The 142,207-nt window shown below is 43.1% G+C and overlaps 4 protein-coding genes across 4 annotated transcripts; 1 reads left to right on the top strand and 3 right to left on the bottom strand.

The window, feature by feature from the left end:
* Positions 1-6,518: 6,518 nt before the first annotated feature.
* On the bottom strand, positions 6,519-15,063 carry LOC310869259 (proton channel OTOP2-like; the record flags this gene model as incomplete). The annotated part of the gene is made up of 9 exons (XM_083779905.1): positions 6,519-6,848; positions 8,101-8,364; positions 9,529-9,837; positions 11,441-11,525; positions 11,997-12,174; positions 12,503-12,642; positions 13,702-13,760; positions 13,886-14,022; positions 14,601-15,063. 9 exons carry the CDS (start codon positions 15,061-15,063, stop codon positions 6,678-6,680), a joined length of 1,806 nt encoding a protein of 601 aa, XP_083636031.1. The 3' UTR covers positions 6,519-6,677.
* Positions 15,064-29,911: 14,848 nt separating this feature from the next.
* LOC310868771 (5-demethoxyubiquinone hydroxylase, mitochondrial-like) lies at positions 29,912-42,195 on the bottom strand. The gene is made up of 7 exons (XM_083779235.1): positions 41,971-42,195; positions 40,157-40,341; positions 36,632-36,746; positions 35,789-35,928; positions 33,159-33,227; positions 31,677-31,780; positions 29,912-30,518 (listed from the first exon to the last, which is right to left on the bottom strand). The coding sequence occupies exons 1-6, from the start codon at positions 42,068-42,070 to the stop codon at positions 31,703-31,705; spliced, it is 687 nt and encodes a 228-aa protein (XP_083635361.1). The 5' UTR covers positions 42,071-42,195; the 3' UTR covers positions 29,912-30,518; positions 31,677-31,702.
* An 11,328-nt stretch (positions 42,196-53,523) lies between these two features.
* Positions 53,524-109,334, top strand: LOC310869420 (multidrug resistance-associated protein 1-like). The gene is made up of 30 exons (XM_083780154.1): positions 53,524-54,215; positions 62,841-63,017; positions 64,011-64,136; positions 66,215-66,352; positions 79,472-79,597; positions 81,355-81,416; positions 81,639-81,770; positions 83,796-84,011; positions 85,501-85,678; positions 86,354-86,515; positions 87,920-88,012; positions 88,858-89,061; positions 92,926-93,072; positions 94,257-94,344; positions 96,259-96,455; positions 96,612-96,788; positions 97,331-97,498; positions 98,113-98,299; positions 98,979-99,051; positions 99,397-99,514; positions 99,876-100,083; positions 100,868-101,178; positions 102,052-102,251; positions 103,466-103,592; positions 103,780-103,881; positions 104,379-104,525; positions 104,871-105,029; positions 106,741-106,907; positions 107,303-107,497; positions 108,291-109,334. Exons 1-30 carry the CDS (start codon positions 54,174-54,176, stop codon positions 108,397-108,399), a joined length of 4,536 nt encoding a protein of 1,511 aa, XP_083636280.1. The 5' UTR covers positions 53,524-54,173; the 3' UTR covers positions 108,400-109,334.
* Positions 109,335-113,418: 4,084 nt separating this feature from the next.
* On the bottom strand, positions 113,419-130,709 carry LOC310868534 (uncharacterized protein; the record flags this gene model as incomplete). The annotated part of the gene is made up of 5 exons (XM_083778994.1): positions 130,583-130,709; positions 127,224-127,316; positions 125,771-125,863; positions 114,088-114,339; positions 113,419-113,453 (listed from the first exon to the last, which is right to left on the bottom strand). Exons 1-5 carry the CDS (start codon positions 130,599-130,601, stop codon positions 113,419-113,421), a joined length of 492 nt encoding a protein of 163 aa, XP_083635120.1. The 5' UTR covers positions 130,602-130,709.
* Positions 130,710-142,207: the final 11,498 nt, after the last annotated feature.

Consider the following 142,207-nt stretch of genomic DNA (forward strand, 5'->3'; position numbering starts at 1 on the left):
CTATAACCAAGCACAAATATACAGTGTACCTGTAGACATGAATGGGCATTTTAATGTTACACAGCTGCGGAACAAAAAGAGCTCTACACTTCCTCTTTCTTGAATAAGTGACGTTAGAAAGATATATCACATAGACCCTAGAGGCCATTTTCAACGTTTTAAAATACATTACAATTAGTTGGTGAACATAAGTTCTGGCTCCGCCACTGTTGAATTCATTCAAATTTAACCAAAGTGTATTGCATGATAAGACAAGAAAAGCGGGTCAACAGTGTACAGTTTCGTATGCATGCATGTTTGCTTGCATGCAGGTGCACACACGCACCACCATCACACAGCCAGTATCCAGTCTGCAGTCCAAAATATACACACATCACACACACACTCACACATTCCCGGAAGCATGACCTCAGGTTTGTGTATGGTGACACAGACAGATGTTTGAGTTACTTGAGGAGGAAGAACAACTGGTTGCTGACCTGGTGGGAAAGTGGTAATTTACCTCAGTGGGTTTCAACCTTTTAACTGGGTAGCCCAACCCTGATAATTTTAGGGGGTTGTGACATTGTGACAAGTTTTGTAATTTTTCTTATATGCTTTTTAGGTTTTCTGAGCTCAATTGCACCCCAAAAACCTGAACTTTCAGTAGATTTTCTGTGGTCTGGGGTTTTCTGGCTCAAACAAGTGCTCAGATTTTCCTGTGGAGTGTGATTTAAGACCAGAAAATCCTATGACAATGGAATTTGCCAGCAGATGTCACTGTTTTGAAAACAAGCCTTTTGAGCTGCAATGAAAACAACTCAAAAGGCTTCACAGACACAGAGAAAACCCCAAACCACAGAAAATCCACTGAATGTTTAAAGTTCAGGTTGTTTGGATGTAATTGAGGTCATAAAAGAAAAACGAATTAAAATAAATGAAAATTAATGTCACCTGAATGAAACCTTTAAGCACTTGGAATGTAGGAGTTGAGGCATTACATTTTGTTTGACTCGGTTCCACAGATAAATATTCTGAAAATAGCGGATCTACAAGCCCACAATGCCTCGCAACATGAGACGTTGTGAGCTTGTAGATCAGATACAATATTGACTCTCATTATTTGATCTACAATACTGCATTTTTGTATAATGTATTCAAAAAAGCAACATGAAATACCCTTGTGGTATACTGTGGTGTACTGTACCATGCATTGCACAGCTCATGCAAAAAAGGCAATTGAAAGTGTTTTACATAAGTGGAAATTGAAAGACACATTTAAAAGCATAATGACATAGGGAAATAAAACTAATAACATGGGCATCGATAAAGGTCATCTTTTGATCATACGTTTATCCATTGTATTGTCAGGAACAGACATCCACTGTACCATTCATTAGAGAAAAACATCTCTGTATATCAAAGAATGTGTTTTAACTAACTAAACATAATGCACTTTGCCACACGCACACGACCAAACACATGCACGGACGCACACACACACACTCTACCTAAAACTACTGGACTATACAAGATTCTGACAGCAACATGTGGCCAGTTCTTTCCCATCGTGCCTGTGCCGAGGCCATGAAGAACGTCATTCTGTACTTGGCAGTGGAACGGGCCATGGAAAAGGGTTTAATAACATCCCTAGGTAATTGTGTCATCTGTAATAATAATTTCCTGGCATAGGAAGTAGGCACAGTTCATCGGCATTACTTCTGATCATGTGACAGGACACATGACTTCACGCTGTGCTTCCTGGCTGGTTTACTGGTCAACCAAAAACATAAATGAACTTCAAAGTAATAATCAATTGACAAGGCAACTTAATCTCCATTACACAGCCACCATTACAGTACAGTCACTATGGACATCTCGCACGCGCACACACACACACACACACACACACACACACACACACACACACACACACACACACACACACACACACACACACACACACACACACACACACACACACACACACACACGTAAGCTACACTTAAACTTTGAGTTTTTCTTTTTTCCACACCATCTCAGGGGAAAATAATACTATAGTTTGAAAACTATAGTTACTGGATTTGTATTGTTAATGCAAAACCTTTATTCTATACATGAGCTATTAAAAAACAGCCAATCTACAAGCTGGTATCTGGTATTTTCCAAAAGATTTCTTGAAATATCTTACAAAAAAAACAGTACATCTACTTGCTCTACTTTAAGTGCATTTAGCTGCCAATACTTTTGTAGGCCTACTTTAGTTACATGTTAACAGTCCTTTTACTTGTATCAGTGTTTCTACAATGTGGTACTGCTACTTTGAGTCTTGGCTATACAGTATGGACATCTTCAGTTATGTCTGTCCCTCTCATCAGTCGCACTTTGTGACTGAACCACATGCTCACACACACCCCCCACAGGCACCCACACACACTACACACTCCATCTATGGATGGCTTCATGACGTTTCAGACATAATGGTGATAATTTAGCAATGCCATCACATGGCTGGCGTGCAGTGCAGTCAGTCCTGCGGGCCAGACGTCTGTCATTGAAAAGCGTAGCGGCGGCGGCCGGGGTTTCCCTGCTCTAACAGACTAAGGGTTTGTTATAATTTGACAGGACTGTAGGCCTGTTACGAGCCAAACGTTAATGACCTCAGTAATTGTTGTTGCACCGAGCGTGAACTGGGGGTCAGGCTGAAATCAAACCACACGTTCAATGTTAATCGAGCTAAAGACACACAGACAGACACACACACACACACACACACACACACACACACACACACACACACACACACACACACACACACACACACACAAAACTAATAAACAAAACAAATGCCCAGCTGCCAGTCCAACACACACGCACAGGTCATACGCACACACCCATCCATGCACGCACGCAAGTACGCACACACGCACGTACAGACTACCAACACTTTTAGGGGCTTATTTTGGGATCTAGTGATGACAAGAAGGAGACAGCATGAGTTCAACCAGGTTGAACTGCTTGAACTCTTGTTGTGTTGTCAGAAAGCAACCCAGACTCGCTGACACAGTGCAGCCTCTTAGATCAGATAAAATGTGACAAGTGACAAATAACTGATACCCGAGTGGAAATTGGGCCACTATTGAGCCGGCAAGAGCATCATATACTTGTTACATACATGAAGATATAGAAATATATAAAGTATAAGGTTCTCCACTGAAATGACTGGATGATTTTATCCCCTTAAATGGCGAATTCCATCCTAGAAGGCTTTTTTTCCTTTATTTGTAGTTGTTACGTCACCACCAAAGAGGTAGGTGTTATTTTGTGCAAAAGCGCATTATTGGCTATTTCCCCTAATATAAGCCCTCAATGAATTGAATTGCATTGAATTGGGCATTGGGGTGTTGTGCTAATTCGCTCAAATAATTATTTATTTTGTATATATCCTCTCTTCATAATGTAAATAGTATCCCAAGCGGCACACTTTACTACTTCTTTACTTACACACTTTACTACTTCTTTCGATGGAAATAAGCAAATTAGCACAAAAACCCAACCCCCATTGAGAGCTTAATATTAGGGGAAATAATGCACTTTTGCACAAAATAACACCTGGACCTCTTTGGTGGGGACTACAACACTACTACTACAACTAGAAATAAGGTAAGGAAGCCTCACACCAAGCACTATAACAGCTAACTATAACTCCACTCCTCTATAACGAAGACGATGTTGAAATATATAGTTGTAGATATTATATAGTTATACTCTATATTGTGTTGACCAGGGACACCTGCCGGGGTCTGTACTTGGCCACCTCCTTTGCATCCCTTTATACTGTACCTAATCTTTTTGCCTGACAATAGCCGATAATTGATGGTTCATGATGTGGTTAAAATAATTAGTCACTGATGTTTAGTAGAGCAACTGTGAACAGATTTCCCAGGCATGGTTCTCTCACAGGCAGCCAGAGGTTTATTTAGTCAGCCAATGGCATTCAGAGTAGACGCACACAGTTGTACTACTATCTATGTATCATCATCATCATCACATGCATTATTGAAATTCAGGAATTTCTCGTGGCTGAATGCATTTCCTTGTTTGTAAAAAAAAAAAAGTCGCTTCATTTCAATAACTGATGGTCAAAGTGGAACGTTGCATGCATATTCATTTTAACGGTAGCCCGCCACTGGTGGTGGTACTGTACAGTGTCTTTCTACTGTACATTTTGTAAAAAAAAATATGATCATGACATGTGCACATGAGGTAGTAGTAAAGGAGTTGAAGGATTGCATGCTGTAGTTGAACGGTTGCATCATCTCCTAGTGCTCCTGCTCTGCTGGGACGGTTGACCATGGCTCATTCATTACATATTCCACTACTTAGAAATTCCACTTCTTTTTGCTGTGAGTCACAGCATGCACGTACACACACACACACACATGCACATGCACGCACGCGCACATGCACAAGCACGCACGCACACATTTGAATTATTTTATTTGGATCTGCACAAGAGGCGCAATACAATAGATCCAAACATTGTTCAGAAGAAGGTTACATTAGATGGTGACCGTCCAACTAACCAGCTGCACATGCTTAACACACAGAGGAAAAAAGATAGCACATTGATGACACTTTGTCACACACACACACACACACGCACATGCGCATGCGCACACGCACACGCACACACACACACACACACACACACACACACACACACACACACACACACACACACACACACACACACACACACACACACACACAGACAACTGTCTCCGTCTGTCATAATCTTGAAAGTTTTATTTCAAAAAATATTTCTTCCAGGTGGCCATAGTACAATACAGTGCACGCCACTAATGAAGGCACAAATAACTGCAAATAAAACTTAATAGTAGGATTACTATAACTAATAATAATAAAAAAAACAATCAACATTGTAGTAATTTACGTAAGGACGCCTCCTGGTCGAGGTCTTTTTCCCCAGACACGTCCAGCTGGGAGGAGGCCACGGGGTAGACCGGGGGACCAGTGGGGCAAAGGAATTTGTACTCTAGTGATAAAAATTTGGGAGGTCCGGGCACTCGAGTTAAAAGAGGGACCAGCATGTTCTGTCCTCTTCATCAGGGGTCAATAATCATCTTTTAGCTCTGATGAAGAGTGAAGAAGACCAAACATGTTCCCTCTTTTAACTCGAGTGCCCAATCTAATGTCTTATCCCATCTGATCCACGAGTACCTTTTACTATTTGAACTTTATTTAGCACCTGGTTGCCTTGTTCTCTCTGCTTAAAAGAAACTCAAAAGTACATTTTTTTTTTCTTTTTACCCTATTTAAACTTTGGCTATTTGGAAATGGCCGATCTACAAGCTCACAACGCATGGCATCGTGGAACGTTGCGCTGCTATTACGAGTACTTTTACTTTTTATTTACCGTAGTACTTTTACTCAAGTCAATTTTGAATATCAGACTTTTTTACTTGTAACAAGAGTGTTTCAACGTTGCAGTATTGTTTTACTTAAGTAAAAACATTTAGTACTTTTTCCACCACTGCCAAGGAGGACCAGGTTGGAACCTTAGAGTATACATGAATAGAGATGGCATCCGAGTTCTCCTTCCATCCACTTGCATTAAGTTGGTCAAAAGTGCATGAGGCGATTTCACTCCTCCTTCCGGGTAGGAACAGAGTGCATTCTGGGATGGATTTCAATAATGATTGGGCCCAAACACATAAACGCGCTGCCGCTGAACGCGCACGAACACGCACGAGCGTGCGTCCGTCGTGAACGTGCACAATGATAGTCAACGGACCAGCGCGTTCATGAGTTTGGGCCCACGCTGCAATACCAAATTCGGCCACTATGTCCATTTCGCCTCAGGGTTTCCTCTGGGTGCCGTCTCTATTCATATATACTCTAAGGTTGGAACGCCTCGGGATCCCCCAGTCAGAGCTGTCTAATGTGGACCAGGGAAACGGACGTCTGTTCTCCCCCTGTTGGAACTGACACATCCGATCCACAACCAGACTTTGGATGAAGCACTTTGAAGATGGATAGATGTACGGTATATATCTTCAAAAGAAATATGACTTTATATAAAATGGCCTTCTATAGAGCACCGAAGTCTTACGCAATGTAGGTATCCTACCCGGTTGTCACGTGTTCTTCCCTCCATTCTGAATTCCCATAGAGGTGTTAAATATTGTGTCATATACTGTAACTGTGTTCCAAAAATAACCAAATGGAACCGTGGCTTGACTCATATGGATATGAAGCATCAACTGACGGCGGAAAAAAACACTAAAGTTACCGCAGCCGAATTATTTACATTTTCGCCAGAAGACTGTTTCAAATCTGAGTCACAGTTTCTCAGGGAAACTGTTGCAGTTTTTACTGTACAAGCCGTTTGTACTTGTAACATTTTAACTCCAATAATATTTGCTTTTGGGGGACTCTTAACAACATTATTTTGAGATGTCCTTGACATTAAAATGTTTGACTATCGTAAACGATACAGAGCCACAGTTTGTTTATTTTTGGAAACAATTCTTATACGAGACGAAGATGACCCAATGTTATTCTCCAACTAGAGAAATGACGTCCGTGACCCAGGGGATGAGCGAGTGGCATTAGGACCTCTGCACTCTGTAATGTCATACCCATGAGTTCTACATTTACTGCACCTGCAGCTTTTACGAGGTTAGATACACTTCAAAGAGACTGGCCACCGAATGCATGCGATAGAAGATTCCAAAAGGAAGTCCAATGTTGACAACTGCTGCCCACATGGAGAATTGGTAGAAACCTGTTTCGAGGTAGTGGTCAAACTGGGGACGAGCTCCAAAGGCAGGCATGATCCAGAGCTGTTGATCAAAACAAATGACATTTGCTTTATGCCATGTATAGCCCTTGTCATTTTGATCATTGTACATGAATGAATTTAACGCATTAAGACTGGGAAAGCATCTGTGTCGTTTTAGATTTTAGCCCTACTTTGGGGTCCACTAATCCATTATTTTATACTTTGGCAATAAAAAAAAATGCAGATATGCAAGCTCATATGAGCTTGTGGATCTGTTATTTTTGAGAAATCCTAAAACTTTCAGACCATACGACGTGTGGGTACGTCATAAGCAATCCAACCAACGGGTGCTAGGACGTGTGTACACACGTCCTAGCGGTAAACAGGGACGTGTGTACACACGTCCTAGCGGTAAACAGGGACGTGTGTACACACGTCCTAGCGGTAAACAGGGACGTGTGTACACATGTCCTAGCGGTGAACAGGACTGTGTACACACGTCCTAGCGGTGAACAGGACTGTGTACACACGTCCTAGCGGTGAACAGGACTGTGTACACACGTCCTAGCGGTAAACAGGGACGTGTGTACACACGTCCTAGCGGTGAACAGGACTGTGTACACACGTCCTAGCGGTGAACAGGACTGTGTACACACGTCCTAGCGGTGAACAGGACTGTGTACACACGTCCTAGCGGTAAACAGGGACGTGTGTACACACGTCCTAGCGGTGAACAGGACTGTGTACACACGTCCTAGCGGTGAACAGGACTGTGTACACACGTCCTAGCGGTAAACAGGGACGTGTGTACACACGTCCTAGCGCATTTTCAATGATATCAAACGAGAGAAGAATATTCAGATTATTTTTCTTATTTTTTTTTGTTGGCCTCCAAGGACACCATACTATTCACTCTTCGTTCATCCGCGCTGCCGTTCACTTCCCTGTTTACGGCTGCAGAAAGAATGCCTCGTATCTGCTAATCTAGTGCGCTCTCCGTGGTTTTGATCAGATGGATATACTAAGCTCTTCATTTCTGACTTCTGACCTGCCTCTCGTTCAAAATATGAACGTGTGGGACCATCGAGCGATATTATTGAAACGAGAGAAAGGTAAGCAAACAAAATATGTTTTCCGGAACCGAAGGTGGGGGCTTTACAGAGTAAAAGCGGCCATATCTTCCAGGCACCCCAATTTATTTTTATTTATTTTTTATTTATTTTTTAATCTATTTTGAAGGAATCCCGGCGACATGTGAACATTTTTAATTGAAATATTTGCTTCTGGGGGACTCTGGAACAAAAAGTACTCACAATAACATTGGCGAACAGCAGGAAGGCGCAGACCTCCTTCAGTACTCTTCTGTTCCAGGTCAGCCTGGGTTGGTATTTAGGGGTGATGTGTATAGCTGTGCTGGTCCCGGTGTCGATCTCTGAAGCTTCCAGATCAGCAGCGCTCTTTAGCTCCCCATTGGGGCAGGCATATGGGTTGGCTAGCACGTTGCTAACTGGATGGTGTGGCTCGTGATAGGGCAAACGTTGGATGCCTTCGATTATGAACATGTTCTGCAGGATGACCTGGATCAGTGGTGGAAAAAAAGTACTCACGTTCTTTACTTAAAGGTATATTCAGTGATTTCACTTAATTCAAATATCACTTATTTTTTTGTTTTGTTGTGATAATCCTCCCTACTATAGAGTGTGCTGGCCATATAAGGAGTTCCTCCCTGTCCCCAGTTAACCCCTGGGGGTCAAAAAACCTTAGGTTTCGTTTTTGACTCTCTATCCTGATTGGACGAAAGGCTGGGTCCCACAGCCAAAAACGAAACCTAAGGTTTTTTGAGTGAAATCACTGAATATACCTTTAATTAAAGGAGAAATCCAGACCAAAACACAATCAGCCTATAATCCTGTCCCAACATACATGTTGGCCTTGGCTTGAATTGTTCTCCATTTCCCCCTCCCCTCCCACAGTAAAATGCAGTTAGAATGGAACTAGTTGTTTTCATTCTAATGCGGGTATTTTAGTAGCAGTCCAAACCTTTTTTTTCGAGTAAAGGTATTGGCATCAATAGTCATTATGTAGAAAGTGTAATTTCAAGTTTGCAAATGGAAAAAATAACACACACACACACACACACACACACACACACACACACACACGTGTGGACTTCAGAAACCACTCTTCAGGTGACATCGTTAGGCAGATTCTTTTTTTTAAATCACGATTTTTTTGTTTTAATAGTTAGTTTCTATTAGACTTGGATGCACCGTCGATGATGTCACTGGAAGACGGGTTTCTGAACACTGCCCATAGTCCTTCTAATGAGGACACGGACAGAGTAGATTTATTTCTTTGCTATTTTATCATGAACATTAGTGAGGATCAATATGAAGATAGGTTGAAAGGGGGTGAAGTCATAATTTAACCCAGTGGTTCCCAAACGTTTTAGCCTGTGGCACAAAAGAGAGATTAGACGTTTGCCCGGGGACCCAAACTAGTGAAAATAGTCGATCTACAAGCTCACACCGCACCGCTTCACACCACGTTGTGAGCGTCTAGATCGGCTATTTTCACACCTTCTTAAACATCTGCTTTCAAATTTATGGAATTTCTTAGATTTTTCTTTGATTTTCTGATATAGGGACCCAAAAAGAATTGTCCGTGAGTGACCCACAGATTGGGTAACGGACCCCCAGAGTTTGGGGAAACAGTGCTTTTAATGACTTTCCATCACTGACCTGCAGCACGGTCAGTGCGGCCCAGGCCAGGTTGAGGCCGTTCAGGCGGCCCTTGGCTCCCGTCCCAATCTCGGCCACGATGGTGAAGTAGCTGACGGTGAACTGGCCTATGGAGGAGCCCAGCAGCAGGCCCACGTCCAGGCTGCGCGTGGGGTTCTTCCCCGACGCGTGCTCCTGCTGGTGCAGCATGTGGATGGCCACGCCCACCATGGTCAGCGCCGACATCAGGATGACCGTCACGATGTTCATCACAAAGTGCATCATGAGCGCGTGCTCCCGCCGGCCGACGTCCTTCTGGTCCATCTCCACCTGGTCCCCACGATCACAACGCCATGAGGGAGGGTATAGTTCCAGAAACCTATACTGTGACTTCATCCACCTCTCTCTGATTACATGGCATATTCTTTTTTTTTTAAGATATTTTTTGCGGCTTACGCCTTTTATTGGTTTTTTTAAGGGACAGACAGTAGGCTGACAGGAAACGGGAGAGAGATGGGGGATGACATGCAGTAAAGGCTGTGTAGGGCTCGGGAGTCGAACCCGCGGCACACTGCGACTGGATTACCAGTCGGGTGCCCAGACGGTTACGCCACCGCTTGGGCCTACATGGCATATTCTAAAAACCCACTCCCTGTCTGGAAAATCCTTCATTGCTTGGACTCTGATAATGATTCATTTTGGGTACTTAAAACTGTATTTGTGCCACGTACAAATGTACTCATACCCCCCAGCTATGGGACGTTATCTGTCAGCTATCTAAGCCCCCCCCCCCCCCCCCCCCGTACACTCCATGTATGTAATGGTTGAGCCCCACGGCAGCTTTTGGCATTGATCCGGTTGCTATGGCAACGTCCCGTCACTTCCAGCTATGGGACGTAAAAGTCTGACCAGCAACAGGATTTTCAAATTTTGGAGAGCTGTCCTGGGTGCATCTTCTGCCATCCAAAATTTGGATCTAATTTGTGACTTTGTACCGCGTTCCTCCCGACAATTCTGACGACAGGTAAGCAGTGTGTGCTAGCACTGATAATAGCAGAGTGTGTGTGCTGAGTGTGTGTGGGGTGGGGGGGGGGGGGCAGGCAAAATCCTTTTCTTAAAGTGGACGCGGACGGCGGCACAGCTTACCTTCATAAAGGCTAATGCTATTTAATGCTAGTTGGCATAGAAAGTATTACGGTATTTTTCTCTAAAAGTATTTTCATCTTAAGGCTTATCATACATTATACTAAATATTTTTAATAAAACATATTCCTGCTAAGGCTACTTCTAAACTATACAACTAAAATAATTTTATAACTATTTTGGGTAAATGACATGGGGCTTTGAATGCCTGGTTTTATGACTGAGTACTTTTTGTAATCGGATTACTTCCTAGGGGTATTTTCACATTCTGGCGTTGTCCAGTGGTCCTTTCCATTGCGTGTTCAAGTCCTGTTCATGACGACCTTTGCTGCATGTGTCTCCCCTTCTCCCTCTCCCCCTAAGTATTCACTTGATTCTATCAATAAAGGCAGAAAAGCCTCAAACAAATCTTTAAAAAAAAAGACATGTGAATCCCAAGACCAAAACCACTTTCAAAGAGCATGTACGGGCGACTGCAATTCGAAACTGGCCCCAGTAAAAAAAGTCCCCCCTCCCCCTTTATTCCATACCATATGTACATTCCATATGTACAGTACTGTACACGTTTTGCTTTTTAAAAACACTGTATATATAATGATTTCTTCTTTCTTTTTTTGCATTTTAGTGTAACTATTCTGATGAACTGAAAATGGAGGACAATGATGTAAACAAGTCTTAGTGCTTTTTTCTGGTTTTATCCTCGTAGCAGTTTTTGTATTGACCTGTACTTTCGTTATTGAAATTCTACCAAATTCTACAAACTGTGAATACAATTCTCAATGAATATCACCTCGTACACCACGAAGGTCGCCAAGCCTGCGATCACCAGGAGGATCCCTGCTATGGGCCCGAAGAAGATGTCCTTGCCGTGGAACCTAGTGTTGAATTCGACAGCAAAAATTAGATTTTGTTTTAGTCGTAGTCTTTTGAATAAAATTCCATTTCGTTTTTAGTGATATTTTGTGTCAGAGAATCACCGTGTTTACTTATTTATATCCATATTCATGCATTTTTCCCTTAAAAAAACTTTACTATCCACATGTTTCACACAGATTTAATTTCTTTGCTAAATAGTTACATGCTGCGACAATCACTGGTCTTGTAGATCTGCTATTTTCAGAGCACATAAAATGACTTGTTCTTTTAGTTCTATATGATCTCTTCTCCAGTAGTCCCTCCCTAACATTTTAGTCTAGTTTATTTGTCTAGTCGAAATTGTCAATAGATTCAGTTTTAGTCACCATGGCCTAGATTTTATTTCGTTCCTATTTCGGTTTACCTCAGTGAAAAAAGGTAGTCGACGAACAATCTTCGTCATAGTTTCAGTTGACAAAATCAACACTGACCGGATGTGGTGAGGGGCGTGTTGCTCCGTGAGGCGTCCGACGTTCTTCCACATGACGTAGGCCATGGCGGACGCAAACAGGCTGTACTCGATGTTGAAGGGGTACAGGTAGTAGTAGGCCTGCTTGATGGTCTTACACGCGTTGTGGCTGCAGTTGCACTCGTCTTCTCCGAAGCTCACTAAACAAAATGTGACAAGTGCGAGGGACATGTGTTAGGTCGCGGTCGGTTTGCAGTTTTGTTGCTTTAAGCCAGTGGTTCTCAAATGTATTCATCTGAAAATATTTTGTGCCCCACACAAGATTTGTTTTTGTTAGAATGTTTCAAAAATGATTCCAAATTGCTAAAATTCTTTTCATGATGAAAAACTAAACAAAAACACAAGCTCACAACGCTTTGCACTGCAACCTGTTGTGAACTTGTCAAATAGTCAATGTAATAATATACCGTTAAAAGTGGTTAAACTGATTTAACCACTTTGAGAACCACTGATTTATTACCTACGTACCTGTCTCGATGATACGTTTTCGTAGAGTGACGTTATTTGTATTCTTAAAGTCCGGAAAACCCGTTTGGTGTATGGACTCCTCTGTGACAGCGCTCATCCACAGGATTAAGTTAGTAGACAGCACCAGCATCAACCCACAGCTAAGAGAGGCAAGAGTTGGCAACAATGAGCGGGAAAATGACAGGCAATGATCCCTTAAAACTGTGCCTGTGACCCCTAGGAGGTCCTCAGAGTTACTACAGTTTAGTACAACGCCACCCACTGTGAGCTTGTAGATCTACAGTTTTCGGCAAAGACGTTTGATGTAGAGGGGAATAAAAGCAGACCAAGTGCAGAGTGAAAGGTCAAATTTACTTATTTAAGTATTGCTAGTTTAAGTGGTGAAATGTACACATGAAAATACACATTAACATGAATACAACATACACTGATGATATACTAGGCTCCCTTCCTTTTTTCCCCTCGATGCCAAATCTCTGCACCGACAACAGCCAATTTACAAGCTCGCAAGTATTTTCATGTCATGTTCGAGCCACCATGTCATCATCATACATCAGCCAATCAAATAATCACATCCTGTGCTAAAAACACACCTACACACAAAGCTGTGCAAACCTACTAGGTTGGGTGCTGATCAAAAAGCGGTAACAATGTAAGAATAAAAATAGTCTGCATAGACCACAATAAACCTTCTGTCTGAAGAAGAGCCCTGGTCGGCTCGAAACGTTACCACAGTAAACCTTTACACCCGGGAGCATCAATCGGTGTGCGCCTGTGCGGACTCTTTTTATTCATTCAGTCATTTTGTAGGAAAAAACATTTGCACACCTAGAAATCAGGCGTATGCACAGGTGCGTAGGCCAGTGGACATCAATGAAAGGAATAGAATACACACGCACACTGTGTATTTGCTCGGTACATGAGACATTTATTAATTTATTTATTAATGATGCAACGTTTCGGTCCCTCCTGAAGAAGGTCCGGAGGGACCGAGACGTTGCATTATTAAAAAGAAAATACTCATGTGCCGAGCAAATACACAGTGTGCGGGTGTATTCTATTCCTTTCATATTCTGTCATTTTAAAACTTGGCATATGCCACAGATTCAAAGTTTATCAGATGTCGTAGGCAACTAGGCATGTTTAACAGGATAGTGAATCATGCGATAAAGGGAAATCCATTATGGCTATAGTTTTACCGTGTTAGGTTCCATTGCAGCTCCACACAGTCTTTGGCATGGAACCACAGGAAGTATGTCTGAAAGGAAAGGAATAAATAATTCTAACAACTTATATCATTATCTTGTATCACACAAATTTATTTGTTTTCCATTCCATTCCATTCAATCCTTGCGTTCCTATGCGTTTGGTATATTTATCTACCTGGACAAAAACGAACACAATTTGCACCACAGGAAACACCACCTTGACCGCAGACTCACAATGGAGGTAGCCGACGTAGTTGGCAATCTTAAAAATGTCCATTACGAGACTGAGTACGCCAAATGCCACGAGTCCCCCTGGAAAGAAAAAAATATGGACTAAGGCAATGTTAAATAACATGCTGAATGGTCATGAATCCCAAATAGACCACCACCAAAGGCTTTCCTATTAATCTACTGAAGTTTTTTTTAACCTGAACTGGAAAACAAACAAAACCATCGTAACATAATTTTCATCCCTCTTTAGTACTTTTACATTTCCAATGGCCTATAATATCATATGCACACAGAATAACTCTTCCTATGGTGTTACCGATGATACTAATTAAGGCTCTGTTCCATTTAGTGTGCAGCGGTTGTCAAACCTTTTAATTTCAAGGACCCCCATAACTATGAGAGTGTACAAACGGACCTGTACACTCTCAGAGTTACACACCTGTATACGGGGCCATTTGGAACCCACTCAAGTACACTTCGAGTAAGTTCGAGACCTACTGGTGTAGCAGTGTTTCCAGTGAGCCAACACGCACAACAGAAGCAGCACCCTGACTCTGTTTGACCAGATTGGTATCATCGGTAAGACCCGTGAAGGAAGTAGGGAGGGGGCCCAATTAAGTTCCTTCCAAAATGGCGTGTATGCACAGAGAGCACATTACCCCTGAGCCACACAGGTCCCGCGTGGCCGTCCTTGAACAGAACAGCCTTGTACTTCTGAGACGTGTTAACGGTGTAATAGACCATCCAGGCGCCGGACACGATCATCAGGATGATGAGGTAGATCTGCAGGTCCGCGGAGCTGAAGGAGGTGGTGCTGTAGGCGGTGCCGCTGACCAGGGCCGAGCCCAGGATCAGGGTGTTGACGGCGATGATGCCGGACATCAGCCGGCCCAGGTTTCTGCACTGCTCCGTCACGCATCCGGAGGACAGGTCCACGGTGGGTTCGACCGGCGGTGTCGCGGCGCTCGCCGCCACCGGTCCTCCGCCTGCCACGCCGTCGGTGTCACCGGACAGGCGTTCTTTGTCCCACGGCTCCTGCAGGTCTTGGGCCATCTTCCTGCATGGTTCACACAGAACGTCGGGGGTCAAGCAGTCGCATGGGTATCCCGTGTTCAAACACATGATGTCTGGCCTAGCTGCTGCTGTGAGATCCTTTACACACACACACACACACACAAGGATTTTTGATCTTTGTGCCGTTTCTGGCTCCATTTAAAGGGACGGAGGGATCGTCAGCCCCACCCACGTTTACCAATGTCAATAACGTGTTATTACCACACACAGTGTGTTTTGCACAAAATAGCCATGCAAAGTTCAAGATAATTTATTTTTCCCGGAAGCTCATTCTTACATTTCCATACCATTTTAAACAACACATTGCTCACCTATTTCAACAGATAATATTATTCAGACACTTGTGGAAAATCCCCAGACCCGATAGGGTAATATCTCTGTGCTAAGATACCAGCGCAGCAAGCAGCATGCAGCAGCCCACCTGTTCTTACCCTTTCTCTCTCATGGGATCTTCTGTTTACCAACTGTTGTACAAAAATAAAGAAAATAAAAGATAAATAGAAACTGAAATATAAAATAAAGTGAATTAAACGTTTTTCTCCTTTGTACATAATGGTAATAATAATAATAATAATATATTTATAACGCACTTTACATTTGAAACAAATCTCAAAGTGCTACATCAAGAGAAGAAAATAAAATAAAATAATGCATAAGTATATAAAAGGACTAAAATAATATTTAATATTATAATATAATTAATTTAATATAATAATATTAAAATAATAAATTACAATTCATGCATTTCGTGGTCAAGTATACTGCTTACAGGTTAAAAGCACACAGGGTATCTTAAAAGTCCAACTAGGCAAATGCCTTGTTAAAAAGAATGGTGTTTTGTATTTGCTGATGATACAAATCCCGAACGGAATGTCGAATCCATCCCAAATTTGAATCACATGTCACAGGTGGTTTAATCAACCGAGAGCCAAAAGCAATTTCATTTTCATCCATAGGGGGTGCCGCAAATGCAAATGACTTTATACATTTGATGACTTTTGGGGGGATAAAACACATAAGCAATTGCGGCAACCACACTTTTCTAGTTTGAAATGTACTGTAATTGTCTGGTTTTCACTGAGTGTCACTACACACAATTTGGACGGTCAATTTGTGCACGTGTAACTGAACATGCAATGGCATGTAGGAATACATGCATCGCACTGTGTACTGTACACAAGGGAGATAATGGTCTCTCAACCCATACACACATGTACATGTTAAATTCACCTGGAACATGTACGTGATTTCAAGAACGTGTTGTTTTAGCTGTACACGATTTCAAGACCGTGCTGTTTTAGCTGTACGTGATTTCAAGACCGTGCTGTTTTAGACTATATTAGTTCTGGCGCATGCATAAGTATTTGTAATTGGCTAGTTAGTAGAATAGATCCCATAAACTGGTTGGACTAAAATAGCCAGTAACCTCAGAGGATGTGCATCCCAGTGATTTTTGTTTTATTATGAGCGCTATGAGCTTGCTATTAAAAATAAAGTCTTTCTTATATTATTGCAAATTTGGCCAATGTTTGACAATGTTTTTTATAGGATAGTTTATTACTTTTGGTCTTTTTCTTGCTTTTTTATGTATCCTGTCAACAAAGATTTACTAATTATGTCACTGAGACTACTTTACACTAAAAGGGTGTGTATACTGTAGTGTCAGTTACATTATCGTCTGTCAGGTGGAAACCTCATATGTCCGAAACTGTTACTTTTCAAGTATCAAATACCAAAGTATCAAAAGTATAATATCTACTTTTGGACACTGTAGTGTGATCAAGTAGGGCATTAATTTACAAAAATCATGTTGATTAGGTGATGTAATGGTGATATAAAACAAACGGTGCCAACACAAACATTAAATGCCATTAACAATAAAGAGACAATATGACGTAAGTTTTCCCTTCATTGTCAATGGCGTTTATTAAACAAACATTTAACTAAAGACAAACATTAAACCTGTATATAGGAGATAGGAGGTTTCTGCCCGACAGCCATGATATGAAATGTACTTAATAATATAGCACACATACTGGAGCAAGAACTGTATCTCTCTCTCTCTCTCTGTGTGTGTGTGTGTGTGTGTGTGTGTGTGTGTGTGTGTGTGTGTGTGTGTGTGTGTGTGTGTGTGTGTGTGTGTGTGTGTGTGTGTGTGTGTGTGTGTGTGTGTGTGTGTGTGTGTGTGTGTGTGTGTGTCCTGTGGGAGAGCTAGACTGCTGCTCGCACTGGGCTGTCATTCCCTGGGAGTGGAGGAGAATGGTGATAGTATTAGGTCATGGGAAAGTCAAAGCGAGAGAGAGAGAGAGAGAGAGAGAGAGAGAGAGAAACCGTCAGCCGGGGGATAACAGACAGACCCACCCAGCTGCTATCTAACAGTCTACTATGGCAGAATAAATAGCTGTGAAGGGAAACTGTCCTTTCATTTAATGACATTTCTGCTTAAGAGTGCAGTGTCGAAGTACAGGAAAAGAAAGAATGGATCACATTCACAGCAGGGTCTGACTCTGAACCTATATCATACTCTGTAGGTGTAGGACATTGCATGAGTGCCTGTGCTGTGAATTATCTATTACTAGACCAATGCACCGACACCGAGTCAGTAACGATGGAAGTTGGAGATCCATGCCCCACCCAGCAATACCCGTTGTACCCGTGTCAGAGTACCCGTTCCACCCATCTGTCTGTGTCCTTGTTATGCCCATATACTGTATGGAAATGTCTGTATCCGTCTCTCTGTGTCCTTTATTCCTATATATGGAGTTCTATGTCAGCCATGCCACAAGGGGATATCCTTTTCTCAATAAAGGTTCATACAGTACATAAATATGGAGTGTTGTTATGTCAGAACAGGCCAGCTCCATATAATGGACCCTGGTCAGGGGCCCTGTCCAGAGCTCGGGCAGAGGGGCCTTTTGTGGCGCTTCTGGACAACCGTGGGTCCGAAAGGACTCGACACCGGGCACTGCACTCCCTGTGGGGGTGTGGAGCGCGTGTGTCGTTGGGGCGAATGGTTCTCGAGTTACAGTACGTGCATTACAGCCGTACACACGTACGTACAGACATACGTACAGTACAGAGACATGGTGCATTTATAGATGGATTCACCCAAAGTCAATACTTGAGGCACTCAGTGCCCTGTCTTGCCTGCTCTGTAGAGGGAACTCCGTCCCCTTGACAAATCTTCATGTTTTCTATTCTGGAGGGTAGCTCCCATCATCAGTAATGTTTCAATGGGATCTTGTTTTGTATTTTCCACTGAATCAACGCCTGCCATTATGGGCAGACAGGGCTGAATAAATAAGTGAAAGCTATACATGTAGAACCAAAAACCAATATTTAGATATTTCATTATGAAATGAAACTATTTATCGTCAGTTGTCACATGCATCAACCACACCTTCTAAAGATTTGTATTTAACCGCACGAACCCTAGCGTCCCTATTCTGGGCATGTTATAATAGGCGAAAACATGGCAAAAAGAGACGGGCATTCGTCAAAAATAGACGATCTACAAGCTCACAAGACGTTGCTATTTTCGGTGAAGAGATCATAGGTGTGGACTGAGGGGAAAAAGGAAGGGACCAAGTACAGACCCTTGGGGGAACAACAAACATGCAGACATTTTAGGGGGCAGGGGAACAAGCAAAAATAATATGAAACTAGAAAAAGTGCCCTTCTGGGCACAGGTCTCCACCAGGTTATCCACAGATCCGTGCAGTTAGAGGTAAAAACACTTTTGGGCCAGTTATAGCGCCACCTTGAGGCTGAGTTGAAATTGTTCATGTGGCATTTCGTCCTCGGCCTAGTGGGAATGTGCGTGCACAATTTCACGGAAATCACGCGATGTGTTCATGATTTGCAGCATTTTGTTTGAAACTGAGCACTCCTGTGAACTTTGGAAGCCAATCTTAACCAATCAGGATGGAGTCTGAGAAATCTGAAAGACCCGTTTCGTTGAATGGCTCTAGAGAGACTGTGTACTAATTTGCGTGATGTTTGGACAAAATCTGTAGGTGTACTGTGAAAAAACTTGTTTTGCACAAAGCGGCCTCCTGGTGGCGCTATAACAGGCCGTTCTGGAAAGTTTGGGGCAGAGGTTCATCGTTGGCATCCAGGGAGTGTGTGTGCAAAATTTGGCATCGACCGGGTTAACGGTGGCCGAGATTAGCTGTTCACGGACACACGGACACACACACGGACGGACGGACGGACGGACACACGGACGGACGAAGTGCAAAACATACTCTCCCCACATGCCTTCGGCCTGGTGGAGACAATAAAACTCTCTACTCTCATAGTTACACGTTTAAACACTGCATGGAAATACATAGTGAACTGCAGCAGGGAGACATGCTTGTGCCACTAATTTCAACTCAACAATGTTGATATTGCCTCTGTTGTTGCGCCCTCAAGGGGTGACCTCGGGCACACACGCACAATTACTTTTTTTTTTTTAAGATATTTTTTTGCGGCTTACGCCTTTATTGATTTTTTAAGGGATAAAAAAAAGTGAAAATGAATATGATATGAATATGATTCCAAGTAATAAGTCATATAATATTACTTTTTCAAGAAGTAATATGTAATAAGTAACATATTACTCTCCTGTGTAATATTGCCCGACACTGTTCAGATTATGGGAAGACATTGATTGATAGTCCCCTGGTCAACATAGTCTGTTAACCCATTTAGACCTGAGGCCGATTCTAAAAGAAATGGCATGTCAAAATTAATGTCAAGGACCCCAAATACTATATGCAATTGGCCGCCGACCCCCATCTCTCTCTCTCTCTCTCTCTCTCGGTATTAATAAGTCACATACTCATGTTGTTCCAATTTCACGCATGCGCACACCACTCGTGCTCATGACAACAGGATACAGGTACACGTTGCTGGTTGTAGGAGTGGTTGCACCACTCAAAAATAGCAGATCGTAGCATGGCACTCAGTGCCGCGCTATGAGATTGTAGATCTGCTATTTTTCAATAGCTAAAGTATAACATAATGCTTACAACACCGAAAGGGGTTCCCGTCCTGTCATTAAATTGACATTATTTCGAGGAGACTACTACTACACAGTACATTTCCCTTTATATTTGATAAAATATTTTAAAAAAGAGGAAAGAGGAAATAAAATACAGTTACCCCCATTCAAAAAAGGGGGTTTACTGTGATGGCAAAAGGGCAGGGTCTTGACTCTCAAGTACGTGCCTGCCCACATGTCCTCCATACGTCTTTGTTGTATATAAGTACATACATTTGTAGACGTCCTCAGGGCCATAAATATGGATGCGGGCAGTGAGTGTGTCTACCCTGGGGCCTGTGGGGTGGGGGCCAGGTTGGGATGTGAGTGGGCCCTTGTGCGTAGGGTTGGAGATCCAGCGCTCACAAATATCAGAACTTTTTTTTTGGGCTATCCAGCCTTCATAAGTGTGACGTATGATGTTTGCTCAAAATCAAGTATACTGTAGGCAAACAACATTAACCAAAATTACACAATCATCTAGAACAGTGGTTTTCAACCAGTGGTCCGAGGACCACGAGTGGTCCTTGAGGGGGTTCCAGGTGGCCCCCACAGGAAAATTATGGAGAGTTGGTAACCAAATGCACCCTTCAAAATGTTTAACTCTTGAGAGTGTAAAATGAAAATGTTCCATTTTACGCTCCATTCGGTTTCATTTTACACTCTCAAAAATGTAATTATCGTTAAACATCTGAATTACTTAATTTACAAGAAGTGTACACAATTAGAGAATGTAGAAAGGTAGAAGAATTGTTCATTTGATCAACCTTTGCCGGTTATCTCTCCTAAGACTCCTATGGTACGATCATGCTATGATCAGCATGGAAGTTTTGGTTTGTGGCTCAAATGCAGAATAAATAATGAGCCTCGACATGAAAAGGGTTGAAAACCACTGATCTAAAAAACCCACCAACGGTTTTCATCAGGTTCTTTGCGGTTCGTAAATCAGCTCCGACCACTGTTCGACCAGTAGAGAGGCATAAATGGAAGATTAAAAACACAAGTTAAATGAAGGTATATTTGATCTGAGAGTGACCCTCTTTCTTTGTTATTTAATAATATATGTATAAATAATTCAAAATTAATCTGATAATTAACAATAAATAAATACTGACAGTGTAGGCCTATATCTGTAAGACTGCAGCACTACACAAAGTACACATAGCCTAAATAAACCCACCATCTCCACTTCCACTAAACACCCACGAGATGGCACTGTATCACCCTTAACAAACATTTTCAATTGGACGTTGTTTAGGATTAATATTATTTCCCCCAGCTTTTCTGTTGGTTTATAATCATTAATCATTGGCTCTCTCTGTGTGAATATCTTGATAGATTCTGAATTAAAATCCCATGTGTGTCTAACACAGTGGTTCCCAAAGTGGGGTCCGGGGACCCCCAGGGGTCCCTGAGGCAGTTCCAGGGGGTACCCAGCTAAATGATAGTTTGGAACCAAGTGGACCCTTATGGGTCTGTAACTCAGAGAGTGTACAAATGGAACCAAATGGAGCCTAGCGGGTGCATTTTATTCCATTTGTATACTCTCATAGTCAAATTAACATTGATTTTACAATATGAAATGGAATATTGGCATATTATTTTCAAATGGGGGTCCGTGGGATAATTAGTGTCAATTTGGGGGTCCTTGGCATGAAAAGGTTTGGGAACCACTGGTCTAACACATGAATAGACTAGGCCCATCCATCACATGCACTCAGTCATATCAAACGTCTTCATCTGCCGTCTTGTGCCAAATTATTGTGCAATTGTCAAAATGTCACCAGATAATTTGGAAAATCCGGGAAATTAAATGTTTCTCCTATGCGATCTACCAGTAGATCACAAAGGCTGTGCAGGTAGATCACATGACATGCCCCTGAAGAATATTTGCACAAAATATGTGCACAAAAACGTTGGTAGCATTACAAATTAAATACAAAAAACTCAACATATTCCATTTATCCCCCTCTATTTCCCATTCCAAGTGCATTTGTCTTGTATGTAACGCCAGCCCTGCTATTTCAAAGGCCCCTCAGGTACATATTAAACTATTTTCAGCAATGGTATAATATATTTTTTCGGTGGGTAGATCTTGTTGAGCTGGTCATTTTGAGCTCTCAAGTCAAAAAGTATGGGTACATAAGTACATTATTTATACCCTTAAAGCGATTTTAAAAGCACATCTTGTAGTTTCAGTATCCAGTAGGCCTACGTATATACAGCCCAGGTGGATGAAACAGTTTAGTTTAGTCTATGCTATGCCTAAACATGAAAATGCAGAAATTAGCAGGAGGATCCTGACCGATCCTGTGCACAGCCTGAGATACAGGCTGTATAATACAAATAATGTTGCTGTGCCAAGTTCGCGCACGCCTCTCGCTGGGCTAGGAAGATGTCTCTGCGCACAATGTTTTCATTCACTGAAAGCCAAGCCTAGGTCTAGCCTATAAGCCTCAAGAAAACTATGAATGTAAATAGAGAAATAAGGCAAAACAAAATAACATTTAGGAATCATCACCTGGAAAGCTTGCGCAGTTGTGTGAGAGCGGTGGTACCCATGTACAGGTGGTGGAGCAATCCTCAGCAGGGATATTTGCTCCGTCACTGTGATGAGGAAAAGAAACAAGAATCATGATACAGGTGTGGCATGTTTTGCAATACTGTGCTGAATCAGAAATACAATTACAATAGAGTTAATGTTATACAGGTAAGACACACTAGCCAAATAAAAAAGGGAAATGCGACATTGCCAGACACGTGGATCATTCACAAGTTCTTCCAGGAACTTAATAATAATGAAAGATAATACTTTTGTGTGTGTGTGTGTGGGGGGGACTTTATTAGGAAAATAACTAAGATATGCCAGTAAGAAAAGTCAACTCGGAAAGGAAATTCTGAACAGGTGAACTATACGTCAAGTGTAGACGTTCATCATTCCACCTATACATTGTGGAATGATCTTCCATTCTACATCAAGGCCAGGAGAGCTATAGATTTTTTTACTTGAGTTATTTACTTGAATGACCAGTTGAAAGAACAACTTTAGGCTAAATACATTTATAGTTAATCTGTACCAGTGTTTGTTTTAATCTGTTTTATACGTAATTGAGAATTGATGTGTTATTTAATTATGTTTTATATATATACTGATATTGATGAACTGAATTAATGCAATTCATGTTTTAGTTTTCTTTCTTTTTATTAAATGTGTTTTGTAATATGTTGTGTGTGGACCCCAGGAAGACTAGCTGACTGCCATGGCATCATGGCCGCTTCAAATAAACAAATAAACTGGGATGGTTATCTATGTACATCAGTGCAAATAACTGATTCATGCATATGTTTTGCCCTTTTTGTCTGTTTTCACCGGACCACCTGTTTTCAACAGGTGGTGCGTGGACCACTGGTGGTCCGTGAAGGTATTGTTGCGAACGCAGTGAGCCACTTACTATGACAGCAAGGGCTGAATGTCTGTGTGTGTGTGTGTCACGCTGTTACACCACCCGCCCGCCACCAGAGGGCGCAGCTGTAGCACACACACACACACACACACACACACACACACACACACACAGGCAGAGCCGAAGAGTTTGATCAATCCTCATGGGGGCCCGTCCCCCCCCCCCCCGCAGCCCCGCCTCCCCCCCCCCGCCGCAGCGCGGAAAAAAATAAGTTGTTTTCGCTGGTACTTTTAAAGCAGCTTCTATAGGCCAATGTCCAAGCCAAGGTGAGGACTTTCAGGACTATATTATTTTTATTATGAGAGAGAGAGAGAGAGAGAGAGAGAGAGAGAGAGAGAGAGAGAGAGAGAGAGAGGGGGAGATATAGAGAGATACGGAGAGAGAGAGAGAGAGAGAGATCATAGCTGGCGGCGGGTGCGTTTTACCTTTGGGTAGGCTACAGAATTGCGTTGGGGGGGGACTGTCGCCGCGGATTTATGTATTTCCCAAATGGTCTAAAAATGAGTTCTTTAGCATACTTTTACCAATGAATTAGCCTATACACAGACAGCGACTGATCAGCCTATTTTGGACGATATGGGTCTTTTCTCGAGTCAGTGTGTAGTCTCACTAGTCTGTGGTTAGGTCTCTTTGGTGAATTCTTGATCAGTGTTATTGGGCGCGTTCGGAAATAGCGCACTGAGCCCACTGTGCAATGCAAACTAATAGGCGAGTGTGCTCCGGTGTGGTATTTCCGAACGCGCCCTTTATGTCACGCCTCAAGAACAACTACAAAAGAAACCCGATTAGCACTTTTTAACACCTCTTGGACGGCCGGTGTCTCTCAAGACAGACTGTTGCCTGAGGAACAACAGGGGAGGCGCTGTTTTCCCGAATATTTGACGATGGGATTCTCAGATTGCCGGCGGAGAGGTCCAAAATGTTCGGAATTCCCAGAAAATATGTAATGTAAATGTAAAATGTCCACGAAAATCTTCATGGGGGCCGAAAGGGGCCCTAGGATTCTTCATGGGGGCCATGGCCCCGTGGCCCCCACAGACTCTACGTCGCTGCACACAGGGCGCAGCTGTAACACACACACACACACACACACCCACACACACACACACACACACACACACACACAACCAACCACACACACACGAGCTGCGTTCGCTTCCCGCGTTTGCGCGTCTTACTTGTATGTGGTCCCTGACCATGCAAAGTTGCGAAACAGAGAAGTGCACTAAATGACCTGTTGATGTATGATGACACGTCAGTGACGTCAATGTTACACGAAAAAAGTACAAAAACATGCACATCCAACCCAAACTTGGGCAGGTGCCGAGCAGTAGTATAGAAAGATAAAAAAAATGAAGACGCTCGCACACTGTGGGCTCCGATGCTGTGACAAGTGCCTTTATTTTCACTAATAGGTGACTCAGACTGTGACTGACACGTAAATGTTGTCATTCACTGGAAAGTTGGATGTCAGGAACTTCCACAGTTGTACGGGAAAGTGTACGCCCCCATACACTGTACAGGATTGACTGGTTGAGTCACCATTATTAGGAAATGTGCCCATATAACCAATATAAAAATACATAATGGCTGTTAAGGGCAACACTACAATGGTCCCCAGGTTGATTCTCAGTCAGGGTGGTGGTCCCTGGTTCATAATCAGTTGAATATCCCTGCTTTAGGGCTAAGACAGCCACCGGAATGCAACTGAAGTTTTTTCTAAGCCTTGAGAGCCTAGGAGGGCATTTCGATTATACAACAGGTATTATTTAGTCATGGAAGCAATCTGATCCGCTTGCGGGTTGAGTGGCCACTCTAAAGGCCTCACCGTGGGTTTGTTGGGCTTCCTCCTCATCACGGAATACACAGGCTGGGGCGCCAACCCATACTGCTTCCGGGAGCCGTCTACATTCCGGCTGTCACTCTCTCCGGTGGTCACCAGACTATTCCTGGTTGTCAATGTCAAGGAGCCAACAGTTAACAATTCTTTTATCTTTTATATTTGTATAATTATAATATAATAATATAATAATATAATAATAATTATAATAAATGGGTTGATGATAATGCCTGCCCTGATGTGAATGCATTTGCAGTATCTTGCTGCGCCCATGTGGCTGAAACGTAATGCATAGTGTCTAGTTTTAGTCATCTGAAATTATTAAGTGTTAGTCTAGTTTTAGTCGACTAAATATCATGCGATTTTAGTCGACTAAATCTACAGTTGATTTTGTCGACAAAAATGACTTATTTCCGATCAATTACACACCCCATGAAGCTTGAATTCATGAAGATGTTTTAATTTTTCAAAGAGAAAGTAGGAAAAACTGCACAATTGTTTTTAGTAGAAAATCTGCAACGTTTCGTCCCTTTAGGTTTAGGCCATAGATTTTCTACAAAAGTTTAGGTCCTACCCAAAGTTTCAGGCAAATGCGCGCACGACTGGTTTAGGATTAGGAATGTGTCAATTGATTGACAATTAGTGGAGTTGATTGGCAGTTGATTGGGACAATTGATTGATGAATTGATCTGATGAATTGAAAAGGGTGGACTCTTCAATCAATCAATCAATCAATCAATCAATGTAATAGATTGAAAAGTGCTTTTTTGAGTGAACGCCTCATTTAAACGAACATGGTAACTGCCCATTTGGTTTCTGTCCAACTGTCACAATAAACATTTAAAAATAAATCCTGACGATTTTTGTACCCCATTTTTTCACCCAGTGTCATCTCATGTGATCCTGGGCGCTACACTCCCTCTGCCAACCTGGGGAGAGCAACGGACTGACCTCATGCTTCCTTCCTTCACTGCATGAGGAGTACAAGCTGCTTCTATTCATTTGACAGGGGGGAGATTCCCCGGTTGGACGTAGTGCGTGGAAGGAACAAATTATTTCAAACAGTTCCTTTCCCCTTCATCAAGTGCCCCAGCTGACCAGGGGGAGGCAGTTTTTGAGACCAGGATTACTGCAGGACCTTCTAGCTAGTGGTGAGGTGACAGCGCTACTGTGCGTCCAACTCATCTAAAGTAGACATTGATAACATCTCATTTAATTTGTGATAATTATGCATGGTGAATCATTATCCTGGAAAACACATATTATGGCTATAGGCCTATCAACAAAAATAAATATATATTATTCCATGATGTATCCGTATATGAATTATTGCAATACACTGTGGCCTGGGTTAGCAATCACCAGACCAAACTCGAGCCCATATAACGTCTTCGGAAACCAGCTCCGTCTAAGAACGATAAGCTGTGTATATCCAGACATTCATCTCAGCCTTTATGTTTGCGAATAGGTGTCCTTGGTGTTTATCAAGAAACCATATGGGTCTATTTGTTCATGGTTCACTGGGGAGAACCCTTCCACCGGGAGTGTTCATCACATTTATTTTGTATCATTTTCATGTCCATAATTACTCAACACGTAGCTCGTGTCTCCTCAGACCCCACCCCCAAGTCCCATACATCTCAGTCTCAGTTTAGGATAGGAAACAGAGGGCTCCATTAACCAGTTCCAATAATATTACATATCATATTACAGTTTTATGAGCTGGGGGTGTGTGGTATGTCATATAGCAATTTTGGGCATGTTAAGAAGCGCTTTCGACACCCCGTGGAATGCGCAAAACGGCCTTGAATTAGTTATGGGAGTGTTTAAGGAGTGTTTGAGACGTACCCAATCAACATGTCCGTACTATTCTCTTTACCAGTCAGCTGATGTCACATACGGAATGTGCACTTTGGGGATCGTGGTATTACATTTCTTCAGGCTGGAACCATAGAAGACATGACATATGACTTTGTCACATTTGGGTTAATTATTCCTATTGCACTGCATGCTGTCACCTTTATGCCTCAAAATAATTTGTTTCTATTGAAAAACACCAGTAAAATTATATTTTAATTTAAATTATAATTATATTATGTTTGAAATGAGTAATGAGTTGAATGCGTGGTGCGTAATACTGTGGCCCGTGATGGTATTTGGTCTTCGCTCGTAGCATTTTATTGAAGAAGACTTGAATCGGGTGTGATACAGCGTATGAAAGCAAACTTCCCAAGGATTATGGAGATGTTTTTATTTTATTTTAAAGGTTGAGAAATTAAAGAATTATGGCCGTTTCTAATCTCAACATTAAAAAAAAAAAAGACGCAACAAAAGAGCTGTTGCCATGTCTCATAGAAACAAGTAAATAGGTCTATAAAAATAATCCCAAAATAAGCGCATATAACAGGTTTTTATTTTCTAGATAGTGAGTCTGCCATATCCAGATTAATTTTAATTTTAATGTCCACAAATATAAAGTTCTTCCTTATTTTTAAATATGTTCTTGCACGTTGTTATAATGATCATTATATATCCCCCTGCAGTCAGAGTTCATAGTTTTAATGAATGTGATGCATTGGAAAGATTTAATTAAATTTTTGGATTAGCCGTCCTTAGGGAATGTGGGAATGTGCTGTGTGAGGATCACTGGTTTAAACAACATTAGGAGAAAAGCCCACATAACCACTTTAGAAACAAGAAAAGCAACCACAACTAGTAACTACCAATATGTACAAGCAACTTTACAGAAAAAGAAGCCGCTTATAATAAACAGACATGGCAACACTCCAGCAGACTCAAGTGTAAAATCAAACAGTGCTTTTTGCATTTATGAGGTGGTCAGACCCACGTCTAATCGTTATGCGCTGAGTGTTTTTAGGTCAAGGGGCTTAATAGCAAATTGCGCAAAGCGAAAATAATTAACATATGGACACTCCCACAATGCTAAAATATTCAGGAACGCCGTATGCCATATGTGTGTGCGTTTGATATGCCTTTCATAATACGATTGTGCGCAGAGCGAGGGCAATTTATGTATTACCCCATTGTAAAACGGACCTTCAAAATCCAGCCCAGAGTGTCTAAAATACAGAATTATCTGCCCCAAACCCCTGGAGGGATTTTAGGCATTCTCCATCATTGACTGACTCCTTGTGCATCTGAATTTAATTATTTTGTAAGTGAAAATAAACAAACAAACAAACAAACCTAGACAGCATCGCTACTAAGTTGGACTACAGTAACATTCTCCTGGATGAGCTGCCAAAAAAAGCAATTGGTCAACTACTGATGACACAGAATGCTGCAGAACAGGTCCTCACCAAGTCTAGACAAAGGGCACACGTAACACCCAGTCTTAAGATCACTGCACTGGTCACAGACTGTAAGCTTCGGTTCAGAATAGATTTTAAGATAAATCATCATTCGATAATCAGGCACTTGTGTATATTCCGGGCAGGTTTATAAGATGGAGCAGATCTCTGAGGTTCCCTGGCACTGAACTCATTTCACACAAGACCAAGACAAGAGAGGCAACTTTTAGTTTTTGTTATGCCCCTATTTATTTATTATTTGCAATTTTTACTTAGTGATTCATCTTTATATTTCAATTTGTCTTGTACAGTTGTACTGTTTTTGTACAAATTTTTGTTTTATGTTCATTTTATATCTGCTTCTAAAGCACTTTCAGTTGCATTTTACTGTATGTATCCAAGCTTCTATATAAATAATAAATATAGATTATGAACAACAACAATAATAATACACACTACCAACAAAAGTTAACAAAAAGCAAGTTGCTGGCAAAATAATCTAGGACGAGAACAATAGTGTGTTGCCTATACAGTAGCAACCACACAAATAATAACCACCAGGGATTGTGTATGCATGTATTGATAAAGGTATCTGAATTGACAGATCTGATGGGAGTTTTTGCTTTTATTTGTAGTCTTTCAGGTCGAGTCTTAACCACCCTAGAGTCTTTATTCTGGGCATCTAAACAAACTGTGACGTAAATGACGTAATTTCCGAAAGCCAGATGTTATAGGGGATAGCGCCCCTCAAAATACAGTTGAACATACAGAATATATACACAAAATTACTTTTGCCTGATGGGTTAATTGTCACAAAAGAAAAAATAAACAAATTGACAGTACCTTGATTCCTTGGACTGGAGGGGCTGACTGGACCCGGTTACTGCTGCACATTTTCATTTCGTTTCACGTTCCTCTCAGTGCAGCCGTTTTCTGAGGGGCGTGGTCAAAGTGGGACACTTTGGCGAATGGTTCATACTGGATCATCCCCATTGGGCCGGTTTGATTTTCACCCGAGAAAACCCCGCCTTCGGCATTGCCTGAATCGCCTGATTTTTAAGTTTTTTATGCGAGTGGCTTGCGATTCAGGACCTGGAGCCCAGGCTATAGTGTTTTCTAAAAGGGAGAAATTAATGACACAGGTCAACAATAGAAACTACATGGAAAACACAATGTACTAGGAAACATATGATTACCAAGTCTTATCATCCTCCCTCTCTCTTGGCATGACATACAGCAGTGCATGGTGTTTCTGGGCTGTCTTTTTATTTTAAACGGGGGGAGGGGGGCAATACAACTCAAGAACAGCAACACCAGAAACTCTGTCCGTCTCTGCTGTTAGGATACTGCATCAAACTAGTTGTGAACTTGTGCCAAAGCAATCCTTTAGAACCAGTCACGCAATTCATTATATAAACACTCATGTGTTTTGACTCTCAAGTTTGTACTTCCATTTGTGATGGCAAGGACCTCTGCCAGGGATTGTGGGTGTGCGTGTTGTGTGTGTGTTGTCTTTCAGTGCTGGTATGAAAGGCAATGTACTGAAACTTGAAGGTTCTTCACCATGGCACGTGCCGCGCTGACGCACTGGGAGCAGACCGGACCTTTGTCATATAATCACTTCGTACATTATATCATCTGTTGGTTTTCAATGTGCTCGGTGCTCAATACTGTATATCAAAAGGGCATAGCATGAGTTTCTCACAGTACGGGCTGTCATCGCAAGAACTGGTTGACACAGGCTGGCAGTCTTGTGACGACAGCCCATAGTTACTACACAATCAGAAACATACTCGAATTCATATGCTTTTCCTCCTCACTCTCATCGACTGCAATGCATGCCATCAAAAGTTCAGCTCCAGCTTGCCTCCCAGTGCGACAAATCTGCCCGCTGGAATTGCCTGTCGAGAAAGTGATGTACATCATGTACCTGTCCTTTCCTTCTCTACAGAGCCTCTGTAAATGGCAATGAGGCAGCTGGCCAGTGCCTCTGAGAGAAAAGGTCTGTAAAAGTGTATTACTGTCTGGTCTTCTTTTCCTTTTGGCTTTTCCCTTCAGGGGTCGCCACAGCGAATCATCTGCCTCCATCTCACCCTGTCCTCTGCCTCCTCTTCTCTCACACCAACTAACTTCATGTCCTCTTTCACTACATCCATAAATCTTCTTTGGTCTTCCTCTAGGCCTCGTGCCTGGCAGTTCCAACCTCGACATCCTTCTACCAATATACTCACTATCCCTCCTCTGTACATGTCCAAACCATCTCAATCTGGCCTCTCTGGCTTTATCTCCAAAACATGCGCTGAACAACATGCGCTGTCCCTCTGATGTATTCGTTCCTGATCCTATCCATTACTGAGTCCCAGAGAGAACTTCAACATTTTAGTCTCTGCTACCTGACTCCAGCTCTGCTCCCTGTCTTTTCCTAGGTGTCTCTAGTCTAAACCAAACAAATTACTGTCTGGTCCACTGGTGTTTATTAGCACCATATTAAATATCGATCACATCAAGACATCAGTGTGTCATTTGTCTCCAGGTTTATTTAACATCACATCCCTTTGTTTCCGTCTCACGTCATTAACGTTTGGAATACACCCAGGTACATGAAGTTCTAAGGACTTTCACTCACACCCTCTTGGCCTATATGATTAGGAGGCTGGATACAGCAGACATGAGCTGCAAGCCAGTGTTGATGTTGATTCATGTCAAAACGTCCGTGGGTATTGTATAATTTGTGTGAACAACCATAATCTAAACTATCTAAACTAAACTATTACAAAAGTTCTTAAATATAATAATAATCACGGTCGAATTTCGGCGTTCTTTCTATTTTAGGAAAGAAAGGCTAGCCGACTTCAAAATCCTTTGTTCAAACTCTGGGAGATTGTTTTTCTGTTTCTTCCTATAACAGGCCCGGCATCCTCTTCAAGTGTAAAGTATTTTTAACATTGCATTTTATCAACAACTACAGTAAAGCCATTTGAGATCCACACATCCTTTGCCTTGGTCATGAGTTGAGAGACGATGGCCTTTCAATCCAAACAGTAGTCTAGACACGTTCAGAGGCATAAATGGCAGCTTTGCATCCTGCCTGTATGACGGCCTTCAGGAGCCAGTAGCCAGGAACCTGCAGAGGAAACAGCGGCACAAACACTGATGTTTTACCTTTACTGTACTGTACTGTACGGTACTGTACATACTATAATATCTCTTCTCCAGTCTACATTACTGCTTGTGCACTATACTGTAGGTGCACGAGACAGGGTTAGATGACTGATGACGTGAACAACAATCCAATAACAAGACTAGTACAGTAGATGGTTGACATTTTTATCAATGATGTTTCGCCACAAGCGAGCCCTGAACAAAAACATGCAACATACACACACTCTTATTACATTGACATGTCACCTAACTGAATAGCAGCGACTGTGAGTTTGAGTACCGGTAGCCTAGATAAACATTTTCCTGATTGGAGTGAGAAAACTGGTGCTGTGGGAACCGACTGTGTGCTATTTTCCTGGGCTGCACATTTGTTGGGCAGCATTTCATATGCACCTCTTGTGTTCCACCACTTGGTGACACTGCTTACACAGTTAAGATTTTGTGAATAATCAAAGTTCTTTCAATGGATAAGTTGAGTTTGGCAATTACACACGCACGGCTGTTCTACATACAGCCAACCAGGTGAAGGAATCACACATTGAAGCTTGAGATTAAAATAATAGCCAATCTACAGATGCATTGAGAGCTTACATGCTTCCATAGAAGACTTGTAGTCTTGTAGTCGTAACTCTAAAAAATATTTTAACCATAGTATACAACAACCACACCTGTGCAGTATACAGGTATAGAAAATAATGTTTCTCATTCACTGGCAAGAATACAATTTAATACCAGTCTGTTTTTATGAGCCGTGAACATCAACGTTTTGATCATAAACGCAATGTGGGACAATAATCGCTGCACTAAAGCCACTAGAGCCATGGTTCCGAAAGTGGGGTCCGGGGACCCCCAAGGGTCCTTGAGGGAGTTCCAGGGGGTCACCAGCTAAATGATAGTTTGGAACCAAATGGACCCTTATGGGTCTCAAATGGACCCTTATGAATCTGTAACTCTGAGAGTGTACAAATGGAACCAGGCCCGGGCCCATTTGGTTCCATTTGTACACTCTCAGAGTTACATTAACATTGATTTTACAACATAAATTGGGGGTCCCAGAGACAGAAATGCTATTAAATGGGGGTCTGTAGATGAATGCATGTCAAACTGGGGGTCCTTGAAATTAAACGGGTTGGGAATCACTGTTAGAGCTGTACAAATCTTCTCTTATGGGGGTCCTTGACATATCTTTTCAAATGGGGGGCCGCAGGTTAATTAGTGTCAATTTGGGGATCCTTGATATGAAAAGGTTTGGGAGCCGCTGCACTAAGAGGATGCCTGGCAGCTGAGCTGATGTTTGATGAATGGTGGATGACAGCCCAGAGAGTAACATCTGAACTTACTGATTCAGCGTCGTGCTCTAGTCCAGTATCATGGTGTGCCATTTCATCATCCCGGAATTCCTTGATCAGCTGAAAAAGAAAAAAAGATGCAACTCAGAAATACAACCTTAGCGAGGAAAGGATTATATCCAAGAGAAGCTGCCACCTTCCCCCGGTAGCATATAGTAGTCCAATTTCGTCATGTTCATAAAATTGGAGATCGACCGGCCGAAAGCTGGCGCGCTCTAGTAAATAAATAAAAACAGTAAGTGATGTAATTTGCATCACAGTACTTTCGGTTGAAATGTTGCGTAATATGATAGTGTGCAAGTGCATTAATGGTGAGGAAAACAGCTATCATCCTCAGCATAATATTTACCAATGTATGTGTAAAATGTAATTTTGAGCTTGCGTCTGCTGTGAGACCAACCCTGCGCAAAGCTGACTTGTACTCCATGACCATTCTCTCGGATTACTGTAGCTTGATTGATAATGGCCTAAAGGTCATTTTTGAGGCAAATTATATTTTTGCCTAAATTAGCTCTTCGTGACACTGGCCACTTCTGGTCTATATATATTGTCTATATCCTAAAGAAATATATATATATATATATATACACACAAGAGAGTGACCTACTGTAGGACATTTTATGTTGCCCAAGTCAAAGAAAATGTGCAAAAAAGAATTCAGGTTTACAATTACCTTGGTCAAAACACAAATTGACCTGAGTCAATGTTACATAACTGACAGACTGCTACTCACATTCCAAACTAGTGTCCCTATCCTGGGCCAAAAACTGTTGATCTGTTAGTCCAAATTACTAGTCATGTTGCAGTTACAAAAAGGCCCAGTAGGTGGCAGTAAATGATCAAACATAGAAGGATGACGTGCAACCCTGATGCCTAATTAAACCAGTTTGCAGTTTAAGTATGTGATCAACAGTGGTGTAAAGTTACTAAGTATATTTAAATATGCACTTACATTAAGTATGGATTTGAGTTTTTTATCTTTACTATACTGGAGTATTTCCATTTTTCAGTGCTTTTACCTCTACTCCACTACAATTCAGAGGAAAATATTGTACTTTTACTTTTACTCCACTACAATTATTTGAAAACTTTACATTATAAAGCCCTACATATACATTTTCCACCACTGGTGATCAATGTGAGAAAATGCATACCACCAGTAGTTATGTATTATGTACTGAGTATCAATACAGTCATTTTCCAGAAGTGCATTATTTGTCTATGGGACCCGGCAACTACCGGCGATAGCAGGCGATGGACAAAAAGTGGGCGGAGCAACATCACCCGAAAATATCAAAATAATTCATCTTTTCGGGCGATAACAGGCGATTGGGCGATGTGTCGGCCGATGCTAGCCCGCTGTTAAAACGCACTGTATGTTACAGACCCATAAGGATCCATTTGGTTCATAAATATCTCTAATTTAGCTAGGGACCCCCTGGAACTCCCTCAAGTACCCCTAGGGGTCCCCAGACCCCACTAGGGGCTCTAACCCTAACCTCAGTAAAACTATGCCTGCCTGGGGAGCCAATCAGAACGGCTCTATCCTAGAGCTTCATAATCACATGTCCCTGGACAGGCAGGTCCTCCTACTACAATTTTCAGTCAGATGGTAAATGTCACCTGCCTGCCACTTTTGGATTCTCCATTGCACCATTGATAAGCATGCAACTGTGTGTTATGAATAGCTGAACTGGCGCCTCTGTGCTGGATTTTGACCCAACGTGGCGAGTGTGACTGGCAGTAAGGTGCTGAGAGGGTGACGTAAAAGTGTGTGTGTGTGTGTGTGTGTGTGTGTGTGTGTATTCTGGCTCCAGCCGCTGAATCGCTAGCCACGGCCATTAAAAAAATATTATTTTCAGAATTCAGATCTGGTGACTCTATAGAGTGTCGCAGTCCCGCCCCCTCGAGAGACCCGGAAAAGAAATCCCCGTTCATTTTCCTCATAGACTTTTCAGAAAGTATTTATTTAAACGTTTATTTAAGACGTTTACGCCGCGGACAAAACCAACTCTTGTCGTGACAAATCATGACTAAATAAACACAATGTTTTGGGCCAAACAAAGAATTAGAAAGTAGAAAAAAACGGCAGGTTACAACACTTTTTTTGTTGTTTTTCTTCTTTTTAATTATTTGTTTGGTCCAAAATATTGTGTTTGTTGTCATGATTTGTCACGACTCGAGTTGGCTTTGTACGACGCTTAAAAGGTCTTTAAATCAATACTTTTTGAAATGTCTATGGGAAAAATGCATTGGGATTCATTTCCTGGGCCTGGCGTCGTCATGAAAGTGGGCGGGACTGCGACGCTCTATTGCAGCCTCGGTTGAAAATCTGATACAGAGGCTACGGCCAATCAGCGCTGTTTCAACTCGATGACGTCGAACAACAAACATGGCTGCCCCCAATGTGATAACTGTATCGATCTGGGTATTAAATCGCCCTATGATAAATAGTTGCTTTACAGAAACGACAGGTTTTTAGAAACATCATCATCCGACATATTTTACTGTGTTTGTTTACAATAATGCTTGCTAGTAGCGCTCATTGACCATGTTTGTTTGGTTAGCAACCGTGTTAGCCACATTGACAACAACTACAGCATGAGTGTTTACTGACTGACATGCAGTAGTTTGGTGTATCTCTCAGGGTCGTTCTCCATCAGCTGTCTGATCTGGCTGTTGTAGTGCTCGGACACGCTTTCTTCCACGGCCACTGTGCACGCCATAGCTCCTTCTTTACCCAGCAGCGCAGAAGATGCACCTGCACACAGAAACACACACACACACACACACACACACACACACACACACACACACACACACACACACACACACACACACACACACACACACACACACACACACACACACACACAATGTATGACTGTAATTCTATCATACATAATATTATAGTGTGGGGAAAATACCCAGTCTTCTGTCTATTTCTTCACAAAATGTGTATGTGTGGAATGTGTGTACAGATTGTAAAGACGTGAGACGCGGTGGTCTTGGTCACGTAGAGTAGTGGTTTTCAACTTCAACTATCAAGGTCCATTATTTATTATCGGCACGGATCACCATTTGATAAGATTTAGCCTCGTAGATCCAAGACTAAATAATATTTTGGTATCATTGGATAAGATTTAGCCCACAATGCCATGCTGTATTAATGTGGCACAGTGATACCATGGGAGACTAGAGATAACAGGCTAATGTTGAGCGAAATAACAATTATGTTACATTCTCTAGTGTAGAGTAGACTGTAGACGTCTTGCAAAATTAAGTAATGCAGATGATTAACAAAAATGTTACTCTTGACAGTGAAAAATGTTACGCTCTCAAGAGGTAAAAGATCTATAAGGGTCCATTTGGTTGTCAGACTTTCCATCATTTAGCTTGTGACCACCTGGAACCGCTTCAAGGACCACTGGTGGTCCCAGGACCACTGGTTGAGAACCACTGACCTAGAGTGAAGCCGGCGATGTTCCACAGAGGCAGGAGGGCAGTGGGTCTGACGCGGTGCTCTCCCAGAACCTCGTTGAACTTCTTCAGGTGGCTCTTCTCCTGGTCCCACATCTCCTGCAGGAGGGAAACAACATAAACATGTTCTTCTGTGTTCTCACCTAGTGTAATAATTTAACACCTGTTGAGTCCTTCAGATTAGAAGGGTGTTAGTGCCCTATACAGACAGGGGTGTAACAGTTTGGTAAAAATGTCTTTTGCACCTCTCAGGATTTTTTATCAGTCTGAGTGTGTGACTACTCAACATGGATAATACCCCTGCCACATGTTATCCTTTTAGCCTAAATGTCCGACTGTCTTTACCTTATGCTGTTTACATTTCTGACTCAATTAAATTTGATGAAATTGTCAAATCAATTGTCAAGACACTTTGTAGAGCAGAGACCCGACAGAGATTCCACCCTGACTGAGCAAGCAATCGTGCGACAGTGGTAACGAAAAACTCCCCCTTCAAGCAGACCCAGACTCTAGGGTGGGTGGCCATCTGCCTTGACCGTGTCGGGGAAAGAGACAGAGAGGGAGTTACAGGCAAATACAAGTAGTAGCAATAACAATAAATATAATAGTGGTATTGTATAAGAATGTTAAGATATAATATAAAGTGTAATGACTACTAAAACCAATCAATCAATACTGTTTCACAACTGCTTCTCAACCAGACACCAGTGAACTGAGTGACACATTCCAGGTATGGTAATAAATAGCCCTGAAACATGACTGCCATGATGATCATCATGACAGTCATGACTTAACTGCAGCCTGTTTTACGCGGTCGCTACATTTACAATAAAAACGTATATATAAACATTCCGATTTCAAATATAAAGTACTCACAATTTGTCCCACGGGTGTTAGTTAGTTGCTGCACCAGCGATTAGCACTGCTGCATTCCGTGTTCTTTAATAAAAAAGCATTTTATCCGAGCGCCCCGGCTACTTTTCTCAGACGGGGTTCGTTTGGGAAATCCACAGTTGCACACCGGTAGCGCACACTGGCAGGGCGGTCAGCGTGCCTATATCGAACACACCGAGTGTGACACTCCTCCCGACCGATAGGGGCGCGTAGTTGAAAGCCAATGGCAAAATAACAGCTCGGATAAAAATGCTTTTTATTAAAGAACGCGGAATGCAGCAGTGCTAATCGCTGGTGCAGCAACTAACTAACACCCGTGGGACAAATTGTGAGTACTTTATATTTGAAATCGGAATGTTTATATATACATTAGAATTGTAAATGTAGCGATCGCGTAAAACAGGCTGCAGTTGCGCCATGACTCTCGTATGAAATACGAGAGTCATGAACCATGGCTAGGTAATAAACAACAGTGAATCAATACTTGAAGTCAAACTCATTTTAAAATCCACAACCAAACTACATGGTGTGTCATAATAGCACAATCATAACTGGCATAGAAGTTGCACATGAAAATGAATATAAAAATGCAGTGGCAAACATACTCAAAACACATACAGGATTTCTATATCTATTTCTATTCAAAATAATATGCACCTTATGTATGTGTATATCTTTTCCTCCCCAATTTAGTCATTGTCATTGCTGTTGTATCCTACCAACTCACCTGCCGGTGAGGAGCCCCCACCGGGAAGACGTAGCAGGGCATTTGTTCTACTATTCCCGCCCAACACTCCCTGCTGACAGGTGCCGCCCCAGCCTGTACGTGCAGTGGCCTATAGAGCGTCAGTCCCGGCCCCATTCATGACGATGACAGGCCCAGGAAATAATTCCCCATGCATTTTTCCCATAGACATTTCAAATAGTATTTATTTAAAGATCTGTAAGCCTCGAACAAAGCCAACTCGGATAGTGACAAATCATGACAACAAACACAATATTTTGGGCAGAACAAATAATTACAAAAAAATAAAAAATAAAAGAAGTACCCTGCCCTTTTTTTCTTCTTTCTAATAATTTGTTACTGTGCGGGACTGTGAAGCTCCCAGAGTGCCGCATTATGATCTTGTAGATCTGCTATTGTTTTTAATTGAATATATCTTCTTTCACAGCGGTTGTTTTTAACTCAAATCTTTGCTTCTGGGGGGTCCCTGGAACAACATATTTTCAGATGGGGGTCGGCAGCCAAATACATATAATTTTAATTTTGGGGCCCTTCCTTGACATGAAATAGTTTGACCACCAATGATATAGAAACAGGTTTTCACTAGGATAGGATTTAAGAACACGTTGTAGAATCTGGTCTCAGGTCTCAATGGCTGCGCTTACATGAGGGCTTTTTCATTCAGAATGAAAACTTCAGAATGAACTAGAAAAAGTGCCCTTCCGGGCACAGGTCTCCACCAGGTTATCCACAGATCCGTGCAGTTAGAGGTAAAAACACTTTTCGGCCAGTTATAGCGCCACCTTGAGGCTGAGTTGAAATTGTTCATGTGGCATTTCGTCCTCGGCCTAGTGGGAATGTGGGTGCACAATTTCACGGAAATCACGCGATGTGTTCATGATTTGCAGCATTTTGTTTGAAACTGAGCACTCCTGTGAACTTTGGAAGCCAATCTTAACCAATCAGGATGGAGTCTGATAAATCTGAAAGACCCGTTTCGTTGAATGGCTCTAGAGAGACTGTGTACCAATTTGCGTGATGTTTGGACAAAATCTGTAGGTGTACTGTGCAAAAACTTGTTTTGCACAAAGCGGCCTCCTGGTGGCGCTATAACAGGCCGTTCTGGAAAGTTTGGGGCAGAGGTTCATGGTTGGCATCCAGGGAGTGTGTGTGCAAAATATGGCATCGAAAAACTTGTTTTGCACAAAGCGGCCTCCTGGTGGCGCTATAACAGGCCGTTCTGGAAAGTTTGGGGCAGAGGTTCATGGTTGGCATCCAGGGAGTGTGTGTGCAAAATATGGCATCGACCGGGTTAACGGTGGCCGAGATTAGCTGTTCACGGACACACGGACACACGGACACACAAACGGACGGACACGCGGACGGACGGAGTGCAAAACATACTCTCCCCACATGCCTTCGGCCTGGTGGAGACAATTAATTCAGAAGTACGTTTTTTGCTGTATTTGATGTATCCTGTAGCCTATGAGAGGTTGGGGTGCTCTCAGAGATGTGAAATTAAACATGTCTAGTTTCTTATAATTAATTGCAAAACAAGAGCATAATATAGCCATACCAATTACATGGAAACAAGCATGCACAGAAAGACCAGAATGAACTTAAATCCGAATGAGTGTTTACATGAGTCCACAATTGTTTCAATAGGATTTTAAAATGGAATAAACCGGTCAGTTACATCAGATCTAAGTTCATCAGATTGGCCATTTTCATTCCGATTTAAGTTTTTGTAGGTGTTTACATGACAACTTTTAATAGGATTTCACTTTTATTCTGAATGAAAAGGGGATTTAACTGTCCATGTAAACGTAGCCAATTTGTCAGGTCTCAAATCGCTGATAGGATCTCTGTCTGTGACGCAACACTTCCATACCTGTATGACAGGTCCCGTGGAGGTCTTGCCCAGCACAGCCATCTGGCCAGCGTAGATGCGCGAGGCTCCGTACTCCCCTGCGTGGTCCACCCTCAGCATGCTGTGAAGCACAGCCTTCTCATCGCTGTCCAGGTCAGCAGGCAACACGCTGTAGGCCCGCCAGCACTGGAGCCCTGCTGCAACCCCTAGTGGGACAAAATTATACATCTGGCTTGTAATAACTAATTTAATTACAGAAGGCTTACTTTATGTTTTGGTAGGCATAACCATATATTTATAACCCGCTCGCTCATGTACCCCGACACGACACTCACCAAGTTACTGTACAGCAGCGGCTACCGGCTATCAAACTTTTTAATTTCAAGGACCCCCATAGTTTGGTATTCATTGTTAGGCCATGGACCCCCATAAGTCTACACTTGTTGTACACACTCTGAGTGAGTCTAAGTATTCACAGACCCATGAGGGTCCATTTGGTTCCTATGGTGGCGGCAGTAACTCAGGGGTAGAGTGGCCCGTAGAGCCGGATGGGAACCGTGAGGTTACCAGTTCCATCCTGGGTATCCCCCAGAGTTAAGCTCCCTGCATAGTGCACACTTAAGTGTCGAAGTGTCCTTGAGCAAGACGCTGAACCCCTAATTGCTCCCGATGAGCAGGTTGGTGCCTTGCATGGTTTCAGTATGAATGTGTGTGAATGGGTGACTGTAAGTGTAATGCACAATCTATGTAAATAGTCAGGGGATATTAATCAAATCTGGGAATACATTTCTTACCAAGAATTTTCTTCACCAATGTGTTTGTTTACTAACATATACCACATCATTGGTTTCTATTCAACCACCCTAGGGGAATTTTTGACAGCTGATGAAAGTTGGGGTACCATACAACCATTATAAGGCAAAATGTTCTAAATTGCATTTGCTTTAAATAGCATGTGTCAAACTAGGGTGTTTACATGATTCTGAATCCAATCCAAGCACGAAAAACACTCCTTGGGCTAAAAATGGCCATAGACGTCATCATAAATGTGATGAAGTCAGCAATTTTGGGCATATTTGGGCAAGTGGCTATGGCCAAACTAGGGGTCTATGGCCAAACTAGGGGTCAAACTAGGGGGTTTTCGTGATTCTGAATCCATTCAAAGCATTAGTTTTGCACGAAAAACACTCACAATGTGGGATATGTTTACAAACACATTGGTGAAGACATTCTTGGTAAGAATTAAGAAATGTATTCCCAGATTTTACATTATACTGATAATATAAAATTCCCTGACTAAAAGCGATTTGGATAAAGGCGCTATATAAATGCACCATTTACCAGTAATTTCCAGGGAAACCCTGGAAGCCCCTCAAGGCTCAAAGATGGATTTAATTTTAAGTATTATTAAATGGATATATTTGGGGTAATTTTCCTTTTATTAATGACATTTTTAAATAAATGAAAATAAATCAATCAATAAAATGTATTAAAAAAAGTAATTGAATAAAATAAAATAAAAATTAAACATAGGCCCGTCACGCATTAGGTCAATATTAGTCACCAGAACAGAACCATGGATGTTTTCAATTAATCTAACATGATTAAAATGTAGTTTGAAGTTACAATGGTTTAAGGGGCGTGTCTGATCAAATTAACATCAAATATCTAAATACTGAATAAAGCAATTTAAAAACTGTCTGCGGTGCAACACAAACGCCAGAATACACGTTACGAAACTTACGATGACCCAAACGTGTTTGAAAGTGAAATATCCATAATTAAAAATGTTGTTTAGAGAAAGCATGACATAAGTCATATCGAAGTTTTCCTACCCTTAGAAGAATAGAGTTGTCTTGAACTTGACGGGCAGACCGTTGAGACGGCGTGGCGTGTGAGCGCGACACGAGCTCTAACAGTAACAGCCCCGTGCATGTTGGCGAAGATTCCCGAGTCTAATTTAAAAGGGAAACTTTAAATAGAGAAATGGTTCCGAATGTTTCAGAATGACATTCAGACGAGCATGGACTGGAGGCGCAACCACAACACGGGCGCTTGACAGTGACGTTGCGCCCGACGCGCCTAGTCCGCCTACCCGGTGTTGTGCGAAAATCTGTTTCCCTGTCGAGATCTGTGTCTTGACTATATTATATACTCTATGGTGGCCACACAGATGTATAATATGGGGCCAGATGTCTCTGTGCTGGGCTGCTGGGCAAGAGACGTCAAAAGAAGACATGATGATGACAAATCATACAGGTGTCGGTGTGAACATTGAAAATGTGACTTTTTATTGTCAGACTCATAATAATGGTTACTTACGTGTGTGCGCGCGCGCGACTGTTTGTGTGCGTGTGTTTGTGTGTTTGTGTGTGTGTGTGTGTGTGTGTGTGTGTGTGTGTGTGTGTGTGTGTGTGTGTGTGTGTGTGTGTGTGCGTGCGTGGGTGCGTGTGTGCATGCGTGATACTGTGCGTGACTGCATGCGTGCGTGTGTGTGCATTGATTGATTGATTGATTGATTGATATATGGTCTATCATATCATTTTCCGTTTTCAATGGTAAGAAATAGAAAGAAAACAAGAAAAACTCATATGAGGAGAGTAATCAGCCTGTTGCAATGGGGGTAAATCAATGTAATGAGGCAGTTAATCAATGTAATGAGACAGACAGACAGGCTGGCTGGCTGGCTGGCTGGCAGCCGATCAAAGGAAGACTGGATGGATATAAAGACAGGGGTCACAGGGTTTGACAGCTGATGTCCTGGCTGGGTTGTGAGTATCTGTCTGTCCAACAGTAGCAGACAGTACATTACAGTCACATGATGGGACTTGTAGTTGTCGCGAATACTATTGCTGATATACAGTAGCGCTTTGTGTCTTTAATTTATGCCGTTGTCCTTTTCTTTAAGGTAATCACATGCAACGTCATCTCCATCGGTTTGCAACCTGCAGTGGAAGAAGAAGAACATGCTAGTGAGAGTGATTCAACATCCCACACAACCCATAAACGAAGGTCAATGTCTGGTACGTGTACTGAAGGATACTCCATTTTTTTTCAAACTTTGTCTGGTTGTTAGATGACGAAAGAAATAACCTCCTGAGTCCTGAGTCTTAACACTTATGGGTCCATTTGGTTCCACTTGTACAGTCTCTGAGTAAAAATTGTTTAGTGTAGGTGTAGTAGGACAAGGTGATAGAATTGTTTGAAATTAAAATGTTACTCTCTTCATGTAACACGAAGAAAGGCAGTGTTACCATCATGAATGGTTTTGGACTGGGAGTGAAGTTTAGGGAGTGGCCAGACATGGCCATTGTTTCTCTGGATGGTGGTCTATCTATGGTTTTAGGTGAGGATGGGCAGCAATGTGATGGAGGTGGTGGAGCGCTAGCCTGGCTTGGCCAGCCTCATAGCGTGGTGTCATCGAAGTCCTTAGTCTCACCACTGGTATGGAGACAATCTCTCAATGTTGATTGTTTTGTTACTATACAGTAAGTGACAACATCTTGTCTTCTTATACGTGATGGTGTGTGTGTGTGTGTGTGTGTGTGTGTGTGTGTGTGTGTGTGTGTGTGTGTGTGTGTGTGTGTGTGTGTGTGTGTGTGTGTGTGTGTGTGTGTGTGTGTGTGTGTGTGTGTGTGTGTGTGTGTGATGCAGCTGCATCAGCAAGCTGGGCAAGCTTTGAAAGGTTATCCATCTGAAAAGAAAAGAGATCTCTCTGTTTTCACAATTCAGCTCAGTAATGCAGAATCAACATAGATAAGACCATACTGATAATATTGCAGAATAAATAGCTTATTTCTTTCTTTCTTTATTTGCCCTTCTGGCAACAGAGCTCTAAAGATGGCTCTGTCCGTCCCTCCACCAGTCTGTTTGTCCGTCCGCCACTTTACTCCCAAATTTGCGGTGCTTCTGTATGCTTCCCGGATGCGCCTACACTGGTTGCAGTGACCCCACTTTTCTCTAGCACCACCTTCCCACCAAAGGTCCTGTTGGGTAACGGGTCCCATTGGGTGACAAACAGTGGTCTACTCTTCTATATGCATTTGTACATGCAGACGCTTTCCGACCACATGTTCTATACAATGGTCACACATTTTTAAACATGACGACATATCTTTCATTGACCTTGCTTTACACCTTTTGTTTTCGACAACCTTTACCCGAAAGTATGCTGTATCCATCATACTTTGATGGAAAAACAACTGCTTTTACACACTATCTGTTTAAGTTGACAACAGCAAATAAATCTTGTGTAGGTTGGCTCACCACAGGCCCATGGCCATATCTCTGTGGACTCTTTCCTGGCTGTCAGTTGTATAGTTATACTATCATACATCAACACCCTCACGGTGTCGAAATGCGTTAATTATCAGTTTGTAAATACAGCTTTTGTAACCTGAATTCTATAAAAAAAGTCAATCACACCTTGGATGTTTTTCTCTCCTGCTGTAGCCTATGTATATATACTGTCTCAGACAAAATGAGACGCATGTCCTGCCACCTCCATCGTTGCTGGTGTTGCTCTGCAAAACACCAGCTATATACATACACATACAGGCCCTGATTCCGATGGATTAATGCCTTACAAATGCTTTTTGATTGATTTGATTGATTGATTACTTTATTAACAGTTTGCATACAGTACAGTGATATGCTTCTACAATGCTGCTAAAAGAATAAACGAAGAAGAAACTAATTTAACCTCATGTTTGTGCGAGATCACTGGATCAGTTCGGGTGCCTCCTGTTACTCCTATTATCTTTTTTATTGGGACACACGTTTTGTCTGTCACCTTACAGTTTCACCAGTAACTGAATCCCATGAATAAAAACATGCAGGGCTTTCTGTAGAAAGGAGGCAAAGCAAACCATGTGTTTACTGTTCAGGAGATTAAATAAATATCAGATCTAACCTACAACAGAGAGAACATGTTAGATCACATGACATACTGACCTCTCCAACCCCATAGTAGTGCATTGTCTTCAGCATGTATAGTACTGCATGAAAAGCAGTCTGCCATCTCCCCCAAGTATGTGCTCCCATGTCTGAGAATGCAGAGGCAGAAAAGGAGAGCATAACTTTAGGCCAGACTGTCTGTGGCTGGTGAGGGGGAAGCCAAAGGGAAGGCGACCCAACCTCGGTTCACCACGACTCGACCTCAGTGTGGCCAGCGTCTGTCTCCCCATCAGCGGGACGGGATGGATGTCGGGATGCGTGGAAGAGATACGCAAGGTTCGTCTGCGTATGAACATTGCATTTATGTGTGCACGTGTGTTCACAGATGCGTGTGCGCGCACGTGTGTGTGTGTGTGTGTGTGTGTGTGTGTGTGTGTGTGTGCACGGCGAGCGTGCATGTGTCTTTGGTGGGGAATACCACGGTGGGTGAGGCAGCTTCCTGGGTTTGCAGAACCAGTCAGAAATAGCTCTGCCTGGGCAGAACCAAGTAGAAGAGGTCCAAGAAGTATCCAGACTCACTCCTACACAAGCCTATTAGAGGACGGTTATACAATATAACAGTGGTGGAAAGTACATGTACTTAAGTACTATTTTGAGGTATTTGTACTTGAGTATTATTTCCAATTTCCAATAATTTGACTTCTACTCCACTACAAACTCGGATCCAAATATTGTACTTTTACTCCATACATTTATTTGAAAACTTTAGTTACTTTGTACATTATGATTATTATTATTACAAAACATACACTAACCACTTCATTTACCGAATCATCTGCTATTTTCAAAAGGCACAATGAGCACTTTTACTCAAGTACATTTTGAATTCCAGACTTTTACTTGTAACACAATATTTATATATTGTGGTATTGATACTTTTACGTAAGTAAAAAATGGGAGTACATTTTCCAACACTGCAATATAGAGATACACAGGAGAATAAGACACAAATGTCAAGTTGCTGCTTGTCCTATAGTAGTGATTAGTCTGGCCCGCAAATGGAATTGTCCCAACTTCAATGTCCACTGTCGTGTCCAGCTGTCAAGAGTGCCCTTGAATAAGACACTTGATGCCTTACGGCACTCGATAATCGTATGTTGCTCCGGATAAGTGTCATCTAAAATGTTTACTACCGGGGGACAAAAGTATAGAGAGAGTGGGAGCAGTGTTGCCAGATTTTGCAAGAGAAATAAGCAACCAGGGGACAAGCTCAAAAGAAGTGACTAACACATGAGCACAATTTAAACCTACTGTATACACATTGGCTATTTCAAGATAGCCGATCTACAAAACATTAACCAATCTACAAAACATTTTAACAACACAAATCTGGTACAGGGGGTCCCTGCCCTGGCACAAAATGTTTTCAGATGGGGATACGCGGACAAGTACATATTACATAATTTGGGGGTCCTTGACATGAAAATGTTTGAGAACTACGGTTTTAAACAGCATTTAGTCAGCAAAAAAATGCAAGCCGCAACTACCAATATTTGCAACTTTTACAGAAAAACAAGTCCGAAGTCGCTTATAGTAAGCGGACATGGCAACACTGCTGGGAAGTGATGGTAGAGGTCAGACAAATGGTGCAAAACAGATTCCCAGAGTTTTTTCTTTTTCAAAGTATGTTTTGAAGTGTTTTTAATTGTTGTTCTGCGTGTTCACTGATGTTTTTATCTGGTCGCCGAGAATTGAAATACGGTATTCGGAATTCTGGCCCTTGCGTGCCCTTTGTGTTTTCTGCTGAGAAAAAAAACACTTTGGTGGACATACCAAGATATCATTGCTGATGGGTAGAAACCTTCTATGTCCAAAAAGAAAAACGTTCCTTTTTCTTAATCATTATTCTAACATTAAGAAAATAAATATGGCTACAAAAAAAACGTGTCAGTGTCACCATCAGCAATTGTCTTTGTTTTTGTGTGACATTATTGCACGATCTGCGTTGAAATATGGAGATACGCGTTTTTTCGGCGCGACAGCAACGATATGAATGAAGCAAATTAGGTGGTGTCACTGAAGCTCTGCAGGACTGGCTTTAGAAACGGCATTGTTTAACTCTAGCCACACAATCCAATGTGTCGGGAATCGTTTATAGGATGCTGTCATACAGTTGTTATGTGGAGGTGATGGCTTTAATTTTGTTTTTCACTGTTCAATCCTGGATAAGTATCCAGATTTGTTTTGGATGTCTGAATGTTGAGTTGGCTGTTCGCTATAAGGACGCTTTTGTTTTAGGAGTTACGGTGGAGAACGATATATCTGTGCGTAACTCACAGCCTGGACAATCAATATATTTTTGTATATTTGTGTAATATTTGTTTGTGTATTCTATTTCTGGACATCTTGGTGTATGTTAATTTAGTGAGTGTCTAGTCTCCTATCTATCTATCTATCTATCTATCTATCTATCTATCTATCTATCTATCTATCTATCTATCTATCTATCTATCTATCTATCTTTTTTAGCTTCTTTTTAGCATATTTGTTAGCTTGACAAACTAACTGCATGCAGAATATGTCAACATACTGTAAAAGTACAGTCTTTCTTGCATGCAAACACATAGCTGTCCGATTTTAAAGAAGAGTCTTGGCTGGGTCTACTAAATGTACGTATACTGTATGTATGTGTACAGTACAGTATATCCCTTTCACTGAACAGAGACAAATAACAACCAAAAAAGGAGAAACAGCACATGCATTACATTTAGTTTGCCTCGGTTCCACAGATACGTTCCACGTGAATCTTCAGACCAAGACTGCATATAATTAAACCTACACAAAGGTATAATAAGGTATAATAAACATATCGTTGAATACATATTGGGTCTCCAACTCTCCAATATGTCATCATGGGTCCAGAATTGTAAGTGACTATATGAGTGGTTGGCTCTACTCTCCAAATCAAATAGTTTCCTGGCCTTTTGGCTCGTCAGATCAGTGTGAGAGGGTAGGGACGGATGTGGCAGGGTGACACGTGTGGCTTAGAGAGACCTAACACCGGGGCTGCAGTTCTTACTCACTACAGCAAGTACAGCAAGTGATCCGCTATGTCTGTCTCTGTGTAATTTATATTTTATTCATTTATTTATTTACCATAGGACATTAATCATCGTTAACGTTTTCACATCCATGTAAATGAGCCGCCAAAAGCTATTTTTCATCTGTGGTCCCTGAGCAGGCCGTTAAAAAAGTGGTGATATAAATTGATTAAAACAGACATATCAACACATCACACGACAAGTAAACATACATTTTTTATTGAAGTTGAAGGTCAAATAGTTGGTGTGGTGTCTCTTACTTCTAACCTTGTTGCTCTGCCACCCTCCTAATAAAAGAATTTGGAGTTCAAAGGGTTTTGGGTCATATCACCTAATTTCAGCTAAATGTGGCCAAAGCTGACCTAGAACATGACAGTGAACCCCATGCTAGCCCGCTCCAGTGTTACTGCACCTGGCTGATACTGCTCCCTGAGTCCCTGACCACTCTGTTTTCATTTAATCTTGTCTATGACTTTGATGGATATGATTCAAAACACATAAAAGCAACTGGGAGGATCACCCTCCAGTTGAGGAAGACGTGATAATCCTCACATTTCCCCCGAAAAATTAAATCTATTCTTGTTGGATATAGCTCTCCATCTTAACAATAGGTTATTGTTGTGGTGGCAGCTATTTAGGTCACAATCACATCGCCCTGAGCAATCTTTGTCTTGTGCAGATTGCCATAAGTCTATTATATACAGTATGCTGACGTGTTGGAGACTTCCTGCCAGATCTCCTGAGGTGAATGGCAACTGGCTGACTTCCAAAATTCTTCTCTAATGGTTTACTGACAGTCCGTTAACAACGCAAGGTCTGCAGGTCTCCTGAACGGTACTGTACTGTCCTGTACAGTTCTGTACTTTCCAATTAGATTAAGTGGCATATAACAATAGCGCTGTGTGACTATATATATATCCACTGGCGTCCAAATAGGATGGCACAGAAGTTGATTGTGGCACTGGAGACGCTAGAGGGAGCCGGAGCTTCCACATTTTGATGGGTTGGGAATGAGGCGTTGTGTTGTGAGCTTGTAGATGGACTATTTGCACAATATTTATCTGTGGAACAGAGTCAAACTAAATGTCAACTCCTACTATTCCATGTGCTTGTCAGGGTGATATGGGGTCCCCAGTTCAAATATGATTATTTTGGGGGATCCCCAGTTCAAATATGAATATTTTTGGTGGGTCCCCATTTCAAAAATATTTTGTCGTAGTCCCATGTTCAAATATGATTTATTTGGGGGGTCCCGGCCTGAAAGGTTTGAGAACCACTAAATGACATGATTGCCGGTACACGTCTGTGCATACAAATATGGTAGAGATGATGGAGGCACACGCATACTAACAAATACAGTACATACTTACTGACACATGCTGGAACAATGCAAAATGACATTCTCTTTTCCCCTTGATTGTTTGTCCTCTATAGTTGCTGAGTGCAGTCTGGGCCTTTTCGACACAAACCACAGGGCCTGTCAGCCAACTATACGTAGGCCATCAAATCTCCAACAAACAGCATGTGCCTACACTAGTACACACTTATCACACATCATCCATCAAAAATACTCTAGTGTAGCACCTGGCTTGACCTTAACACATAAACACTTGACCACTAATCGTAAAGAAAGAGAGGGGGATCGCAGGCATGTGGCTGTCAGTTCTTGGTATTATTACACAGCACCAGGGTTGGGGTCTAATGGGGTGATGTGAAACTGCATATAATACTTACTACCACAGATTCAAAGCCGGGTGCCCTGCTTAAGTGCAGAAGTTGTTTTATTATAGATTTTTTTATTTTAATTTTATTCTTTCTCTAGAGCACAATGGCAAATTGGGGTCTCCAAATGATTTTGAGGGATCCCCAGATGATTTGATTGCGTGCTTAACATTAAACAAACTAACAGAGTATCACAGGGTAACATTTCAATTTAAGGACTTCTTTTTACCTAAAAATAAATAAATATGTGTAAATATGTAAAAATGTAAATATTAGGGCCGGGACTAATTGCGATTAATTTAGATTAATTAACTACAGAAAAATTTATCGCGATTAACTACAGATAAATTATTCGCACCTTTTTTTTTCACCGCGGAACGTTTCTTACTGGGCGCTTTTCTATAGTACTGAAAACTGGAAATAATAAAGTCACCCCATTTTGTGTTGCCTAGAACTGGAGGTCTGACAAAAAACAGTAACAATATGAAGTAAGTACAGCTTTGTGATGTCACTGAGATGTACTTGTTACTGTTACAAATTTTTCTTCAGACCTCCAGTTCTAGGCAACACAGAATGGGGTGACTTTTTATTATTATTTCCACAACAGGTATATTAATGACAGTAAAATGTTGAAAATGAGTGGTATCCTGTAGTCACTATTCATTGATTCACTGGGATACCAAAAAACATTTAAAAAAAAGGTTTCTCGCTGTTCTCGGGTTGAATATTGATATGCGATTAAATTGCGATTAATCTAGATTAATTAATCGCAAAGCCTCTGATTAATTAGATTGATTTTTTTAATCGAGTCCCAGCTCTAGTAAATATGTAAAAATGTAAAAAAAAGAAAAAGCTGTAACATTTTACATGTCTATAAGAAAATAGCTTACTTTGCTTTAGGGGCTCTGATTGAAGCCAATGAACCATTTGGCCAATGAGGTTTCTCCCTCAACACTACACCAAATCTCTTAGTCGAAAATCGCAGCTCTACCAGCCCACAACGCCTCACAACATATAGTGTTGTGAGCTTTTAGACCTGCTATTTTTGCTGAATATTATATATATATATACATATATATGTGTGTGTGTTTGTTTACCTGTTATGGCATGCCCAGAATGAGAACACTAGAGCTCATGTTGATCATCCAGTCTTGATTCCCCCAAATGCAGACTGCAGTGCGGTCTATGACACTTGTTGAAAACCACAAAGGAAACACATACATACATTTACACATACATTTACACATTGTTATGGTGATGACAATAATTACAATATTAAAACGGTTCCATGAATTTTGGTAACTGAATATAATTCCACATCCACTTATTTGTGCACAGTGCACAGTGCACATTCAATTGAATTGAATTCAATTGAATTCAATTCAAATACTTTATTACCATGAGAAAACATAACGATTAAAACAAAATGTGTGTATAATTGAAAGTCAGAATCTCCAATAAATTAATTTCTATGTATCGATGCAGATAATGCAGGAATACACACTTTAGGAATATACAGTACAGTAGTAATCTTTAGGTGTGTTCCATTTGACATCCTTCTCCTATCACAGCAGCTCACAAATCATACTGCTGTGTTGTTGTACTTCGCCCAGCAGATATGGGAGTTTTTGTCATAACTCATTAGTGTTTTCAAACTCTCCTTGGGTGCTTGTAAACTGTGTACAGACACATACTGTATGCATGTTGTTTAAAGCCCTGACTCGCTTTAAATTCCCTATGACGATGCCAAATGCATGTACACATACTGTACTAGGAAACACACGCACACGAACACGCACGCGCACACACACACACACACACACACACACACACACACACACACACACACACACGCACACACGCACACACATACACACACACACACACACACACACACACACACACACACACACACACACACACACACACACACACACACACAGGGTAATCTATCAGAGTTGTGTTAAAAGTGTAATTGACATGGTGTCTACATTGAAACAGCTCAGGACACTCCCAGCTAGGGTGAGTTGCAGAACAAGACATGATGTACAGATAGATATATACGTAAGACCTATTGAACCAACATGTCATCCACTCAGCACATCAAACTCCAAGGACTATTTGAGGATAACCTTTACACAGTTTAGGTTGTCCTCTCACGGACTGCGTGTGGAAATGTGGGAGGGAGGTGGAGATCGCATATTGTGTCAATATGAGACAATGTGATGTTATTATGATTGGTTATATGTTGAAAGATTGAAAGATTTGCACACATTTTCACAATTTCTGAATAGCGCAATAATTACATTGTTGGCGACTGTGGCTCAGGAGGTAGAGCAGGTCGTCGAATGATCCATGGGTCGGCGGTTCGAATCCCGGCTCCTCCTGTCTACATGTCAAAGTGTCCTTGGGCAAGACACTGAACCCCAAATTGCTCCCGATGTGCTGGTTGGTACCTTGCATGGCTTCCGCCGCAATCTGTGTATGAATGTGTGTGGGTGCATGTAAAGCGCCTTGGATAAAGGCACTATATACATGCACATAGATGCTTTCCTGGTTTAAATGGGTTAAAGTGATTAAAACAAATAAAGGGATCTACTCATGTGTTCCTTCCGTAAAGGATTCAAGCAGCTCTGAGAATTTGAAATCTGTTTGTATTGTGCTCTGTTTGGGAACTGTGTCATCATGAAATATTTGAATATTGGATAGCTAAGCTTATATGACTGCAGGTGTTTTCAGAGCTCTCTAAGCTAAGCAGAATGGGTGGTTTCAGTCAGAGAGAAATGGCTGTAATTATTTTGTGTGGTTCTGTGGTGAGGTTGTCGCGCTTTCTCAACTTCTGTTTATGATGGTGGGCAAAGCCCTGGGGAATAATGTAAAAACTATATCATGCTGCGTTTTGTAGTATACGGTAGGCATATTTGATTGCGCATTGGTTGGTTGATTGATTGATTGATTGATTGATTGATTGATTGATTGATTGATTGACTGGCTCTTGAGTGTCGTCTCAAAAACTGCAAATGTACGTTTTATTTTCTTTCACATGGAATGTTCTGGTGGCTAATCAAGAAGGTTTTGCACTTCTGACTCAAGGCTTATCAAATAGTGCTTTATTTCCATAGTGAATCGCTGTCACTATGTAAATATAGATCAATCTGCATGACGTTTTCTGTTTATACAGGACTTTCAGGTGTGAACTTGTTATTACGTCCTACAGTACAGCAGGTCTCCTCCAACAGTGTGCAGATGCTGAACCCTGTCTATACTATACCTGTCTGGCCTGTCTGTCTCTCTGTGTGAGAGGAATGCTGTCTCACTGTCAAGCTGTACATTCTGTCTGTCTCTCCTGTGTGAGCGCATTGCTGTCTCCTCCTGTCTGTCTGTCTGTCTGACTGAATGAATGAAGGAAAACTACATTACAAGGCTGAGTGAACCATCCACTGTCCTCTGAAAACTATTCTAAACAAATCAAACAAGAGGCAGTGTTTTGGGAGGGAGAGCTAGAGAGAGAGGGAGAGAGAGAGAGAGAGAGAGAGAGAGAGAGAGACTTGGTGGTGTGGTGACCACAGCACGTGGGTGAGAGAGAGGAGGGGAAAAGAAGAGGCAAAAACAAGTGAAACTCTCTGTGTTGACACCCACCTATGAGAAGACAGAAGAGCTAGTGCACAGCCGAGCAGAGGTCCCTCAAACTCAGAACACTGTCTGTCTCAGTGCCCGACTGGATTGTGTGTGAGATCTTGCTATACCAGCGTTAGGCAGTGTCTGTGCTTGTGTGTGTGCGTGTGTGTGCGTGTGTGTGGGACCACATTCATCCAAGATGCTGGCTCAGCATGTAGACCATTGAAAAAGGGAGGGAAAAAGAAGAGATCAAAGCAGGTGTCTCACAAATACACCGCAACGCCCTGGTTGAAAGGAGTGTTTGAAAAGCTTACATCATTCAAGAAGTCAGCAGCTGCAGCACACACAGCGGACACATCCAACCTGCTCCTGTGAAGCTGTGCTTCTTCTGAAGAACATGTGTGTGCTCTCTGCGTGATGCAGTGCTTCACATAGAGCACAGAACACAGAACACAGTGCGAGGAGAGCAGAGAGACGGGAGAAGAAGGAACAAACCCCCTATAGCTGGGACTGGAACCAAAGAGGGATTTTACAAACTGAGAGCAAACCCCGCAGTGCTGGTTTGTTCGGAATTTATCCCAAGGAAGAAGACGGGATTTTTCTTCTTTTCCTTGGTTCAGTTTTTCCCCTGAAGGAGAGGGGAGGAAGGGGAGGGTAGTCGGGGAGGTGGAGGAAGAGGTGGAGGAGGTGGAGGACGAGGAATGGATGACCTCTGCAGCCTGAGCGGCCTGGATCCTCTCTGGGTGAGTAGAGTGACCCTCTGCTGTTGTTGTACAGTTAAATCCCTGTTCATCTAATGGAAACAAATGGACTCATACGGGGGTCCATTTGGTTCCATTATACTCTGAGTTACACTTATGATTTATGTTTGATTCAGAGGCGAAACACTCATCTACGTAAGCATATTGATATCCATGATATGATGACCAGCCACTATTGTATCAGAGAGACTGTCTCAGCTGATCCTCACCCACCACCCCTTGAGTTTAGATGGAGACTCATGAGGGACAACTCAGGTGGTCAAATCATCCATTTGGAGTCCAATGAGCAGAACACCAATGAATGCATGACAGGCAGTGGATGCACTGCCTGTCATGCATCTGTATCTATTGGAAATACCAGATCTATACGTTATGGGGGGTGGCAGTAGCTCAGGAGCAGCCGTCTAAGAATCAAAAGGTTGCCAGTTTGATGCCCGCAGCTCCTCCTGGCTGAGTCCATGAGCAAGACACTGAGATCCTAACTTTTCCGAAGAGCAGGTTTTCCGTAGAGCAGGTGAATGTATTGCACTCTGTAAAGTGCCTTGGGAGAATGGCGCTTTATAAATGGACCATTAACACAACCTGTATGTGTTTGTCTTCATCATTCATGATGCAAAGCCATGCAGGCATTGGAAAGCAACCTTCTGAGGCCGACTGGCCTCAATGTGAACAGGCTCTGTGGAGGAAGACAGGATGAAGTGTCATGTACAGTAAAGCCTTTCTGGCCGGCGCTTGAAATGCCTTTCACAGACAGAGAGAGAGAGAGAGACGCAGTCACAGACCAGCTTCTGTATATTTATGGTCTGTTGTTGCCCATTTACATTGTGTGTGTGTATGCGTGCCTGCGTGCGTGCCTGCGCGCGTGCATGCTCGTGTGTGTGTGTGCGCGTGCGGTCGACTCGTGTGTGGCCGAGTGATTCTGGGAAGTGTTATTTGAATTTGACAGTGAGAGCATGGTCCTAATACCTGAGTCACCGCAGAATCATCTCATGATTCATAGACTCCTGGCTCTGTCCTTCATAACTCTCTCTCTGTATGCTTTTCTTTCTTTCTTTCTTTCTTTCTTTCTTTCTACAAGACACTCCCAGACGTTTAAACCAGATTTGCTTCAGGAGGTCACGACAACACATAACGACACAAACAAACACACATGAAGCATGCGAGTGAGCAATTAATGATCGACTCATCCCTCGGTTAAATAGTAGTTGGCCTCATATATCACTCATCAGTCTAGCCCCAGGTGACCTGACGGTAGACAGATTGAACCTCAGCCAGTAATATAGTGTCTGCTAATTAACCATTTACACTTATTCGCGTGACACAAAGTGAAAATAGCTGAACACAAGCTCACAACGTGTACAAAATAAATACATGCGATTAACCAGTACCCCTGGCTGCCACAGACGGTGGGTTTCTTAGAAAACACATGCATGCATGCATGCATACTTATTGGGCTGTATAGGCTCATGAACTGGACTATGCACCTTTCAGTAGGCCAAAAGGAGAGGAATTAATAATTCTTCCTTAGACAGGAGATCACCCCCTCACACCCCTCCTGTTCTTTCTTCCACTCTATATAGTGTTTTATATTTTGTGGTGATATTGATTTTTGTTGTTATTTTTCATGTCATGTTTATGAATTGAGTACATGTATAGGAACCGACTGGAAACAAGACCGCAGTAACTTTTTGTTTTTGTGGTATCTTTACCAAGTGATTGACTGCACTCTGTTGCCGTTTTTTTTCTGTCTAATAAAGTATTCAATTAATCAATCAAGCTAGGCTTATGAACTGGACTACTAGTTTTAGTTTTAGTAACAAAGGACTGTTATTCCCATGCAGGGACACCTTTTTAATGCTTTTTATGGGTTTTTTCAGCTCCTGTTGATGAACAAACATGTATTGTTTGTGTCTGTTTTCAGTCTTGTACAGCAGCAGCACACATTGCAATCAGTTAATCACATGGCCGCCGGTCTCTAGTCTACACACTTCCATTGATTTGTTTACAGAAATTCAAATGTCTCTCTACAGTATTAAGTAAATACTGGGACTAGCGGCCTGCCCAACTTGGCACCTTGCGGAACAACAAGCCCTGCATGTCCATTTTCCAAAGAGAAACGTATTACATAAGCAGGGCAGAATGGATAAAATACCCTCCAATGAAAACAATTTCTCAGAGTTAAATAATCATATCACATATCAAATACACTAAAATAAAATCCCCTCAGTGGTGAACCTGTTCAGCATCAGAACTGACAATTTAACTAAATATAGACATTATATATTAATTATATATATTAATATAGACAATTAATGTGATTGACACCGTGCCACAGTTGGTAGTGCTGTCGCCTCACAGCTAGAAGGTCCTGGGTTCGATTCCCGCTGGGGACGCTGTGGGCACTGGCGGCGTGTTCCCTCCTCCGCGTCATCAGTGCCCATACCCGAGGCGGGGGTTGGCGATAGGGCCTTTCTGTGTGGAGTTTGCATGTTCTCCCCGTGTCCCCTAGGGTAGATACCCTCACAAAAACATGCCGTAATCCTGGTCTCTAAAACTACCTCCCCCTGGCCAGCCTGGGCGCCTGATAGAGGGGAAAGGAACTGGTCGGAATAACGTGTCCCTTCCACGCGCTACGTCCGGCCGGGGAAATTCCCCTCTGTCAGGTGAAAAGAAGCAGCTTGGACTCCTCATGCATAGAAGGAGGCATGAGGTCAGTCCGCTGCCCCCCCAGGTTGGCAGAGGAAGTGTAGCCCCCAGGATTACATTAGATAATTGGCACTGGGTGAAAAAAAAACTGGGTTACAAAATCGTGGGATAAAAATTAAAAAAGTGATTGACATTACAGTACACAGACAGAGTCTTGATTATGGTACAGTTCCTGGATGAGGTAATCTGTTCTGTTCCATGTATTGATGTTAGGAATGAATAAGTAGCAAGCAGGTGAAAATTGTGAGACTGTTAACTTCATAATGGTTACCGTCTCCCTTTGGCACCTCGGTGCTAGTATGCGCCAACGTTGTACATGATGTACAGTAACGGTTGATGTAGTATAGCTATAGCATGCTGCACTGTATAACTATACTCTCTCACATTGAATCTCTTCTTCTCTCTCAGACCCTACAACCCAGTTGTTTAAAGTGTTATGGTTTATGCGATTACCAATACACCCACACACACACCCTCACACACACACACACACACACACACACACACACACACACACACACACACACACACACACACACACACACACACACACACACACACACACACACACACACACACACACACACACACACACACACACACACTCACACACACTCACACGGTGTGTATTGTGTGTGTGCACATTGATATCATGGATATCAATATGCTTACGTAGATGAGTGTTTCACCACTGAGTCAAGCATAAATCATAACATGAAGCATCCCCATAACTCTGAGAGTGTAAAAAGTGACACGTAAGGGTCCATTAGTAGTTAGTTAGGGGTTAAATGTCTTGCTCAGTGACACGATGACACATACACTGGGCGGGTCAGTGGTCCTTCTGATTACCAGTCGGATGGCCTGGTGTGTGAGTCTCTGACCCACTCAACTACGGCGGCCAGTAACAACTAAACTAACTCTCTGTTTAGTGGAAGATGGAAGATGCTATAGCGATTACTTACTGTCGTGGGGTGACCTGGCCCCTTCAAATAGTATTTAAATTACTTACTGTCGTGGGATGACCTGGCCCCTTCAAATAGTATTTAAATTGGTGTTTAGCTTGGTGGCAGGGGAGTTACTGTAGCTAGACCCCCTTGTTATTCTTGAAAAGTAAACGTCTGGAAAGCATTGCAGTCTCTGAGGAGGCTGTCTTTGAACTGCCCTGCCCTTTGCTGAATCAGTTCAATGTGTGTGTATAGCCTGGCAAATGGTTTTGTTTGAGTTCAAATCATTTTTTACAGCAGGCTCATTTCTCTCCAAGAGAAAGCAAAAGCACTACAGCATATACAGTGGCTACGCTGGGAAGCTTGATTTATACTTAGTTGGTGGTTGCTGGTGTTGCATGCAGTAAATAGCAGATATACAAGCTCACCACGCGTCAGATCTCTGATGCGTGGTGAGCTTGTAGATCTGCGGCACGCAGTACAAATGAGGCTTAAGTTGGGTGGAAGAGAGGGAGACATAGGGGTTTCTCCATCAATGGATCAGTGACCCACTGACACAAAGTGTTGCAAACAAATAACTTCATACAAATAAATACAATTTGTGTTATTTGATCATGTGCGTTGTTGTAACTACTTGGGATCCACTGCCTTTTTACATTTCAAGGACAACCAGTTTGATATGCATTAGGATTCGGGCACAGACACCCACGGCCCCACGCTGACACTATTGTTTTTGAATCTCAGAGACCCCGTTCTGAATCCACAGTTTTCATTTAGCTTTCACAGTTAAAGACAGTTAAACAGTTAAAGACTCTCACAGTTAAAGACCCCGTGGGTCAGTTTGGACCCCTGGTGGTCCCTCTGCAAATGGACCGGTGCTGTAAGGTTTGGAGCTGGTTGCCTGGAGGACATCTGGGTGTTGATGAAAGCGCTGTTGTGACTGTAGTCTGTAAAGCTGAAAGAAAGTTTTGGCGACTCAGTGAAGCCTTCTTTTGTTTTGCAGCAAAGACAGCAATGTGCGTGCGCACGCACACTCGCACATGCACGCGCGCATGCACAAACGCGCGCAGATACATCCCTTTGAAGTTTGAACCAAGGACCTTGGTCTATGACCAAACTAAACAGTGTTCAATCCTACAGTAGTAGTAGTAGTATGTCTCTCTCTCTCTCTCTCTGTTTTTCTCTCTCACACACGCATGCACGCACACAGACACATTACACACTGTATGAAATAAGAGCAAAAGGTCAAGTGTTGTGTACTGTATATACAATTTACATGTCACACAGCAGTTTCACAAACGTTTGTCAATGTTTTATCACTCTGTACTCCTGTTTTATCACTCTGTATTCCTCAACACTTTCCTCAAAAGAAGCCAAGCTTTTATGTGAATGAAAACCTTCATATGACAGCCCTGCAAAGCTGCAGGCTAATCTGAACCGATCAGAATGAGGATGAAAGGCCCCTAAACCCGACAACATAACGTTTCAATCCCGTCACCCTATAACCAACCGCTTTGATCAGAGCCCGCCGAGAGCCTGCGCCCTGCGGTTGCTTCGTAAAAGGGCAAACGTGATTAACGTCACACTAAAAAACACGGGCTTTGCGAGGCATCGGTTTAAGGAAACAAAAACAAATGTATTCTTCTATCTGACCTTTGATTAACAGTGTTGTTTTGTGTAAACTGACAGTAAAAATGTTTGCTTGCTGCACATCGGAGTTTGTGCTTTTCTGTGGGTTCTGTGTTGTTTCAAACCAGTGATACCATGGGAGTATACGTGCACGTACACGCACGCATGCACGCACGCACAGTCACGCACACACAAAACACACAGACACAAACACACCAAAACAGAATCTTTTCCATCTGCACATATGACTCACCAGTGCATTGGGGTTCTTTCACATATAAGGCTTATTTTACTTAGGAGGACATCTGTAGGTGTCAAAAAGCTGTGTTGTTCAAACCAAGAGCAAAAAATGTAAAAGGGGAAATTAAATGTGAGTCAGTGTAATCAGACTAGTTTGGGTCCTTGTCTCTGCTCCCTGGCCGAGCGCCAACATCTGTTCAAGGACAAGGAAAACATTCATACAAATGTAATTGAACAAATAAGCGTTAAACTCAGTTACATTGTAGGTCTTGCGTCAGTGTCAGACATGTCTACGTTTCTCTTTCTGCAGGCACTATTGCAGGCCATCTGTGACAATGAGTTCAAGGCTGTTATCTTCCACTCCCCCGGAGTCTCAAAAATATATAGTTTTCAAGAAAAGAAATGCGGTTTGCAAGTTTTGTACCAAGTCCAAGCCATAGTTGTGAGATGAAAAAAGAATATGTCATAAACTCACAGGTTCATGACATATCTATGTACAGTATGCCATAGGTCATACAGTATCTATGTACATTACAGAATGCCATAGATCATATGGGACTCCCAACTTTGAGAAAGGTTTCTGCCTGATCAGAGCGTCATTGAATTTAATTAGGTCTATTTATACAAGTTAAATTCAATATTAAAAGCTTTTATGTGTGGCCGGCAGTTTGCGAGATTAGCTCCAGACTGACAGACATAGCCTACACACACAGACCCACCCTCTTATAGACAGCCAGATTTCTACAGAGCCACACAAAAAAAAAGTAGGAAAAATTAAAAGTTGTTTGTCTGGGACGCGTGATTTCTTTCTACGTCCGAGCATAGACGTGGTAACGCCCCGCCTGCCTCTGATTGGCCTACCGACACAGCCGGTGTCTCCGAGGTGGAAGATACATGCTGGATAGTCTGCTGCGCAGTTACTCCGTGGTAAAGAGAATGACAGCTTGGCACACGCGACAGCAACTTTTAATAAACTAATATTGTTTGTGCCGTTTGCTTTGATTGAATAATTGAGTGAACAACTGATTTGGCTGTGTTGTAAATTAAAGTGTTAGTGTTGATTATCGTTGTCTATGCTCAGACGTAGAAAGAAACCACGCGTCTGGCATTAGTCCCTATAGAGGGTATGCGCATGCATAAAGTGAATGGGAAATCGAGTGGCAAATCGAGTGGCAAAGTGACAGGCAAAGTGAGCTTAACATCGTTTAATGTTCTTTAATGCATTCAGATAGGACTTTTCTGTTTGGATGCATGCGTTGTCTAGGCCAGAAAGTAGTTTTTAGCCACTCAGTAGGCATTCCTGCATAACTTCCTGGTTTGATGATGATGTCACGCGCATACCCTCTTCTGTCAGACCTGTGTTTGACCTCAGAAGACTTGAGGTGCATGACACTTACAGTAGACAGCGTGTGTGCTGTGTTAATCAGAAGCCAAGGGAGAGGCAGGATCCAGAGCAGAGAGAGTATGAGTCCCCTCCTGATAGTTAGGTCAATGACTGCTTTGTGTTGACTCAGCAGATCCATCATAGACCCTTCTCCCACAAATTAATGTTTATGTAAAGATTACAAGGGTGTTCGTGCAAATAACCTACTGTACTTACTTACAGTATCCCAAACCTTGTTTTAAGAAAAACTAAAAACCTAAATTACATCAGGTACAGTATAGCTTGTATGACCTGTGGGTCCAAAGATAAATCCAATATACATTTTGCAATTTAGGCGTTTGGCAGCTCTTATGCAGAGCGACGATGTGCAAGATCATCAAACTAAGTGGCATGAACCCAAGTCAAGTCAAACGGCAGGGTGAATGGTAAAGTCAATAGATTGCAAACAACATATAGTGCTACAAAGAAACTGGGATACCAGGTAAAACATCGATCTTAGCTTCTGTCTATAAACAGCATGCTCTAAAAAATAACACAGCCTACTTAGCCTTTGTCGACATGACAGATACGAACAATCTGCATGTATGAGACGTCTAATCCAAATCAAAAGGGACAAAAACATATCACTGAGGTATATTTATTCCCTGGTGTGAACAGCTGAGTGTTCGTGTTAACCAAATAGCTGTAGTCACTTTGTGTGGCAAAGATTTCTAAGCACAAATTATAGAGTTCTCATCGGGCCCGAAAATTAAGGCCCGGCCCTAACTGGGCCCTAACTGATCAGGCCCTAGGCCCGCCCGGCCCGACTAATTAGCATAGATTTTAGGCCCGACCCGGCCCTAAAATGTCGGGTCGGGCCTGGTCGGGTTTGTGCAGAATTTGAGAACTCTACACAGAGTAAAAGTGAAACGCCAGTCAGCACCATCTTCATAATAGATAAATACACAAACAGACAGAACAATTATTTTTATTATTCTAAACAAATTCAATATATATATAGATTTTTCCATGGAGCCCCAGGCCCGGCCCGGTAATACTGATTAGCATACATTTTAGGCCCTAAAATGTCGGGTCGGGTCGGGCCTGGTCGGGTTCGGGCAGAGTTTGAGAACTCTTACTATGTTCGGTTGTCTTATTTATTTCGGATTTTGTGTCGAGATGTATACCGATGCCATTTTCTCTTTCCCGATACCGATTCCGATTCCCATAACTTCGATAACGATATGCATGTGTGTCTGTGTAATAAAATAAATCTAGGATATGATGAAATATATAATAATATGTGATAAATTACATGGTATCGGAATGACATAGATAGACAGGCATACTCGGGCGATAACGACACCAGCATTTTAGGCATTATCGGCAGCTTTTCCCGACACTGGCATCCATATCGGAACAACTCTAACTCTGTGTCTTGTAGGATTGGAACCTAACATGGTACACTCCTCACCCAGACCTGACCCAGTGGAACAACTCTAACTTTGTGCCCCACGTGTCTTGTAGGATTGGAACCTAACATGGTACACTCCCCACCTGGACCTGACCCAGTGTTTCCCATGTGTCTTGTAGGATTGAAACCTAACATGGTACACTCCCCACCCAGACCTGACCCAGTGTTTCCCATGTGTCTTGTAGGATTGGAACCTAACATGGTACACTCCCCACCCAGACCTGACCCAGTGTTTCCCATGTGTCTTGTAGGATTGGAACCTAACATGGTACACTCCCCACCCGGACCTGAGCCAGTGTTTCCAGCACACGGTGCTGGTGTGGTTCCCCTGCCTCTACCTGTGGCTGTGTGCCCCGCTGTACCTGGTCTACCTGTGGTTCACCGACAAGGGCCGCATCGGCCTCTCCAGCCTCTGCTGTGCCAAGACGGTGAGTCAGGACGTTTGTTTGAGCTAGCGGGGGATTGCCGGGATTCCCGAGGGCGAGGGGGCTATTTCAGTGTTCAGACTTAAAACCCTACACTTAAGTTGACCAGAGTCCCCCAGGGCGGCTCGTCTTCTAGGGCCTCTCGGTTATCACTCAAATATCCAAATATCCTTGCCAAAAATAGCCCATCTACAAGCTCACAACACGCCGTGTTGCGACACGTTGCAAGCTTGTAGATCTGCTATCTTCGCTGAATGTTCGCTATATAGGGACGCTATATGGGTTCAAGTGGCTAAGTGGTAGCGCCAGGGTTAGAATTAGGATTAGGCTAATGCAAGGGTACGGGGCTAGGCACATAAGGTTAGGCCTTAAGGGATTAGAGAATATATGCAGTCAATGGAGGGTGCTCACAAATATAGTAAAACTAATTTGTATTTGGCAGCGGCATTAAAATAAACAAATTACCCGTTTGGTACAGAGGTCAATGACGGTTATCTATGTGACGCAGCACGTTCCCCTTGAGGCTGTGTTTTAAATGACCATCATCAAGCGAGCGAGAAAAAAACCCATGTCTCTATCTTGGGTTTCAGCCTCTCTCCTCTGGCTGACATTGAAATGATCCTGTTTGACTCTGAGGAAGGTGAAAGTCCAAACGTCAGCCTGCGTCTGCAAAGCAATAAAACACGTGCAGACCCGTCTTCATTTGTCCCAATCTATAACGTTGTAGCAGTGGAACAGCTACGGTTCTTAATTGGGCCGAGCTCATGAGTATACCTAACAAAAAACACATGCATCTTTTGATGTGGGAGGAAACCCACCAGAATACCGGTAGAACAAGATCTCTGTCACTCACTGTTGGCCTGTTCGGCCAAAATAAAAGAAATTGCAGTTAAATAAAAGTACTTTTTAAAATTGTAATAATAAATAAAAGAAGCACTAAATAGACTGGACTGGAGAGGTTACAGACTCTTACAGATTCTCCTCTACCTTCCGTAGCTCCTGGGACTATGCCTGGCATCCTTTGGCCTGCTGGAGGTGTTCTACCTGCTGCTGCTGAGAACCGAGGAGATACACAAGCACATGGTGTTCCTGCTGAGTCCCGTCATACGCAGCCTGACCATGGTACGTTCACCCTGTCACACACGCAGCCTGACCATGGTACGTTCACCCTGTCACACACACAGCCTGACCATGGTACGTTCACCCTGTCACATACACAGCCTGACCATGGTACCTTCACCCTGTCACATACACAGCCTGACCATGGTACCTTCACCCTGTCACATACGCAGCCTGACCATGGTACGTTCACCCTGTCACATACACAGCCTGACCATGGTACCTTCACCCTGTCACATACGCAGCCTGACCAAGGTACCTTCACCCTGTCACACACGCAGCCTCACCATGGTACGTTCACCCTGTCACATACGCAGCCTGACCAAGGTACGTTCACCCTGTCACACACACAGCCTGACCATGGTACGTTCACCCTGTCACACACACAGCCTGACCATGGTACGTTCACCCTGTCACACACGCAGCCTGACCATGGTACGTTCACCCTGTCACACACGCAGCCTGACCATGGTACCTTCACCCTGTCACACACACAGCCTGACCATGGTACGTTCACCCTGTCACACACGCAGTCTGACCATGGTACGTTCACCCTGTCACACACGCAGCCTGACCATGGTACCTTCACCCTGTCACATACGCAGCCTGACCATGGTACGTTCACCCTGTCACACACGCAGCCTGACCATGGTACGTTCACCCTGTCACACACGCAGCCTGACCATGGTACCTTCACCCTGTCACACACGCAGCCTGACCATGGTACGTTCACCCTGTCACACACGCAGCCTGACCATGGTACGTTCACCCTGTCACATACGCAGCCTGACCATGGTACGTTCACCCTGTCACACACACAGCCTGACCATGGTACGTTCACCCTGTCACACACGCAGCCTGACCATGGTACGTTCACCCTGTCACACATGCAGCCTGACCATGGTACGTTCACCCTGTCACATACACAGCCTGACCATGGTACGTTCACCCTGTCACACACTCAGCCTGACCATGGTACGTTCACCCTGTCACATACACAGCCTGACCATGGTACGTTCACCCTGTCACATACACAGCCTGACCATGGTACGTTCACCCTGTCACATACACAGCCTGACCATGGTACGTTCACCCTGTCACACATGCAGCCTCACCATGGTACGTTCACCCTGTCACACACGCAGCCTGACCATGGTACGTTCACCCTGTCACACACGCAGCCTGACCATGGTACGTTCACCCTGTCATATACGCAGCCTGACCATGGTACGTTCACCCTGTCACACATGCAGCCTCACCATGGTACGTTCACCCTGTCACACACGCAGCCTCACCATGGTACGTTCACTCATTAGACACATTCCTAATGACTTTAACCAGCCCAAAAGGTTTCTAAGTCTGCCTGGTGCACGAAGAATGTATGAATGTGGACCTTGCTTTCGCTTCTTGTAGACAAAATCGTAATTAAGAACCAGACATATTCTTTCGGGTTAACACACTACTACAGAATGCCAACCCCATGTGGTGTTAAAACTACACAGCTTGCATTCTGATCCGCTCACTCGCCATATCATAAACATGGGTTGCATGGCTGGCTTGCAGCTAAAAGAGACAAACAACAACTAAAAAACGTCTAAACCAATGTGTCCACACAACACATACATGGCCTGCACTATGTCTGCACCCACAGAAATATAAACACAGAGAGAGAGACTGTGCAATGCCCCCAGGCTGTGGTATGGGTGCACACACCACACTGTACCCCAAATCCCCAATGGCACTTACATGGCTTTTTAAGGCTCGCTCAGTGACAAGATAGCTCAACAAAATGTGCATGATCCTGACCAGATAAGCCACCTCAGCAATCATCCTGAAATAGACAAACTCCTATCCTCTCCTGTATTTTTTTTTTTTTATGTTTCTCACGTTTAATTTCAGCTATCGTATTTGTTAAGTTTCAATATGTATTTGAATGGGTACTGACAATTGAATCATTTTGTATTTGCAAGTAGCCGGTTGCTATGGCACCAGCTAATGGGGAACCTTAATAAAAATCCTCTCTCCTCTCTCCTCTCTCCTCTCTCCCCTCTCCTCTCCTCTCCCCTCTCCTCTCCTCTCAGATCCTGGCAGTGAGTGTGATCCACCTGGAGAGGGTGAAAGGATGTCGTTCGTCCATCCTCCTCTTCCTGTTCTGGGCCCTGGCTGTGTTGTGTTCCATTGTTCCACTCAGGGCCAACATCCAGCAGATCATTGAAGAGGTAGGACGTGATAACCTCACCGCGGCAGCCGCTTTTAAACACATTACTAGGAAAAAACTTTGGGAGGCGTTTCTATTGAGTTATCCATCCAGTCCATCGGGTAAATTGCTCGTTTTCTGACTGACCGATAATAATAAAAATACAAATCTATAATATTTAATATACTGTAGGCTACTACTTGTACTTCATTCAGACAAAAAGAACATTGTAAAAAGCTTTAGTTTCTTGTGACTGTGAGCTCCTATATATATACCATAGCAAAGAATAATGATAAAGGAGCATGATTCGCCTGCCCGATGCGGAGCCTATGTATAATACATCTGTTTTGACAAAAGGAATGCGGCCTCAAATTCCCGCCTCCACGGGTGTCGATCCCTCTCACATTATATCGCTCGATCACTCACACACACGGCAATCAACTCAGCTGGGTCCTTCACGCAAATAAGCGGCTGTAGAATAGTGGCGGGTAAAGAAAAGGAGTGTGTGTGATTGTCATGTCACCTTCGCAGGGAGTCTGAGCTATATTTACTCCCCACCGTACGTGTGAGTATGTGCATTAATCATACAGGCAGCACAGCTATTCTGGTGTTTGGGTTTGGGTGACGGTGGCAAAGTGACTTTTTGTTGACAGCCACGCATTTACAGTAAGCATGTGGGCTGAGACATTCCTTTTAAGCAATAAGCAATTACAGTGCCTCCAAGATGCATGCACATTGCTGCACAGACACAGCATGGCTTCCAGAATAGAAGACTAATCAATCATGACATATTATCTTTTTTGTCAACTTACAATAAATGCACCGAATGTACATCTTTGTGCCTTGTTGGCATGACAGGTGTTGCCAAAGACTCAAAGCATTTAGAAGCATACAAGCAATCATAACGGACAGTATGAAATAAACAAAATAGTCAAGCTGTGTATTCCATATCAAATACACAGTTATAACATACTGTATAAACACACACACACACACACACACACACACACACACACACACACACACACACACACACACACACACACACACACACACACACACACACACACACACACACACACACACACACACACACACACACACACACACACACACACACACACACACACTACCTAGGCCAGTTGTGGATGGACGTGTGACCAAAATGTGGTTGAATGTGGTGAAGTAAACATCGGTTCATGTTTACTGTATGTTTTGAAAGTCTGTACTTATAATGGCTTATATTTTACTGTGTGGATTTGGAGAGAGAGAGAGAGAGAGAGAGAGAGAGAGAGAGGGGGAGAGAGAGAGATGTATATTGTATAACTATCTCTGACAGAAAATGCACATCTTTTTTATAGTTTCACAAGATAGTATTACCCAAAGTGTTAATGTCACACAGTTCTGTTTACACCTTTATTTAATTCAGAATAGCATGTTTGTTGTTCATTTGTTTAGACAGACGCTGGCTTCATATTGTTTACGACATCCTAGTTTCTTCAGAGGCACTATACACTGTTCTCTGTTTATGTGATTATTTACCTTGTTTATTGACCAGAGTCCATGCTTACTCTGCTTATTCCCATCTTGCCAATCACAATTTGCGTTTCCATCTTCACTTTTCTGTCCTCACTTTTTATCCTCAATACGTACTTTGCTCAGCCTATCAAATCATCACTATGGGGTGCTCAGCCAATCAAATCATCGCCATGGGGTGCTCAGCCAATCAAATAATCACTATGGGGTGCTCAGCCAATCAAATCATCACCATGGGGTGCTCAGCCAATATAATCATCACTATGGGGTGCTCAGCCAATCAAATCATCGCCATGGGGTGCTCAGCCAATCAAATCATCGCATGGGGTAGGCCAGGCCTACTAGGCCTACAGACAAACGCACAAAGCTGGGCGTACCCCGTTTCCAGACCTAAGCGCAACACGGTTTTGCGCTGCGGACAGAAAAAGCTGTCCGCAGCTTCTTTTCCGAGTTTTTAGACAGCTGGTGGATGGAAAAGAAGCTCCACCTCCGCGGACGACTGCCGATTCCCGTTTCCGGGAATCTGGCCGTCGCGGCAGTCGTCCGCGGAAGTGGAGCTTCTTTTCCATCCACCAGCTGTCTAAAAAACATCTCTATTCTCTCCATGTATCGCTTTCGCTCCCTACACAGTGAAATGTCAAATCCTTGTGTTAATTTAACAGGTCCATTTGGTTACATTTATGCTAAAGATAAATTAACACCCAAATTCAAATCTTTATGTTAGAATTGTCCAGATTTAGTGTATTGTACACCAGTGGTTCTCAAATAGTGGGGTCCGGGGACCTTAAGGGGTCATCGACGAGGGGGTTCCAGGGGGTCCCCGGCAGAATGAGTTAATATAGCTTCAAAATATGTTCAACCACTTTAACCCTATATTTTATACTTCTATCTAGTATCTACAATCTACAAGCTGCCATGCAGCCACAAATCTTCTTTTAGGTATATGGGGCTCTCTGGCACAAAATATTTTCAGATCATCCGTCATCTCATATATCACTACATATCAATGTGGGGGTCCTTGACACACACACATTTCCCATATAGCCTCTTCTGGTGACTAAACAATGTCCTGTATTTTGTGCCCTGCCCTTCCTGAGCAGTAAAAACCATGTGGGTTTGAGTGGGAAGTTGCGGCACAGACTTGTTTATCTTCTATCGTTCACAGCGCTCCCTTCATTGTTATTGGCCCTTTTTTATGAATCACAAGAATGGTGCAGAATCTCATGCAATCTTTTTTGAAAAATTACTACTGATTTTGATAGGCTTGGCTGACATCTTTTGCCAGGTCATAAATGTATACTTTTACATGTATACTTTTACATAGAACAAGTTTTCCCACTGTGTAACGGGTAATAACATTAGTGGTATAAAATGTTGCTCTCTTAACAAATCCTAGCTGTCCTCTTCATACTGTTGTACCACCAGGGTGGATTTAAACCTTAAACCTCATTTCAAATGTTGTAACTCCAAGAATGTTGTACAAGATTGTTGTATGAACAGAACCCAATGGACCCTTATACAGATCCATTTGTACATTTGAGGGGCGCTAGCCCCTCAAATGTAACCACGGAAACGATTTGATTGGCTCAGCACGGAATGTGATATATGCAGATGTATGATAAGAGCGCCCCTCAATTTAATTCTGGCGCTAGTCACGCTACCCATCCCCCACCGTTTGCCTCAGGAGGATGTAGTCTACTGTTGACAACCAGGTTCAGGGAAGATTCAGAATGATGCAGTTAGTAATGTGAAGGGATTGGGAATATAGAATAGGGCCTACAGATGTATACATATTATGTATACATCTAGGCCCTATTCTTTTTGGCATATATCAAGCTTGCTCAACATTGGGACAGCCTGTCCGGAATTAATACGGAAGAGGACCCAAAAGCAGGCAACAAGATGCAGAAGTGTTAATATTAAAACTACACCCAGAGATTTGCTGTCATTGAGAGCTAGGGCAGAAAACAGCGCTCCAGTGCTGTTCATGCAGCACTGGAGAGTGACAAGCTGGAGTTTTAAATACATAGTTTTCAATCAGGGCAGCGCAAATCTCAGCAATTTGTGCAACTGGCATTTATGCAACTGTTTTAAAGTATTGTACAGTGACAACTAAAGTCTCTGTAATGTTTATGTTGTACTATTACAAAACAATGATAAAATAAAGGGATTTATTGATCATTAAAGCTGGGCTGTACTTGCCTGAGTCGGAGTCCAGTGCATTCTGTCCACCTCCGGTCCAGGACTTCATAATTAACTATTCGGCTCCCCATAGCCAACCCTGATATAGCCACACAGAGCCGTCATATTGGACTGGACCCATGAAGTGAATGGAGTTGTCGCAACTCTATCATCTAAATGGCGTTGACTAAACCAAGGTTCTTCCTAAATAAGGGCAAAAACATCTCGCTCAACACAGGTCTATACAGACCAACAAGAACACAATGCAAACACAGGACTTAAATAGACAGGGATGACACAGGTGAACTCAAAATACAATCAACACAGGATAGGCTAACAGGCAAACGAGCAAACAGAACACAGGTGCTAATCGATGTTGGGTGAAATCAGCCCTCAGCTATTCCTGTAAGAAATACTGGGAGGGGATGGGGGGGTTGGTAAGACAGAACAGGAAACACCAAACAAGGGCAGGCAGGAAGGCACAGAACAATACTTTAAAAATATGATAGACAAATCCAAGGCAACAACAGAGTAACAGAAATACAGGACTAATACAAAATAAAACAGTACATGACAAATACGGAACATACAGAATAACAGAACAGAACAGAAGTCCTAATAAGTCCAAACCTAATAAAGTTAAAAGTTAAAGTCCTACTATTTGTCACATACATTAGTGCTGTATGCGGAATCTGTTCTCCGCATTGGACCCATTTCTTGGAGCGGTGAGCCGCAGCCGTGCCACGATCGGGAATACGAAGGGGCAAGGACTGGAGTCCTTGGAGGACGAAAAGACAAAAAAAAAGACAACAACAACAACAAAAGGAAATTTACGGTCTTGCTTGTTCCTCCTCACTTGGACCGCCATGGGATTTGCATGTTGTATGAGCTAATTAACAGGCATAAATATAAATGCAGAATTACATAAATGCATATATGGGTTTATGGATGTATACACGTGTACATAAACAATCCCCAGTAGTGTGGGTAAAAAAAAGAACAGTCTGAGTCAAGCCACATTGTGTATTTCAACTCCCACACCCAGACCCTCCACAAAGCAGCATCAGTAATCTACAGTAGGCCTATGAGCAATTACTGTCTGTGAAGTGTGTAATTAGTGTCTGAAGACAACTGGTAAGAAATGAAGAGGAAAGGGAAAATGTCAACGCCGACATTATGTCAACGCAGTCGTGGTGTGCCTGGATGTCATCGAGTTCATCATGTGCTTGTTTATTTGAAAGCTGAACAACACAACGTCAAAACATCAGAAAAATCTGTGATTTTCAGGTGTGTTTGTGTCAAAGGCACAGCAATGGATGGATACCGTATTCACAGCTAAAATGCATTAGTCAAAGACTAACATTGTACTTTTAACTCTACTACATTTCTAGGAAGGGAAAATAGTACATTATGAATTAACCATGTACGCCCTATGCTATTTCAAATGTAGATTACATGATACATTGGATATGCCTATGCCATGCCATTGAAAGTGGTTAAAATAATATATGTTTTGTTAAGTATTCGTTCACGAAATACTTCACTCTATGGGATGTTTCCCTTTGCGGAGCAAAAGGGCAGAAACTTCATTCATGAACTCCCACAGCCATATGCTCCTAAAATATGGCCTGTGGGTTTAAGAGCGATGACGTAGATGCCCTGCTTCTCGAAGCATCTAGGCTGCCTCTACGTCACAGCGCGCTCATTCGCTTTTCTTCTGCCGAGCTGAAAGGACAGACTTCTGTTACTAAGTCAAGTGTTTAGGGCAATTAATACCTTATAAATCGGACAAGAGTGCAACTCGAGTACCGTGAGGTTCCCTGATACTTGGACTTTTCTTCCGACAGAATCTTTCGCAAAAACTCTGCAGAAACAAAGCTCCTAAACGGTTCGTAAGTTCTATTATCAGAACATTTCGAAAAGACCGCCAAAAGTAGAAGGGTAACAACTAGCTTACAGCTAGGGCCGCTTAGCGGTTAGCTTAGCAAGGCGCTACCTTCTATTGTGCTATCTTTCTCGTCTCGGGGCTAACAAGCCCGCTACGGTTAGCATAGCCTCAGTCTCAACGAAGGTTCAAGGTGCTATCTTTTCTAGCGAGCTAGCTCGCTCTCGTAGCCTGTTACTCACTAGCTTAGCGCTAGCATAGCACCTTCAACGTTAAACTAGCCGGTGTTTTACGGGGCCTGTAAGCCAGTTTTCGCTAGTCTAGTTTTTCACCTAGAGACTATACGATAAGCTACCTGGTGTTTTACGAGGCCGGTAAGCCCGTTTCTCGCTAGTCTAGCTTTCACCTAAGCTACACGGCCTGGAAGCCCGTAGCAAATTAGCTTTCTTCACGTTCGTGGCCACGAAGCCCTTTCACAAAGTTAGCTAATTCCTGGTCCCCCTCTCGACGGAAAACTACGAGCTACAAGCATGTATTCCCCGGTGAGAGAGACCGCCGCCGCAGCTAGACGCCGCCGAAGAGGCATCACTCCCGAGCCACAGAAGAGGTGCACTGTGGCGGGATGCGGCAACAAGATGTCCGGCACCGACAGACACGAAGTATGTCTGTACTGCCTCGGCGTGGATCATGCACGCAACGCCCTTCTCGATTTCGACGACCTATTTGGTTGCGAAAAATGCAGAAGGATGGACTTCACCCACCTACGAGGTAGGCTGAGGCGCGTCGATGAGTTCTACAAAAAGTACACACTCGACGAGCACGAGCACTATGGACCGAGGCAGAAGTTGGACTATACCCCAGCTTCGCCTCGCACAGCCAGAGGCTCCACTCAAGAGCGAGAGCGGCCTATACCGGCCCCTCGTAGCCGTGCTACAGCTACGGTCTCCTCCCAGGCAGCGGCAGACAGGGCCACCGCAGCCCGCTACGAAGCTGACGGAGCTAGACCTAAGAGCGGCTCTCGCCCTCTGATACCTCGTCAAGTGAGTACACCAGCAACCGGGCCTCGCGGCCGCGAGATCCCGGCTACCATGGAGGAGCGCTCCGCCAGACCGATAGCAAAGCCTCGTCTTCGCACTGCGGTCTCTACTACCATGGCAGCCCGCCTAGAAGCCTCTCCACCACGCAGCAAGGCCCCCACTAAGGACTGGGCTGACGCTGAAGAGGGGGAAATCGACTACGACGAACTCCCCTCCTTCCAGGAGAGAGACTGCGAGCGCTATGAAGTCGTAGACGAGGGCAACTACCAGAACGACTCGTCAGAGGCAGACGAGTACACTCGCCGCCCTTTCCAGGACAGTGAAGACGACGAGGTAGAGGAATTTCCTCCCCCCGTCGACAGACAGGTAACACCCCCACCTCAGCCTCGCGCTGCTCTCCCCAAGGATAATTCAACCTTGATGGAGATCTACAAAAGGGCTGCTATCCGCTGTGACCACGCCTGGGAGGAGATCCCCAGCGAGAAGGTGAAGTGGGATGGACGCAGCGATGAGTACATCCCCCCTCCTGTACCAAAGAAGCAGGCCATGCCTCAGGCTTTGAGACCTTGCTCAGCAAAGCCTGGACCAACCCTATAGTCAAGGTAGAGGCCATCCACCGCCGTGGCAAAAGGGCGGCCACTGAAATGAAGGACATGGAGAAGCTGAACCTTCTCAAGATGCCCTCCATGGACAGAGCCATGGCCTCGTACCTGGCTAACCCCCAAGCCCCAACTGTGATCCCACAGGACAAAGAACCAGTCTTCTCCAGTGTGGCCGACAAAGAAGGGTCTAAGATCAACAGGTGGCTGTATGACCACATGACCTTCGTCGCCAGGGGACTCAACGCAGGAAGCCTCCTGCATGGATCCATGAAGGCTCTCCTGCTGAAAATGGGCAACATATCCACCCCAGAAAATCTGGCTGAGATGCGCCGCCTGGTACACGAGCTGGCCCAGCTCCAATATGATGTCACCAAGCACACTGGAGCAGCTCTGGTGTCCTCCATCCTCCAGGAGCGGATGAGGTGGGTGAACCTCGCCCCTCTCCCCGATTCTGTGAAGAGGGACATGGTGGGGAGGGACATATCACACGAGAGCCTCTTCCATGGGGTTCTCGAAGACATGTCGGTCTCCATCCAGCAGGCAGAGACCTCCACCAAGACGATGAAGGCTCTTCAGCCACTGGCTGCCAAGGCTCCACCGGGCCGCGGCAGGGGCAAGCGTGCCCCATGGAAGCCCAGGACGTCCAGCAAGGACCCACCCGGGCCCCCGAGGGACTACTCCGGAGACAGACAGCGTCAACCGCAGGGTCCACGCACCGACCGTCGCCGCTCCCCCCCGCCCTACAAGCCCAGAGGAGGAGCGTCCAGGGGCCGAGGCGCTGGGAAGCGGAAGTGACCCGCATGGCAGGTCCCAGAGGGGGGTCCTAGCCTCACCCCCCCGATTTCTCCCACAGAGTTCGAGGCCGGAGGCAGTGGTCACGGACCTCGCCTCCGAGCCGGCGTCAAAGCGCTTGAGGACGAGTGTGCAGACTGCCACGGGCAGCAGTGTACACACGTACCAAAATGTTGTTATGTGCAATTCACAAAGTGTCAATGTTTTTGCTTTAATAAAGTGTCAAAAAAACAAAAAAACACAAAAAACAACACAACGAACTCTGAAGGGCACAAGCCCAGCCATGGGAGAGATAACCCATACTGTAACAGCACAAGCTGTTACAGGCCGGGACCACCACGCCAAAATATTTCTTCACTACTCGAAGAATCCACTAGAGGGAGACATTCCACACAAGGTGAGTTTTCCCCTAGGCAAACCGTCTCAAGGTACCCACAGGCCACAGAGAGACACCACTATACAGGCGGGTTTCCCCCCACACACGGGGAACCCCCTGTCACGTCATCTGTCAAAGTGGCGAGAGTGCGGAGCATCATCATGGATCATGCGCACTATAGCGACCGGATACAGGCTCCAGTTCGTGTCGAAACCGCCCACCTTCGAGAGGATCTTATTCTCTCAAGCGAGGGGACAGGAAGCAGGCATTTTACAAGAGGAAATCAGATCCCTCCTGCAAAAAGGTGCCATCACGGAGGTTTCTCACAACCAGGCAATGAACGGGTTTTACTCCCGTTACTTCCTGGTGAAAAAGAAGGGGGGGGGGCTCCGACCCATATTGGATCTCAGAGCTCTCAACCGCTATCTGAAAACCTTCCGCTTCAAAATGTTGACGCCACCAGTCCTACTGCGATCAATCCGCAGAGGGGACTGGTTCACGTCAATAGACTTACAGGACGCATACTTTCACGTTCCAATATACCCACCGCACAGAAAATTTCTGCGCTTCGGGTTCGAGGGGAAAGTATACGAATACACGGTACTTCCCTTCGGAATGTCCCTGAGTCCGAGAGTCTTTGTGAAATGTACAGCAGCGGCGATAGCCCCACTGCGACAACAGGGTCTTCGTCTAGCAACATACATAGACGATTGGATCCTATCCGCAGACTCTCAACAAGAGGCGCTGTCACACACACACACAGTGCTCAGCCACCTCCGCTCTCTCGGATTTCAAATCAATTACGAGAAGAGCATGTTAACGCCGACACAGTCAATAGACTTCATCGGTATAACGCTAGACTCAGTCTCTTACAGAGCTCGCCTGAGTCGAGAGAGATTAGACGCGATGATACAATCGGCAACGTCTTTCAAGAAAGGACGCTCGATTCCTTTCCACATATGTCTCAGGATGGCGGGGCTAATGGCTTCCTCAATCCATTTAATCCGCCTGGCCAGGCTACACATGAGACCATTCCAGCTATGGATGAACTCTCTGCGTGTACCTATGTACCGTCGCCACCAACGGGTAGAAGTGACGTCACACTGCATACTAGCCCTACAATGGTGGATAAACAGACGGATCCTTTCAGAAGGAGTCCCCATGGGGAGACCTCTGATCAGGAAAGTGGTCACCACAGACGCAAGCATGACAGGCTGGGGAGCCACGCTGGAGGGTGCCACAACCAGGGGGGTGTGGTCAGAGCACCTACGCTCCTCCCACATCAACTATTTGGAACTGATGGCGGTTTTCCTCGCTCTGAGGCAATTCGAACCGCTCATACAGGGTTGTCACGTGCTGGTGAGAACAGACAACACAACGACGATGTGTTACATAAACAAACAAGGCGGTCTCAGGTCCCCCCGTCTTCATCAGTTAGCTCGAGAGCTCATTCTATGGAGCGACTCTCGGCTTCTGTCCATCACAGCATGTCACGTCCCCGGTATTCTGAACACAGGAGCAGACCTGTTGTCCAGAGGACCTCTCCTCTCAGGACTCAGGGTCTGACAATGCTACTAGTAGCCCCATTCTGGGGGGTCTGGAGGTCGGAGATAACTCACCTCCTCTACGACCAACCGTGGCAACTCCCTCTACGAGTGGATCTCCTCACTCAAGCAGGTCGGGAGATTTTTCACCCTCGCCCCCAGGACCTAGACCTATGGGTTTGGCCCGTGAGAGGGTGATGTTGTCCGACGTAGGCCTCCCTCCGAATGTCATAGCCACAATTCAGAGGGCAAGGGCTCCATCAACAAGGGCCCGCTATGACACGGCATGGCACGTCTTTGAGCAGTGGTGCTCAACACGGCCTACCCAAGTGGTCCCCTACCAAGCCAGTAGTGGACATTTTGACCTTCCTACAAGAGTTCCTAGACAGGGGACTAGGTCTCTCCTCGGTCAAAAACAACTTGGCAGCAATCTCAGTCTGCCATGTGGGGTTCGAAAACGAGACGGTATGGAAACACCCTCTAGTTAGGCAGTTCGTTAAGGGCGTACAAAGGGAACACAGGGTCAACAGATCCCTGGTCCCCTCCTGGGATCTAACCCTAGTCCTGGAGGCCTTAACCAAGGATCCCTTCGAACCACTGACGACAGTTAGTTTGAAGAACCTGACACTGAAGGTAGCCCTCCTAGTTGCCTTGACAACTGCTAAAAGGGTCAGCGACCTACACGCCCTCTCGACCTCGCCAGAGTGCATGAGGTTCGATGACAGGTCAACCAAGGTCACTATCAAACCCAACCCAGCCTTCATCCCCAAGAACGCTCTCTCCGTGTGCGTTCCAGTGGACCTACAGGCTTTCCACCCCCCTCCTTTTGCTTCTAACGAAGACAGGAGGTTAAACTGTCTCTGTCCAGTGAGAGCTTTACGAGCATACGTGGACAGGACGGCCCCCTTCAGGATAGGGAATCAACTATTCGTATCCTGGGGTACCAGGACCAAAGGAAAGCCTGTCACAACGGTCAGCATCTCCAATTGGATAGTGCAGACCATCCGCCTGGCTTATACTAGTCAGGGAGTGGAGCCCCCACAAGCGCTGAGGGCTCACTCCACAAGAGGCATGGCAGCATCCTGGGCACTCTGTAAGGGTGTCCCAATCCAAGAGGTCTGTACCGCAGCGAGCTGGTCCTCTCCCTCAACATTTGCCACATACTATAACCTAGACGTGGCAGCGCCCTCTGTGGCGCACGCAGTGTTGGGGGCTGCCGCACCATAATGGACCTATTAGGCCATTAAACCATGTGTAATCACATAAGTCTAGATGCCCTGGATATACCAGGCCTACATGAAGCATCTACACTGAGAATGTATATCAGCCCGAGGCTACTACCATTCTCCACCGGGACCGGGCTATCAACCAGAGGTTGCCCAGCCCTCATTAGGTTACCTTATATAGCCCTGAACACACTTGACTAATTTCAAGACACGGGAGTTCATAAGGTCCCATAGAGTGAAGTATTTCGTGAACGAATACTTAACAAAACGAAGAGGTTACTTTAGAAACCAAGGTTTTGTAAGTAGAGTGAGCGAAATACTTCACTCGAAACACCCTTCTGTCTTGGCCCGGCAGAAGGAAAAGTGTTCGAATGAGCGCGCTGTGACGTAGAGGCAGCCTAGATGCTTCGAGAAGCAGGGCATCTACGTCATCGCTCTTAAACCCACAGGCCATATTTTAGGAGCATATGGCTGTGGGAGTTCATGAATGAAGTTTCTGCCCTTTTGCTCCGCAAAGGGAAACATCCCATAGAGTGAAGTATTTCGCTCACTCTACTTACAAAACCTTGGTTTCTAAAGAAACCTCTTCGTTTTTAGGCTATTATAATTTCCTCCGTGTTGGGAAATGAATGTGCACAAAATACATTTAATTACAGTAAACTTGTAACTACAGTAACTTTCAAATTTCATGAATATAATATTTAAATATTCAGCCTGTTTTTCTCGCTCTTTCCTATATCTCTATTGTTCTTCTCTTTCCTGAAGAAAACGTATACAAAATGATTAATGGGAACATGTACGAAAAGGAATTTCACACATTTCTTTACACCTGTAAACCTGTGTCAAGTTGAAGTTGACTTATAGCGGTATTTGCAATAATAATGTGCGGTTTTCCCAAAATCCCTGCAGGCTATAAGGCACACATCACCAGCGTGCCTCGGCAAACTGTTTGGGAAGTGCTGTGATTATAAAGTGACCGCTCTGGGACAGACACAACTGACGTTGTTGTTCACAAAAGAAAAATAGAAGGATAATAATTTATGTTTGAATACTTGGCCTGTGGCTGTCTGCCCTTTCTGCCACAAATTACATTGTCTCGTGTGACATCCCCCACCCATCTGGCACCTACTGTAAGTGGGCTCAAAGAAATGGAAGAAAGATTGTCTTCAAATACTATTTGGTCCAAGTATGATTACTATTCTCTTTACCTAAAACACTGCTTTCCTCCATTACCGCCGGGGAAAGAAAAAATAATCTTCTAAGTAGCTGAATCATTCTCCATAATACATGCGTCATATGGTAGAAAGTGGTGTTTCCCCTGTCTTTTTTCTCTCATAGAAGTGCTGGTTAGGGGTAATTTTGATTTAGGTTCCATGACTCTCCATCATTTTGGTCCAATGTTAGGTCCCGGCTGCAGACTTAAAGTATTATTTAGATATTACAGCAGCAGTTTTTTACTTTTGGTCAAAACCTCGATTGTAGCGTTTTTCGGTGAAAAAAAACAAAACTAAAAACGGGTCAGCTATTTTCGAGTTGTCGAAATGTATAGGATGAAGTGGTTAATGTATTTGATTTGTAATAATAATTGAAAATGTAATCTACTAGTTTTCTAGTCATAGTGGGGTAAAAGTACAATATTCGGCTCTGAGATGTGGTGGAGTAGAAGTAAAAGTATTGGAAGTTAGAAATACTTGAAATACTAGAAACACTGGAAATATGAATAAAAATATGTAAAGAACAAATCCTCAGAATTGTACTTAGTTACTTTACACCACTGGGAAATTGTGGAAAAAAAAGAAAAAAAATGAAAAGCAAAGAAAAAAGATTCAGTTCTCTTTTAATGTGCTGTTTTCTCTGGCGAAGCCGTCTGTTCTCTGGTCTCATTGGCGTAAGCCTGCTAAGTGCAAACAGTGGCATGTGGTGTTTAAAGCTGTTTTCATGGCTGTCATGTGTTTCTTCCAGGGGTTTTCCGCGGATGCCATGCGCTTCGTGGCCTTCTTCTTCTACTTCTCCCTGCAGCTTGCTCAGCTCGTCCTCAGCTGCTTTTCGGACCGGAGGCCCATCGCAGCCAAACGGGCTTACGTCAAGGTACAGTAGGTGGCATGGGGAGGGGGCTTAATTGACACAGGGGTGGCGGTGCATGGCTCAGGGCCAGTACCTACTTTCGGCCTGTGTCTTTTTCGTTTCAGTGTTTCCTCTCGGTGACGTCTCTATTAATATACACTACAGTATACTCTAAGCTCAGGGGTCCATTGCTCCCCTAGTGTCGAAGTGTCCTTGAGCAAGACGCTGAACCCCTACTTTCTCCCGATAAGCAGGTTGGTGCCTTGCATGGCTTCCTCCACCATCACTGCATGAATGTGTGTGTGAATGTAATGAACAATCTATGTAAAGCGCCTTGGATAAAGGCACTATATATCATATAAATACACCAATTACTATTTACCATTTTAATTCATACATGTACAGTATGTTGTTGCCAGTGGCTGACAATAATGAAGTACATTTACTTGAGTATCTGTACTTTACTTGACTATTTGTGTTTGTGGATACTTATAGTCATACGTTTACTCCATTATGTTTCAAAGATAAATAGTACTTTGGAAGGTGAAAGGTACATTATGATTTATGAATTTCCCATTTCAAATAAAGTGAAAATTGATGTGCGAGCCGATTTCTTATTATAGTTTACTTTTCTTTTTTAATAGCAGATCTACAAGCTCACAAGGTGTCATGATGTGACATGATGTGAACTTGTAGATTTTGAAGGCTATTTTTGGAGTGATACCGTCATTGATAAAGAATAAATAAAGCTCTATAATAATAATAAAACGATGATGGCGCACTGCATCTCCTCTTCTCTCTCCAAGCTCTCTTTCCCATCTCTCTCTGCTCTCGCTCCACAGCAACATATTACTCTGAAATAGTTAAGTTAAAATACACTAGCATAATGTGGCCATGAACAATAATGAGAACTCATGTAGGCCTATGTGTGTATGACATCTGTCATGTATAAAATAAATGTTATGCTGCTTTTAAATTGCAGCCTTTATTAATAATATGAGATCATAGGTTAGTCTCCCCTTCTTTGTGCTTCTAGGCTCCTACCACACATTATGCATCAGTGTTTTATGCCCTTGGCGAGCAGGCACGGAAAGTAACGTTCAGTTATTATTGCAAGTAAATGAGAAGCTTTTTTTATGTGCTTGTTATTTTTTGAGTGCAGTACATTCTAAATTAAGTAGTTCAACTTTCCCTTTTGTACTCAACTATTTTTTGCAAATGCATAGAATTAACCCATTTTTACCTTGATTTTTTCAAAAATAGCAGACCTACAAGCTCATAGCGCGCCACTCGGTGGCGCGCTATGAGCTTGTAGATCTGCTATTTTTCAATAGCTAAAGCATAACATAATGCTAACACCAAAAAGGGTTCCTGCCCAAAATGGGTTAAAGAGTAGCCTACAGTTAAGCAATTATGACGTAATAATATGGATATTCATAATTCAGTTTGCTTTGAACCTCTTTTCCTAGACGATCTTTGAGAAAGCTCGCACATAATGAAAAGACGATCACCACTTTGAGAGCATCACTGAGCTGGCAAGGGAGGGTGTGTTCAGAGTGAGGTCTAGGAGGATGCCACACTGGTCCTTTAATAGTATAGTGACTGACCATAGGATTAGGTACTGAATAACTGTCCAGACTAGTCCTCAAAAGACTGTAGTTGGTGCAGCCATGGCGTAGGGTTGGAATCCTTTAGGATTTTAACGATTCTGGTTCCTTGACGATCTCATCGATTCATTCCACTGGTTCAAAACACCTTTTTTTCCCCTATTCTTTGGTCAGAACCCGTGTCCAGTGGATGATGCATCTTTCCTCTCCAAGTTCTTATTTTGGTGGTTCAGCAGGTACAGTAGGATTGTCTAACGCCGACACTAATATCAAATGTATACCACAACTTAGTAACCACATATCAGACAGCAATGCTATTTCATAAAGTGGTTCGTGGGGACATTATCACGTCCCCACGGACACCCTCGCATTCTTGCACTTGGCTTTTGAGATTTTCCAACATTTTGCAACGTGTTTTCCAATAGCCAAAAATAACAGTGTACTGTTTTTGTGTACAGTCTGGTGGTGCAGGGCTACCGCTCTCCTCTGCAGGCAGAGGACCTGTGGTCTCTGAGGGAGGAGGACAGCTCGGAGAAGATCATCTCACAGCTGGAGAAGGACTGGGCTCAGCAGTACACCAAGCTTCAACAGTAAGACCAATTACTGTAATACTGTATACCCATCTGACTGGGTTCAGCAGTACGCCAAGCTTCAACAGTAAGACCAATTACTGTAATACTGTATACCCTGACTGGGCTCAGCAGTACACCAAGCTTCAACAGTAAGACCAATTACTGTAATACTGTACCCATCTGACTGGGCTCAGCAGTGCACCAAGCTTCAACAGTAAGACCACTACTGTGTATCTGTCAGGAGTGTCAAGCTTTAGCAGTAAGACTGTGTACAGTATACTGTACCCATCTGCCAGGAGTTTCAAAAGGACTCAAATGCATGACAGAGAGCAGGCAAGAGGCAAAATACAATAAAGGTAGTTACCGGGATCGCAGCAAAGCGGCTGGCTGCCAATACCCTACTGGCCGAAGCTGGAACTGTCTGCAACACGTTCCGGGACGTTCATGGAGGTGCACGGACGATCAGTGACGCCAAGACGCCGAAGTGCGTCAAGTGGCTTCAAACACCACTGAGCAACTTCCATTGAAACGAAACGTTGGGGGCGAGGCAGTCCTCCCTCTAGTCATAACTCTATGGTAGTTACTAACAGAATAACCACACAAAAAATTATGAATAAATAAAAAACAGAACACAGGTCTGACGCGTCAGTCAGACAAACAGCAAATGGTCAACTCAATCGGGTAATTGTTGCTTATCATGACCTGTGAAACTGCTGACCCGTTGAACTGCTACTGGCTGAACCGAGTCAACCGACTATATTTATTACCCTGGCCTTGTTTGAGTTGAATACTGTATACTGTGCATATCTTACCTCATAAAACCTTTGTGAATGCCATTCTCACCATTGTGGCTTACACCAGTTTTATTGTTGTATAGTTTTACACCAATGCAAGCCGCACTTTACAATGTTTCATACTGGATACTGTGGATAAGCGGTTGAAGATGCATGCATATTTTATTTTAGCTCTGCAAAGTTAACAGCTTGTTTGATTGACAGGTAGTTGGCGAGTTACATTCCAGGGCAGTTTTGTTGGCTCGTGCTCCGAATGTATTTTGATTTAGTTTTAGTCATAGTCTTTTAAATAAGCGTTGTGACGTGCTGTGAGCTTGTGGATCTGCTATTTCCATGCAACCAAGGCCCACAAAAATACATTTTTGTCAACAAAATCAACTAGATACAACTAGTATAGACTCAAACTAAAACTTTTCAGATGACTAAAATATCGTCACCTTCTTAAACTAATGGTCTATGTCATTTTTCCAAGTAAAAAAACAAAACAAAAACTATATAATGTCTTAATAGTTTCACCAAAAACGTTTATAACAATTTATGACCACTAAAAATAACAATAGAAATCTGTCAGGTATGTAACATAAGAGGATTCAATAGAATTAAATAGGATTAAACGGCCTGACAGCCAATTTACGTAACTTATATGTTTTGTTTGTGTAAAAATGTTTATTTTACACAATGCAATATTGAAGCAATGTTATGGTGTGTCCTGTAAGTCCATGTGGGCTGGGCGCCTTTGGTGCATGACACAGAAATAAAGAATCTATCTATCTATAGTCCTGACAGCCTAAGTCACAAGACTCACAAAACCATGTGACTTAGGCCAAAGAATTGCCTATTTTGGCTTAAGTCACACTCTTGAGATATAGGCCATTTTTACTAAAGAGGCGGGATCAGTATGATCCTTTTCAATTAGGACCAGTGTCATGAGGAGCTGATTTAGGCCAATTTTCTTTTTATCCTCAAAAACATATTTATTTATTTTTAAGATTTCTTTTTTGCGGCTTACGCCTTTTATTGGTTTTTGAATGGACAGACAGTAGGCTGACAGGAAACGGGAGAGAGATGGGGGGATGACATGCAGTAAAGGCCGTGTCGGGCTCGGGAGTCGAACCCGCGGCACACTGCGACTGGATTCGGGTGCCCAGACGGTTACGCCACCGCCTGGGCCAAACTAAATTAGATTTTATTCAAAAGACCATGACTAAAAACGAAACGAAAATGTTTGCTGTGAAAATCACCCCTGCAGGAATGGGCACGGTGTGAGCGGGGCCTCCTGGTGCTCTTCGGGGGCCACCAGGCTGACGGAGCAGACGCAGCTCCTGAAGAAGCTGAGGAGGGAGCAGAGCTCCGGCTTCTACCTCATCCGCACCCTGGCGCGGAGCTTTGGACCGTACTTCCTGACCGGAACCCTCTGCCTGATCTTCCACGACGCCTTCATGTTTGCCATACCTCAGGTGCTCAGGTCAGTGTGTGTTTGTCTACTTACAGTATGTCTAGTCTAAGATGTCTCCTAAGTCAGTGGTTCCCTAGCCTCGGAAGTCGGAAACGCAGACGTTTTTATTTCCAGGGAGAAAAAGAAAGTGTGGGTCCGAGTCCACTTCAATTTGGCATAGAGTAGCGCAAACGTCGATCACTCTCTGCTGATTTCTAATCGTCTGAACCTTTGTTAAATTGACGCACACACGCACACCCGTACACACACACATACACACTCCTCTCTCTCTCTGTCGCTCTAATTAATTAGTCTCATGTCCAGCAGCTGCCTATGCCATAGAAAGCATAGGTGAGTTCCAGGCTAGTGGTTCCCAAACCTTTTCATGTCAAGGACCCCCAAATTGACACTGATGAGCCCGCGGACCCCCATTTGAAAAATTATATGCCACGGACCCCCATAAGAGAATTATCTTGAATGTCTCTTGAATGATTTTGACGGCTCTAGCAGTGATTCTCATTTCTCAACCCGTTTAATTTCAAGGACCCCAAGTTTGACATGCATTAGTCTATGGACTCCCATTTAATGGCATTTCTATCTCTGGGACACCCAATTTATATTGTAAAATCAATGTTAATGTAACTCTGAGAGTGTACAAATGTGGTTCCATTTGTACACTCTCAGAGTTACAGACCTCTTCATTTGGTTCCAAACTATCATTTAGCTGGGTACCCCCTGGAACTCCCTCAAGGACCCCTGGGTGTCCCCGGACCCCACTTTGGGAACCACTGTCCTAAGTAGACAAAGACAATCAGGTCACAAAGAAAAACATGTCACATGTGATTTTTTTCCCCTTTTGTAAATCTACCAACTGTTACTAAAATGGGATTTCCAGTCACTTTGAAGAGGAAATTAACACACGTCTTGAATTATATTTTGGCATCAAAACTATAAGCTCTTTTGTTGGTGTGTGGTGGTAACTCAGTCTACTGAGGACAACAATGACCTAGCTATCAGTTTTCTAATACATGTTGCTTAACATTTTATCGATTTTAACCTAGCAACTTTGTCTCTATTGTTTTAGGTAAAAAAAACACTTTTTCTTTATGTACTAAAAACGCATAAATAAAATTCTCATAAAAAACACTCAAATAAAATAAAATGAACGCCCTACTTGATCATACTACAGCGCCACACAAAAGCAAAACTAGCAGATTAAGACCCACAAGCTCCAAATGCGGCGTGAAGCGGATCTTGAAAGTGAGAACTACTGATTTACAAGGCATTTGTAGATTTGGCCCCAGGTCAAACAGCAGACCTAAAAGCTCACAACACGTCACAAAGCGGCTACTTTCACTATGCTTCTTTTGCGTGACACTATTGTATGACGAAGAAGGCTGTTGTACAAATGTACAACAACAACAAACATGAATTAAAGTATGTAGATACAAGGTTTCAGCCCGACAGCAAGGGAACAAGAATGAAGTCAAACACTCTCTCTCTGTCTCTGTTGCTCCAGCCTGCTGCTTGCCTTCATGCGGGACATGGAGGCTCCACTGTGGAAGGGCTACCTGTACGCCTTCATCATGTTCCTGCTGTCCAGCCTGCAGTCCCTGTTCAACCACCAGTACATGTACAGCTGCTTCACCGTGGGCATGAGGGTCAAGACCGCCGTCATGGGCCTGGTCTACAGGAAGGTAGGTATAGCCTAGGGCGGGGAGCACGGAGCACTACAGATCCCACAATGCTTTGCGGCAGAGTGGAAGTACTCTTGAGTGTACACGTTTTTGAGGGGCACACTTTTTTTTTGACTGGCCCTCCAACATCTGGCTTTCAGAAATGACGTCATGTGGCTGTCAAGTCTATGGAGGAAAAAAAACACAACCACTCCATTTCTTAAGGAGATTGGCCTCTTTCAACATCTGCAGATGTTCTATCGGACAATGGTTTCCACTTTCCAGCGTCATGTTCTATGCTGTGGTCAGTGTGCTCGGGAGGCAATGCTAGACACAGGGGGACTGACCGTGACGCTGAGGTGGCGATGACTTTGGCTAAGACAGTATCCCTACTGGATGATGCTATACAGCCACCCGCTGCGCACACACACACACACACACACACACACACACACACACACACACACACACACGCACACACACACACACACACGCTTTACTCACATAAGAGCACATCTATCCATCCGTCTCATCAATAAACCATGTGTCCATCAGATCCACAGCACATGGTTTAGTTTAGAATAGATGTTCATCTATTGTACGAGGCACAGGAATCAATGGCATCATGTCACTGACCTGTTGCCATCTGTGTGCGTGTACGTGTACGTGTGCATGTGTGTGTGTGTGTGTCGCCAGTCTCTAGTGATCAACAACGCGGCACGGCGCCAGTGCACCGTGGGGGAGATCATCAACCTGGTGTCGGCCGACACCCAGAAGCTCATGGACTTTGTGGTGTACTTCAACGCCGTGTGGATGGCGCCCATAGAGATAGCACTCTGTCTCTACTTCCTCTGGCAGGTTAGTGGACGTGACGCAACACACGCAACACACAGCTGTGGTTCCGGTTCCTTAACGGTTCCCTCTTTTTTAATATATATATTTTTTTTTGGGGGGGGGATTTTCTGCCTTTATTTACAGTGTAGATAGACAGGAAACAGGGTGATAGAGACAGGGAGAGACATGCAGCAAAGATCATCGGGAACGGGACTCGAACCCGTGATGCACTGCCAGGCCGTTTATGTGCCTATAGGTGCCTGGACCGCTGGGCCGCGGCCCAGGCCACGGTTCCCTTTAGTGATTCCAATAGGGGGTTCCAAATGGAGCCTTACAGGTCTGTAACTCTGAGAGTGTACTTAATGGTTCCATTTGTACAGTTCCTGAGTAGCTTTCGGTTTAAGCTTCAGCAAGTAACATAGAAATGAGACAGAGATAGAATGCTTTTAGTCTCCGTACCCACCCAGAGAGGGAAGGAAGCTGAGGACAGGCCTTATCAAACCTGGTTACGTCTGAACCTGAATCATATACTGGCCTTGATTATAGCAACAGTTACCAAACCAAGACATCATGTGGTCAGGATTCAGGATTCATTGATACAAAATATCACATGTGATACAAAAACAATGATAAACACATTTATACTTCCATACACACATTGTCCAGAGTACAGACCGAGATTTAGCAGAATTAAAGTGTGAGACGAAGACTGGAGCCTCAAAATATCAACAGCCTTGCATGCCAGCTATCCACTCGGTACCACAGCTCTCCTGGTTCGGACTGTCTGCGAGTTATGGCTTTGTTAGCAGCATGCACCTGGCCTTTATCTAATCATGTGTAGCGGTTGAGTGGTTTAAACATTCTAGGAATCTATAATAAGTATGTGCATTAATGTATGTATATCAGTATTTATGGAATGTGCATGCACTATGAGCAGGGCATATATATAGGCCTATATGGATGATTCCCTGTCAGTACACTTAGAGAGTTATCATCCTTGAAATTAAAACGTTTGAGAACCACCAGTATTATAATTTCAAGGCAGCCGTGGAGTCCACATACCAGCTCTGACAGCGTGATAAAAAACACGGGCGGCGGTGGCTCAGGGGTAGAGTGCCTGGATGGTAACCGTAAGGTTGCCAGTTCGAACCCGGGCTCCCCCAGAGTTACTGTCGAAGTGTCCTTGAGCAAGACACTGAACCCCTAATTGCTCCTGATGTGCTAGTTGGTGCCTTGCATGGTTTCCGCTGCCATCGGTGTATGAATGTGTGTGTGAATGGGTGAATGTAATGCACAATCTCTGTAAAGCGCCTTGGATAAAGGCGCTATATAAATGCACCATTTACCATTTACCAATACACACACAAGTCGTCATGAATAATAATATCTCTTGTATGACTATGTCTCTCTCTCTCTCTCGCTCTGCAGCATCTAGGCCCGTCTGCCTTGGCTGGCATTGCCACTGTGATCCTCATTTTCCCTCTCAATGGATTCATTGCTAAGATGAGGAGCAAACTGCAGGTGAGGGAAGGAACAATGGTGCCCACGCACGGACGCACGCACACATTACACACTCTCTTTCCGCTATTTATTGTGCAAAGAAGTGTTTAGGGAGTAAACTATTATGCAAGTATATAAACTATATACTGTAGGCTCTAAGTGGTGGTCCTGCTTGTGTGGTTGCTGCGTCTCGTTCCCATGCAGCTGGTTCAGATAGAGGGCTAGCGTGCCATGCAGTGAGTGCGCGTTGTTCCGTCTGCTCTGGAGAAACCACCATGCACAGTAAATAAAGCTTGTTAAACCAGATATGCTCTTTGTTTACACTCTGCCACTTAAATACACCACGTTTGGCAGAACGACCCCCAACATTAGGAGAATTAGTAAAGACAGCCCTTAACACACAGCCTCCACCAACCAACCATGAATGAGACGGTTTGGCAAGAAAAAGGGAAAAAAAACTGACAACGTTGCACCAGAAGCTAGGTTATCTCTCGACGACGACCAGTGAAGGAAGAAGTACTCACATTTCTTTACTTAAGTAAAAGTATCAATACAAGAATACAGGAATGTGGAAAAATACAAACTTTTCCATTTAGATTTACGTAGCTGTTCCTTAATTAATTAATTCAGGCCTGATTAAAAAAAAAAAAAAAGTTTTCTAAATCATGACAATTTTCTGAAAGATTTGAGGCACATTTTAACGATTTTTCAAAAATAGCAGACCTACAAGCTCGTAGCTGCTATTTTTCAATAGCTAAATTATAACATAATGTTTAAAACACCAAAAGGGGTTCCCGCCCCAAAATGGGTTAATTAACTCAACTTCCACTCATGTCTTAATGCCCATGATGATCCCACGCCCTCAGGAGGTCCAGATGAAGTTCACGGACGGACGGATCAAGCTGATGAACGAGATCCTGAGCGGCATCAAGATCCTCAAGTTCTACGCATGGGAGCGGGCCTTCCTGGACCGCGTGCGAGGCCTGAGAGAGAAGGAGCTCAACGCTCTGAAGAAGTCCCAGATCCTCTACTCCGTCTCGCTGGCCTCCTTCAACTCCTCCACGTTCCTGGTGAGGAAGCTATAGTCACACCATAATACACAACATGCTATTATCGTTGCTGTCGGCCAGGCACAAATCTCTTATCTCCATATTATATGTTTTGGTGTTTTCTTTCTGATTTTTTTGGTGTAAATTAACACCCTAATTGATCATACTACAGCATCACACAAAATTATCAAAAAATATAGATCTACAAGCTCTAAACGTGGCGAGAAGCAGTGCGTTTTGAGCTTGCCGATCTGCAATTTTAGCAACATTTTTTATTAGAATCCCCAAAAGTAAAAGTTTTGGACATAATTTATGAGGGTTATAATAATAATAATAATAAAACTTTATTTGTATAGCACCTTTCATGACATGAAATGCAGCTCAAAGTGCTTTACAGAACAATGGAGAATAAAAGAAAAGCAAGGCAACGACAGTAATGCAATACAGTGAGGACATGAATAATAAAAAATAAAATAAAAACAACTAAAAGATCAATTAAAAGCAATGTCGTAGAAGTGGGTCTTGAGCTGAGCTTTAAAAATGTCTACAGAGGCTGCCTGACGAAGGTACAGAGGGAGCTTGTTCCATGCCGACGGCCCGTAGAAGCAAAAAGCTGCTTCCCCGTATTTTTTAGTTGCCATTTTTTTAGGCAAAGCGAGCAGGCCAGCAGTGGAAGACCTTAGCGGGCGGTTTGGGACATATTTAGGCAGGCAGTCATGTAGGTAGGAAGGTGCGAGACCATTGAGAGATTTATAGACAAGTAAAATAATTTTAAAATCAATCCTAAAAACAACCGGAAGCCAGTGCAGTGATGCCAAAACTGGAGTAATATGTTCTCTCATCTTAGTTCTAGTTAAAACTCTGGCTGCTGCATTTTGGACAAGTTGTAATCTGTCAGTTGTTTTCTTAGGCAGTCCTGAAAACAGTGCATTGCAGTAATCAAGCCGAGAAAAAACAAAGGCGTGGATTAGCGTTTTTGCATCGTCCAAGGACACATAGGCTCTGATTCGTGCAATATTTCTAAGGTGAAAAAAGGCAATCTTGGTAACATGATTAATGTGTGAATTTAAATTAAATTCGGAATCGATAATAACCCTCAGGTTCTTTACTGTACTGTTACTTTCTACAGTCAGGTTGCCAAGTCTGCTTAATATTGATTCTTTCTGCTCACTAGAACCGATTATGAGAACTTCTGTCTTACACCCAACTTGTTTAGGTGTGTTGCGTCTACAAAAAGATGCCTTCTGTCCCAGAAAAAATTGAAATTGTCAATAAAATTGAATGATTTTTGCCCGGGCGATTCTTCTGTGCATGCCGTTGAGAGCCATTCATTGAATGCAAACAATCTGCTAAAACGCTCACTTCCTGTCATCGGAGGAAGTGGGCCACTTATCCAAATGTCAACATCAACAAGTGAGCTTAGGGTGGACAGTAGGGCTTTGAAATCCTTTTTTACGATTTCAGATTCTCGTTTTTCCGCATCACGTGTGCCGATGTGCAGTATCAGCGTTTTTATCATGGGGTGTGCATCAACAATCTCTTCAATTCTGTCATCCATATCAGAGACAGTGTCATTGGGAAAGCATATTACTTTAGCTTTTCTCTTTTTGTTGCTTTTAACATATTTTACAGCCTGATGGCCGACAATCAGACATTCAGTCATTTGCTCTCCATTAGCTACCCTGCTCGGAGTGGCGTTAACACGGTTATCTGATGGGCCACTAGACTCGGCCGCATTCAGCGGCTGAGTCAGCAATGGGTTAAATCTATTAGTCAGCCGTATATTCTCCCTTTGGGGAGGTGTGTATTTAGATTTTCCTTTCGTATTTTTCCACTGCGGGGGGGTGGTTTTGGGTCGGGCTGGGAGCGTAGGCCAGCTGGTCTTATCAGGGCTCCGAGTCCTCCCACTTAGCCGTCCTATCATGTTATCTCTGTTAGAAATCACTGTAGAGATAGTTGATGTTATTGCGGGCGGTGAGGTTCTCACCGCCCGCCCGTTACTCACAGTTTGTCGACCTTTCATGTCCTTTGGCCTTGCGCCGCGAGTACACCAGACGAATGAGTCATTCTGCGTGTGATTTTCCTTCCCGTGTTTTACTCCCAAATTCACTCTTAAGAGGTGTAATTCCGTTTCCAGCAAAGCAATCTTTTGAAGCAGCTTCTGAAAGTCCTCTGAGGAGATTGTTGGGGGCATGGCTGGCTATTTGCCAAGTGTCCAGAGCTAGTTAGCATTATAGCTAGCTATGTGCCACGTACCCAGTCACAGAAGGTAAAAAAAGGGTATTTTGAAGTAGGCAAAAACTTCTATCTAAAGAACAAAAACAGTCCCATCGGTTTACAAGTATCTAGGATCCACTTGTAGAGATAAAAAATAAAATAAAGCAAGGATATCAGTTGAGGAATGCAAGCATAAGCGAGAGCAGTGAAGCGAAGCGTCCTCACTGTACGAGGAGCAGATAGCAGTATGGCCTTTATGTGGTTGGATCAGGAATAATCAAGCACATGCTAATACCACTTCCTGTGTGTGGGAACGTAATGCTTGTTATTTCCCTGCAGATAGGTACAACGTAATGATTGTTATTATCCTGCAGATAGTTACAACATAATGATTGTTATTTCCCTGCAGATAGGTACATCATAATGATTGTTATTTCCCTGCAGATAGGTACAACATAATGATTGTTATTTCCCTGCAGATAGGTACAACATAATGATTGTTATTTCCCTGCAGATAGGTACAACATAATGATTGTTATTTCCCTGCAGATAGGTACAACATAATGATTGTTATTTCCCTGCAGATAGGTACAACATAATGATTGTTATTTCCCTGCAGATAGGTACAACATAATGATTGTTATTTCCCTGCAGATAGGTACAACATAATGATTGTTATTTCCCTGCAGATAGGTACAACATAATGATTGTTATTTCCCTGCAGATAGGTACAACATAATGATTGTTATTTCCCTGCAGATAGGTACAACATAATGATTGTTATTTCCCTGCAGATAGGTACAACATAATGATTGTTATTTCCCTGCAGATAGGTACAACATAATGATTGTTATTTCCCTGCAGATAGGTACAACATAATGATTGTTATTTCCCTGCAGATAGGTACAACATAATGATTGTTATTTCCCTGCAGATAGGTACAACATAATGATTGTTATTTCCCTGCAGATAGGTACAACATAATGATTGTTATTTCCCTGCAGATAGGTACAACATAATGATTGTTATTTCCCTGCAGATAGGTACAACATAATGATTGTTATTTCCCTGCAGATAGGTACAACATAATGATTGTTATTTCCCTGCAGATAGGTACAACATAATGATTGTTATTTCCCTGCAGATAGGTACAACATAATGATTGTTATTTCCCTGCAGATAGGTACAACATAATGATTGTTATTTCCCTGCAGATAGGTACAACATAATGATTGTTATTTCCCTGCAGATAGGTACAACATAATGATTGTTATTTCCCTGCAGATAGGTACAACATAATGATTGTTATTTCCCTGCAGATAGGTACAACATAATGATTGTTATTTCCCTGCAGATAGGTACAACATAATGATTGTTATTTCCCTGCAGATAGGTACAACATAATGATTGTTATTCCCTGCAGATAGGTACAACATAATGATTGTTATTTCCCTGCAGATAGGTACAACATAATGATTGTTATTTCCCTGCAGATAGGTACAACATAATGATTGTTATTTCCCTGCAGATAGGTACAACATAATGATTGTTATTTCCCTGCAGATAGGTACAACATAATGATTGTTATTTCCCTGCAGATAGGTACAACATAATGATTGTTATTTCCCTGCAGATAGGTACAACATAATGATTGTTATTTCCCTGCAGATAGCATTTTCCATGTTTGGGGTCTACGTGTTGATCGACGACAAGAACGTACTGGACGCACAGAAAGTGTTTGTCTCCATGGCGCTGATCAACATCCTGAAGACACCGCTGAGTCAACTGCCCTTTGCCATGAGCACCACCATGCAGGTGAGAGGACTTACTGCTGTTAAATATGACCAGGTGAGAGGAGAAGAGTGTACCTTCTTTACCATCACTTACTGCTGTTAAATACGCATGACCAGGTGAGAGGAGAAGGGTGTATCATCACTTACTGCTGTTAAATATGACCAGGTTAGAGGAGAAGGGTGTATCATCACTTACTGCTGTTAAATATAATGAGCACCACCTTGCAGGTGTGGAGTATATACCATTTAGGGGTGCAACAGTTAACGGGGTACCAATTATATCCAGTCAGAAAGAGAGAACTCCTACAGGATAATCAAGTGAAATTGTGATCACTCAAATAAATGGAAAATTTGAGCTGGAACACTGTCATATTAAAGCTGATAAAGGGATACTCTCTCCTAATTGGATGAAATTGGCAACCCACCTGAACATTTATTTTCTGTTTAATAGACAGAGAGACACACCAGTTACTGAACAAATACTGCATATAGAAATGATTACTATCAAAATATAGAACTTGAACCTTTCACAACAGTAGACTTAAAGTGGTATTATTTAACTTTTTTGTAAATTAATGGCTGTTTTGTCCAACATGTATGGTAGAATACTATTAAGGCAGGTACACTATAACCTTTACAATTAGGGTAGTTGTATTTGGTCTCTCTGCTCATATTGAGACATTTAGTTCCTGTGTGTGTGTGTGTGTGTGTGTGTGTGTGTGTGTGTGTGTCTAGCTTTGTCATGACCTTTGACACAATCCTGTTTCTGGTTTGACCCAACTATTTACCTTTGAAGGTCAGTTTCTCCCCTGAGCAAGCAAGCAGGCAGGCTCTATTAGCTCAGAGGTAAAAACAAAACAAACAAAAAACTTCAGCTCTTGTGCAAGATAGAACAGGAAAGTTACGTATAGTGGAGTTTAATGCACTCAATTACCAATTACAATCTCCTGCTTCTGTCGTCCCGAGTGCGACCTGTGGCTTTATCGCCGCCTTGTCTTCCGAAGATTATATCGCGAGTGTGCATTCAACCTGCTCCTGCTGTGGAGATGATCTTGTAATCACCAACCCACATAATCCCTCTGACCGCGGCGATGTGAAGATAATGACAGTTAGCATTCATAAGCTGTTTGTGGAGGTCAGCCTTCAGTAAGCGGAGCCGCCCGATGAGTAATGGTTTTCTGTGGTGGCCGGTTTGTCTTGGCGCAGGCTATCGTCTCCCTGAGACGTCTGGGGAAGTTCCTGTGCCAGGACGAGCTCAAGCCGGACAACGTGGAGCGCCTGCCTTACAGCTCCGGTAAGCAGAGGACTCTTGAAATGCACCCCTGGGCTTTTATCACTTCAAACTCCATGCATTGTTCCGGCTACGGAGTCCCTCGGGAGACGCATCCGATCGCACTGATAGGAAGCAGTATGCACGCGGTACGCAGGCCGGGGCCGAAAGAAACCGACCACTCATTAGATGCGACTAGAGACCTGCGGATGGCGGATTTAGCCGCGGGTAACCGCGGTTGGCGGATGGTGCGGTTAATACAAATAGGATGATATAATGAATGTGTGTTGGATAACGGGTGAGTTGGGTTATGAGTTATGCCCTCATATATTTCCATTGTGGTGTCCCAAGCCAGTAGAGACCTGCGGATGGCGGATTTAGCCGCGGTTTGGTGCGGTTAAAATAAACGGGTTGATGCGGTCGGATAGCGGGCGGTTAATTTGCGGTTGCGGGTGACAAAAAAACTCCTTCCGCAGGTCTCTAGATGTGACGTGTAAAAATGCATCCCGTCAAACTTTCAGATGCTGTTTTCCTCTTTGGACGAAGAAGAATGTTTTAGGATGGATGTTTACTGTGATCTCTCGCTCTTGAAATATACTGCATATCTTGGTTATTTCATGTTGTGTATAAACAATTATAGTGATCAGTGTAAAATGTAATAAACAGGTTATGTTATCATATATCGTAATAATGTACGAGGCATGACGGACTGACAGCCATTATATGGTGGTGTGTGACAGATCGACTGGCGGACGGACGGACTGACAGGTTTCGCAGGTTTTCATAGTAATCTGCGACCTACAGTGGCAAAAATATTATATTATTGGACTGATGTCATTTTATTTTACAGTGGGTGGTAAAACATTAAACATTTAACCCTCCCCTGGCTCTCTGTACTCCCGGGATCAGCTGATGTCATTTATACAGCAACCACAATCCCCAGTAGAAGCTCCACACACCACCACACCCATAAAACATGTCTGCTTCCTCAGCAAAACCCAGGGGACACTTCCTAAAGCCTGCCCACACACACTCACGCAAGCACGCACGCACACGCGGGCTGCACGCACGCACACGCGGGCCGCACGCACGCACACGCGGGCCGCGGCAGTGCTGCAGCATGACAAACTCCATGCTCCCTTAATTGCACGGCACTTATAGCAACATAATTATAGGTCGCAGCTAATTTAATCAACACAGCATCAGTGTGCTGTGGCTCTTATATGTGGGGAAAACTATAATTGTCTTGTGCAGTGGTGGAAAGCGACTACATAAGTACATTTACTCAGATACAGGTACTTTTACTTTATTTAATTTTTCATACTACTTATACTGTACTTTTTACTCAACTCATGTTCGTCCTGCACGCGCTGGCCAAGATGTCAAAGTGACTTCGCATTCACAACAATGTGTTGTGGGCAGCGAAGATGGCCGATGAGGCCAGTCCTTGCAGGGAATGAGCGGTTGCAGTGAGGGCATATGATGAGGCTGGCTAGGTCAACAGTTCCCAAAACCTTTCAGGGCATGACAGCTCCGCACATACTTTAAGGCAGTGGTTCCCAACCGATTTCATGTCAAGGACCCCCAAATTGGCACTAATTGGCCCACGGATCCCGATTTGAAGAGATATGCCATAAGAGAAGATGTTTTACCCCTCCAGCAGTGATTTTCAACCATTTTCGTTTCAAGGACCCCCAGATTGACATGCATTAGTCTACGGACCCCCATTTAATGGCATTTCTATCTCTGGGACCCCCATTTTATATGTTAATTTAACTCTGAGAGTTACCAAACGGGTCCGTTTTGGTTCTATTTGTACACTCTCAGAGTTACAGACCCATAAGGGTCCCCGGACCCCACTCTGGGAACCACTGCTTTAAGGCCCACGCATACTGGAGCATGCCTTAACGCTCTCTCCCTCTCTCCGTCCCCGCCCAGACGGTGACGGGGTGCTGATTGAAGCGGGTACGTTTGCCTGGTCCAAAGACGGCCCGCCGTGCTTACGGAGGATCAGCGTGCGCGTCAAGAAGGGCTCTCTGGTGGCGGTGGTGGGTCACGTGGGCTCGGGGAAGTCCTCGCTGCTCTCCGCCATGCTGGGCGAGATGGAGAAGAGGAGCGGCCACGTCTCCGTTAAGGTAAACCCACGCGGCGGTGCGCACTGCTACGTCAAATCCCAAACAATCCTGTAGCAACTCACATCCTTCTTTTTGTAATAGTGTAACTTGAAGTCCTGACGTCACTCCCACTACCACCCCGGGATCACAGAGTTATTTTCTTGCGTTGTCCCCCAGGGTTCCGTGGCCTACGTCCCCCAGCAAGCGTGGATCCAGAACGCCACCCTCAAGGACAACATCCTGTTCGGCCAGGAGAGGAAGGAGAGCTGGTACCACAGGGTGCTGGAGGCCTGCGCCCTGCTGCCCGACCTGGACATCCTGCCCGCTGGCGACGGCACCGAGATCGGCGAGAAGGTATAGACGAATTCACAGAGGGGTGCCCTGGGCGCGACCATTACTGAGGTGTAATCCATGGAGCAGGTGCTCTGTAGGCCAAGTGTATAGCTAATCAGTGCTGCTGCGCTTAGTGGTACACCTCAGTATGGCCGCACCCAGGCAAGCCTCTGTGAATTTGTCTTATATACAGTAGGCTAGGCTACTACTACGCCTACTTGTTGTTTTATTCAGTCATCAGTGAATCCTATACAAAGTCATTAATTAATCTAATTTAACTCTCGGAATGTAAAATTGGACTTATGTGTAACACTTACAGATTTGACTAGCTAGTCAAGTCAGACTTCATGAGTACAGGCAGAGTCGACTCAAAGAGTCAAAGAGTCTCCTGCTGAATCTCCTACTGAGTCTCAAATTATTGGCTCAAGAATGCGACAAAAACAAAAACAAACTTTATGTTGTGTGTAATTGATGGAAAATAAGTCATTTTTTGTGGTTGAGATGATGTTTTCCCCTCTGCTCTCGTCTCCTAACGGTGTGTGTGTGTGTGTGTGTGTGCCCAGGGCTTGAACCTGTCCGGGGGACAGAAGCAGAGGGTGAGTCTGGCCAGGGCTGTGTTCACCAAGGCTGACGTCTACCTGCTGGACGACCCGCTGTCTGCCGTGGACGCTCACGTGGGACAACACATCTTCGACAGGGTGATCGGACCCAAAGGGGTGCTCCGAGACAAGGTGACAGAGAGAGAGAGACGGGGCATGGAATGCTGCATTATTTTGTTTTGTCATGTGCAGTGGTGGAGAGTAACAAAGTACATTTACTCAAGTACTGTACGTTTGAGGTACTGGAGTATTTCCATTTTGTTTTTTTATACTTTTACTTCTACTCCACTACATCTCAGAGACCACTGAGATAACTACAGTTATTTGAAAACGTTACTTACTAGTTACTCTGTAGATTTTCATTATTGTTACAAAGCATGCATAACTGCCAATCGGCACAGGTCTCCACCAGGGCAGGTCAGGTTGTGGCCTCCTGGTGGCGCTATAACAGGCCGTTGAGGAATATTTGGGGCAGAGGTTCGTCGTTGGCATCCAGGGAGTGTGTGTGCAAAGTTTGGCATGGATTGGGTCAACGGTGCCGGAGATTAACTGATAACGGACGGACGGAAGGACGGACGGACACACACACGGACGGAAGGACGGCCGGAGTGCAAAACATACTCTCCCCCTAGGCCTTCGGCCTGGTGGAGACAATAACCTTCAGTCCTATTTAAACGTAGGGTATTTGGAAAACAGCCGATATACAAGCTCACCCTATTTTAACGCTTTTGTCATACGCTCCACAGACACGCGTGCTGGTGACCCACGGCCTGGGCTACCTGCCCCAGGCTGACCTCATCCTGGTGCTGGTGGAGGGGGAGATCACAGAGATGGGCTCCTACACGGAGCTGATGGGGAGGAAGGGAGCCTTCGCTGAGTTCATCCACATCTTCGCCGGCACCGAGCGGAAGTCCACACACATGAGGGATAAGAGTAAGTCTGCGTCACTGTTCCGTATTTATTATTGTTTACGTCTGCTTTGCCCATCTGGGGAAAAGGGGCAAAGTTCCATGACATGACGAGCTGGGCAATATATCAATATTATATCGGGAAAGCATCTGTGTGTTGTAGCCCCTCCTATTCCCAGCGTTGTGTGTCTGTGTTGTGTACCACGGAAGGTGATGATTTATTTTCTTTTCAAAATCTTTTTATTAAAGTTTTGTGACAAACCCAGGGGCAAGCATTAAACAGAGACATATCAAATATGAAAATAAAAAATAAAACTCCATCCCCTATCCCACCCACCCCCCACCCACAATCCCAAGGATAAGGTGATGATTTGTTTGGCTGAGCATGGAATGTGATGATGTATGATGATGATAAGAGCGACCCTCACTTCACACGAGTGTGAATTTAAACTCACAAATACATGGAATTTTGGGGGTCCTCGACATGAAAAACTAAAGTTTGAAAACCACTGATATAGAAACCTATGTTTCTTTCTTCAGAAAACGTACAGGTCAAGCATAATGGGTTAGGATTCACTCTGACTAAGAGAGGTAGTTGTGAGCACCCCTTCTTCTGACTTTTCCTCTTTGTTACTTAGAGGGACGTCCTGTTTTTTTTTTTACTCATTACTCATTGTTTCACTGGTGTCTTGTTTCTGTTTCAGGCACAAGGAAGTCTGTGTCTCGTCTCAGCATGACAGATTTCTCCATCGACCTCTCTCAGGAGCAGCTTATCAGGTATAGGCCTAATAACGAGAATGAAACATGCACACAGTCACGCACCCATGAAAGCACACATGAAAGCATGCATGCAGGCACACAGCCACGCACGCACGCACGCACCAAAAGCTGAAACTTATTATAAGCCTTAGCCAAACACATTTCAAGCAACCTCAACCATCAGGAAAAAGTCACCCTCTCCCTACTGTAGATTAGGAAAAAGTGATTTTAAAGCCATGTGTGCTTTGCAATTTGCAAATAGAAAACGTTTGCACTACGGAGGCCAAATTGGAGCTGTGTGCGTTTGTATCAGCCATGTTTTGCTGTGAATGTGAATGCACTGCGTTTGTGCTTGTGCTATAGTTGTGACATGAGCAGTGCCAGTGTGCAGACGATGGAGGCCATGGCAGACGCGGAGGACGGGCAGGATGCAGAGGACCTGGGAAAACTCACCGAGGCGGACAAGGCTCACACAGGCAGGGTGAGTGAGAGAGCTGCAGCCAGCCAGCCAGGCCTGCTAGCCAGGCAGGCCAGGCAGCGTCACACTAACAGACCCCCTCACTACTGGAAAACAACCCATTTTCCTTTGAGTGTGACATGGTCGCAACCATAGGAAACTGCAACTCTACAGTCTAGCACAGTGGCTCTCAACATGTGAGGCGGGTTTCCCCAATTAAGGTCTTTTAAGACATTTTTAATACCTAAAAAAAGAAAGAAAAGAAAAAGACCATTGCGGCATCAAAAGTAATCAACAAACTATAGTATAAAAACTGGTCAAATGGTCAAATAATTGAAGATTGTTTTTGTTGTAACGGGTCAACCTGTTCCTCTGTGCCTCCCAGGTGAAGCTGGAGATGTACATGGAGTACTTCAGGACCATCGGCGTGGCCCTCATCGTCCCCATAGTGTTCCTGTACGCCTTCCAGCAGGCCGCCTCTCTGTCCTACAACTACTGGCTGAGCCTGTGGGCCGACGACCCCGTGGTCAACGGCACCCAGACGGACACCGACCTCAAGCTGGGCGTGTTCGGAGCCCTGGGGCTCGCACAGGGTGGGTTCACACTGTCGGGCTACTAACTACCATATCACACGTTCTCAGTCACCACAACTGATTTCAGTCATTTGGATTCCATAGCAGCCGGAATTCTATGGAAGTATGTTGCACACTAAAGAAAATGGGCGATTCTTTTCGGTTATTAGCATATTTTCAATAGTATTTGAATTGGTCTAAATAGCAATAGGATACCGATTAAAGAGATTAAAGAGCGTGTGTTTTATAATAATAACCAAGCGTCATAATTTGTGATAATTATTTAGGAAATAAAGCTCTAGTGTGAGGTTTCACAAATGACAACTTGACAAATGTTTTCCGTCGTGACATTTTATTTAGCATGGACAAGTCCAATATAAGGACGCTAGTATAGAGCGTCATAGTCCCGCCCCCTACCAGGGCCCAGGAAATGATTCTCCGTTCATTTTCCTCATAGACATTGAAACGTTTACGCCGCACTCGAGTCGTGACAACAAACACAATTTTTGGGCCGGACAAATAATTAGAAAGATGAAAAAAAACGGCAGGTTACAACACTTTTTTTGTTGTTTTTCTTCTTTCTAATTATTTGTTCGGCCCAAAAAAGTGTGTTTGTTGTCATGATTTGTCACAACAAGAGTTGGCTTTGTCCGCGGCGTAAACGTCTTTAAATAAATACTTTTTGTAATGTCTATGAGGGAAAATGAACGGAGAATCATTTCCTGGGCCCTGGTGGTAGGGGGCGGGACTGCGACCGCTCTATAGTGCTTCATATGGTTCAGTTCGTGTATTTCCCTTCCTATAGGCATGGCCATGTTCGGCACCACGCTGGCCATCTCGCTGGGCGGCATCATCGCGTCGCGCCACCTGCACATGGACCTGCTCAACAACGTGCTGCACTCCACCATGTCCTTCTTCGAGCGTACGCCCAGCGGCAACCTGCTCAACCGCTTCTCCAAGGAGGTGGACGCCATCGACTGCATGATCCCCGACGGCATGAAGATGATGCTGGGCTACCTCTTCAAGCTGCTGGAGGTCTGCATCATCGTCCTCATGGCCACGCCCTTCGCCGGCGTGGTGCTGCTGCCGCTCACCGTCGTGTACGCCTTCATACAGGTAGGGTTTTTTGATTGATTGAAATATTGATTGATTGAAACAGTTTACAGAATTACAGTACATTTCAAGCACAAACTCAATACAAAGACTGTTAACTGTGAGTGTACGACCCAATTAAGCATTACACTTGTTTACAACAGGGTCCACATTGTTAAATTCATCAAAACATTTAGAGAAATACAAATAGACACTTCTATGTAGCTAAAGAACAGAACAGGAATTCATCATATAAAGCAAAAAGGGAAAAGACACATACAGTGAGGGGAAATGGGGGGAATTAAAAAACTTCAGTGCACTGTGCCTACACATGTGTAGGCACAATGCAAGGAATAAATGCATTCGCCATGTATCCGAAGGAAGTCTGATCCAATCATTTTTAGATTTCTCCAGTTTAATCCTGAGTTTAAGTTTTGTTGTGTTCAAGATCTGATTTTAGGCATGTTTAAGCCTCCAGGAAAATCCGTGTTTTACAGAGGCCAGTTTCGGGGGGCAGGGGGAGTGTACTCTCATGTCTTATTTAACCCATTCAGGCCTGACGTCGAATTTTTTTAAGAAATCGTCTAAATCTTCCAGTTTTCTGAAATAAATATTTTCACGATTTTTCTAAAATAGCAGACCTACAAGCTCGTAGTGCGCCACTCGCTATTGTCAGGTTGTCAAATTGTATGCGAAAAGCATTGTGAGCTTGTTGATCGATGATCGTCTATTTTCAAATCAGAAATGTATAGGGTTGAATTGGTTAATGTATGTTTTGTCATCATCATAATCTAAATCTACAAAGTGACCAGTAACTAAAGTTTTAGAATAATTGTAGTGAGTAAAAGTATAAGTAAAAGTAGGCTATTGGAAATGACTCTCTCTTCTCTGGTGCAGAGTTTCTACGTGGCCACGTCTTGTCAGCTCCGTCGGCTGGAGGCGGTGAGCCGCTCTCCCATCTACAGCCACTTCAACGAGACCGTGCAGGGAGCCGGCGTCATACGAGCCTTCAGAGAGCAGCCGCGCTTCATCCTGCAGGCTAACGGACGCATCGATCTCAACCAGACAGCCTACTACCCGCGCTTTGTCGCTACCAGGTTGGGAGTTCGTGTCACATTATCCTACAATAGACTATTGTCTAGTAGTAGGCAATGGTTCCTCCCCCCCAAATAATCATATTTGAACTGGGGACCCCACACTCTGACAAGCACTTGGAATTTAAGGTATTAATGTACACTTAGTTTGACTCGGTTCCACGGAAAAACTATTGTGAAAATAGCTGATCTACAAGCTCACAACGCCTCGCACTGCGAGTGTGAGGTGTTATGTGCTTGTACATTTATTTCTACAATGTTTGCCTCTTTCTTTGGTAGGATATTTGACAATTTGACCAATGAGGTCTTAAAAGTCATTCAGATGTAACTTAGAAATGTGCAGATACCCTGCATACACTGTATGTTGGTTTGTTTACTGTTGAGTCAGAATACAATGTTGCACATTAAGCTAATCATTTGGGGACCAAATGAGATTGTGAGGTTGGCTTAAAAGTAAGTCAGTGAAAATCCCTTTGAATGTCAAAGATGGACCAGGAGGCAGGCTTGCAGGTGAAACAAAGAGTTTTGGTGTTTCAGGCCTGAGGAAAAATGGGACAACTAAAGAAAAGGCACTCAAACAGCATGACTTCATAGAGAGGTACAGGTGTCAGCCTCTCCCCATGGCATTCCACAGTGAACTGAACCATTCCCCTTTATATAGTCTACAGACTCCACCCATGGCTAAGTAATCAACCAACCCCAATGTACTAGCAATCCAGCCAAGATGCTCCCCATAATGTAATCAGCTCTTCAGGCACCACACCCTACTTCAGTTCACAGGCTTCGAGGCAGCTCAGATCCCCCAATAACAGAATCTGTGCAGATAAACACAAGCGTTAGATTCCATGTCACAGCAGAATGTGCACCGTCTGTGGGACTGATAATCTACCAGCATGTTACCAGCATACAATACAGCATAAATGTGTATTGTTGAACATCATCATTACAATGAATGTGTATTTGTCTGTCAGGGGCTGCTCTGTCATCCCCGACACACGCACACCCACAATTATTTGGGGACCCCATTTTGACGGAAGCCAGTGATCCACATTTAACCTCTGTGGTGTGTGCGTGCGTGCGTGCGTGCGTGCGTGTGTGTGTGTGTGTGTGTGTGTGTGTGTGTGTGTGTGTGTGTGTGTGTGTGTGTGTGTGTGTGTGTGTGTGTGTGTGTGTGTGTGTGTGTGTGTGTGTGCGTGTGTGTGTGCGTGTGTCTTCAGGTGGCTGGCAGTGAACCTGGAGTTCCTGGGCAACCTGCTGGTGCTGGCGGCAGCCATCCTGTCAGTGAGGGGCAGGGACTACCTCAGTCCTGGCATCGTGGGACTGGCAGTATCCACCTCGCTACAGGTCACATATACACACATTCACCTTTCATTAGTCTTTCATAGTTTTACTGATGCTGATGGTTTGAAATATTTATTATCATTCTCTATTTCATAGCTAAGTTCCGTCACTCAAAAACAAACGGTCTTTTGGGCTACACATTTCCAGTATAACTCTGTTTGTCAAATTGAAGTTCTATTTGTGCCTAAAGGTGACGGGAATCCTGAGCTGGATTGTTCGTGCCTGGACCGATGTGGAGAACAACATTGTGTCCGTGGAGAGAGTTAAAGAGTACGCTGACACGCCAAAGGAAGTGAGTCGTTATAGCTGAATATCAGCATATTCTATGCAAACACTGACATACCACTAGTTACCAGCTTCATATGGTATCACTCTGGACAGGTGCCTCTGCTAAATGCCTAAATTATGAATTGTTTTAAATTGTATTTTCATGTGTCTATTTATAATGGGGGGGGGGGGGGGGGGGTCGAACCTGATCTGATACCTTGCAAATAGCAATGTGGACAGGAAGTCGTAAAGATCAGATATCGTTGCTGTCGGGTGGAAACCTCATGATGTCCAAAACTGTTACAAAAGTAGCAGATATACGAACTTGAAACACTTTTAGATCTGCTACTTTTGATGCTTTTGTGTGACGCTATATAGTATGATCACTTACGCGTTAATTTTCCGGAAGAAAAATACAAAAAGAGAGGAGATAAGAGGTTTCTGCTCGCCAGCAACGATATATGAAACAAATTGGGTTTTCCTCTAGTCTGAAACTAAAGACTGACTGATGTGGGTTTACAGGCACCGTGGACCATTGAAGGCAGCTTGCTGCCTGTGGCCTGGCCCACAACCGGCACCATAGAGATAGAGGATTATGGACTCCAATACCGTAAGGGTCTGGACTGGGCTCTTAAAGGCATCTCCCTCAACATCCAGGAGAGAGAGAAGGTCAGGAACACTCACATCCTCTTATCCAGGCACTTTCAATGTCGATTTTTTTATGGAACCTAAATAAGAGAAAGCAAGACAATGAAATACCGAAACTGTAAATTGAACATGTACTGTGAGAGAAAATACACTGATAAGACTGTTATAGTGATAACGGTCTTCATTCATAGAAATCGATTAAGCTTGTACTGGTTGAGGATTAAATACCAAACACACAATCTTTCCCTGTGTGCCTCCTTTCAGCTTTTCCATACCAAGGGCCCATGCTTATTCAATAATAATAGTGATGGAACATATTTGAATCCTTCTTTGTCACATTTTCCTCTGACTCTCTCCTGTTTGTAGGTGGGCATAGTTGGGAGAACCGGAGCTGGGAAGTCCTCACTGGCTTTGGGGATTTTCCGTATCCTTGAAGCTGTGAAGGGGAAGATCTACATCGATGGAGTCAACATCGCCCAGATCGGCCTGCACGAACTCCGCTCCAGGATCACCATCATCCCGCAGGTAAAACACAAATGTATACAGCACACAATGTATACATGCACATACTCATATCAACACATCAACAGGTTGTAGATTCCATCTCAATAGCAAAGACTTGCTATCAAAGTGTCACTTTGAACCTCCTAGTATGTCACTGAGACATGCACGCACGCACGTCTGGCAGTAAGCTAGCATGGTCCACTAGTCCAATCCATCAAACGTTAGTTAGTGCTGGCTAATTATTCTCCCAGTTGACAGGAAAAGAAAATACACACAGTAAAAGATTGCAATCTTCCATTTTATTCCGAAAACATAGCTAAGAGGCAAGTGCATTATTTATTATTCCCGCCGATTCCAAAATTCCGTGACCTGACCATGGCATTCAATGAATGTTTATTTTGGACGGATGATGAAGTTATTCGACTAAAATCCCACCCTGACTGGTTGATATGGGTGCTGCAGTGCACTCTGAAAGTGTGTTGCAACGTTAAATGTAGATACATCTCATACAATTCACCATTCAGGCATTTAGCAGCGTGAATTACAAGCGTCAGAGTAAATGTCACCAAACCACAGGGTAAGTCTAGTCACGTAAGTACAGCGGAAAGAAAAACTATTTAGTAACTAAGGATAGGTAAACAACATCAAATCTGTCTATAACGACGTGCTATCTAAATAACATTCTTAGACTCTTAAGTATTTCGCCGTTTGGTTTTCCACCATGTGGCCTTTTGTTTTGAATGAGAGAGCCACTGAGTGGGCGGTGCAGACCACAGGGAGGGCCTGTTTTACATTGGGTGGAAAACTCCACCCAGCTGGGATGTAATCTGGTCGACACACTCAAGTAGGTTATTTCAAAGTGTCATATGAATTGTATGGGAATGCCAGTGTTGGTCATTAATTTGTAACGTTACTCTCTTGAGTATTTTGCTAAAATTGTATTCATATTTATTTTTTTATTTTGTAGGATGTATACTGATCAGTTAACTCAGTTAATTGCTGTACATTGTTAACCACTTGAACCCTACCGTACTATATACGGGGGTCTGTACTTTCCTCGTACAACAAATCTCTGAAAATATCGATCTACAAGCTCACATATTGCAACGCACTGTGAGCTTGTAGATTTTTGCAGGATGTTCACCTATTATGATAGGCCCAGGTTTGGGACGCTAGTGCATGGACGGAAATATAGATATATATGATTTATTGTTTCATTTTAAGCACTATAGAGCGTCGCAGTCCCGCCCCCTGTCATGACGACGCCAGGCCCAGGAAATGAATCCCAATGCATTTTTCCCATAGACATTTCAAAAAGTATTTATTTAAAAACGGTTACGCCGCGGACAAAGCCAACTCCAGTCGTGACAAATCATGACAATAAACACAATATTTTGGACCAAACAAACAATTACAGAGAAGAAAAACAACAAAAAGTGTTGTTCTGTATACTTTCTAATTCTTTGTTTGGCCCAAAACATTGTGTTTATTGTCATGATTTGTCACGACAAGAGTTGGCTTTGATGTGATGTGCATCAACTTCTGCCATTAGAGGGTTAAAAGCCCCCCCATCCTAAATGTCACAATTTAGGGGGGACTGGACTGTACACAAAAAATGGGTTTTAGACTTAAAAATGGTTATGGCTTATGGTCTAGCTAGCAAACCTGCAGGTCCATCCACTTCACACATACATACATCCAACGTACTGTACTGTGTATTTCCGCTCTCTAGGACCCGGTGTTGTTTTCCGGCTCTCTGAGGATGAACCTGGACCCGTTTGATGGCTACTCTGACGAGGAGGTGTGGAGAGCTCTGGAACTGGCCCACCTCAAGAGCTTCGTGTCAGGTCTGCCGGACAAACTCAACCACGAGTGTTCTGAAGGAGGAGAGAATCTCAGGTATGTCACGTCGGTTTTTTCGTCCTCTTCACTGAATTAAAACGTTTGTATAGTAACTCACAACGCAATATAAACTGCTCATAATGTGATAACGGTTCATAACGTACCGGTAATAACCTAAATGTAATAAAAGCTCATGATGTAATGATGATGTTTCACTTAACGCAATAATGTGCTCACCTCAGACATACTGTACACAGAATAAACACAGCTGCAGTGCACTCACAACATCCTAATCCCTTCAAACAAACCTGACTAAACCATAACATGCCTGTCCAAAATTGGGGCGCCGCTCAAGTCTAGTACGTTATAAATCTAGTGTGAGGATTGATTTTGTTTTGTTTTGTCTTTACCTCCCTCCATGTCTATCTCCATGCCTGTCTCTGTGTGTCCAGTCTGGGCCAGCGCCAGCTGGTGTGTCTTGCCAGGGCCTTACTGAGGAAGACCAAGATCCTCGTCCTGGACGAGGCCACGGCCGCCGTGGACCTGGAGACGGACAACCTGATCCAGTCCACCATCCGCACGCAGTTTGAGGACTGCACCATCCTGACCATCGCCCACCGCCTCAACACCATCATGGACTACACCAGGTATCGGGTCACACATACCCCTCGTACCAACACTACGACGACGAAGCAGTGTTCATTTTGACAGAACATTTTTGATTTAGTTTTAGTCATTGTCTTTTGAATAACTTAGTTTAGTTTTAGTCTAAATAATATAAGATTTTAGTTTTTTTTCCGACACAAATAGATTGAGGCAGGCCTTGATGACATTATGCCTGATTTTACACTTGGTTGCGTGCTGAAAATAGCCGAGTTACATGTAGATCTTCTCAGAGCACAATAGAGGGTGTGCGCATGCATAAAGTGAATGGGAAAACGAGTGGCAAAGTGACTTGGCAAAGTGAATTTAATGTCGTTTAACATAATTTAATGCAATCAGATTTACTTTTCTGTTTGGATGTACGGGCTATCTAGGCCAGACAAGTAGTTTTTTCAGTATGCGTTCCCGCATAACTTCCGGGTATGATGATGATGTCACGCGCATACCCTCTATACCCGAGTGCAACCATGACTTGTATTTCTACTGGATCTCCTCTCCACTAGTCCCTAACATTTACATCTAGTTTTTTTTAATCTGTTGACATCCTTGGTGGAAAGATTAAATAATTTACTGCATTTTTTGTTACTGTATTTATTTTACAATGTAACAACCGTTACATATATATATATATATATATATATATATATAAATAAATAAAAGCTAGGTGGTTTTTGCACCCCGGTCTGACTAACTACAAAATAATATGGTTAAGTCACATAAGAGAACAATGCAGGTGTTTACACTTAGTCGTCTAAAACAGTATTTAATTATCTACAGGGTCATCGTGATGGACAGAGGTTACATCACAGAGATGGACTCCCCCTCCAACCTGATCTCCCAGCGTGGCCAGTTCTATCACATGTGCCGGGAAGCCGGTCTGGCCTGATCTGACCCGGCATCCACCATGAAACACCCAGAACCAGACTGGACATGGTTGATGAAGGGCCTTTAATGGAGGACTTGACGGATAAAAAGTACCACGAGAGACTCAAAGAGTAGAGACAATCTGGCTCATTCTCATCACAGGCGGGACAACGGGGACTGCGGGGACTGTGGTTGTGTTTGACACTGTGACGCACATGCCAAAGACATGCTCTCGTAATCCCCAGAAGAGAAAAGTGGTATACTTTTACAGCGTCTCAATATGACTTTGTCAAAGATCGTACCAATGACTCGTGGAACCTGCTGTGTGTTGTGTAATGAATGAGGACAGCGGTGACCAAAACGTATGGCTGCCCGCGAGGCACCAGCCTCCTATATAATAGCTCCATGTACCATAATAGAAAAAAGCTCTATACATACACAAACACATCATTCTTCATGTAGCTCTTAACTACGTATACTTGTGTGAAAGGTGCTTGAATAAGTGTAAACGTCAGCATGTCATGTGAACATGTTTAAAAGGGAAAAGCTGTTGTATTTCCTTTCTCAGCCTCGTATTCACGGAAATGTCACTGAAATTCAAAACCTTGCAAAAGAACCACCTATTTATTTATTTGCAACAAACAGAGCTCTTGATACAACAGCATATCAAGAATGTAAATCATGTTGACAAAGGTTTGGCTATGTTTGTATTGTCCTTTCACATTGGAGTGAAACTTTCAGATCATGGTTAGTTTTTTATTATTATTTAGGCATGAAGGTTGCAGAAAAGGCTAGACCATACCAGCACTTGTTAACACATACAATTTTGTATAAACGTTCAAGGTATTTGCAGATCAGTCATTCAAGTGCCTTTTCGATGTTCAATTAATTAATTTACAGTGCATTAATTTGTTTAGTTGCTTTCCATCTTTAGTCAATATGCTTAAAGGTTAAAGATAGGGGAGGTTTAACCCATTCTGACCTGAGATCAGATTCATACGAGGTTTCCACTGGACACACACTGGTCTGATTAACCCATTCTGACCTGAGATCAGATTCTAAAAATGTCAGTCGTTCTTCGATTTTTCAAAAATAGCAGACCTACAAGCTCGTACGCTATGATAAACAATTACAGAGTAAACAATTACAGAGTACAATTACAGAGTAAAGAAGAAAAGAAGAAGCGCTTCGTGGGTCCTTTATGTAGAAAACTGCAGCCAGGTGCTCTTTGGAGAGGGTTTCAATAATACAGTTCTGCACCTTTGAATCTGTAAATATCAAAGGTGGTAAACTTTAAAGAGGACCCAAGGCAACTCTGTGCAGTTGAGGTAGAAAAATCCTTCATTTAATTCTATTAAAAAACAAGGGTTAAAAAAACCGACCAACACGTTTCGGCCTTCATCAGGGTCAACTGTTACAACAATTACATGACATACATTTTTAATAGGGATTATTACTTCTTGTCTTCACTCCACCTGTCAAAACATCAATGTCAGCTTTTATTGGGCTTTTCCATAGAGGGTATGCGCATGCATAAATCGAGGGGCAAATCTAGTGGCAAAGTGAGTTTAACGTTTAATGCAATCAGGTAGTACTTTTCATTTCACTTATTCATTTCTGTTTGGATGTACAGTATGGGCTGTCAAGGCCAGAAAGTACATGATGTTTTCAGGCGCATACCCAGTCTATAGTGCCTTTCCATTAGTGGCCAGAGCTTTGGGCCCTCATTTATCAACACGGCGTACGCCAAAATATGGGTGCCCGCCGGAATTATGGCAATTTTCGGCATTTAACATTTCCGCAAAGCCTTGAACTTGAACGTGCGCCAGGACAAAAATCACGTCAGGTCGGGAGCTGTCGTAGGCTTTGTCCTCACCTGTTTTTCTGTCGTACACAAGCGGAGCAGCATCTAAACATAACTGCAGCTGCGGAGAGTCAAGAGCTCCCAACGTGGGTAGCCTACTGTAGCCTAATCTACAGCAGGCCAATGTCTTTCTGGAGTTACGGTATGTGCAATCTCCTCCTGTTTAAGGATAAACGCGACACGTCGCTCAAATGCAAAATGTGCCGTGCCAGCCCAAGTGGGGACTGCATCGGAGATAGGTAGGCTAACCCAGCCAGCCCACCACCACCAGTGCCAATGCCACATGAGGCTACGTTTATGCTGCACATTCATATAATTGACAGTTGACATCCAACTCACTGTTCGCTGCTTCATCAGTCACAAATGACTCATGTTTCATGAACACCTCATAAAAGCTGACATGGTTGAAGCAGTATCCATGAATGTATGTTGTACATACAGCTATTTATTTGTAACAATCAGACCATACAGAAGCCTTTTAAGAAAATCAATGACTTTTTTCCCCATAACTCTACAAAACCGATCTTTCATTATTAAGAATTGTGTGCATTTCTGTGGAGATTCAATGTGTCAGCTTTGAAATGTATAGGAAAATAAAATATGTATATTACACAGTAGGCCTATATCACATGTGCCGTGACATTTGTCTTATTTTTTCCATTTTTCATGAACAATCAACAAAAACACAAAAAACAATAAGACAAACAAATGGACAGGGGTAAGGCTTCTCTCCAGTATGTGTTCTCTGGTGACTTAATATGGGTGCTTTGGCTGTTTTAGTGGTTGACTAAAAGTCTTTCCACCGTTTGTCAGTGCATTTGCCATCTATGAAGGTTAAATAGCAAATTGAGCTCTCATGTCAAATCCAAAATGGCTACCATCAGCTATGACAAACTTTTCAATGGTTTGGGCTTGTTTTCTGTGACTTTTTTGGTTCCATTTTTAAACTTCTGATCCAAGATGGCCACCGTTTATCAGCTTCGAAAGGTACATTTTTCAACATATTGTCATAGAACCTTCATATTAGGCTTTAATGAAAGCTCTGCTCAAGCGCATGCCAGTACAACTATTCAGTACAGTACACAGGTCATCTCAGAGGTGAAAAGGTCAACATATAGTTGACCTTCATCAGTTGTTGTTACTGTATACTGATGATGACGCTTCATTTGTTAATTATCAACGACAAAACCTCTTCCCACATTGTTCACACTAGAAAGGCTCAGCATGGATGCACTCGCCGCTGATGCCTCTTTAAAGTATGTGAATGAAGGAAACTCTTCCCACATTGGTCACAGCTGTGAGGCTTCTCTCCTGTATGGATTCGCCGGTGAGTATTTAATTCTGTTGACTGACTAAACCTCTTCCCACATTGGTCACAGCAGTAAGGCTTCTCTCCCGTATGGAGGAGCTGATGAGTCTTTAAAGTGTATGCATGACGGAAACAGTTTCCACATTGTTCAAGCTTCAATTCAGTATGTAATGTCTGGTGTCTCTTAAGATGTGCTGTTTGTTTGAAGTGTAAGGTGATTCTCCAGTGTGATTTCTCTGGTGTGTCACAAGAGAAGACTGTGCGGTGAATCTCATCTCACATTGGTCACAGCAGTAAGGCTTCTCTTTAGTATGGATGCGCTGGTGATACTGTAAAGTGTTGGAATGACGGAATCTGCTCCCACACTGTTCACAGTAGAAAGGCTTCTCTTCAGTATGGATGCGCTGATGCATCTTTAAAGTGTTGGAATGACTCTTCCCACATTGGTCACAGCTGTGAGGCTTCTCTCCAGTATGGATAAGCTGATGAGTTTTTAAGCGTCTTAACTCAATAAACCACTTCCCACATTGGTCACAGCTGTATGGCTTCTCTCGAGAATGTATTAGCTGGTGATTCTTAAGATTCCATTTTTTGGTGAAGACTTTCCCACACTCTTCACAGCAGAGACGTTTCTGTTTCACTGGGTGCAGGGCAGAACAGGTATCTGAGAAAGAAAACTTGTTTATTTTTCTAGTAAAGTAGTTTATTGTCTCCACCAGGCCGAAGAGTATGTTTTGCACTCCGTCCGTCCGTCCGTGTGTCCGTGTGTGTGTCCGTGAGCAGCTAATCTCGGCCACCGTTAACCCGGTCAATGCCAAATTTTGCACACACACTCCCTGGATGCCAACGATGAACCTCTGCCCCAAAACTTGCACATGGTAGGGCCTCTACTAAATCTACTCATGCTCATTCAACAACAGGTTGCCATTTGTGGTTATACTGCCATCCAGAGCCTAGATGGCTCTGCTCCCATCTAGTGGGCACAATGTTTTGTAAAGTTTACCAGTTATTTGTCTTTTCCTGAAAGGCCGCAACGACTCATGAAAACTCTTTCCACATCGTTTACAGCCTCAGCTTCACTCCTCTATGCTTCGCTCAGCTGTTATACTCAAACAAGTGACTCAAATTTAAAGAATTTGGTCAAAATGGCACCGCTGGTGTGTTTTATCATTTCCATTGTGCAAGATGATTTCTACATGGATTTTATTGTTTATAACATAGGATGAAGTCTGATGCGGACATGCAAAATGATTGTATGTGGATTATTCGTATTTTCTTTACAGTACCGAGTACAGTATTGCGTCCCAGGACCCCCCGGGAGGGGGACACAATTGCGTCCTTTATAAATCTATGAAAACACAGCCTATTTGCAATACTGCTTCTCTCCAGTATGGCTGCGCTGATGAACCTTTAAACTACTTGAAGTACGAAAACTCTTCCCGCATTGTTCACATGAGAAAGGTTTCTCTCCAGTATGGATGCGTCGATGAATTTTTAAATCTCTTGATTGACGAAAACTCTTCCCACATTGTTCACATGAGAAAGGTTTCTCTCCAGTATGGTTGCGCTTATGAGTTTTTAATTCTGTTGACTGTTTAAACCTCTTCCCACATTGTTCACAGAAGTAAGGCTTCTCTCCCGTATGGAGGCGCTGATGAATCTTTAAAGTGTGTGGAAGACGGAAACTGTTTCCACATTGTTCACAGAAGTAAGGCTTCAATTCCATATGTAATGTCTGGTGTGTCTTAAGATGCGAACTTTGGGTGAAGCGTTTCCCACATTGGTCACAACCGTATGGCTTTTCTCCAGAATGCATCCTCTGGTGTGTCCTAAGATGCGTACTTTGTTTGAAGCGTTTCCCACATTGGTCACAGCTGTAAGGTGATTCTCCAGTGTGATTTCTCTGGTGTGTCACAAGAGAAGACTGTGTGGTGAATCTCATCTCACATTGGTCACAGCAGTAAGGCTTCTCTTTAGTATGGATGCGTTGGTGATACTGTAAAGTGTTGGAATGACGGAATCTGCTCCCACACTGTTCACAGTAGAAAGGCTTCTCTTCAGTATGGATGCGCTGATGCATCTTTAAAGTGTAGGAATGACGGAAACTCTTCCCACATTGGTCACAGCTGTGAGGCTTCTCTCCAGTATGGATAAGCTGATGAGTTTTTAAGCGTCTTAACTCAATAAACCACTTCCCACATTGGTCACAGGTGTATGGCTTCTCTCGAGAATGTATTAGCTGGTGATTCTTAAGATTCCATTTTTTGGTGAAGACTTTCCCACACTCTTCACAGCAGAGACGTTTCTGTTTCACTGGGTGCAGGGCAGAACAGGTATCTGAGAAAGAAAACTTGTTTATTTTTCTAGTAAAGTAGTTTATTATTTTTGTTCTGTAAAGCTACTTTGAGTACATTGATTAACAATGCATGTGCAAAATAGCATTTATATATTTATTTGGTAATTTGGAACAAATTCAATTGTGAAGAAGAATAATAATAAGTGCAGTGCTCAGGCTCTAATTTTTTGACATAGCCTACCTATTTTGTATGGTAGCTTGATCACTGGGTCCATTCTGTATAACTTGATCACTGGGTCCATTCTGTATAACTTGATCACTGGGTCCATTCTGTATAACTTGATCACTGGGTCCAACATGGGATCACATTGATGCTTCTCTCCTGTGTGGATTTTCTGGTGTGCCTCAAGATCTGACGCTTGGGTGAAGTTTCTTCCGCACTGGTCACAGCAGAGATGTTTTGGTTTCACTGAGGACAGGGCAGAACAGGTATCTGAGAAAGAAAACTAGTTACATTTTCTAATAAAATTGGTTTTATTATTTTTGTTCTGTAAAGCTACTTTTAGTACCTTGAAAAGCTATACATTGTATGTATCATTGTTATAAACAAATGTCATGATACAGCTACGCATATGGTCATTTGCAACAAATGAAGTCCAGGGTCTCCACCTCTTATGTATTAATATCAATTGAGCTGTGTGTCATTCGAGGCTTTACAGTTTACACCATAAAAGTGGCAACTTACGGTACTTTCAGGCTGCAGCCTTTTTTCTCATGCCATTCACACAAATTCACGTGTTGGGGGGGGGGGGGGGGGGGGGTTGTCAGAAACAAACCTACTGTGACTGTCAAATGCACCAAGTGTCAAATGTGTCTTCAGTGTTTGGGTGATTAACTGAAATGGATTATTATTTTGAGACTTATTTTGAGTCCTGCTTAGTACAAGTAAAAAACACTTTAGTAAAACTTTTGATAATAAAATACTTTGAAACATAGTTTTTTTTGTCCAGCTCATGAATGTAGCCTGTGATAGTGTGATTAGTAGGAAGTAAGAAGAAAACAAAAACAATCTTAACCCATGGTGCATGAATGCCCACCACTATTGTGTTGGGTGGGTCCATCGTAGATCTACGATGAACCCACCCGACACAACAGTGGTGGTCCCCAGGCTGCTGCTAGTCAGAATGGTGGTCCCTGGATCAAAACCAGTTGAAAACCCCTGGTCTAGAACACGGGTGTGCAACTTTGATGATGGAGCGGGCCACTATATTTCCACACTTACTCAGAGGGCCACATTGCATTTACTGTTGGGCAGAAACCGCTTATCTTTGTATTTTCTTTCATAAATGAATGCTTTAACACAAAAGTAGCAAAAATAGACAACCTATATTTGTATTTAAATGCATTAGCTATAATAGAATGAAGTAATGAAAGCGGGTTATGTTTGCATGTTTGGAATTGTAACAGCTGAAATTAATAATATATCAGTATGGTAGGGCCTCTACCTCTACTAAATCTACTCATGCTCATTCAACAACAGGTTGCCATTTGTGGTTATACTGCCATCCAGAGCCTAGATGGCTCTGCTCCCATCTAGTGGGCACAATGTTTTGTAAAGTTTACCAGTTATTTGTCTTTTCCTGAAAGGCCGCAACGACGACCGACTCGACCGAGCAACGGTCATATGTTATTTTTTGCTATGCCATTAAACTGCCTTCACACCATGGCTCTTTTCGTACATTAACCCTTGCCTTGTTACCGTGTATCCCTACACTGGGGCGAATAGCAGATCGGCAGTACAGTAGTAGTGCAACACTGCTGAAGCCTTCGGCTAGTAGAATGTAGCATGTACGCCCAAACACAACAGTACATACGACATTATGGGTTAAAAACGGCATAATACAGTACACAACATTCTCTGCACATAACAGCGAAACATTCCTGAGTTATACAATGTCAACAAACCTACTCTTCACGGATGCATTGATTCAGAGGTGAGACGCTGCATGCGGACCGTTCACAAGGCAGGATTTCAACATTTCAGCAGCCCTGGTCGTCCACAAGAACACCACTATGAACTCTGATTAGCATTATGTCATAGCAGCAGTGAAACACCAGGGGCGACATTGCACAACAACACGTTTGATCAGAACAAAAAGGTTTATGGAATGAAATACATTTGTACACATTGTGACTTATAATGTATAAGTCACAATGTGTACAAATGTATTTTATGACATAAACCTTTTATGCGGTATTAGTAGCCTATTTATAAGTTATAAATACTAATACCACATAAATAAGGTTTATGTCATAAAATATATTTGTAGCCTACACATTATGACTCATAAATACTAATAATACTAACATAAAGGTTTATGGAATAAATACAATATATTTGTAGGCCTACACAGTGTGACTCATGAATATACTAACCAGTAAGATGCCTTAGGATGAGAAGCGACCTCGCCCTAAAGGCGTACATGCATCCGCCTAGGTGACAGCAGACTGCTGGGTGAGCACTGGCGCTTTGGCATGGGGGGTCAGATCAACATAATGGAATAAATTCTGTACTGGCCATCTATGGAGCGTGTCTTGAATGTACAGGGTTTGATGAGGTCAGATCAACAAAGTATGGAATGTCAGGAACAGGTCATGGAACAGGTCAGCTCCATATATGGAGATCTAAGGGTGGCAGCTGGGGCAGTGTCTTGAGTGTCAGGCCTGTTGAGAACTTTAGTTTTTGCCGGCTGACGGGTGCGGCTGCACTAGGTACTAACTTTAGGGCAGGCCCGTCTAGAGTTTAAATGGACAGCTAATAGTCAAAAGGAAGACATCGAAGATGAAGGATGGATGTACAGTAGAAGGATCAACATATGGAATGTTAGAACAGGTCAGCTCCATATATGGAGCTCTAAGGGTTTGAGGTCAGATGTAGAGCTACTGGCCAATATTGATGGCCACCACTCACTCGGGTGACCCAGCTGGGGTGATCAAGTCCCGACTTACGTCCCAGTAGGCAGTAGCTACCCTCGATCAGTCCCTTATAGTCTAGTAGCCAGAATGTGAACCCGGACATGTTGAGTACACCAACATTTTACGTTAGAAATGTTTAGTATGGGTCCCCAGCATGTAGAAACTGCCGGATGCTAACTTGCATATGTTGAGCAATTTTCATAATTGCATATCAATCTATGTGACATGTCAATCTAGGGGTTTTTCATGATGCTGAATCCATTCCAAGCATTAGTTTTGCACAAAAAAACACTCCTTTGGCTAAAACAGCCAATGTGATGATGTCAGCACAAGTGGCTATGGCCGTTAAACAGAAAGGAACATCACACCATGGCAACACAAAGGTCATCTTATGTTGTTATCATCTTGTTATGACCATAACCATGGATTTAAATATTCCAACTTCAACTTGATTATGTAATTATTATGAATACATTTCCATATAAACATAATTTAAGATAAAACCCCAATAAGGATATAATTTGAATAAATATCCACATGAAGACAAGGTGTACTCCAAATGTACTTGATTTATTGCATAATTTTAATAACTATGACTTAGACTGTCAAACAGTCACATGTAGGGCAGCACTTAGACTTATCCATTTAACATTTACTGTTTTGCAGTGGTGTAAAGTATACATTTAGTCAACTTGTACTGTACTTAAGTACCATTTAGATAGATGTATTTTCAATATCAATGAAGTGGCACAAGACATGCTCCGTTCCATGCAGGAGGTCAGGACATGACTGGCGACATCCTGGAAGCAGCAGTAGGAGCTGTCGGGTCCTCGCGTATATCCAACGCTACATCCAGGACCCGGGAGATGGCGGCGAAGTAGAAGACCTACCACAGCGGCAATGGACCCTGCTGCTGAACCGCCTACAAACCACCAGGGTTGGCTGCTTCAAATCAATCAAATAGTGTGTGTCATGTGTGTGCGAGTGCGTTAGTCAATGTGTTTGTGCTTAGTGTGTGTAAGAGCTCAGTACTGCCACTAGGTGGTGTATGAGTCACCCATGTGTTCTGCAGCCATCAGACTGTGACCTGGAGTGGAGACAACACATGTACTGTAAGACCTTCATCATCACCACCACCACCACCACCACCTTTAGAATTTAATTGTTAACACTTCTGTAGCCGGCTATTATAGTCTAGGACCTGGCTAAGATACGTATGCACTTCATTTAGCGGAGAATATCTCAACTGTTCTTGGCTAATATGACCCCAGGGAACAACTTAAAATGACCACGCCCTTATTAAAATAATCGCTACTTAAAACATGGCTCTATTTTCTAAACCGTTGGAGCTACAGATGTTGAGGTGCTCAACATGTTCAGAATACTCATGTTTGAATATTCAATAACCATTATGCACACGGCAGTCATTTGCCATTAAGTTAATGGCAGGGTGGCAACTAGCCACAATTTGCCATTGACAGCCCATACATCAAAATTGTATTAAACTAATATTGTATTTTTTGAGTGGTGCAACCACTCCTACAGACAGCTGTGTGTGGCTGGGTCTGTCCCTGTGTCCCTGGCTGTGTCCGAGCACGAAAATAGCGTTATAGTGTTTGTTCACCACCAAGTGTCACTGTTGCACAGCCTAACACAGACACACACACACACACACACAAACACAAGCCAGGGAGGAGGGCTTGTACAATACAGTACCAGTCACTCCATAAGGTAGGCATACCATATTCTGAATTACCAAAAAGAGGACACGTGCATGTGCGCGTGCACGTGCACATGCACGGCATGTGTCGTGCGTGCACGGTTCTGTTTGAATTAAATTAATTTGTCAAAAAAGTTTGGCAACTAAATTTGATCAAATATGCTCTATATTAGTTATGTATTTATTTAAAGCAGTGGCTCTCAAAGGTGTGATCCAGGGACCCTCATGGTTCCTTAAGGGGGTTCCAAATGGACCCATTATAGGTCTGTAACTCTGAGAGTGTAACACATGGACCCAAATTGACCCTTACAGGTCTGTAACTCTGAGAGTGTACAAATGGAACCAAATCATGGACCCTTACAGGTCTGTAACTCTGAGTGTACTATACAAATGGAACCAAATGGACCCTTTTATAACTTTTAACTCTGATACTGTACAAATGGAATAAAATGGGACTCTTATGGGTCCATTTGGTTTTACTCTCAGAGTTATGGGGGTCCTTGAAATTAAAAAGTTTAAGAACCTGTATGCAATGGCTTATCTCTTGTAAAAAGAGAGACCAGCCTATTCTCCAAACCATTATCTTATGCTTTGCTAGGTTGTACAAAATAATATTGGGTCAATTTAATTTGCAGGACTCGCCTCGCGCACAGCTGCCTTGTCTGTGTTGTTGACATGACATGGGCTTGCAGGACATAACTTTTATTTGTGACAGACACATAGTTCCTTTGCAGACAATACAATCTGCTTCTCATTGGTCAGTCACAAAGCTAAGAAAACAGTAGCCTACTTTTTCTGCATGTCAATGATGATGAGATAGTTCTTTGGCATTTCAAGCTTTCCTCACAGAGAGCACAACAGTCTATCTGCAGCCTGCGGTCGGGACAAGTGCTGTCAGCGCGCAGCGCATGCAGACTAGAGTTATGAATAATACACATTCCGGGGTTCGGGCTGGAAGTCCACCTCTCACAGTGTTTTTCCACTACGAACCATTGAACGTGCATTGTAATACACATTGGTCTGAATGGTCTGTGAGCGTAGCGATACACAGGGCTCGTTCGGAAATAACGCACTGAGCGCACTGTGCAATGCAAACTAATGGGCGCTCCGGTGCGGTATTTCCGAACGTGCCCATATATAGGCGATACGTGTAAAACCCCGGACATTTGAAGGAATTTATAAAACCCCCCCGGACTGCCCGGACAGCCCCCCAAAAGAGGACTTGTCCGGGCAAAAGAGGACGTATGGTAAGCCTACATAAGGGTCTGTTTTTTAATATCTACTATATGATGCAGGAGGCTACAGGAAGTTTATTTACTGAAAGAGAGAGCTTCCTAACTCCAACACAATTTTATATATATGTAGTGGGGTCCCTCCTATGGGCTTCTAACGGGACTGAAAATCGCTGAAGATCCCTGAATTTTCATGTCAGGGGGATATTTCATCTCATCTGCTTACACACTGACTGCACACGGTCAGACCATAGAGTATATATGAATAGAGAAGACACCCAAGTTCTCCTCCCATCAACTTGCATTAAGTTGCTCAAAAGCGCATGAGGCGATTTCACTCCTCCTTCCGGGTAGGAACAGAGTGCATTCTGGGATGGATTGGCCCCAAACACATGAACGCGCTGCCGTTGAACGTGCCCGAACACGCACGAACGCGGAGGAGCGTGCTGCCGTCGTGAACGTGTACAATGATAGTCAACGGACTAGCGCGTTCATGTGTTTGGGGCCAGGCTGCAATACCTTCATTCGGCCACTATGTCCATTTCGCCTCAGGGTTTCAGCTGGGTGCCTTCTCTATTCATATATACTCTAAGGGTCAGACCCCCCCAAGGGGTCCGCGACATTGGATAGATGCTCTCGCTGCCAAATACGCAGCACGAGTAGGAGAATTTTTTATCTAGATACTTTTTTTAAAATAAATTATCTGGTGTTATACTGTGTTATACCTGTGTGTGAGACAAATAGACTCTTGCAAATGTTCGTTACTTATCTGCACACAATTATCCTAAACAACTAATTAAGAAATATACAATAGACTTAGTCTATTGTGCTGCATGTAGATTTTATTATTATATTAGACTACATGCAAAATGACAAATATTAGAAGACCAAGTGGTTTCTGAAAAATCACACTTGTGTGAAGTGAGGGGCTCTCTTATCATAAATCAGCATACGATGCTCAACCAATCAGCTGAGCACATTCTGTGCTCATACACACAATAGCCCCTCAAAAACAGAATTTCGGTATGGACACGCTGAATTATGTTTTGAGGGGTGCCAGCCCCTCCTATGCCAGCTTTGTGTGAGTGTGTACCCCATAGCAATGATTTGATTGGATGAGGACCCCATAGTGATGATTTGATTGGCTGAGCAATGTATGTATTGAGGAGAAGTGAGGACAGACATTTGAGGACACCACAAGTGATTAGCCAGAAACGTCCACATTCTGGCCAATTGTGATTGGCCGGAATGTGATGATGAATGTATGATAAGAGCGCCTCTCACTTCACACAGGTGTGATATTTTACTTGCCGGAATCACGAAAACTATTCCCACATTGTTCACAGTAGGAAGGCTTCCCTCTATTATGGATGGAGCGAAGCTTTTCTCACATTGGTCAGAGCTGTTAAGACTTCTCTCCAGTATGGCTGCGCTGATGACGCTTTAGACTTGATGGAAGAGTGAAACTCTTCCCACATTGTTCACAGTAGAAAGACTTCTTCTCTTTAGTATGGCTGCGCTGATGACGCTTTAAACTGTTTGAATCACGGAAACTCTTCCCACATTGATAACAGCAGAAAGACTTCTTCTCTCCAGCATGGCTGCGCTGATGACGCTTTACACTTGATGGATCAGTGAAACTCTTCCCACATTGTTCACAGTAGAAAGTTTCTCCAGTATGTTTGCGCCGATGCGTCTTTAAACTTATTAACTGACGAAAACTTTCCCCACATTGTTCACAGCAGTAAGGCTTCTCTCCTGTATGTTGGCGCTCATGAGTCCTTAAAGTTTGTGCATGACGGAAACTGTTTCCACATTGTTCACAGAAGTAAGGCTTCAATCCAGTATGTAATTTCTGGTGTGACGTAAGATGCTGCGATTGGGTGAAGCGTTTCCCACATTGGTCACAACTGTAAGGCTTTTCTCCAGAATGCGTTCTCTGGTGTACCTTAAGATGTGGCTGTTGTTTGAAGCGTTTCCCACATTGGTCACAGCTGAAAGGTTTTTCTCCATTGTGATTTCTCTGGTGTATCACAAGATTAGACTGTGTGGTGAAACTCTTCCCACATTGGTCACAGCTGTAAGGCTTCTCTTCAGTATGGATGCGCAGATGATACTGTAAAGTGTGTGCATGACGGAAACTCTTCCCACATTGTTCACAGTAGAAAGGCTTCTCATCAGTATGGATGCGCTGATGACTTTTTAAGTGTCCTAACGATCTAAACCTTTTCCCACATTGGTCACAGCAAGGCTTCTTTCCAGTATGGATGCGGTTATGAAATTTTAATTGTCTTAACTCCCTAAACCTCTTCCCACATTGGACACAGTAATATGGCTTCTCTCCAGAGTGAAGAACTGCCAGGTGTATCTTAAGACCAGCCACTTGATCAAACCTCGTCCCACATTGGTCACATCTGTAAGGCTTCTTCTCTTCAGTATGGATGAGCTGATGCATTTTAAAATTTGAAGAATGACAAAACCTCTCCCCACATTGTTCACAGCAGTAAGGCTTCTCTCGAGAATGTATTTTCCGGTGTTTCTTAAGATACCGTTGTTGAGTGAAACGATTCCCACATTGGCCACAGCGGTAAGGCTTTTCTCCGGTGTGAATTCTCTGGTGCATTTCAAGATTAGGTTTTGTGGTGAAGCTTTCACCGCACTCTTCACAGCAGAGATGTTCTTGTTTCACAGAACTGGTATCTGAGGATAGAAAAAAAAATCACACCAGTGTGAACCAAGTGGTGCAACAACCGTGCGTCCAGCAGGTGGCAGCCATGTCACATACTTCTCTCGTTCCATGCTCACACAGACACACACACACAAACACGTACAGGGCATTGTAAGCTGGATGTAGAAGTGGTTTGCACCACTTAAAAAAATACAGATTACAAATTCATATGCAAAATAGCATATATATTATATTTATTTGGTTAATTTGGAACAACTGAAGTTCTGGGTTTAAACCTCTTATTTATCATCCAACTAAATTGTATTGTGTGAAGGCTTTACATCAAAAAGGGGCATATTATTTTCAGGCTGCAGCTAAATACGTTTTACTCGTTTCCTTATTGATCCATATTATCCATTATCCACTCGGTCGCCGTTTTGACCTCGCTCCTGCTGCAAACTTGAGTGGATGGATAGCGGTACATGAGAAGTAAAAGATGGTGTGAATAAGTGGAAAAAGAAAGGAGGATCATGGAACTTACGGAGGTCAGGGTGGTCTTCATGTTCCTCAACCCTGGCCGTGTCTTTAGAGTTCATCTTCACATGCAGTCTTGACACCACAGATTGGTCTGGAATAAAGGAGTAACCATAATAATTATTACACAAGCTTGGTTGAACGATTCAGAGGTCTGTTATTTCTCCTACCACTGCTACGTAGGAATAACAGACCAGTGAAGACAAAGTACCTGAAACAACCAACGAATCAAAACACACAGTGCTTGGGCTTTGGTGCATTTAACATGGCAGCCATTATACGGGTGAACAGTACCATCAAAAAATGTTTTTGAAATATCTGAGGCTCAGGCGAGAAAAAGGAAATTAAGTAATATTGATTTATATTTGATCAACACCTCCATGTCCAGCGTTAACACACTGGACACGCCATAATCTAATGCAGTGTTTCTCAAACCTTTCAGGTCAACACATAAAATAATATTTGAACTGGGGACACCCTACCATGACAAGCAGTGGAAACATAAAAATATTTTTTTAGTTTGAATCAGTTCCAATTTGACCAGTTTTAACCGATTCAGGACAGGAACCCCTTTTGGTGTTTTAAGCATTATGTTATGGAAAAAGAACCACTGGTGCTGGAGCCACAAAGGGAACATGAGAAAAATATAAAGGGAAGCTCCGCACACTCAGATCTGCACACAATCAATGTATTTATTTAGCAAGCTTTCGGTCTACTGACCGTCTTCAGGCATTATGTTATAAAAGATCTACAAGCTCATAGCAAGTGCCACGCTACAAGCTTGTAGATCTAGCTGCTATGTTTGAAAAATCGTGAAAATGTTTTGCAAATATTTAAATATATATTCTTTCAGAACGTTTTAACTTAAATCTTTGCTTTGCTTTTTGTTGTTCCAGGGGGTCCCTGGAACAACATATTTTCGGGGATCAGTGGCCAATTACATTTTTGGGGTCCTTGACGTGAAATATTTTGAAAACCACTGACAGAAACATAGGTTTTTCAGAAAGCGGTCATGATTTAGAAGACACTTGTAGAATCTGCTCTCAGGTCTAAATGGGTTAATATAATTAGTTTGTTGATTTTACTTTAGTTTGTTGATTTACTTTGGCTCAGTAATGGTCTAAAAAAAGTATACAACGTTGCACATTAAGCCCGTTCGTCCGTCCACCCAAAGGACGATATATTATATTTATTTACCGTTCCTTTCATTTAAAATGAAAATGAAACTGCATTGTTGTCACATATGTGGCCTAATAATAAGCATGGTTTATTTCCTAATCGTTCGTGTCTAATCACACCCCAAGCTACTAATGTTCACAAGTGGCCCATAGGCTGTTGGGACTCGCCTGGGACTAGTACCCCATTGGCCTGCATAGACTATGTTTTTATTCCAATGGAAATAGCCTAAAAAAAGGGGGTTGTATTATAATCAGAGTCATCTTATATTCATCACAATATGGTATATGGTTAAAGAAATTCATTTTATTTGATAAAGAATATTATGAACATAAATTGAGCACTGCTTATAATACCTTCAGCTCAATCACATCAATCAAACATCAAATGTCCACAGACAGTGAAAAGGGTCCACAATAATATTCTGTGTAGCAGTATGTGATTAATGTTAGATTAATACATTTTTACATACCTATTCTGTATAACTTGATCACTGGGTCCAACATGGTAACACATTGATTCTTCTCTCCGGTGTGGATTTTCTGGTGTGCCTCAAGATGAGACGCTTGGGTGAGGTTTCTTCCGCACTGGTCACAGCAGAGATGATTTGGTTTCACCGAGGACAGGGCAGAACAGGTAGCTGAGAAAGAAAACAATGACAGATTACTGTATGTAATGACTGCATAGGAAAATAGCATGTATATTGTATATAGTATCTATATAGTAATTTGCAACCAACTAAGATCAGGGAAGGCTTTTCAGCTTAGAATTGCCATATTATTTTCAGGCTGCAGGCCTATTTTTGTTTAGTTTCTGATTCCATTTACGCAAACGGTGACTCGGACGTAATTTTGTAGCTTTAATTGCGCATAGTGTGAATGCAAACTGACACATTTCTTTCCTATTTCTTTTTCATCCCACGATTTTTGCAACCCATTTATTTCACCCTGTGTCAATTAGGGCTTTCACCAACTAATCGACTAGTTGACTAGTAGAACCACTAGTCGACCTTGTCGGTAGTAGTTGAATAGTTGTTAAAATAAAGGCTCAACCTATGTAAATTAGATTGTATTTTGTAGACATAGCACTCTATAGTGTATACACAGTTTCATCATATAGATATTCCACGGTTAGATTCTTAGCTTACGTACGAATATTGAAGACTATTTTTATGTATTTCATGTATTATCATGTTTTGTTCTTGCTTACTGTAGGGATGTTTGACTTAAAAAAATATATGGACATTTTAACGTCTACTCAGGCTTTTGTGAACACCCCAAACTGTTTTTAAGTTGCTTGATCCAGTATTTAGATATTTGATTTGATCAGACACAGTTTTTACGAATTCATTAAAACTTCAAACACCATTTTAATCATGATAGATTCATTGACAACACTTGTCCTTGGTTCTGGTGACTGATATTGTCCTAATGCCTGAGGGGCTGTGTTTTTTTCAATTCGATTTTTTTCCTTCTTTCTTTCCTTCTTAAAAAAAAAATATATATATACAGTTATACACACAGGTAGGTTGAATATGAATCCTAAAATATATCATTTTCTATATTTCTATATTATATTTTTTAATATTTATTTTTAATAATACCACCCTTGTTCATACCTGATGCAGGGAATCCCAGGAAATCTTCCTCATCACCTTCCTCTTTAAACATGTGGAGGATCTGTTGGTGCAGTTCTTTGTCCATGGCTTCACCTGGACCACATGGAAAACAAAACATCATGGAATGTGTCACATGTGTCCCACATGGAGCCAAACACATACCCTTACTATTGAGGAATTCACATCACCTTGGCTAAAAAAGTGTGAAGTGAGCGGTGCAACTCCCGTGTGGGGGTCCCCGGGTGTCTCCGGAAGTTCCAGACCCACAGGACGATGGCCAGGGTGCGAGCTGCCCCACGTCCGAAACGGTAGAGAAATGAGTTACCATGTAGGGGTCTCCGGGGTCCCCAGGGAGTCCCCGGGGAGGTCCCCGGAACATCCAGACCCCCAGGAACGTGCCCAGGGGGCCGGGCCGATTCTGGCGAGCCGCCCCACGTCCGAAACGGTTGAGAAATGACAGTTACCGTGTGGGGGTCCCTCTACTGTACTGTACTGTCACTGTACTGGCACACCCTAAATTAAATCATCATACATACAGTTAATATGTGCGTGTGTGTGTTATAGGTTGCGCACAGGTGGTGAAAAACAAACCATGCTATTTTCGTGCTCAGACCCAGGCAGGCAGCCAGCCCCACACATACAGTAGCTCCGTAAGGGAGTGGTTGCACCACTCAAAGAAATACAAATAAAAACTATCCATCTATAAATGCACCATGTCTCTGTATGTCTACATGTCTGTCTTTAATTCACATAACTCGACTATCCCCCTCACCGACTTCCCCCCTCACCCCTGCACCAGGCACTGCACTTGCACAGTGCAGTGCCCGGTGCAAGTCGGTCGGACCCACGGTTGTCCAGAACCACCAACAAAAGGCCTATGCCCGGGCTCTGGACCCTGCCCAGGGTCCATATATGCAGCTGGCCTGTTCTGACATCCATATATAGGAATGAAGGGACACAGAGACAGATACAGAAATCTACATGGTGGGGCATGGATCTCCAACTTCCATCGGTACAGACTCGGTGCTCTACAGCCGGGAACAGGTCTGATACCTATAATACAGCATGTGGCCCAAATGCAGCACAGTCTACTACTACTGGAATCTGTTATTTTTCCCTTCATTTTTATGTCATGTACATTCCAAAAAAGAATAGAATACCCACATCACGTAGTAGATGTGCTGGGTTCAAAAGTGACATCAGAAAAAGAGAAAAGAACCCTCATCTCATCTGCTCCAAATGTTATAGGCCTACTTTATTGACATTTCGAGCCAAGGCTCTTCACCTGGTCAAATTCTGTACATTCCAAAAAAATAATTATTATATATATGGTGTTATATAATAAATGGATTTTATTTATTTTTAAACACACAACAGCGTCTTCTTTGCTGGTTTTGGAACAAGCAGATAATTTCTGCTTTCATTAATAATTACATCCTTGTTCATACAGTACCTGAGACAGTGAATCCCAGGATATCCTCCTCATCACCATCCTCTTCAAACATGTGGTGGATCTGTTGGTGCAGTTCTCTGTCCATGGCTTCACCTGGACCACATGTCAGTGAAGAAAACAAAAACATCATGGAATGTGTCCCACATGGATCCTGCCAAACACATACCCCTACTAGACTAAATCTAATAAAAACTAGGTTCAAGGACAGGTTGTACTTTGTTACATCTTGTGTACAGGTACATAAGAGTAAGACTTGTTTGGCTTCCTTCAGAGTAGACAATGCAGCAGCATAATATGCACATGCACATCAAACAGCAAAAACAAGGGGATAATTTTTTTTAAACAACTTCACACGTAGGCTCCGTTCCATAAATATACAGATTTAGTTCAGAAAGGTGCACGCGCAATAGTTTTCCTTTTCCCTGTTTTGCGCTATTCAGTTAATTCATGTAGCATCTGAAACTGTCTGGGGTTGGAAACAAAACAAATCTGATAACATGTCGACCACAAGATGGCATGGTGAACTTGACCCTAGCATAAAGATTTTGGTGCTATTTACACGAGGATGGTGTTCATATAAAACGTCAAAATAAAGTATCGTTTGCTGCTGTCATTTAGACGAGAACCGTGTTCTCAGGAGGTGAAAACGCAACGAAGTGAAACCACCTCCCAGAGTGGAAATCCTTGAGAACGCCGTTTCCTATGGTCTCCATATAAACAGGCAAAACGGTGAATCCGCAAAACTTATGACATCATGGCTCACGTTGGCTCACAGCGCATATGTTTATTACATTGATGCAGAGCCATATCATTATGATATAATGGAGTTCCTGAACAAGCCTCCCTCCTCGCCTACAAAGTGCTGCTCATCAGCGATGGTGAATGTAAAACCATGATGTAAATAAAAAGCCTTGTGATAGACGGCAGCCGCGGCAGCAGCGTTTATGTAGCCTAATGTATTATAAAATATACCATCTGTGGCGCGCTTTGCCCAGAGCAGTGTTGTGCCGCTTGTGCGGCACTGTTTTTTGGCAAATCTAAGCTAGCAAATTTAAGACCATCTCTTCAAAATAAGAGTATCCTCTAGAGTATTGAAAAAAAGTTTAATTTGCACATTAAAACTACAAATTAAGCATTTAAATGATGCTATAAGACACACATTATGTTTCTGTGTTATTTAATTACTTATTTTTACACAGAAACATAATGTGTGTCTTTACAATAGCTGTAATGTAATAATAATACTAATAATGTAGTGTAATCATTATTTAATTAACGACACTTTTATTCTGAAAGCAACCGGATGTCTTAAATTTGCTCGCTCTCAAACAGGAAGTTCTAAAGACGGAGCCGTGTTGCGCAGGCTTGCGTGAAGGGGTTCTTCTTCTTGTACGTGGGTGACCTGTCTATTTGGCAGCCCGTTATCGCCACCTAGCGACATTATAGCATAATAGCACATTATAGCATAACGTGTGTGTTCTCGTGTAAAGGGTAAGAAAAAATGAGAACGCAACGGGACTTTGACGTGTTATATGGAGATGGTCGCCGTCTAAAAGAGGCCTTATAGACTCCTGTAGATTTATCGATTCGACATTTTCAATCTAGAGTCTAAACGAACTCGCCCCGTCCTTCGCCCAAAACCTTCTGCTGCCCCTTGAATGGCTCTGAACATGTACAAACGCTTACCCTGCTGCCTAACTTGTCCGGTTTCCTTGCGTATAGCAGTGTCTTAAACATATTAAAAGTATTAAAAGGATAGAGACTGAACTTGCGCGAAGCTCCGCCCCCTCCGCTATTCATGTCAGTGGAAGTTGCTCAGTGGCGTTTTGAAGCACCCGGAAGGCTGCTGGAAGGACCGTCTATTTCCGCATTCTTTCGCTGATTCAGCATTTGAACACCAAATTTTGATGTCCAAATGCAGAAGTGCAGCTGGGCTTTAACATTGGGCGCTCGGTTGCACGGGTTTCCTCGTCAAGAATCCACGGGTCCGCCTGCAGTCCTTCCTCTTACCACTAGGGCCCAGCGCTTCAACATTGGAGTGCCTAGCTGGCCCCTTGGTCTTAATCCACTGTCTCGGAATCTTTCATCCACCTTGGATCTTTCCTCGATTGCAACTGCGCAACAGCGCCCCTGGCGGTCATGGTTGCGGAGCCAGTTGCACTCATTTGAGGAGACGAGGAAAGATCCAACGTGGCGGAAAAATATGAGACAGAGTGGATTTAAACACTTGTTTTATTCAAAACTACGGCCCTACGGGTTTTAAAGGACCTATAACATAAAATTCTACTTTTTCAATTTCTTTTGTGTTTTTGGAGCTCCCATGTGTGTTTTCTATCCCCACAAATAACCAATTTTGAACACTCAGGCCTTCATGTCATATGGGTGTTTTAATGGAAATTGCTCTCAGAAACAGCTCGACTGATTTTGGCCTCATCGTGATGTCATCAATGTCACCCTACTTTGTATAATTCCTCCATTTCTTCAGTCTTCAGTTGCAAATTTGCATTTCCACTTTGTTTACAATGTCCACCATTGTTGATTTTCCAAGCTGGCATGGAATGGAAACAAGCCTGGTTTTATCTAGCATTAGTATTATAATGACTCAAATATTAAATAATCTGCATATCAGCACCCTCTCCACCTCAGGACAGTGTGGTACTGCAGCTAAAACTGCTTTCAAAGTCCAGAAAGAATTGACAAGGCCTGGTTATATCAGAGTGGTGATTGAGGCTCAAACCATTAGAAATAACTTTGAGGGACATAGACAATATGATTATTAAATATTAAAAGCAGTTTTAAAATGCATGTTATTTGCGCTTTAAAACCTATGCGCAAGGCAACCGGACAAGTGGGGCAACCTTAGATTTTGCATTTGTATTTTGTACATGTTCAGAGCCATTCAAGGGCAGGGGTTTTGTGGCGGATGTCAGAATACACCCACGAGTCTAAATCTAAATCCCAGATAATGGATTGGGAGACCACCAACTGTTTGTGAGATAAGGACTTTTTACATTAAACACTTGAATCCCTACACTGGGGCGAACATTAGCTGAAAATAGCTCACCTACAGGCTACAAGTTCACCGAGTTCGGAGGTTGCTGCTCCGAGCCTGCACAACAGTCACAGCAGCTAGATAGCTGGCTAGGCTAGCGAAAATTAGCCATGTGGGTCAAACACAACAACACAGCACATAAAAGTGCACATAGGCTATGATATTGACACAAGTCGGACGTACGTCGTCCTAACGTTATGGATGTGGACCAGAGCAAATTTTGTCCTAAAACGGCATGTACAACACACATTTGCTGCACATGACAGAACAGTGAAACATTCATGAGTTATACAATATTACAACTTACTTTTCACGAACGCACTCATTGAATAAAGAGGTAATACCTTAGAGTATACTCAGGGTAATACCAGAGTTATATTGGGTGAGACCGTGGAGCGTCTTCTATGGTATATCAACGGCGTAAACAATAGGATTCATTCCATTCCAACATTATCAGAGGAGCTATACCTAAGTGCCTGACTCATATGGAAAACTGAGCTGCCCCCCAAAAATGCCTGAACAGAACAAACGTGGAACTGGAAACTCAGGACACAAGGATTGAAGGATACATTTATTTGAAAACTTTACTTATTTTATTTACTGATTAATATTACAATTAGTATACATTAAACACTTCAGCCCTACTGCCCTATACATTTCGGCCATTTGAAAATAGCCTATCATTACTAAATTCATTTCGCTCCTAAGCCACCAAAATGTGGAACTAATGACTAAAATGAATAATTATCAATTAATTGCCATTCATAATTTAACCTGAACATAGCTCTGTTCCATAACCTTCCGCTTCGCAGAAGGCTATGGGACTTTCAGTTTTAAATCTCAAATCGAAATCAGACCAGCCTCTCCTCTTTAGTGGAAATCTCACGAACGTTTGACCTACTCACCAATACAAACACGGGTTGTGTCAATATAAAGACTACTTTCCTTAGTGGAAGCACTCTGAGCCCCCCACCACACGTATAAACGGTACTTTTTGGCCAGAAAGGGATTTTTTTCCACCGGAAGAAAAATATTCTCTAAGAGGCAGTACTATGGGCAATATCAGTAGAGGGCGCAGCGGAGTAACTAAAAATGTTTTTTTTCCGGTGGAAACAAAATCCCCTTTTGGCCAAAAAGTACAGTTTATACGTGTGGTGGGGGGCTCAGAGTGCTTCCACTAAGGAAAGTAGGCTTTCTATTGACACAACCCGTGTTTGTATTGGTGAGTAGGTCAAACGTTCGTGAGATTTCCACTAAAGAGGAGACGCTGGTCTGATTTCGATTTGAGATTTAAAACTGAAAGTCCCATAGCCTTCTGCGAAGCGGAAGGTTATGGAACAGAGCTAACCTGAACAGTACGTGATGTCACAACAAAAAGGCACTTAATTATTATAAAGGCTAAAAATTAACAGTGATTTCTCAAACAGTAGGCTACTAAGGATAAATGAAAGCTGATTTACTATAAACTCATAAAAGTGGTGAATCATTCTAAAATGAAAATGGTGTGTCTAGTTTAAAGTATGAATCACCATTTAAGAGTTCAAAGAGGGCATGGACAGGTTTTATATTGAACTGCTGTTTAAAACAAACAGCAGTTGTGCCACTAGGTGGCAACTGTTACTTTTTAATGAGATTAATTGCAGTCAGGTGTATTTCTTGTGACTGATCCAGCCAAACAAAACACCAAAAATAGGATTATACACCCACCCTGTGTTGAAATAGTATTGCACCTGCACATTTGAAATACAGACAATACTAGATCTGAAAGTATTTAGATACAAAATACATCTCATTTCTTCCATCCCAGAAAAAAAATACGTATATGCATATTGTATTCCAACTCGCAGCGACTGGCGAGACTTGAAACAAACAGGGGGGACCAAAACAAAGTGATGCCGATGGAACCTGCAAACCGAATAAAGGGGTTTCTTATTTTTTTTATCATCCCGTCTAAACCACGCCTATAGACCGGATCACACAGGCGATGAGTAACACAACCAGGCTTTCCTCTGAGGTGGAAAGTCTGGTGATGCAAGGTTAATATAGGCCTACCTAGTCCTAGTAGTATAGCCTACTACCAGTAAGACGCCCTGAGGGCGACCCACTGACCCGTGCACCTATCCGCCTGGGTGACGGGCCGACGGCAGACTGCTGGGCAAGCGCTGGCGCTTTGGGATTGAGGGTCAGAACATATGGAATGAATTCTGTACTGGCCATATATGGAGCACGTCTTGAGTGTACAGGGTTTGATGAGGTCAGATCAACATATGGAATGTCAGAACAGGTCAGCTCCATATATGGAGATCTACGGGTGGCAGTGTCTCGAGTGTACAGGGTCTGATGAGGTCTATAGCCATATATGGAGCGTACTGTATATGGTTGAGAACTCTACTAATAACTTTGGGACGGGCCTGTCTCGAGTTTGAATGGACACACCTGTCCATCGAAGAGGAAGGACAGGTGGGAAAGGATCAACATATGGAATGTCAGAACAGGTTAGTTCCATATATGGAGATCTAAGGGTTGGAGGTCAGATGTAGAGTTGCTGGCCGGCTCCATATATGCAGATCTACCTGTACGTGATGATCCAGTCTTCTCCATGTATGGCTATCCAGGGTTTGATGAGGTCAGTGTCGTGATCTTCATAATATGAAGATCACGACACATGACACAAACATTTGGTGGCCTTCCTGTAGCAACTCTGAGGACCCCCTAAGGGCCCCGGACCCCTGTTGAAGACCCCTGCTCTACACCAAATAAATGCAGAAGAAATAGAGCACCAAAGTCCTGACGTAACTCGCTCATCCCTTCGATTCCCCTGGTTCGCGGAAGTAATTTCTCTATGGAGAATAACATGGGGTGATCTTAATATCGTCTACTATAAGCGTTGTGGTCCAAAAATAAACAAGCTGTCTCTGCGTTATTGTCAGGGAGGTGTCTCTGTATCGTTTGCAACAGTCAGTCACTCATATATGATAGTCTGCTTCTAGCTAAAATGTAACTAATTCAGTAGCAGTAACATTAGCGTTTTCTCTCAGTCAGTTGATTCTTCATATCCATATGAGTGAAGCGGCCGGGATGACATTTTTCAAACACAGTTCTTATATGAAGCAATCTAAAAATCCTCCTATGGCGATTTCAATGCAACTAAAAAAATACATGAACCTGGGGACTGACGCCCTCTACTGAAAGTGACGTCAGACTTCGGTGCTCTATAAGAGTTTGGTGAACGAGGCCCAGTGTCAGCAGAATCAGAGAAACACAAACGGAACATCACACAGTGGCAACACAAAAGTAATCTGATTGACCAAAACCATGTATTTAAATATTCCAAATTCAACTGACACTAAATTGCCATGTAAACATTTATTTAAGATAAAACCCCGATAGGTTATACTGTAGTTTGTTTTATACTGTACTGTAGTTTGAATAAACAATCACATGAAGACAAGGTTTATTCCAAATACAGTTGCTTTATTTAATAATTTGAATAACGATGACGACTGTCAGACTAATCAAACTAATTGATTTAATCGATTACAATTTAGAATAAAAAACAATAATTGATCATCATTTTAGTCATGTCATTAAACAAAAGTCAGTCAGAAACCTTGTATCTCCATATTTTAACTTTGAATGGTTGTTTTGCACTGGTGTAAAGTAAGGCCTACATTTCCTCAACTTGTACTGTACTCGAGTACAATTTTTATGTATTTTCACCCACTTATAAATAAAGTCACACAAGACATACTCCGTTCCATGCAGGAGGACATGACTGGCGACATCCTGGAAGCAGCAGTGGGAGCTGTCGGGGCCCTCGCGTATATCCAACGCTACATCCAGGACCCGGGAGATGGCGGCGAAGGAGAAGACCTACCACGGAGGCAATGGACCCTGCTGCTGAACCGCCTACAAACCACCAGGGTTGGCTGTGTGTGTGTGTGTGTGTGTTTGTGCATAGTGTGTGAGAGCATAGTACTGCCACTAGGTGGTGTATGGAGTCTCCCATGTGTTCTGCAGCCATCAGGAGGTCAGTAATAAGTATGTGACAAGGAACCTGGAATGGAGACACAAGACATGTAAGTCCATCATTATCATGATCATCTGTTGCTCTACACTGGCTACCAGTCACATTTAGAATTGATTTGTGAATGTACAGTAAAGCTCTTCATGGCCTGGCACCTATACGTACTAACAGTTGTGCCTGTCTGCACCCTGAGGTCCTCCGATTCAGCTATTCTGGTTAGTCTTGGTTGGTGACCAAGGGTGACAGGGTTTTGCCCTAAAGGCCCCTGGACTTTGAAGCGTACCGGAAACCAAATAGAAGGGTGTGCGTGTATATATATACTATATATCTCCCCAGAAAAGAAAGGGGATATATCTTTATGTATTATATAGCTAATGTGACGATCGTAACTTTAGTTTTGGTACAAAATGATTTAGTAATGAGTCCATAATCAACATTCTGTTCCATCAACTCAATCTGAGCCTCAATTCGGAGAAAAAGGAAAAATGCAGCCAAAGATCACGCTCATTATAATGGAAGTGGATGGCGGGGAATCAATCATTCCAATGACAGACCATAGCAGAAGCGAGCATTGCCTAGTGACTGGTAAGTTATTACTCGGTAGATATTAGGAAGACCATTCTGAATCAATAAAAAAAACAATAGGATTCATCACGTCATGGCAGTCAATTAGTTAAGATTAGTCAATTGAGTAAAGCTTTTCTCACATTCACAGTCAGAGCTGTTAAGACTTCTCTCCAGTATGGCCGCGCTGATGACGCTTAACACTTGATGGATGAGAGAAACTCTTCCCACATTGTTCACAGTAAAAAGTTTCTCCAGTATGTTTGCGCTGATGCGTCTTTAAACTAATTAACTGATGAAACCTTTCTCCACATTGGACACAGGAGTAAGGCTTCTCTCCCGTATGGAGGCGCTCATGAGTCCTTAAAGTTTGTGCATGACGGAAACTCTTCCCACATTGTTTGCAGCAGAAAGGCTCCTCTCCAGTATGTTTGCGCCGGTGCGTCTTTAAACTTATTAACTGATGAAACCTTTCCCCACATTGTTCACAGCAGTAAGGCTTCTCTCCTGTATGTTGGCGCTCATGAGTCCTTAAAGTTTGTGCATGACGGAAACCTTTTCCACATTGTTCACAGAAGTAAGGCTTCAATCCAGTATGTAATTTCTGGTGTGCCTGAAGATGCTGCACTTGGGCAAAGCGTTTCTCACATTGGTCACAGCCATAAGGCTTTTCTCCAGAATGCGTTCTCTTGTGTGTCCGAAGATGCGCCCATTGTTTGAAGCGTTTCCCACATTGGTCACAGCTGTAAGGTTTTTCTCCAGTGTGATTTCTCTGGTGTATCACAAGATAAGACTGTGAGCTGAAGCTCTTCTCACATTGGTCACAGCTGAAAGGCTTCTCTTCAGTATGGATGCGCTGATGAGACTTTAAAGTGTGTGCATGACGGAAACTGCTCCCACATTGTTCACAGGAGAAAGGCTTCTCTCCAGTGTGAGTTCTCTGGTGTATCACAAGATTAGAATTTGTGGTGAAGCTCTTCTCACATTGGTCACAGCAATAACGCTTCTCTTCAGTATGGATGCGTTGATGAAACTTTAAACTTGATGAATGACGGAAACTGTTCCCACACCGTTCACAGGAGAAAGGCTTCTCTCCAGTATGGATGCGCTGATGACCTTTTAAGTGTCTCAAAGCACTAAACTTCTCCCCACATTGTTCACAGCAGTACGTCTTCTCTCGAGAATGTATTTTCTGGTGTCTCTTAAGATACCGCCGTTGGGTGAAGCTTTCCCCGCACTCTTCACAGCAGACGTGTTCGGGTTTCACTGGGCGCAGGGCAGAGCAAGTATCTGAGATAGGAAAAAAATGACATAAATATAAATAAATGCTATTTTGCGTTTTTAATTGGTAATCTAACAAGTGAAGTTCTGGGTTTCCACCTCTTATTTATCATCCAATTAATTGTATTCTGTGTGAAGGAATTATACAATAAAAGAGGCAAATAAATATTTTTGTTTCATTATTCAGCATACACAAGGCTGTTCATCCATATTATCCATACAATAGATTTAGCAGCCTTCCATGTTTTATGACCTATAGAGAACAAGATTCGTCCCCAATTCAACTTGCCTCCTCTGTAACAATCTTACGCACAAGACAAAAGAAAGAGACAGAGAGTTCTATAGAGCGCCGAAGTCCTGACGTCACTGTCAGTGGAGGGCGCCAGTCCACAGGTTTGTGGACTTTTTTATTTCCATTGTAATCCCCATAGGGGGATTTTAGATCGCCTAATATAAAGAACTGGCATCACCCCGGCCTTTTCACTCATATGGATATGAAGCATCGACTGATGGTGGAAATGTACAAATATACCCAAAGAGTAACAAAATAAGCGTTAGAAACGAGTCAAACAACCCAGAGACTACATTTCCGGGTAGGCGGGTGGCTGCAGCTGCCCGTCGCACAACATAAACTGACATGTTAATTACGTTTTTTTTAATAATCTTTTTTATTGATATTTAATGTTTCCTGGTTAGTACGAGTTGAGTCACTGTAGCTGAGTTTACGTCAACCAGGAATCTCAGGAATGCAATGTGTTGACAGCTGGGCGTGATGTATATTAGCAGCGACATTGCCTTCATATGTAGTTTCAAGGCTTTTGCGGCCAAATGAATCCCATTTTCTCCAGAAACTGTCTGTATCAAATATAAATGGACATCATTAACGACGTACAGCCACCCACCCCCCTGACAGAAAGGCCGGGATGATCATTTTTCAAACACAGTTCATGAAGAGACCCAAAATCCCCCTATGGGGATTACAATGGAAATAAAAAAATACATGAACCCGTTTACTGGCGCCCTCTACTGAAAGTGATGTCAGACTTCGGTGCTCTACTGCTTATTTTAATAGCCTACCATCAGCTGTCAATCAAACATCAAATGACCGCAGACATTCAGTGAAAAAAGTGGCACATAGGGCAGGAGCCTATCTCCTGTTTCTGTAGCGTGAGGCAGCTTGATGTACATGTACACCCCCTGGACATGACGCTAGTATATCACAGGGACTTGAGTCTTTGACCTGGTCGGGGATCAAACCCGACCTCCCAATCCCAGGGCGGACACTCTAACCACAAGGCCACTAATTCATTTTTGACATACCTATTCTGTATAACTTGATCACTGGGACCAACATGGGATCACATTGATGCTTTTCTCCAGTGTGATATTTCTGGTGGGCCTTAAGATGAGACGCTTGGGTGAAGGTTCTTCCGCACTGGTCACAGCAGAGATGTTTTGGTTTCACTGTGGACAGGGCAGAACAGGTATCTGAGAAAGAAAACAATGACAGGTTACTGTATGATAGGTCAAATTAATTAGCATTCATATAGTATCTATATAGTCATTTGCAACAAATTAAGATCAGGTCTCTGCCTCTTAAGCTGTGTGTGAAGCAGAGAGGAAATGTTTTTATAATCGTCCCTCCCGCCGCTTTTTTTTGTTTTGTTTCACACTGAACTCAAGCGTTTAGGTTCTAAACACTTATTTGTAACACTTTTTTAAACGTGTCACAGTGTTTAGATTATAAACAGAAGAGCATGTTTAAATGCCATGATTACAGGCTAGTCCTGTCCACTTCGGCAGGTGCTGTGTTCTGTCGCTGGGACGGCGGAAGGTGTTCAGCCAGGGTGTTTTTGCGGTAACAAGAAGACTCACCCCGGTGCGTGCCCGTTTTTCCTTCCGGAATTTTCCCCAGTGAGGGGGATAACTTTGTAATAATTATGCTATTGGCTGTTTGTATGTATTCTTTTTGGAAAAATATAAAAAGATACTCCTGTGGAAAGGCTATATTATATTACTTATATTGACCCTATAAACAATTTAGTATTATTTAGTATATGTAAGGTTTTGCCCCCTCAAATGGTACCTCATCAGATAATCCCCACATATCCTACAACAACTTCTGTGAACAGACTTCACTATAGTAGCTTTTCATAAATTATATTTGTACTTGGGCTGTCTGCTGTCATGAAAGTTTATAGTTAGAGAAATTCAAAATCCAGCCGTCTGCTGTCCAGCCTCTCCCACCCCTCACTGGGGAAAATTCTGGGAGGAAAACAGAAACGGGGTGAGTCTTCTTGTATTCGTTTTTGCTGGTGGGGGTTTCATTGTGAACGCGTGATTTCTTTCTACGTCCGAGCATAGACGTGGTAACGCCCCGGCTGCCTCTGATTGGCCGGTGTCTCCGAGGTGGAAGATACATGCTGGATAGTTTGCTGCGCGAGGTTACTCTGTGGTGGGAAATAAATAAATAATACAAGTCAAGTACGATATGTTATAGCTACAAGAGAATGACAGCTTGGCACACACGACAGGCAGCAACTTTTATTTTTGTAGAAGAGGTAAACTAATATTGTTTATGCCGTTGGCCTGTTTATTTGTATACATGTGTCAACTTTAAACATTATTGTACTGTAAAAAAAAGTCTCTTTTCCCGTGATCTTTATTAGCATAATAGTATTAGTTTTGTGTTAGTTTAGATTAATACACGATAATCAACACTAACACTTTAATTTAGAACACAGCCAAATCAAAGCAAACGGCACAAACAATATTCTTCTACAAAAATTAAAGTTACAAATTACTGTCGCTTGTTGCCATTCTCTTGTACTCTCTCTCTCTTATTTCCCACCACGGAGTAGCCTTGCATCTCGGAGGACAGGCAAGAGCAGCAGTGTCGGTAGGCCAATCAGAGGCAGGCGGGGCGTTACCATGTCAGAAATCACGCATTGTGCACAAGTAGCCTAAGCAGAGTACAGTGCTGTATGCATGCATACCCTTAAGGCTCATACATAGTCTGGATTTTCGGTGGTTAGGTGACCACCGAACTACAACATGACGTCACGAGCCACGGTGAAGAGCAAACCACCGCCACCGCTCCAGCCCTTCTCTCTGTTTTTACTCACCACCGCTCAATGTTATTTCAGCTCCGGTGGTCAGCTCACCACCGGAGCGGTGGTCACCTCACCACCGAAAATCCAGACTATGAATAGGCCTTTACCTACCTGGCAGGTGAAAACAAGCACCCAGATTAGCATTTCAATGCCTGATCTGCATGTGTACAAGGGGACAGGCAACGCAGTCCACCCTCCACCACCCCGGACAGTGAGGAAAAAAGAGGTGCCAGACGTGGATGCGGCGCGATTACATACTAAGTCAATGCAAGATGCGATTTGCGCGAACGAGCGCGGCGCGACCTGGTGCGGTACAAACGGGACGAACCAAGGCAAATATAAATATTCAGGTCCAATTCTTCCTTTCTCGGCCCCACCTCTCTCCCTGTGTTTTAGGATCCAAGATGGCCGCAGCACCAGGAGTGGGTGGGGCAGAGGTGAGTGGGCGGGGTCGACATATGACCTTACTGGGCTGATTTGAAATCACCGATTTGTGATTTTTCACAGCATCGCGATTGAAATATTAAATGCTTCTGGCAAAAGATAGTGTGAGCTTGAGCTAATGCTAACATAACCCGTGTCTTATAATGGAGGTCTGTGAGCCGGGAAAATGTACATGAATGAATACTAATATGGCTAATTCCTCTTGGCAAGGCTTACCTACCTGGACCACATGTGAGTGAGGTAAACAGAACATCATGGAACGTGTCATGTGTGTCCCGCATCGAGCCAAACACAACCTTACTAGTGAGGAATTCATACCACCGTGGCTAAAACCCGTCTGAACCGAGTAATACTGTACTCGTGCTGTAGTAATGTACTGTACAAGCCCAGAAGCCCTCCTCCCTGGCCTGTGTGTGTGTGTGTTAGGATCAGGATGCGCAACAGTGACACAAGGTGAAAAACAATATCCCTATTTCCGTGCTTGGACAGACACACATCCATAGTTCCGTATAGGAGTGGCGCTAGTAGTACCACTCAAAAATACAAATAAAAACAATGCCTTAAATACAGCATGTGGCCCAAATGCTGCACGCTACTATATGTGGAATCTGTTCATATTTTTACATTTTAATTAAATATGTAATTATCTTTGGTATATTAAACAGAGATCTTATGATCTTAGCGGCAGTGCAGTCAGGAGGGCTCTGGTTTGGTCGCCACAACAAATAGGCAGCATGAGGAAGTGCAGTTTCCCACTGCACCAGTAAATGAGTAAAGTCGGTTTTGTGTCAGATATTGTTTTTCAATACCATTACCTGACATATAAGTGGCACTACATATACTGGTATTATCATTGTGATAATATAATTTATACATTATTCCTGTTATAATAATCCTACAGTGAAAAGTTGAAAAGGCAACAGCCCTAGGAAGGCAGGAAGTGCATAAGAACATCCGAACGAAACAGCATGACACTTACTGACGTCCTTGCAGTCTTCAGGTTCCTGTTGAATAGAAGCAGTCGTGGCTGGAGCTGGAGGACTCATCTTCACCTGCAGGCTGGACTGTAGAGACTGGTCTGAAATGAAGGAATAGAATAAGGACTTTGATGGACCTTTTTCTTTGATATCCCAGATCCCTTACATTTGGACCTTCCTGGACAGGTCGTCCTATGAATTGTGGTGTCCACTAAATGCTTCTATTCGGTTCAGAGTTCAGCCACACGCTCTTTTATGAATGGAATGATGTCACTCTACCCGTCGGTGTCGGCGTTGAGTCTGAGCACTGTGAAGACGGGGTAGTGGCTACCGCAGTATGCACGGTATTTGTTTGTTTGTTATTTTCTCTCAAAATGTATGGTTTGTTGCGTTTATCAGTTTGGCCTATTTATACGTTTTAGGTGGTCCTTACCACCTAAAACTGTGGTTAGTAAACGGTGGTTATTAAAAACAGAGAGACGTGTTCGGGTGAGCGGTGACATTGAGTTGCTTGACTCGCTTGCACCACGACGTGATTTTTGTAGTTTTCGGTGGTCACCTAAAACTGAAGTATGAATAGGCCTTAACATGTACAAATTAGGGATGCACCGATCCGGCTTTTTGGCATTCGATACCGATTTCGATACATGGGGGTCCAGTATCTGCCGATACAGAGTACCGATCCGATACCCCCCACAAAGAAACGTAATAACCTATTAAGCTGTATGCCTCACTGTGTGGAGTCTGGAATCATTATTTTGTGTAAGGCAACATCAAGGCTTGACTTAAACATTACTTTCCCAACTTTGTAAAACAAAATGTAACAAACACAGATATAAATGCACTGAATTATTTATTAAATAACTGTGCAACAATTAGACCAGGTTAATGTGTGCGCAGGCTAGCCTGGCTGCATTCCACATGTTATACTGTCAATACTACACTGCTGTGTCACAGAGGAGGTAGAGTTGTTTTCATACTGTAATTACACATAATTATCGGATCGGATCGGATAATGGATCGGCCACCGATCCGATACCCGATCTAGAATTTTAGCCTGGATCGGCGCCGATCTCCGATACGAATATCGGATCGGTGCATCCCTAGTACAAATGCAAAATCTAAGGCATTTACATTGCTGCCCCACTTCTCAGGTTGACCTGCGATCTGCATTTAAAACCAGTAGATGCGTCGTTTTCAATTTTAAAAAAAAGTGTTTTAATCCACTAGCTGTCTCGGAATCTGTCATCCATCTTGGATCTCTCCTTGTCTCCCCCAATGAGTGCAACTGGCTGCGCAACCCTGACCGCCAGGGGCACTGTTGCGCAGTTACAATGGAGGACAGATCCAAGACGGATGACAGATTCTGGTTGCCTTCACAATAAGGGCCTTTCTTGGCCCCACACCACTCCCGTTGTTTACATTGTGTTTAGGAACCAAGATGGCCACAGCACCAGGAAGGGGTGGGGCGGAGGGGAGCGGCAGGCTAGGCGGCAGGTTGACATATGCCCTTACTGGGCGTTCAC

This window comes from Protomyctophum parallelum, assembly GCF_964188405.1.
Source record: "Protomyctophum parallelum genome assembly, chromosome: 13".
Taxonomy (NCBI): Eukaryota; Metazoa; Chordata; class Actinopteri; order Myctophiformes; family Myctophidae; genus Protomyctophum; species Protomyctophum parallelum.

Coding starts and splice junctions, on each gene's coding strand:
- LOC310868771 (XM_083779235.1), bottom strand. CDS start 42,070: ATGCACGGGGCTGTTACTGTTAGAGCTCGTGTCGCGCTCACACGCCAC. Junction 40,342..41,970: donor ACAACTCTATTCTTCTAAGG/GTAGGAAAACTT, acceptor TTGTCCCACTAG/GGGTTGCAGCAGGGCTCCAG. Junction 36,747..40,156: donor CCACGGGACCTGTCATACAG/GTATGGAAGTGT, acceptor TCCCTCCTGCAG/GAGATGTGGGACCAGGAGAA.
- LOC310869420 (XM_083780154.1), top strand. CDS start 54,174: ATGGATGACCTCTGCAGCCTGAGCGGCCTGGATCCTCTCTGG. Junction 81,417..81,638: donor TTATTTTGGTGGTTCAGCAG/GTACAGTAGGAT, acceptor TTTTGTGTACAG/TCTGGTGGTGCAGGGCTACC. Junction 96,789..97,330: donor GCACCGAGATCGGCGAGAAG/GTATAGACGAAT, acceptor GTGTGTGCCCAG/GGCTTGAACCTGTCCGGGGG.